The 144179-nt window shown below is 39.6% G+C and overlaps 2 protein-coding genes across 6 annotated transcripts; both read right to left on the bottom strand.

Annotated features, from left to right (window-relative positions):
• Positions 1-23076: 23076 nt before the first annotated feature.
• LOC141499827 (uncharacterized) lies at positions 23077-124087 on the bottom strand. Of its 2 annotated transcripts, XM_074202583.1 has the most exons (6): positions 69598-85183; positions 65080-65149; positions 63736-63862; positions 58108-58209; positions 55407-56706; positions 23077-26359 (listed from the first exon to the last, which is right to left on the bottom strand). In XM_074202583.1, exons 1-6 carry the CDS (start codon positions 69732-69734, stop codon positions 25594-25596), a joined length of 2502 nt encoding a protein of 833 aa, XP_074058684.1. In that variant the 5' UTR covers positions 69735-85183; the 3' UTR covers positions 23077-25593. The 2 variants fall into 2 exon arrangements, with proteins under 2 accessions (XP_074058684.1, XP_074058683.1); XM_074202582.1 differs by lacking the exons at positions 23077-26359; positions 69598-85183 and adding an exon at positions 124001-124087 and having other exon boundaries at positions 52553-56706.
• Positions 106164-137740, bottom strand: LOC141499828 (uncharacterized). 4 transcript variants are annotated; one of them, XM_074202584.1, is made up of 5 exons: positions 137657-137734; positions 127576-127667; positions 126993-127119; positions 125311-125412; positions 106164-124132 (listed from the first exon to the last, which is right to left on the bottom strand). In XM_074202584.1, the coding sequence occupies exons 2-5, from the start codon at positions 127606-127608 to the stop codon at positions 122871-122873; spliced, it is 1524 nt and encodes a 507-aa protein (XP_074058685.1). In that variant the 5' UTR covers positions 127609-127667; positions 137657-137734; the 3' UTR covers positions 106164-122870. The 4 variants fall into 4 exon arrangements, with proteins under 4 accessions (XP_074058685.1, XP_074058687.1, XP_074058689.1 ...); XM_074202586.1 differs by having other exon boundaries at positions 127576-127650; positions 137657-137733; XM_074202588.1 differs by lacking the exon at positions 127576-127667 and having other exon boundaries at positions 137657-137740.
• Between the last annotated feature and the right edge of the window lie 6439 nt (positions 137741-144179).

Below are 144179 nucleotides of genomic sequence, written 5' to 3'. Positions count from 1 at the left end.
ATAGTATTGTTTTTTATGTCTAAATCCTGTATCCGTTTGGATCTTATCTTGGGATGGGGTGTGAGGTGTTGGTGCAGTCTAAGTTTCTTCCATACTAACTTCCAATTTTCCCAGCAGGTTTTTATCAAAGAGAGAGTTTTTATCCCAATAATTGGACTCTGGGTTTATCAAACAGCAGGTTACTGTAATCGTTTCCTGCTATTGCCCCTAGTCTATTCCACTGGTCCACCACTCTATTTCTTAGCCAATACCAGACAGTTTTGATGACTAATACTTTACAATATAATTAGGCCTAAGTCACCTTCTTTTGCACTTTTTTTCATTGAATCCCTGGAAATTCTTGACTTTTTATTTCTCCATATGAATTTACTACCAAACTTTTTTTTTTTTAGGTTTTTGCAAGGCAAATGGGGTGAAGTGGCTTGCCCAAGGCCACACAGCTAGGTAATTAAGTGTCTGAGTCTGGATTTGAACTCAGGTCCTCCTGACTCCAGGGCCGGTGCTCTTTCCACTACACCACCTAGCCGCCCCACTGCGCCACCTAGTTGCCCCACTACCAAACTTTTAAAGAACAATTAGTACCCATACTTAACAAACTATTCTTAAAAACCGTGGAAGAAATCACCCTATCAGAATTCTTTTATGAGACATAAATAGTCCTAATGCCTAAACCATGGAAGGACAAAACATGTAAGAAAAACTATAGGCCAATATAATTAATGAATAAGGACTGAATATTGTCTCAAAAATTTTAAACAAAATTTTGTCAGACTACAGGAATTTATCTAAGACTGAGATGGATTTGTACAGACATATTAAGAAAATTCAACAAGATTATATTAGCAACCAAAACATCTAAAACCACATGTTTATCCCAAATAGATGCAAGAAAATCCTTTAGCAAAATACAATATTATTTCTGTTAAAAAGACTAAAAAATATATTCAGAGGGACCTTTTTAAAAATCAAAAGTCATCTATCTATTTCAAAATTAAACATCACATACAATGGAGATTCACTAGAACTTTTCCAGTAGATACAGAGGTCAAGGATACCCATTCTCTCCATGATTGTTATACTTCTAGAAATTCTAGCAACATCAATTAAGACAATGGTAAGAAAGTAAAAACATAAAGATACCTAAAAGGAGACAAAACTATCTGTATTTGCTAATGATATGATGGTTTACTTAGAAAATCTTAGGAAATTAGCATAGATACCAATCAAGGCAATAACATTAACAGAGTTGCAGGCTACAAAATAAACCCTTAAAAATAATCTTCATTGGGGGCGACTAGGTGGCACAGTGGATAGAGCACCAGCCTTGGAATCAGGAGGACCTGAGTCCCAATCCAGCCTCAGGCACTTAATAATTACTAGCTGTGTGGCCTTGGGCAAGCCACTTAACCCCATTGCCTTGCAAAAACTAAAAAACTAAAACTAAAAAATAAAAATAAACTTCATGTGTAATGATAAAACTCAGAAAACAATTAATAGAAAGGAAAATTCCAGTCCAAATAACTAGAAAATGCATAAAGTATCCCTGAGTGGAGCCAAATCAGAATAAAATATAATTGGGAAATGTTTAACAAAACAAAGAAAAATACAACATAGATGATATTAATTTATTGTTTTCTAGGTCAATATGCAGTCCACAGGAATCTGATTCTATTTGGGTTTGATATCATTGTGCCAAAGCACACAAAGGATTTGTATAGATTTAATTACAAAGTGCTCCTTAATGAATAAAAAAATATAAATAGCTGGACAACTATTTAGTGTTCGTGGCTTGGCCAGGGGAATAGAATTAAACTGTAAATTCTACCAAAGTTAATTTACATTTTTTAATGCTATACCAATTAAATTGCCAAGGGGATACTATATCAAGCTTCATAAATATTAAAATTAATTTAAAAAAATATCTGGAACTTATAGAGAAATTATAAAAAGAGCTAATAGAAAATGATGAAGGGGGTATAGCATTTCCAAAACTCAAACTATAATATAATGCAGAAAAGTCATCAAAACTACCCAATACTGGGTTAGAGAGAAATGGAACAGACTAGAAAAGGGAAAATCAGAAGCTGTGGAACTCAACAATCCAATGTTTCATAAAGTGGAAAATATAAATTACTTAAGGAGAGGAAAAAGAAACTCCTTATTTAATAAAAACTGCTGGGAAAACTGGAAAGCAGTCTGGCAGAAATTAGGCTTAGACAACCTCCTTATACTATGTTCCACAATAAATTCTTAAATAGATATGGTACTTTAATATTAAAGATCCTATCATTTTAAAAAGCAGATCATCTGCCTCTCATGGCCAAGGATAAGAGATGTATTCTTAAGCATACAGAAGTTAGAGGCAATTACCACAGATAAAATAGAGAACATTACAGGAAACTGAAAAGTTTCTACGCACATTGCATATATGTTCTATGCACATTGCATATATTTTCAAACTTAGAAAATTTATTAATTAATCACGCTCATTTTTCCCTCTCCTCTTCCTTAGCTTTTAAAAAAATACTATTTGTTTTATAGGATCATATTTGTTATATGGGATGGCCCTGGGAAGATTAGGGGAAGGAATACTGAGGAAATCTATTGAGATATAAAAAACCAAAATACATCACTTATTTGAGTGATCCAATAAGGGAAAACCAACAACACCTTTGTATCAACTCTCTCTGAGAGCTTGGTGTCCACATAGGTGTATATATTGATATATGTATGTATCCTGTGTCCATACCAATAGATAAGTGATCTTGAGTTAAACAACTGATTCTCAAAAAACTACAAACTATTAGCAACCATATTAAAGAATATTTCGGGGCGGCTAGGTGGCACAGTGGATAGATCACCGGCTCTGGAGTCAGGAGGACCTGAGTTCAAATGCGACCTCAGACACTTAATAATTACCTAGCTGTGTGGCCTTGGGCAAGCCACTTAACCCCATTGCCTTGCAAAAACCTAAAAGGAAAATATTTCACATCACTAATAGAAATGAAAATCAAAGAAGCCCTGAGATTTTACTTCACACCTTGAAAATTGGCAATGATGACAAAAAATGGCAGTAGTTAATTTTGGAAGAGTTGTAGAATGGTAGGCACACTAGTGCATTTGTGCTACAGTTGTGTATCAGTGTAAGTATTTTAGAAAAGAATTTGGAATTATGCAAATAAAGTGACAAAAATATCCATACCCTCTGACCCAGAAATTATTGCAAGGTTGTTACTGAGAAATTATTACTCCAAAGAAGTAATTGATATGAATAAAGTTCTCAAATGCACCAAAATCTTTATAGCAGAACTTTGGGGACTGATTAGAGGATGATTAAACAAAACATAGGATAGGAATGTAATGTGCTTTAAGATATGATGTATGTGATGAATACAGAGAAGTAGGGAAAGATATAGATATATAGATATAAGAACTGATGCAGAGTAGAAGTAAGCAGAGCCAAGAAAACAATATGCACAGTAACAATGTAAATGGATATACTAATTTACTAAAAAATCAAGTGTGAATACTACAAAATTATAAAGAAACATGTCTTGAAAGAAGAGATAAAAGCCACCCCCTTTGCAGATATGAAAGGCCCACAAGTGTTGCACATCAATTTGATAAGTCCAAAAATATATGCAATCAACTATGCCAATTTAAAAAAAAATACTATTTGGGGGAAGCTAGGTGGTACAGTAGATAGAACACCAGCCCTGGAGGACATGAGTTGAAATCCTGCCTCAAACACTTCATAATTACCTAGCAGTGTGACCTTGGGCAAGTCACTTCACCCCATTACCTTACAAAAACTAAAAAAAAATACTATTTGATGACTGATCTGTAAACAAATGTATATGTACAATGTTCACCAGACTGTTTGCCATTGAGGGGAGGTGGGGTGGGAAGTGAGGAAGGAAGGAAATTATGTAACTTATATATCTTATATAACTTATATGTAACATATATATATGTATATATATATATATCCACTGCATGTGGATGAATGTTGAAAAACTTTCATAACACATAATTGGAAAAATAAAATATCAATCATGAATAAAATACTACTTGTTATATGGGATGGCTCTGGGAGCAGTAGGGGAAGGAATACTGAAGAAAAGCTGTAATGATGTAAAAAGTCAGAATATACTACTAAAAATTTATTTGAAATTAAAAAATGTGAATATTGTAAAACTGCAAAGAATAAACATGACTCCAAAAATGAGATTTGCTAAGACATCCCCACCTCATTCCTTTGCAGAAATGAGAGGTCCACGGGTGTCTAAACATATCACCCCATATTCATTAAATGATTTACTCTCATTTCTGAGATCAAACATAAAATCCTTTTCTTAGTATTCATAACCTGGCTCCTTCCTACCTATCTAGGTTTCTTACTTATCCCTTTACTCCTCTACTTTCCCTCTGTATGTACTTTTCAAGGCACTGACCTGTTTGCTGTTCCTTGGATCTCTCTAAGCATTTTCACTGAGTGTCCCCCCAGGGATTCTCTTTCTCCCCATCTCCATCAAACCCCCCCTAAAAACCTCACCTTGACAGAAGTCTTTACAACTCCTCTGATGAATCTCTGCAATTTATCCTGTCGAGATCTTGCTTGTAAATAGTAGTTTGCAGGTTGTTCCCTATTAGATTGTGGGTTCCTTAAGTGCACATAGACTTGTTGGCCTTTCTCTGGATCCCCAGAGCTTAGAGCACTGTATTTACAGTACCTGTCACGGGCTTAAGAAATGTCTGAAGATTGAGAGGTATATTGCTCACATTTTCACATTATTTTCTGTGTATTTATGAGTTATTATGCTGGGAATTTCCTCTTTTCCAATTTTGATATAAAAAATATTATTTCTTTTTCACACAAGATAGCTATTTGGAAAAGGGGAAGAGGATATTGTTGAATGTTTTGATGATATAAAGAAGATATGAATACAAATATACTGAAAAAAGAAAATGAATGTTGCAAAATTACAAATAGCAAGCTTGGCTCCAAAGAAGAGATATGAGAAGAAATCAAAGAGGGGAGGAGGGCAACGGAATATTGTCAGATTTTTTTCCCCGATATATTGATTGGCTTTGCTGATCTTTTTCTTCTTCTCTTTGTTATGAGGGATGACACTCTGGGAGGGGGGAGTTTTAGGTGATGTGAAAACAAAAGATAATTGATTTTAAATTCTGAAATTTCTTTCTGTAACCATAATCTATCTGTCTCTGTACCTCATTTATCCTAAACCTACTCATCACGATGATTTACTTCAATTATCTCCCTTCCTCAGACTTCACTTTTCCAATCTTGACATAGCAGGTCAGCATGACATTGTTCTCTATTTTTAAGTTTTGTCATCTTGACTGAGCTCTTACCCTGAATTATTTGTACCATCATTTTCCTCCACTTCTCTTCGAGTGCTGTTGATTGGAGGTAGAGAAAGCCATTCAACAGTGCTGATTAGATTGACAGTACATGTATGTGATCTATGCTCATCTGGCCTTGACTGTAGAAGGGCAGCCCCTTATTCTGGTATCACTTCCTCCTCTCTCTTCAACATCTTCAAACCCTTTGTCGTCCAGCCCAGTCTCTCCCGCATTATGCCAGTGTCTGATGAAAAGGTGGCCTTTCTTCCCAAAGTCAGCCCCCCTACATGGAGCTCTGGCAAATAGCTCCCAGGATTTCAACATCTCTGTCTCTCTAATCTCAATCTTTCCCTATCTACAGGCTCTTTTCTTACTGACTACCCATATTCCAAGTCTTTTTTTTTTAGGGGTTTTTTTTAGGGTTTAAGTGACTTGCCCAAGGCCACACAGCTAGGTAATTATTAAGTGTCCGAGGCCAAATTTGAACTCAGGTCCTCCTGATTCCAGGGCCAATGCTCTATCCACTGCACCACCCGGCCACCCCCCCAAGTCTTTTTTATGCTTAAAAAAATCCTCAGTGCCCCACTTTTCCTTCAAAATGCCAACCTGTGCTCTCTCAATCAGATTCTTAGGAACAGCCAAGAGAGGTGAAGGGCTAATATACAGAATAAGATCACGGACAATGTAAAAATATGTTTGCTTATGCATATTTGTTACAATGCTTTTCTTTTTTTCACTGGAGAAGCAAATGGGAAGACTAAGAACCAAATGCTGATAATTGAAACATTTTTATAAAAATGCAGTCTAGAAAGCCATGAACCAATTTCCCTAATGAATATTGATGCAAACATTTTTAATAAAATACTATCAAGAAGATTACAGCAATATATCACAAAAATCATACACCATGACCAGGTAGGACTTATACCAGGAATGCAAGCTGATTCAATGTTAGGAAAACTATAAGCATAATTGATCACATCAATAAGAAAAGCAACAAAAAATCTTGTGATTATCTCGATAGATGCAGAAAAAGTCTATGACCCGTTCCTATTAAAAGCACTAGAAAGAGAGGAATAAGTGAAGCTGTTCTTAAAATGATAATATCTATGTAAAACCAAGACCAAGAATTATCTATAATAGGGTCAGACTAGAAATCTCCTAACAATCAATCAATAAATAGTCATGAAGCACCTACAAATATGACCAGGCATTGTACTAAGCCCTGAGGATACAAAAAGAAGCAAAGAAAATCACAATTACAAAGGAAAGTTTTTCTTTAGAAAGTCTGAGAATGGAAGATTCCTGAAATTGAACTGTCATATATCTATATTAGGCTTCCAGAGCAACAAATCACTATTAGAGAAACTTTGTTCCTTTGCTCCTTTGGCATGGGGAATGAGTGCTGAATGGTAGATAGCCTATTCACAGCCATAATCATGTCACCCCACTTTAATCTTCCATCATGGGAAACTGGAGTTCCAAGGACAATTAATTTAATGAAAAGGGTTAATTTATGTGATTTTCTTCATATCTGTAAACTAAAGCCCCAATGTCCCAAGTTGCTTCTCCATAGAACAACATCTTGGCCATGAACAACACGTGAAGTCCAAGTCACATGGTCCATGTAGGCGACCAACTAATATTCTCATTTTCACTAATTGTACTTGGCCGCTCTTCATTAGCCTGGATCTGTACTTCAACCATCTGGACTTCAAGTGCTTTGAGAGTGACAGCTGGTAAAGGAGCTCTGGCTTTCAACATAGCAACTGTCTCACCATGACTTAAATCAATCAAGTCAATGCCATTGATGTTCAACAACACCTCACTCCGTACAATTCTGCCAACTCTTGCAAGGCAGCTATAGATGTGCAACAGTTCTATTTCAGAAATGTTCCATTCTCAGACTTTCTAAAGAAAAACTTTCCTAAGCAGTGGACAGAGCACTGATCGTGGAGTCAAGGGGACCTAAGTTCAAAGCCAGCCTCAGACACTTCATAATTGTCTAGTTGTGTGACCTTGGGCAAGTCACTTAACCCCAGCGCCTTAAATTAAAATTAAAATTAAAAAAAAAACTTTAAAGAAAAACTTTCCTCAGTGTTTGTGATTTTTTTGCCCCTTTTTGTATCCTCAGTGCTTTAGTACAATGCCTGGCCATATCTGTAGGCCATCAATGTTTATCAATTGATTATTATTAAGATTTCTAACTTAACCCTCTTACAATACAAGGTGCTGCATTAGTCACACTCTTCTTTGTTATAAGACACATTCAAATTCTTAAAGAATTTTTAAAAATCTAAGAGTCAGTTATGTGGTAGCTCCTTTTTCACTTGCTATGCTCCCTCATAAGAACACTTAGTTACAAAGAGAAGTTGACAATCTTAGACCACAGTCCTGCAGCAGAATGTGGTAGCACAAAAATGTATTAAATGGGCCTTTCGTGGTCCTGCCTTCAAGGAGCTTCTGATCTAATAGATAAGGGTAAATAATCTCAGGGATGAAGTGAGGATGCCCATAATCACCTTTATTATTCAATATTGCATTAGGAATGCTAACTGTTGCAAGAAGACAAAGAGAAGAAACTGAAGGAATAAGGATAGGGAACAAGGAAATAAAACTTATTCTTTGCAGATGATGTGAAAATCAACTTAGAACTAGTCAAAACAATTAACAACATCAGCAAAGTAATGGGATGTAAAATAAATCAATATGAATCATCTGCATTCATATGTATTATCAACAAAATCCAACAGCAAGAAAAAGAAAGAGAAATTCCATTTAAAAAAATTTCAACAGGGCAGCTAGGTGGCACAATGGATAGAGCACTGGCCTTGGAGTCAGGAGGACCTGATTTCAAATTTGACCTCAGACACTTCATGACTTGCTTAGCTGTGTGACCTTGGGCAAGTCACTTAAGCCCATTGCCTTGCAAGAATAAAAAAAAAATAAAATAATTACAAACAGTAGAAAATATTTCAGAGGCTACCTGCCAAAACAAACCCAGGAACTATATGAACGCAATTACAAAATAGTTTTCACACAAATAAAGACTGATCTAAAGAAAGATTAATTGCTTGAGGGTAGGCTGAGTCGATATAATAAAAATGATAATAGTACCTAAATTAGTTTATTTATTCAGTGCCATACCAGAATACCAAAGAATTATTTCATAGAACTAAAAAAAATCATCTAGAGGAACAAAATGTCAAAAATATCAAGGGAATCAATGAAAAAAAAGTGAAGGAAGGAAGCCTAACAATATCAGATCTCAAACTATACTACAAAGTAGGAATCATCAAAACAATCTAGTCCTGGCTAAGAAACAGTGGAGCTCAATGAAATACTTAGGTACACAGACACAGTAGTAAATGACCATAATAAATCCAGTGTTTGATAAACCCAAAGACCTAAGTTTTAGAGGTCAGAACTCACTATTCAACAAAAATTGCTAGAAAACTGGAGAAAAAAGTTTGACAGAACCAGCAGAAACTAATATCTCACATCATATGCCAAGACAACCTCAAAATGGGGACATGAGTTAAATATAAAGGGCAATAGAAGCAAATTAGGGAACATGGAAAAAATTACCTGTCAAATGTAAGGATAAGGAAAGAGTTTGTGACCAAAGGAGTGAAGGAGGGGATCACAAGAGACAGACAATATGGATAATTTTCATTACAATAAATTACATTTGCACAAACAAAAACAAAGCAAGTTTTTTTTGTTAGATATCTCTTTCTCAAATTTATAGGAAACTAAGTCAAATTCATAAAAATAAGAACCATTCTCTGTTTGATAAATGGTCACAGACATAAACAGGAAGTTTTCAGAGAAAAATCAAAGTTATCTATAGTTAAATTTTAAAAATGATCTAAAAGACTTAGAAAAATAAAAAAGGTAGGGAATAGAGAAATTAAAATAACTCTAAAAATAACTTTAAAATTAAAATATAAACCAAAGTAAACTCATAGTCATTATATTGGTTAGCATGACAGAAAGGAAAACCAACTAATGCTGGAGAAGATATGGAAAAATAGGCATACGAATGCATTGTTGGTGGAGTTATGAACTGATCCAACCATTCTGGAGAGCAAATGGGAACTATGCCCAGTATCTCAGAGATCTTGTTCAAAGAAAAAGGAAAAGGATATATATGTACAAACATATTTACAACAGCTCTTTCTGTGGTGACAAAGAACTGGAAATTGAGAGGATGCCATCAGTTGGGGAAAGGCTGAACAAGTTGTGGTATATGATTGTGATGGAATACTGTTGTGATATAAGAAATGGCCAAAAAATTAAGAAATGACAAAAGGGATAGTTTCGGAAAGATCTGGGAGGACTTGTATGAACTGATGCTGAGTGAAGTGAGCGGAAACAGCAGAACAATTTACACAGTAACAGCAGTATTATAATGATAAGACATAGCGAAAAACTTAGCTACTCTGACCACTACAACAAGATTCATGAGGAAAAGTGCTATCCACCTCCAGCGAGAGAACTGATAAACTCGGAGGGCAGACTGAAGCATATTTTTTTCATTTTTTTCTTGTTTGTTTCCTTAACATGATTAATATGAAAATAAGTTTCACATGTTTCATATGCATAGTGGATAATATTTTTCTTACCTTCTTATGAGTTGGAAAGAGGCCAAAGAGAGGGAGAGAGAATTGAAAACTGAAAATTTTTTAAAGGTGAATAAAAATTTTAAATCTAAAATTTCAATTTCAAAAAAGTAAAGCTAAAAAAGTAAAATTACTTGTAATAAGGGAAATCTGGATGATGTAAGAGCAAACTATATCATTAAAATTTAAAAACAAAAAGCAAAAAACTGCTGTCTACACTTATTGCTTCCACTTATTTTTCTGTCACTCACTATTTAATTCCTATACAGTGCTGAAGATGGAATGAGATGTTATTGCTCAGTTGTTTTCAGTCACATCCAACTCTTCATTACTGCATTCGGGATTTTCCTGGCATAAATACTGCATTAGTTTACTATTTCCTTCTCCAGCTCATTTTAGAGTTGAGGAAACTGAGGCAAACAGTGACATTTCCAGGGTCACATGACTACTAAGTATCTAAGGTCAGATTTTGACTCTGACTCCAGACCTGGCACTGCAGCATCACCTAGCAGCCCAGAGTGAGAGGACTTGAATTCAAATCCTGATGCTTCATTCTTAGAAAAATTATTTAACTCTTTGTGCCTCACCTTACTTCTCTTTAAAGATCATCTGGTCTAATTCCTTCATTTAGACCAGATGATCTTTAAATATCTTCATCAAGTCAATTCACTAAGTATTCACATTTACTATGCACCAGATACTGTGTTAGATCCTTGGGATACAAAGAAAAGCAAAAACCACAGGTTCTTACCCTAAGTTGCTAATAATGAGGGAAATAACAAGCAAACCACTATATATGCAAGATATATTCAGTGAGAACAATTTAAAGGGACCATCTGACCCTACAGTACCACTCCTAGATCTGTATCCCAAAGGAATCACAGAAAAAGGGAGCAAAAGTACAAACATATTTCTAGCAGCTCTTTTTATGGTGGAAAGAATTGGAAACTTAGGGTATGTTCATCAATTTCAAAATGACTGATCAAGTTATGGTATGAAATCATGATGGAATACTATTGGAGTAGAAGAAATGAGGAAGTGATGGTTTCAGAAAAACCTGGGAAGACTTAAAAGGAATAGATACAAGGTGAAATGAGCAAAAACAGTATTCACACAGTAATAGTAATATTGTCACACTAATCAACTTTAAAGACTTATCTACCCTAATTAATACAATGATCCACAATAGTTCCAAAGGACTCATAATGGAAAGTGCTATCTATCCACTTTCAGGGAGAGAATTGATGAACTCTGAGTGCAGGTTGAAGTGAATTTTTCACTTATTCTTACTATTTTTTTTTACAATATGGCTAACAGCAATACATTTTACACAATTTCATGTGTATCATGGATATCTTTTTTCTTGTCTTCTCAAGATAGGGGAAAGAGTGAAGGGAAGGAAAGAATTCAGAACTGAAAAGAATTTTTAAAAAATTTAAAAGGAAAGGGTTTGGGAGATGTTAAAATGATAAAAATGATAAAAATTGACATTCCCTCAGAAGAGGGAAAGGTTTAGGGGTCAAGATAATGAATTCCCTTTTGGACATGTTGAATTTGAAATGTCTGTGAGACATCCAGTTTGAGATTTTTCTCTCCCCTCCCAATTCCTGCCCTCATAGTAGGGGGCTTCAACATATATATTCTCCCTTACATACCCTCAATCTACCCATCTCCCATGAGCTACTCCTCCACTCTCCCTTAGTCACACACAAAGGTGGTATACTCTATTTTTTTTAGGTTTTTGCAAGGCAAAAGTGACTTGCCCAAGGCCACACAGCTAGGTAATTATGAAGTGTCTGAGGCCAGATTTGAGCTCAGGTCCTCCTGACTCCAGGGCCTGTGCTCTATCCACTGTGCAACCTAGCCACCCCAAAGGTGGTATACTCTTGATCTTGCCATCATTCATAAATGTACCATCTCCGTGCTGAAAAATTCTGCAATCCCCTTATCTGACCATATCTGTTGCCTTTTCATCTCTCCTTCCCTTCCCTTCCATAACCATACTGGTCATTCTCACCATGACCTCCAATCCCTTGACTCTCAGGATACCTGCCCCTTGTACTAGCCACTTTCTCCTCTTCTCTCTATCTTGATCCCTGGGTGAACCAATTGAAATCTACAGTTTTCCTCTCTTGAAGCCCTAGCCCCCCTTTCATAATACTGATTGCACCCAGCTAATCGTCAGCCTTGGATCTCTCCAACCATCCATCACCTTTGTGCCTATGCATATCCTGCTGAATGAAAGTGGGGGAAAAAGCAGTCTACTACAAATTTATATTATATGATCTTAACTGGGCCCTCCCGGCTCCTAGGCGGCCAATGCTCCTATAGCTTTATCAACTCGCTATCCCATTCTCTGCAGCAAGTCTTCTAGATCTAGCCAGACCTCCTCAAACTGCCCATAGCACCCCTTCCCCCTACTCTCAGCTGAGAACCTTGCTTCATATTTTACTGGAAACAATTGAGACCATTCAGAATGACTTATTCACTATTCATCCCCACTCTTTCACTTATTTCAATATCTTCCTCTCAACTGGCTCCTTCCCCACAGCCTAGAAATATACCCATATGCCTCCATCCTGGGGGAAAAAAACAACTCACTTCAGCCTTCCATCCCTGCTAACTTTGGTCTTCTCTTTGTAGCTAAATTCCTTGAAAAGACCAAACACAACAGTGGTGCCTCTATTTTCTCTCCTCTTTCTTCTTAATCTCTCATAATCTGACTTCGGACCTTATCATTCCACAAAAACTACTTTCCCTAAAGTTGCTACTTAACTTCTTAGTCAACAAATTGATTGGCTTTATATCAATCCTCACGCCCCCTGACCTCTCCGCAGCCTCTGACACTGTTGATCACTCTTCTCCCTCGTACTCTCTTCTCTCCCGGTTGTCCTCCTACCTGAGCATTCCCTCTCTTTGTCCTTTGCTGGGTCCTCTCCCAGATCATGCCTTCTAACTATGGGAGAAGCTCCAGATTCTATCCCAGGCCTTCCTCATTTCTCCCTCTCCACCACTTCGGCGGGTGATCTCAACTTCCACGGCTTTCATTACCATCTAGATGCTCTATGCTCCTCTCCCAATCTCTCTGCTGACTTCCAATCTCCGACTGTCTTTCAGACATCTTGTATGAGATGCCCCATAACATCTTAAACTCAATGTCCAAAACAAAACTCAGTATCTTTTCCCCAAAACCTACCTTTCCTATTACTGTAGAGGGCAACAATGACATTGTTCAGAGGAAAGTCCCCTCAAAGCAGAAGCATCCCCAATGTGGAATGCCAGCCACGGAAAGGCAGCCACACTGCCCTGGAGGGAGAAGGAAGGCCATAGAGACAAAACCCAAAGGGGCAGCATGGAGGCCTACCGAGGATCAGGGAATTCACACAGGCCAAAGCTCCAGGCAAAGACTGGGAAAGATACCTGCCAGTGCCAACAACATCAGGGGCCCCCAGGTGCAGGGGGTAGAGCACTGACTTTGGAGTCAGGAGGATGAGAGTTTGAATCTGGCCTCAGACACTTGCCACTTGTGACCTTGGGCAAGTCACTTCACCCTGATTGCCTCACATCCAAGACCATCTCCAGCTGACCTGATCCATATCTGGACCCTAGACCCAGATGACTCTGGAGGAGAAAGTGAGGCTGGTGACTAAACACAGCCTCCGCTCACTCATTCAACTCACATGCTTGTCATGGCTTCACCTCCCTGATGTCAGTCTTCTTTGAGAATGAAGGACAAACATCATACCATATGTTCTCAGTCCCTCAGTCTTGTAATCTAACAGTCATCCTAGATTCCTCATTTTCACTCTCCTCTCCCTCTCCAGTCTTATGGATTTAATCTCTGCAACATCTCTTGAATATGCCCCCTCTCTCCTCTGATACTGCCCCAATCTGGTGCAGGCCCTCATCACCTCACACACTGGATTATTAGAATAACTACTGGTGGGTCTGCTGCCTCAAGTCTCCCCATTCCAATCCTTCCTCCATTCAGCCACTAAAGATCAAGTCTGATTATGTCACTGTCACCCACTCAACAAACTCCAGAGTCTTCCTATTGCCTTTGGAGCAAATACAAAATGCTCTATTTGGCATTCAAAGTCCTTTATAAGCTAGGTCCCTCCTACCTTTCCCGTCTTGTTGCGCCTTATTCCCCTACATGTACACTTCAATCCAGTGACACTGGTCTTGTTTCATGAACAAGACACCTCACCTCTTGGCCCTAGGCATTCTCTCTAGCTGCCCCCCCCCATTCCCAAAGCACTTTCTCTCCTCCATTCTAACTACTGACCTCCCTGGCTTTGAGTTCCAACTTAGGGAAGCCTTCCTTAACCAGTAATAATTGTAGTGCTGTCCCTCTTCATTATTTCCTATTTATCCTGTACATATAGCTTGCTTTGTATATATTTATTGGCATGTTGTCTCTCCCATTAGCTTGGAAGTTCCTTAAGATTAGGGACTGTCCTTTACCTCTTTTTATATCCCACCCGCCCCCTGCACTTGGCACAGTCCCTAGCACACCATAGGGGCTTAATAAATGATTATTGATTGACTGTTTTCCAATAACTATTTTAAGATTCAAGTCTGGAGGGGCAGCCAGGTGGCGTAGTGGATAAAGCACCGGACCTGGAGTCAGGAGTACCTGGGTTCAAATCCTGTCTCAGACACTTAATAATGACCTAGCTGTGTGGCCTTGGGCAAGCCACTTAACCCCACTGCCTTGCAAAAACCTAAAAAAAAAAAAGATTCAAGTCTGGAGGTCAGGAGAGAAGTTAGGGCTTAAAAAGTAGATCTGAGGGGTGGCTAGGTGGAGCAGTGAATAGAGCACCGGCCTTGGAGTCAGGAGTACCTGAGTTCAAATCCGGCCTCTGACACTTCCTAATTACCTAGCCATGTGGCCTTGGGCAAGCCACTTAACCCCATTGCCTTGAAAAATCTAAAAAAAAAAAAGACTATAAACAAAAAGTAGATCTGAGGGGCAGCTAGGTGACACAGTGGATAGAGCCCAGGAGTCAGGAGGACCTGAGTTCAAATCCAGCCTCAGATAATTAATAATTAGCTAGCTGTGTGACCTTGGGCAAGTCACTTAACCCCATTGCCTTGCAAAAGAAAAGTAGGTCTGAGAATTATCTGCAGAGAGATGATAATTAAACCCATGTTGTTGTTTGTCCTTCATTCTCAAAGAATGAATTGAACCCATAGGAGCTTGTGAACACACCAAGAGAAATGTTACAAAGGAAAAGGGAGGAGAGTAAGAACAGATCCTTGTAACAGCCACTAATCCATAGTTCGTGGACAGGACCTGGATGAAAATCCAGCAAAGGAGACTGAAGAGCGATCCAACAGGTCAGAACAAAGAAAAAGGGCGATGTGGCAAAAACCCAAAGAGGTAACATTATTTGGAAGATATCAAAAATTACAGAAAATGAAGACTGCCTCAGAAAGGATTAGGATTAAGAAAAGGCCATGAAAGTTGCCCGTTAAGAGGTCATTAACAACTCTGGAGAGGGAAGTTTCAGCTGAATGAAGTCAGAAGCCAGACTGCAGAGGGAAGAAGAGTTTGAGAGGAAAGACGTGGAAATACCAATCATAGATGATCTTGTCGAGGCTTGTGAAAGTCACGTATGGGGGTGATCAGTAAGGTAAAGCTTCACACATGCACTGATAGACATTCTCATGTTTTCTATCAAGCTACCTTATAGTTGTTAGGAAGAAAGCTCATTCTTGCAAGCAGTTCTAATAAATGTCTGTAACCCAAAAAGGTCATAAAAAAGGGGTAAAGACCCACATGTACAAAAATATTCATAGCAGCTCTCTCTGTAGTGGCAAAGAATGAGAAATTGAGGCAAAACCTATCACTTGGGGAATGGCTGAATAAATTGTGGTATATGAATGTGATGGAGTACAATTGTTCTGTAAGAAATGATGAGCAGGTGGATTTCAGAAAAACCTAATGCTGAGTGAAGGGAGTAGAACCAGGAGGATATTGTACACATGCACACTGTCAATGAACATTTAGTAAAGTACTTTGACCCTCCCTGGCAGGAATAAGCCCTTATTGACAAAACAATGGATATCTATGTGATGATCAACTATGATGTTCTTAAATGTTCTCAGCAGTTTGAGCAAAGACACCTCTAAAAGACTTGTGATGGAAAATACCATCCACATCAGAGAAAAAACAAGAGTCTGAATGCAGACCGAAGCATACCATCTTCTCTTTTTTTTAAATTTTCTTTACATTTTTTCCTTTCTTATGGTTTTTCCCATTTTGTCCTGATTCTTCTTTCACAGCATGACTACTATGAAAATATGTTAAACATGATTATAGTCACCTATATCAGATTCTTTACTGTCATGGAGAAGGGGCAGGGAAGGAAGGGAGGCAGAAAAATGTGGAACTCAAAATCTTATAAAAAAAAATCAATGTTAGGGGCAGCTAGGTGGCATACTGGATAAAGCACCGGCCCTGGAGTCAGGAGTACCTGGGATCAAATCCGGTCTCAGACACTTAATTACCTAGCTGTATGGCCTTGGGCGAACCACTTAACCCCTTTTGCCTTGCAAAAACCTAAAAAAAAAAATCAACGTTGAAAACTATCTACATATAATTGGAAAAAATGAACTAAAATAAAATAATAAAATATAAAAATAAATTTTAAAATGGTGTTAAGATGTCTTTTCCCAGAAGTCAATATCTCTTCAACTAGCCTGAGGTGGAGGAAACCTCTCTGAGATCAAACCTGGATTGTACATGTTAGGTTCACCAATTCAATTACCAAATGGATTGATTTTACTGGGATCATGAAGTATAATTTTTATTCTGTCTCCCTGTGTTGCTATTTTTACCCAGATCCCTCTCCCTGTGACTCCTGACTTTTCTCCTTACAAGCCCCTATCCAAATCTGTAAATCAGCACTTAATCTTTATTGTGAGATTTGTTTCCTCTAGAATACGAGTGGATTCATCTCAATCTAATGGTCCAAGCTGAATATCATCCTGTATCCAAACCTGGGAGCCAGCGCCCCTTGAATCAGCCAATTCTTTTTTTTTTTTAGGTTTTTGCAAGGCAAATGGGGTTAAGTGGCTTGCCCAAGGCCACACAGCTAGGTAATTATTAAGTGTCTGAGGCCGGATTTGAACCCAGGTACTCCTGACTCCAGGGCTGGTGCTTTATTCACTACCTAGCTTTATCCACCACCTAGCCGCCCCCTGGATCAGCCAATTCTTACATGCACCCTGACTCCCCCTCAAATGAGAAGTGCTAGGCAAGACAGCTCTGTGTCACCTTTTCAGCTGGAAGTAGCTTTAGAAAAAAAGACCTCCTAGGGGCAGCTAGGTGGCGTAGTAGATAAAGCACCGGCCCTGGAGTCAGGAGTACCTGGGTTCAAATCCAGTCTCAGACACTTAATAATTACCTAGCTGTGTGGCCTTGGGCAAGCCACTTAACCCCATTTGCCTTGCAAAAAATTAAAAAAAAAAAAGAAAGAAAAAAGACCTCCACCCTAACTCCCGAATGAATTTGATCCTAAATTGAGTGGAGAACGACATAGAGGAAATTTTGGACAGAAAAATGTTTTTTAATAAATCTGTTCCATCTGCACTGATCATGTATCTTACATGTAACATTGCTGAAGGTATTCGCCCCGTTCCAATCTCATTGTTCAAGTTATTGAGATCAGGTCAGTGAACATCTAATAAAGTACTTTGACCTTCCCTGGCAAGAAAAGCCCCAACTGACAAAACAATGGATCTCTGACCAAACCTGAAAAGATTAAGTCTTTGAGCTACTGCCCTTCATCAACATGTCCCTCATTACCTCATCTCTGACCTAGCCCTACCACCTATGTTTCCCTAGTACCCCTTTAAAAGCTCACCCTTGGGGCAGCTAGGTGGTACACTGGATAGAACGCCAGCCCTGGAGTCAGGGGCCTATCAAGCTACCTTATAATTATTAGGAAGAAAGCTCATAAGCTGGGTTCAAATCCAACCTCAGACACCTAGTTTTTGTGACTCTGGGCAAGTTAATCAACCCCATTGTCTTGCAAACCGCCCCCCCAACAAAAGCTCACCCTCTACTCAGTTGAGTTGTTGGTCTTCCAGCAAAGCTAGGTCACATTTGGGGACCATGATCCCCCAGGTAATTTCTTATGCTCCTATTCTTTACCTTACTTCTCATCCTTTCATAGTGGCTTATGTCATTGATGTTATTGATGAGGCTGCTGCTCCTGCTAAGCCCTCTTAGGGGATCAGTGACTTTCAACTATCTTTGCTCTTTCTTTCCCTTAGTTTCTGCTAACCACAGCAATACTTAAATAAATCTTTTTGTTTCTTACCCCCCAAAAAAATCAATGTTGAAAACTCCCTTTACATACAATTTGAAAAAAAATAAAGTATCTTTTAAAAGAAGTTATAGTAGAGACAAGCTAGGTGACACAATGAATTCAGCACCAGCCCTGGAGTCAGGGGGACCTGAGTTCAAATCCAGCCTCAGACACATGATACTTACTAGCTGTATGACCTTGGGTGAGTCACCTAACCCCATTGTCCTACAAAAACAAAACAAAAAAAATTGTGTGGTTCAGCTGTAAACATATGATTCTAGGTGTGTCTAAGACTATCACCTCTTTATTCTTAGAAGCTATATAGTTCTTGTGGTACTGCTTTCTTGGTTAACATATATTGTTCACTTATATTGAACTCGAAATCCACTAAACTTCCTAATCTTTTTCAAAGTAATCTAACAATGTTCTCCCCAGCTTGTATTTTATGAAGCCAATTTTTTAAATTTACTTAAGGAAATGGGCTTAAGTGACTTGCCCAAGATCACACAGATAGGTAATTATTAAGTATCTGAGACTGGATTTGAACTCAGGCCCTCCTGACTCCAGGGCTGGCACTCTATCCACTATGCCACCTAGCTGCCTCCTAAAGCCAATTTTTAAACCCAAGTATAAGACATTTACATTTATCTCTGATTGAATTTCATCTTATGAGATTCATCCCAAAGTTTCAGCCTATCAGGACCTTTAGAGAGCTTGACTGTCACCCACTGTTAGCTAACCCTCCTGGTTTTGGCCCCTTTGCAAGTATGACAAGCATCTCATCTGTGCCTTTATCCATGTCACAGATAAAACTGTCAAATAATAGTACAGGGCGTTAAAGGTGGAGACAAGATGGTAGAGCGGTAAGAAGTGGTCCAGCAGAGATACCCTATACAAACCTCCTCCAAACAGATCTAGACAATGGACTAAACTGAATTCAGATGGGAAATGCAGAACAAGCCGTAGTGGGCCATTTGTCATCTCAATGTGAAAGCTTTGGGAGAGAAGGCCTACTGAGAAATGAAGAAGTTCAGAAGCAAGGAGTAGTTGCATGACGCAGAGCCCAGGATGAAAGAAGCGTCTCCGTTCCAGAAAAATAAGCAGAGCAGGAATTCCAAAGCATAAGGGAGCCCACAATACTGCCAGTGAACCGATAACGCTTTCCAGCTGGCTGAGAAGCGAGTGTGGTAGCAATCTACTCAGACCCAAACTCGGAACAAGAACTCGCAGAGCTCAGCGCAGGGCTTAGTTAGTTGTCAGACTTTATCCTGGTTGACCATTTCAGGACTGGACGTTGGTAGCTTCCCTAGCCTATAACCTAGATCTTGAAATAAGACAACACTCAGTACCCCAAGAAAGCTACAGTAGGACCAGCCTAGAACTTACCTCCCAAAGTATTGCAAAGCCTAACCCTAACATCAAGTCCAAAAGAAAGAGAAAGACATAGAGAGACAGAGAGAGTGAATGACTACAAAACATCTACAAGTAAAGCCTAAAGAAGAAACACAATTTCGTTAAAAAAAAAATTCAACTAGAATTCCTGGAATAGGTAAAACAAAATTTAAAGAAAGATTTTTTAATTTTTCATAAACTAAATGAGGGTTCTTTTTTTTAGGTTTTTTTTCAAGGCAAATGGGGTTAAGTGGCTTGCCCAAGGCCACACAGCTAGGTAATTATTAAGTGTTTGAGACCGGATTTGAACCCAGGTACTCCTGACTCCAGGGCTGGTGCTTTATCCACTGCGCCACCTAGCCACCCCTAAATGAGGGTTCTTAAAGAAAAAAAATTAGAAAAGAAATGAAAGCTATAAAGGAAAGGATTAGAAAGGGAATAAATTTGGCACTAGAGGTACAAAGCCTTGCCCAAGGAACAAACTCTCTGAAAAATTAGAATGAACCAGATAGATGTCAATGTTTCCAAGAGACAATGAGAAATATTCAAAGTCAAAGGATTGAAAAGATAGGGAAAAAATGTAAGTTATCTCATAACATAAACAACTGAACTGGAAAACAGATCAAGGAGAAAAAATTGAAGAATCACTGAACTATCTGAATATCGTGACAAAAAAAATGGAGCCCAAATATCCTATTTCAGAAAATCTTAAAAGAAAACTTCTCATCACTCGGAGAACAAAGTAGAAACAAATGATTCACCAGTTACTTCCTGAAAGAAGCCCTAGAATGAAAATTTCCAGGAACAACCAGAATCTAAAGCTTCTAGGTCAAAGAAGCAACCAGAGGAAAGAATTCAAGCACCTAGGAGCCACAGTCAGGATCACACACAGTACTTAGCAGGTTTCACTATAAAGAAGCAGAACTTCAAACATGTTCTACCAGAACATAAAGGCTGTACCTTTCGCCCCGCCAAAAAATAAGTAAAATGCTCCAGTGGCTCACCTCCATGTTGACTGAAGTATTAAATGCATTATCCCACACCAACTTTCATGATGGAAGACGATTTAAACTTCTTGTGAGGAAGATAGATTTTCTCCTTTGTTTTCAGTTGAATTTGGACGGACTTTGAGAGATAGTCGAGGACAGAAGGGCCTGCTATGGTCCGTGGGGTCACAGAGTTGAACATAACTAGATAATGATTGCCCTATGGCACCTAGTATTTTACTAGATGCTTAGGTAAATTAATGACAGATCAGTGTTTTAATGTGTCTGCCAATACCACTGGATGGCGAAGGAACAATAAAGGACTGGTCAACGTGACAACATGAGGAGGGTGTTTGCCAGGGAAGACGCCTTAATCAAGGTGAATAAAATAGGAACACAAATTTTCACCTGAAAGACGGATCAAGCTTAGAGGTCACCTAGTCCAACCCTCTCACCTATCAGATGAGGAAACTGAGATCCAGAAAGCTTAAATGAGTTGCCCAAGGTTAGCTGCACAAAGTTGCAGGAGGTGAAAAAGGCTGGGAGAGGGGTAGATAACTACAGTTCTTTGGGAAGGTTACCCTCACTGAAGCTTGTAGTTCCTGCTGCTCATGCTCAGAACTCACTGTGGTTCTGAGTGTTAAGGCAATCTGATGACCACACTGCAGCTGTGGCAATCCCAGACATCAGCAAGGCACCTATGTAGTAACCTACAGTGGTCGTACATTCAACAAATTAGGTCTACTCTCACAAAGCATAATGCTAAACCAATTGAGATTACACTTGATTTAAAGGAAAAGAACTCAAAAGTGAAGGGGGCTTGTGTGCATGGCCACAAAGATTAAGACTTTGGGTCAGAATTGGTGAAGGTTCAAGACTGGGGATCTGTTGCTCAAATGTCCCAATAACAGTGCAGGGGAAAGCCAAGTTCTCTGAGGCCAATGAGGGAAAAGACTCAATGACACTTCAGTTGGTCTTCCAGAATCTGCAAGAGTGGATATAGCGCCAGCCCTGGAATCAGGAGGACCTGAGTTCATATCCAAACTCAGACACTTAATACTTAACTAAATGACCTTGGTCAAGTCACTTAACCCCATTGCCTTGCAAAAATAAAAAGTCTGCAGGTCAAGATAAATAGGGTTTCACGTTGGGACCCAGGTTACTCACCCCACAATCCTGAATGTGATGTGTTCACTTCACCATACATCAACTACACCCCTGGGAGAAAAGGTTAACTAGATGGAGAATCACAGGCAATGCGAGTGTATTGGGGAATTGGCCACCCTGAAGGAGGGAAGGTGAGTCATTGACAAGAGGGTGTGAGAATGATGTTGCAATTTCTGATAGCCACTGAATCTGCTGACCACTGAATCCAGGGCAAAGAGAAGGGGTCCGAGGTTGGGAACTGCCTTTTGGTGGCTCCTCCTACAGGGGTAGTGCCTGCCTGCATGGAAGGACCAATCCAGATTTTCATCTGAATTTGCTGTTTGCTAAAGGCAACTTCTGCCCATTGCAAGGAGGGAGCTACTGGAAGGGGCGAGTGGAAAATAAAACTTGGACATTGTTCTCCTCCTAACCATTCTTTACCACAGAATCCTTGAAACAGAGTTAAGCTCATGAAGTCCAGTCATTACTGCATTGAGGAGGTGGGGGTCTGTTTAAGCCTCTCCTCAACTGTATAAAGCAATAAAGAAAATAACCACTGAACAGACATACAGAGCTGGAGGAGATCTGGGTTCATCTGGTCCAATCCCCTCATTTTACAGAGAATGAAACCGAGGGCCAGAGAGATTAAATGATTTCCCCAAAGACACAGAGTAGTAAGTAGTTGTTCAGAGGGTCTCTGACTCCATTCTTTTCATTACATTACACATTTAAAAAAAACAGGAAGAAGGCAGCTAGGTGGCACAGTAGATAGAGCATCAACCCTGAGTCAGGACGACCTGAGTTCAAATCCATCCTCAGATACTAATAATTACCTAGCTATGTGGCCTTGGGCAAGTCACTTCACCCCCCCCCATGCCTTGCAAAAATAAACAAAAAACAAAAAACAAAAGATAGTAAGAACTGGCAACAGCAACCGAAAGAATCATAATGCCAATTGCAGAAGTTTGACAGTCACTTCAATAGGGAGATCACTACTTTTGCTTCAGGTCACATTTATCACACCTACAGCAGGTAAACCATCAGTAAGCCTGCTGCACAGTCCTGCTTTGTCCAGATGCCTGGGAAATTGCTGACTGGCTATCTATGTTCTCCCTGGCCCCGGTAGAGCCACTCCCCACCCCCCACCCCCCCCCACACACACACTCCCCAAGCTAGTTATAGACGGAAGAAATATTTCTGTTTGGTTTGTTTTAAAGGATTTGTAGCTCTTACCTTTGAAGTTGGCTGTAACTACAATCCAGTTCCCATATTCTCAGCTACACCAAGACTTGCCTGGAATTGGTTCTCCTTGCATTTCTTTACTTGACTTCCTCATCATCTCCCCTCCCTATTGCCTTACCTGAGTTGGTTTTTCTTCCCAATTCACTATATATTGTGTTAGTTCTCCTCTTGCTCTGTTTCCAATATGTTTTGCATTTTATCTGAAACTATAATTCTTCCCAAAAGAACATTTTTTTCTAAATGAACATTTTTAACTGTACACATTTACACCAAATATACATAAGATGGCTCCTGTCTTTAGTCAAAACTGATCCACCCAATCCATAAGCAATTGGAAATTCTAAATAATTAAAACCAAAAGGATCAGTGAAGTCCTTCTCCTCCCCCCAAACCATCCCCTAAAGAATGAAAAGAAGTTGGTCCCTTTAAACCAGGCCCTTGGAATCATTTGGGCCAAGTGTTTGTGAGCAGCTTGTGTTTATGGACTCCACCCAAAAACAGGGAGAAGCAAAATTGAATCTTTGAAGTTTCTTTTCTTCTTATTCTTCCCCTCAAATGAAAAGCTAGTATGATAACCTGGAGAGATGGCTGGGATTTATAGTTGTGGATCTTGGTATCCTAAATGTAAAGCTGGAAGAGACCTTATATTATCATTTTAAAGATGTGGAAACTGAGGTCAAGGAAAGTAGTGACAGAACCAAAGTCAGGATTTGAATACCAGTCTCAAAAACCAAGGGTGGTGCTCCTTCCTCTTATCACAAAAAAGGACCTCTTAACCAGGAGACATCCTAGGGAGAAGATGAGGCTAGAATGGGTGAAACCCCAGGGCTGAAGTAGTTGGTAGCCAATAGATGTATCTGTACAGTGACAGCTGAGCTTCATTTAAGGAAACTGGGGAAGGGGCTGTCGTTAACAGGTATAGCTTGGCATGCCAGGGTGCTATGTGCTCTGGATTTTGCCAGGTCCAGATGGTTTCCCAGAAATGGCTGAAGAAGCTACGTTGTTTGGCTGCCATCCCCTCCTCCACCCTCAGCTTAGCATGCTCATCTGTGTTCAGATGTTTAGCTTCTAATCTCCTGTCTGATTGCTATCTCCTTATGTTCTGGTTTCCTTATTCTGAGGCGGCCTGGGAGGAAAATACTTTTTGTAATTTCTCTTTCCTCCTTAAGGCAGACAAAAGGAACCACCTCTCCTATGACGAGTGAGCCCAGGGCTATCCCAGACTTCTGGTCCATGGATGTTTACCTGGTTCTGGCTCAGTAATGGCTACAATGGGACAATGGGGCATTCATTCCTAGAATCCATGGTCTATGTAGAGCAAACCTGTAGAAACATGACTGAAACTGGTCTATTCAACGAATACTATTCTGTACCTCACCCAGGAGCTTACAGTCAGTCTCCTTGCTTCCCCTTTGACCCCTGCATGCTCCTGTGATGTGACTTTCAAAAGGGAGATATGACTGAATGCCCATTTGCTAGGACATAAAATAACAGATGACTAAATTAATCTCAGAGATTTAAGTAGCAGTGAAAACATATCTGAAATGGTACAGACAAGTGATCCAAGACTTCAGAAAAAGATGTGCTTTAATAGTTGAAAATATCTTAGGAGGTAGTAGAACTTTGGCAAACATTCAAGAAACATACAAGGGCATTTCAGGCCCTCTACACAGATTTCCACTGACTTTTCCAACTTTGTTTCCCATTCATGAACTCCACATTAAGGTCAGACTGACCAACTAGCCACCCCTCAACTCAATACTCCATTTCCTTCTTCCATGCATTTTCCACTCTGCCTCTCAGCCGAGAAGCTTCCTCTCTCCAACCTCCGTCTCCTTGTATTTTGCCTATTTGTGTACCTGCTGTTTCTAGTAGAACACGTGGGCTGTCACTATTTGGAGTTTCCATCTTTATACTCCCAGTGACTGACACAAGAGTAGGTGCTTAATAAGTGTTTAGGGATCTTGAATAGGGACAGAAATCAGAACAGGAAGCCAGACGAGACATACCAGACAACAAAGTCAAAATGTTCCCGTGTCTGCCCTATGAAGCTTATATGTTACATAGAGAAGTTAACTTGCAGCCTCATACATAGATACAAGCAGCAAAACTTGTTTGAAATGGAGATGACTTTGTGCTACCATGGAAAGAGATGAGGACATGGGGATGGAAGCCTGTGACCATAAGACTGCTGTCTAGTTTGGAATATGTGGGGTTAGAGGTAGATAGAAAATAAGCAATTAGCAACAGGCATTTAATGACAAGCAAAGACCATGCCAAAGTGGATCAAAAGAGGGGAAAAAAATTCTTTCAACTATCCTCTCATTACCATTTTCATGTAACAATGACAAAACATATTTACTCATCTGTAATTGTGTTTGCATGTTGTACAGAACAAATCAGAAACATGAGCTCCGCCTTTCAAAACATTTAAATATTTTATGGAACCTGCCCGTTGTTTATTCTCTGGGACCCAACAAAATAACTTGAACGGAAGCTTCTGTGATATTTACTCTACTGAGTTATGTTGTGAATGCTTTTGTGCTTAAGGAGACTTGCTTTCTGAATGAAGGCTTTCCCACAATCCCTACATTCAAAGGGTTTCTCATTACTATGAATTCTCCAGTGTCTTAACAAATCAGAGCGCCCCCTGAAGGCTTTTCCACACCTCTTACAGGCAAAAGACTTCACTCCAGTGTGAATACTCCGATGGCTAGTGAGGCACGAATACCATCTGAAGGTTTTCCCACAACTGTCACAAACATATGGTCTTAGTCCACTATGGATTCTCTTATGTCTAATAAGATCTGAGTTCACCCGGAAAGCTTTCCCACATTCATTACATTCAAAGGGTTTCTCTCCACTGTGAATTCTCTGATGCTGACTTAGGCCTGATTTTCCTGTGAAGCCTCTCCCACATTCATTACAAACATAGGGCTTCTCTCCACTATGAATCCTCTTGTGCTGATTCAGACCTGACCTCCCTATGAAGCCTTTTCCACATTCCTCGCAAACAAAGGGTTTTATTCCACTATGAATCTTCTTATGCTGAATCAAATCAGACTGCCCTTTGAACTTTTTTCCACATTCAGTACACTGAAAGGGTTTCTCTCCTGTGTGAATTCTCTGATGCACTGTAAGAGCTGCCTTCCGTTTGAAGGCCTTCCCACATACCTTACATGCAAAGGGCTTTTCCCCAGTGTGAATTCTCTCATGTTTAGTTAGCTTTGAAATCTGACCAAAAGCTATTCCACATACATTGCATTTAAAAGATTCCTCTCTATTATGAACTTTTTGATGTCTAATAAGGTGTGCATTCCCTCCAAAGAATTTCCCACACTCATTACATTCAAGCATCTTCTTACTACTTTGTTTGGGTTTAATGCCTGATGGTCCTCCTGTCTGGGCTGCCTCTTCATGACTGAGAAACACTGCATTTCGTTTCAGATTCTGACTAAGAGAATCCCATTTCTGAGCTCCTTTTCTTGTATGATTTTCATGGTGCATGGTATTGCAATCCTGGTACCCTTCCCTCTCCTTGCACTCATGGCTTCTCTCCTCTGGAGAGCCATTCCTGCGTAGGTCTGCTGATCCTCCCTGCTGCAGCTCTAACCTGCCTCCACAGTCAGAACCTTCTGGAAACCTTGGGCCCTGGACATTAGCCCTCCAGTTTCCTGCTGGAAACATCCTCTGTGATCCTATATCTTCATTAATGTCCTGCTTTTGGTTACTGGTCTTATTTTTAGCCACTGTGCCATCACCTGAAATGACAAAGAAAAAAAAATAACCCGTTCCCTATGTTTTATCAGTTCTTGTCATATGGACTCTTTGGGCCCAACTTATAGTAGAACAGCTTCCAAGTTCATCGTGGTCTGATCAGCCACAGTTCAACACACTGTACCTTAACCCTGTCATCATGTTGGTCCTTTTCAAGAACAAAGGATAACAACCAAACAACCAGTTCTTGTTACGACAACATTGTCTAGGTTCTGAGAGTTTGGCCAAGGAGATCTGTTTTTAGAGGAGGGTGAGTGAACATGACTATTTTGGAAAGATTTTGCATGACTACACATGTATAACTTGAATTGCTTTCTTTCTCAATGGGGGGGGAGTAAGGATGGGGAGGGGGGAAGGGCGAGAATTTGGAACTCAAAGTTTCAAAAATGAATTTCAAAAATTTTTTTTTACATGTAACTGGGGAAAAATAAAATACTATTTAAAAATAGAGGGGAACAAGTGACTCAGAGAACGGTTGGCAGTGAGGTCACTCTGACCCTCAGGCAGCACATCTGAGGGGAAGGATTTCTCTTTGATGAGAAGGGGGAGGTTAATTTAGTTTCATTTCTATTTATTAATATTTTCCTTTACTTATTGGTCCAGACCTGTAACATCACTGGCATGGAAACTCCCTCCAACAATGCAGATCACCAATTCCTGTAACTTACACAGTTGCCATGGATACTGAGACATTATGATTGCAAGGCTGGCATGACGAGTAGTAGAGGCACACCTTGATCCCAGATCTCCTCAACTCTCTATCCAGGAAGCTATCCTACCCCTGTAATGTTTTTTGCAAATGTTGAAATGTAGGCACTATCACAAAAATGAAAGAATAACTATCACTCGCAGTAGGAAAACACTTAATGTGACTGACTGTAACACCAGACAAGTCACTTCATTCTGTTTGCCTCAGTTTCCCTCATCGGTCAAATGACCTGGAGAAGGAAATGGCAAACCACTCTAGTACCTTTACCAAGAAAACCCCAAATGAGGTCACCAAGAGTCAAATATGGCTGAAATGACTGAAGGATATCAAGGTGAAGGCTTGTGGTTCAGGAGCCCCAGGGGCAAATTCTGTTCCAAAGCTCAAATACTGCATTACCACAAACTGGTCATTTGCTTGACATTACTCAACTAGAAAATGGAGACAATAATATTTGCATCCATCTCCCCTGTGGCAAAACTTTTTCTGTAAACATTAAGGTGCTATGTAATTGTGAATCTTTTTTGTCTCTCTCTATTTATTGGGTGCTTTGGAACAAAGGATCTTTTTTTTTTTTTAGGTTTTGCAAGGCTGATAGGGTCAAGTGACTTGCCCAAGGCCACACAGCTAGGTAATTATTAAGTGTCTGAGACCGAATTTGAACCCAGGTCCTCCTGACTCCAGGGCCAGTGCTCTATCCACTGTGTCACCTAGCCACCCCTAGAAAGGATCTTTTTGAAGGAAAAAAAGAAGAAATTGCTTTTCCCTGAAGATAGTTTCTTGCATCTTTGCCCTTTTCTCCACTCATGTAGTTTAAACCCAAATCACATCTCCCTTTGACTGTTGTACTAGGACCCTAACGCCAAATCTTCCCCCTCTAACACTTAACTGTTCTCCCTGCCTCCAGTATCTGTCCTCCAATCTAGCCTCCACAAAACTGCCTAATCCAGAAACGCCATTCTGACCATGTCAGTCCACAGTTCAAGAAATTTAAGGAACTCCCTATTGCCTGGAGGATAAAATGCAAATTCCCCTATTTAGCATTTCAAACCCCTCCCTAACTAGCTCCTACCTCTCCTGTCCACTTCGGTGGCCCATTACTCCCTATTCACATACCTGAGAATAATCAAACAGTAATCATTTAGTAAGGTTCTACTACGTATGCAAGCATGCAACCGGAAAGACAAACAATCCCAACTCTCTAAGCCAAGTTGGCCTACATCTTGGAGAATCTCCTCTGGATAGCACTCACAGACTGGACCTCATTGCCGTTGCACGCACAATCTCTGGCTTCCTTCAAATCATGGCTAAGGTGCCATCTTCTCCTACTGACAGGAGACCCTTCCCAATCCTTCCTGGGCCTAGGCGCTCTCTCTGCCACCCCACCCCACCCCCAGCCCTAAGCACTGAAATGACTTTGGATTTAGGCAACAGACTCTGCCTCTTCTTTCTGTGTGTGTTATTTCCTTCAATAGAGTCTAAGTTCTTTGAGGGCAGGACTGTTCATTTTTGATTCTGTCTCCTCGGTTCTTATCTACCCCTTTCAGAAACCTTTCACAACTTGGCCCCAAGCTCTCTATCCCGCCTCCCCCTGCCAACCTGATTTCCACTGCACAGAGTCCAAGCAGCATCTTCTCTCTGAAGCCTCTCCCCATTCTCCCCCTGCCTCCCACCACTTGTGATGGCCCTCCCTCCTGACTTTGCATGGATCCAACTACTTTATGTTGGAATAAGAGATGAAGAGCAGGCCTCTGAGTCTGGAAGACCTTTGCTCGTCACCTTGGACAGATAGAGCCATGCTTCTGTGGCTCTGGGCAAGTCATTTAATCCCTCAGGACCTGGGCAACCTGCTAAGACCCTATAAATTGCAGAGGGCTTCCTCATTGTGGGCATTGCACTCATTCATGAAGTCACGGGTCTAATTATATACATGCTTGTCTTCCCCCTTCAAATGGAGGCTTCTACTTTTGGTTGGAAGGAAAGGCCCCCCAAAAGGAAATGAATACCTCTTGGCTAACCCTAACCCAAAGCAAAAAGAGTAAGAGAATTCCTTAAGGTGAGATTATCAGGGAAGGTGAGTCAGGAGACAGATCAAAGCAAAGGTTAAAGTGGACACAGATCGGAAAGAGAGCCAGGCCAGTGGGGGGAGGGGGAGGGGCAGGGCTCCCAGTCAGCTCCCCCTCTCCCCAGATGCCACCTCTTTCCCAAATCTCTCCTCTCCTTCATTGTTCCATTTGGGTAAAGGGCTCAGGACTGCAGGAAGGTTGTTGAGAGTCAGAACAGTCCTGGCCCCCTGGGGTCAGACCAATGGCCCAGCTCACCAGGCTTCAGGGTTAAGGTCACCCTCCATCCAGATCCCACCCCTTAGAAACCAAGTGCTTAAGAGAGGAGGGGGGGAGCTGCAGGCCTGGAATGAGGGGAGGGGGCAGCAGCTTGTAACTTTTGATTGTACAAAAAAAATAATTAAAGATTATTTTCCATTTGAAAAAAAAACTGAGAAGAGGAGGAGCGAAGAGAAAGAAGAGTAATAGAGAAAGTGGAGTGGCGGCACTGCCAGGGGAGCAAGGATGAAGCCTGACAGAAAAATCTGCGAAGACATGGTTAGAAAGATGGAGAGAAAAGGGAAGAGACATCAGCACTAGGAAAAGGGGAAAGTAGCCGTCTGCACATTCCTTTCAGAGTCTAAATCAGTGAGAGCCACAGAAGTATAGACTAGGGTGGGACTTGACTAGGGATGGGGGGTCAAGGGGCTTCAGGGGATTATTTCCGACCATTTGATGGACAAGAGGGGAGGCTAGCATCCTTGTGTCTCTTGCATCTAGCACCTCTGCTCAGGAGTGAGGAATCAGGAGTATCCTGGCCAGACCAAGTATTTAATGATGAAATTTATTGGACTAGAAGCTGGGGAGGGGGGGTGGGGAAGGGCAGACCCTCAGGGATAAAACCGGAGGCCGAGCCAGTCTCAGGGATGCCACAGGCACAATGTCACCTGTCCCAGGACACATGTCCCTTGGGGAACTGGGACAGGATTGGGGCACCAGAGACACTTAGGCCTCATTAGCAAAGCAGTCCAGCTGACTGTGGCCATGGATCCTTGTGTCACTGAATAAACGTGAAATCAAAGGCACATGGGGAGGTGGGGTGCTCTTCTTTGCTGAGGGTGCCACAGAACACCTCTATAAATTTCCCACTCACCTTTGTAATAAAAGGCCCGCTTCTCCTAGGGCAGTGCCTGAGCTAGCCCCAAACCCTGGGTTTACTCCCATGTTCCAATACTGCTGCTTCTCTTCCCTTTCCCTTGTTTCTGATAATTCTTCCCCCTCCCCCCAGATCCCCTCCCCTCTCTCCTCACCCACCCCCCAAGAGCTGTGTCCACCTACCTTTCTGTCCATTGGGCCCCTAGTTCAACATTTACAAATCCCCCTTCACCAGTATCTTCACTTCCACAAGCCCCACAGAAATCAGCCTCCTGTTCACAAAAGGGATCCACCCCAAGTCTCCAGAGCTAGCCTGGGCAAGAGGCCTGCTTCTCTCTCTCCCCAGAGCTCCCAGGCTGGCTGGCCCCTTCCCTTCCACCCAAAGGCTGCGATCTGCACGAGCCCCTGCCTAGTCCTCACTCACCCCGGAGGGAACAGCAGCAGCAACAACAGCAACAAAATTTGGTAGGTTTCCCGTTCCTTTTCCTCCTAGGTCTCTGCAGAGCTGAGCTCCATGTCATCTCCTGGTGTTCCATCTGTACAATCATTGCTGGCTTTTTAAGAAAGCTTCCTATTCATGGGGAAGTCAAGAGAACAGTCTAGATTAGGGGAGGGCTACAGAGCCATCCCAGAGCTCAGCGCCTGGTCAGGATGCTCAGGGGGTAAGGGGGATGGGGGGCGGGGAAGACCATCCAGAATGGTTTTTACAGAAAAGCCCAGGTGGGGGAGCTGAGGGAAGAGAGGCAGTATTTCTCTCTTCTAGAACTGAAGCTAGCATTCCAATGGAGAAATCCCATAGCAAAGATGTTTAACTCTTTAAAGGCAAGGTTCTACTGGCCCTTCATCGAAGAACAAGCCTCCGGGGTCATTTCTCTTGGCTTTGGTCAAGCTGCAGGGAAAACACAAAGGAGCCGAAGGACTTCAAAGAGCACAGATACAGAGCTGGAAGGAATTCTTCATTTTACAGTGGAAGAAACTGAGGCACAGAGGTGAAGTCACTCTGCTGAAGGTCAAACAGGTCTAAGTGGCAGGATATGACCCCAATCCTTTGATTCCAAAGCCTGGGCTCATTCTGCTGTTCTCTGTTACTACCTCTCTCGCAGAATTTCATGCTAATGACTTGTTCTCCTAAACAGGTAACTATGACACTGCATGCAGTTTTAAATTACGGAGAAGTCTCCCTGTTTCCAAGAATTATGATAATAGTCATTTCAGGAGTGGGGAAAGTTCCTGAGAATGTCCTGATCCTGTGTCTGCCCTGGAATCCGTGGAAACTGGAAAACGACACCATCTATGAGATGGATGAGAGGTAAGAGGAGACCTAGTTTTGCTACTGCAGTCCCCATGAGCTTTCTGCGATGTCACCCCTACATGCTGCCCTGGGACCAAGACCTCTCTATGGCCCAGATAGCTGGTGGAGGCCCAACTCAAGGCCCAAGCTGGATGTGCAGCAGCCACCCACTGCGCTGGGTGCCCAAGCATGGTAAACAGTGGTCAGCTACTGAACTGGATGCACAGCTGCTATCTGCTGAGCTGGGTGTCCAAGTTTGGTAAAAATGACTACTCACTGAGCAGAAGCAGCCACCCACTGAGCTGGATGCTCAGCTACCACTCACTGAAATGGGTGTCCAAGCTTAGAAAACAGCAGTCACCCACCGAACTGGATGCGCAGCAGCCACCCATTGAAATGGGTGTCCAAGCTGGAAGTGCAGCAGCCACCCACTGAGATGGATGCCCAAGCTTAGTAAACAGTGGTCACCCACTGAGTTGGATGCTCAGCTGCCACCTGCTGAAACGGGTGCCCAAACTGGATGCACAGCGGCCACCCACTGAAATGGGTGTCCAAGTTTGGCAAAAATGACCACCCACTGAGCTAGATGTGCAGCAGTCGCCCGCTGAAATGGGTGCCCAAACTAGATGTGCAGCGGCCACCCACTGAAATGGGTGCCTAAACTGGATGCACAGCGGCCACCTGCTGAAATGGGTGCCCAAACTGGATGCGCAGCAGCCACCCGCTGAAATGGGTGCCCAAGCTTGGCAAACAACAGTCACCCACTAAGCTGGATGCTCAGCTGCCACCCGCTGAAATGGGTGTCCAAGTTTGGCAAAAATGACCACCCACTGAGCTAGATGTGCAGCAGTCGCCCGCTGAAATGGGTGCCCAAACTAGATGTGCAGCGGCCACCCACTGAAATGGGTGCCTAAACTGGATGCACAGCGGCCACCTGCTGAAATGGGTGCCCAAACTGGATGCGCAGCAGCCACCCACTGAAATGGGTGTCCAAGCTTGGCAAACAACAGTCACCCACTAAGCTGGATGCTCAGCTGCCACCCGCTGAAATGGGTGTCCAAGTTTGGCAAAAATGACCACCCGCTGAGCTAGATGTGTAGCAGTCGCCCTCTGAAATGGGTGCCCAAACTGGATGCGCAGCAGCCACCCACTGAAATGGGTGTCCAAAGCTTGCAATGGTCACCCACTGAGCTGGATGTGTAGCTGCCACCCACTGAAATGGGTGTCCAAGCTTGGTAAACAACAATCACTCACTGAGTTAGATGTGTAGCAGTCACCCGCTGAAATGGGTGCCCAAACTGGATGTACAGCAGCCACCCGCTGAAATGAGTGTCCAAGCTTGGCAAACAACAGTCACTCACTGAGCTGAATGCGCAGCAGCCACCCGCTGAAATGGGTGCCTAAGTTTGGTAAACAGTGGTCACCCACTGAACTGGATGCGCAGCGCCACCAGCTGCTGAACTGGGTGTCCAAGTTTGGTAAAAATGACCACCCACTGAGCTGGATGCGTAACTGCCACCCACTGAAATGGGTGTCCAAGCTTGGCAAACAACAGTCACCCACTGAGCTAGGTGTACAGCAGTCACCCACTGAAATGGGTGCCCAAACTGGATGCACAGCAGCCACCCACTGAAATGGGTGTCCAAGCTGAATGTGCAGCAGCCACCCACTGAAATGGGTGCCTAAGTTTGGTAAACAGTAGTCACCCACTGAGCTGATGCGCAGCAGCCACCCATTGGAGATAGATGCCCAAGCCTGGAAAACAGTGGTCATCCACTGAGCAGGATGCGCAGCTGCCACCCACTGAAATGGGTATCCAAGATGAATGCACAGTAGCTACCCACTGAAATGGGTGCCTAAGTTTGGTAAACAGTGGTCACCCACTGAGCTGGATGCACAGCAGCCACCCCATGGGTGTCCAAGCTTGGTAAACAATGGTCACCCACTGAGCTGATGCACAGCAGCCACCCACAGAGATGGATGCCCAAGCTTGGAAAACAGAAGTCACCACTGAGCTGGATGATCAGCTGCCACCTGTTGAAATGGGTGTCCAAGCTGAATGCACATCAGCTACCCACTGAAATGGGTGCCTAAGTTTGGTAAAACAGTGGTCACCCACTGAGCTGGATGCATGGCAGCCACCCTATGGGTGCACTGAGCTGATGCGCAGCAGCCACCCACGGAGATGGATGCCCAAGCTTGGAAAACAGTGGTCACCACTGAGCTGGATGCACAGCTGCCGCCCACTGAAATGGGTGTCCAAGCTGAGTGCTCAGCAGCCACCCACTGAAATGGGTGCCTAACTAAATTTGGTAAACGGTGGCCACCCACAAGATTAGTCACTACATCAATCAGATCTATCAAAATTCTAAGTTTTTCCAATATTGCCATTAGCATGTAAAGTATTCTCCTGGTTCACCTCACTTCTGAAGCAGTTCATATGAATTTTTTCATGTTTCCTTGAAAATTATCATCCATCATTTCTTACAATACAACATTATCTCATTACATTCATATGCCATAACTTATTCAGTCTTTCTCCAGTTGATGGCTACCTCCTTAGCTTTCAGATCTTCACAATACCAGAAGAAAGAACTATTTCTAATATTGTTTTATATCTAGGATCTACCTTTTTCCCCTTTCTTTGATGTCCTTCCAATATTTGTCATTTTCTTTTTTATCAACTTTGTCATGCTGACAAATGTGACCTGGAGTCTTAGAATTGCTTTAAAATGTGCATTTCCTTATTAGTGAGTTAGAACAATTTTTGATATGGCTAAAGATAATTCAAACTTCCTCCCTTAGGAACTACCTCATTGCTAAGGTCATTGGTTTTCAAACTCTATGTGACAATGCCCCACCCCTTCTAATAAAATAATAATTTATATAACAAAACTTATATATTCTGACCTTGTGTTAGCTGAGGAATGGTTTGGTGAAATTATTTAAATAATTTTAAAGAGATTAGTCTTAATATTATCTTTGTAACCAAATATGGTATGTCTAAACCTAGAATACTGTTTTAAGTGCTAATCACCAAACCTAAAGACAGAAATAAAAAAACGTGAAAATGTCCAGAGAAGAGCAATGAAAAAGACAGGGGCCAAATTCAGATGAATTGCGGTGATTAATCTTGGTTTTAGGGGGCAGAGAGTGAAAACACATTTTCTACTTCTGAATAAAGAATGGGGAGCTGAGGACCCTCTCACACAATCTGGGGTGATTTTGCTTAACTTTTTTTTTTAATATGTTACAGTGGAAGGTTGAATTGGCTGTGAGGGTGAATTGGATCAGTTGCTTCTGATCAGGGTTCCATAGTTCCCATATCGGAAATGTAGAGGTGAGAGGAGGAAAGAGGTGGAGGGGGAAAGTAACTTGTATGAAAAGCAGAAGCTATCAATCATTTTTTAATCAGGGATAAAGGTCCCATTTTTAAGATACATAAGAAATTAATTCACATTTATAAGCAGCTTAATAATAGTTTTCCAGTCAATATGGAAAACAGTTTGGAACTCTATCCAAAAAGTCACATAACCATGCATACCCTTTGGGCCCGTGTCTATACCCTAAAAAGAAGGAGGAAAAGAGAGGTCCTACATATACGAAAGTATTTTTTATGGTAAAGACCTGGACACTAGATAGGTGTCCATCATTTAGGGAATGGCTGAAAAAATCATGCTCTATAAATGTAACAGGATACTATTGCTTAACACATAGTAGGTCCTTAATAAATGCTTATTGGAGGCGGATATGTGGCAAAGTAACCCCATTGCCTCGCAAAAACCTAAATAAATAAATAAATAAATAAATAAAGACTTACAGATCCACCATTGTGCTTTTTTGTCTGTCTTTACATAGCAATGGGGTTAAGTGACTTGCCCAAGGTCACACAGCTAGGTAATTATATTAAGTGTCCAAGGTCAAATTTGAACTCAGGTCTTCCTGACTCGAGGACCAGTGCTCTATCCACTGCACCACCTAGCTTAAAGCCCCATTGTACTTTAAGAAATGATGGAAGACATGGTTTTAGAGAAACGAGGGAAGACTGATGCATAATGAAGTGAGGAGAACAATAAGAATTTATATAATAATAACACTGTAAAAACATACAATTTTGAAGACTTAAGAACTCTGATCAATACTATAGTCAATCATAATTTCAGAGTACTTATAATGAAGTCTTCTGTCTACCTCCCAAAAGAGAAATCATGGAAAAAATAGGTAGAATGACACACTCATTTTGGGGTATGACCAACATGGGAATTTATTTCGTTCGTGTATATTTGTTAGAAAAGGTTCGTTGGGGCGGCTAGGTGGCGCAGTGGATAGACCACCGGCCCTGGGGTCAGGAGTGCCTGAGTTCAAATCCAGCCTCAGACACTTAATATAATTACCTAGCTGTGTGACCTTGGAAAAGCCACTTAACCCCATTGCTTTGCAAAAAACCCAAAAGATTCGTCATTCTTTTCTTTTTTTTCTAATAAATGTGGGTGAGAAGGTGTGAGAGAGGGGAAATGTCTATGCTTATTCATTGAAAAAAATTTAAATAACATGAAATTATAATTATTTGTAATTCTATAACAAATGCATTTAATTTTTGTGATTTTTTTTTTACTGGAAAAAAAAATTCCCACAGAAATTTTTCAGTTAGCAAGGAGGGATTGTAAGGTACATCCCTAAGTTTCTGAAACACATATAAGTTAGGGCAACTGCCACTCTCACTCCAGCAGTCCTGAGGAGCTACTAAAAGAGCTAGACCAGGGAGATTTTTCTTTTTGGTCATCTTCATCCAGTAAGTAAGTAGCCCCTTATCTACCTAATATACCGACACAGTTGTGCAGAGAATCCCAAATTTACAGAGGAGTTCGTTTGAATACTGGGGATTTATCCAAAAGGCAAAAGGATGATTTTTTAAGGTACATTATTTATAAATTGTTTCCATTATTAAATTCAGTTGTTATTATTACAAAGTGAGGTAACACCTATTCTTTAAAGATATAAATCTTTTAAAATACAATTGAGAGATTTAATAAAAAAAAAACTAATTTGTCTAGTCCAGTGTCAAACATGATGGATAGAAACACTAGCTTGGAGTGAGAAAGACTTGAGTTCAAATCCAAGCTCAGAAACTCACTAGTTATGTGCCTCTGAGCCAGTGATTTAACCTCTGTCTGCCTCAGTTTCCCAATGTGTCAAATGAGCATATTGTTCTCATTTGCCCCTACCTCCCACACTTGGTGTGAGGATTAAATGAGATCATAATTGTCAAATGCTTTACAAATTTTAAAACACCATCTAAATGTTGCTATCATTATTAGTTATCCATTCTTAACAAATGAAACCAAGGACAGATTTAAGTCCTAGGGTAAGAGGTAGAAAAAGGAGCAAAGTGGTCTTCTTACCTACTGTCACCACATTCTGGTAATTCTCCAGCATCACTTCCCTGTACATTTGCTTCTGATCAGGGGTCAGTAGTTCCCATTCGTCCTTTAAGAAATACAGTGCCACATCCTCAAAGGTCACACAATCCTAAAACAATAAAGGTTTTTTAAATTGGTTTTTTATTGTTCCAGGGAGAGTCGATTTACCATAAAGTCTGGAGAATTGCTTTTGATTCAGTACAGTAGTAACTATGAGAACTAAGAAGACAATGGACCCACCACCACAGCAAGTAGCAAGAATTCTGAGTGCTGGTCCTGCCCATCACATATTCAGTATCTAATCTTAGGCAAATCATTACCTCTTGAGATCCACCTCCCTAAAGCAAAAATGGGAAAAGGATCACCTGAAATAATAGCTGTGAAAAATCTGAAAAGTCAATATTTTAAAAGCAGAGTATTTTTTATATTTAGATAAATGCTTGAGAGAAAGGGAAAAGACTGAAGAAAGAAGCTCAGGATAATGAGAGTGGAAGAGAAGGAACAGTAATTCTTAGGAAAAGAGATACCCCATTGCATTCAATCATCAGAGATGAAGATCTCATTCAGTAAGGATAAAGTCAACTATAGCTCACCTGAGACCAGACTGTCAGATGAGTAGCTGCTATCCTTTCTTCTCCCATGATTCCTCTGGAAGTGACAAGAAAAGCAACCTAATGAATAAGTGGGAAGGGCAGAAACAGCCATGAGTTGAATTCAAGCAAATAAATCCTCTGGCTGCATCACTAGGATCATCCTTGGCCAGCCACAGATGACTCAAGAAGAACCTGAGAACAGCTTCTCTCTGTCTTTCGTATCTCATCAATTATCATTTACTAAACATATATATATATATATATATATATATACACACACACACACACACACACACACACACACACACATATGTGTGTATTTTATGGAACCTAAAAGTATATTATCTCTTATACTTCTCTATGTCATTCATTTTGGCAAGTACAACTTTAAAAATGGAAATAATCCAAGAATGGTTATAGATCATTATTTGAAATTTTTAACAATTAAATCTCACATTTTCTTATTATCATGATAAATTAAAACATATTGAAAATCCTCATTTAGAATATGTTGCCAAGACAATCTTTTTCAGAGAAAATAAGGTACTTTTAAAATATATATTTTTTAAAGTTGGTATTCTCCCCACATGATGTGGGGAGAACTAGTCCACAGGTACAAATAGAGGGAAGAAAGGTGGAGATAGAAGAATTTTAGAATTCATCCAATTCAAATGAGCCATTCCTTCCCTTGTGTTTAGAATTTGGAGTATCCCCTTCTGCCCCATCAACCACCTGGTTTTATTTAGGGAATTCTTAGCTTAGTGTTGCCAGGAACATCTTTCCAATTTTCCTCAACAATAATGGACATCCTAGGTCACCCCTGGGCCCCATCACTCACTAAAACCTGCAAGATCAGGATCGAAAGGCTAACGTTTAAGAAAGTTCTGTATTAGACCCCTGGGATGGACTACTCCAGTAATCATATTGACATTTGGTTGTCCTGGGGAGGGGAGGGGTCTAATGAGACATGAAACATGGTACATTGGGGCTATTTAGCAATGGATGTCCCACAACACTGCTAAAGTTCCACCAAAAGCAGAAGAAAATGTCATTGGGAAAGATTTAACCAAATAAATGAAAATGCAATAAAACATGCATAATATTACAATCTTAAACCAAATTCAGTTTGCCCTTCACTAAGGTTTAGCAACCCCTTTTCTGTATCTTTTTAAAAGGGGAGCGAGGAGAAGCGCTCCTCAAAATGGCTTCTTCCACCCGGTTAGAAACCAAAATGAAAGATAACTGGGAAATATTAAACAAAATAAATGAAAATGCAATGAAACATGCATAATATAACAATCTTAACCTGAAATCAGTTTGCCCTTCCCTAAGGTTTAAGCAACCCCTTCTCTACTTTTTTTTTTAAAGGGGAGCGCGGAGAAGCGCTCGTCAAAATGGCTTCTTCCCCCGGCTGGAAACCAGAATGAAATATAAGTGGGAAAGATTTAACCAAATAAATGAAAATGCAATAAAACGTGCATAATATTACAATCTTAAACCAAATTCGGTTTGCCCTTCACTAAAGTTTAGCAACCCCTTTTCTGTATCTTTTTAAAAGGGGAACAAGGAGAAGCGCTCCTCAAAATGGCTTCTTCCACCCGGTTAGAAACCAGAATGAAAGATAACTGGGAAATATTAAACAAAATATAGGGAAATGCAATGAAACATGCATAATATAACAATCTTAACCCTGAAATCAGCTTGCCCTTCTCTAAGGTTTAGCAACCCCTTCTCTACTTTTTTTTTAAAAGGGGAGCGCGGAGAAGCGCTCGTCAAAATGGCTTCTTCCCCCGGCTGGAAACCAGAATGAAATATAAGTGGGAAAGATTTAACCAAATAAATGAAAATGCAATAAAACATGCATAATGTTACAATCTTAAAGCAAAATCAGTTTACCCTTCACTAAGGTTTAGCAACCCCTTCTCTACTTTTTTTTAAAGGGGAGCGCCAAGAAGCGCTCGTCAAAATGGCTTCTCCCCCCCCCTCCCGCTGGAAACCAGAATGAAAGATAACTGGGAAATATTAAACAAAATATAGGGAAATGCAATGAAGCATGCATAATATAACAATCTTAAGCCCGAAATCAGCTTGCCCTTCTCTAAGGTTTAGCAACCCCTTCTCTACTTTTTTTTAAAGGGGAGCGCCAAGAAGCGCTCGTCAAAATGGCTTCTTCCCCCCCCCCCCCCGCTGGAAACCAAAATGAAAGATAAGTGGGAAAGATTTAACAAAATAAATGAAAATGCAATAAAACATGCATAATATTACAATCTTACAATCTAAGTCAATATATTTTTCTTTTCTTAGGGTTAGTGGCCCTTTCTTTACTTTTTACTGACCAAGATGGCGGTTTTCCTTCCCGCTTGAAACCCGGAATAAAATGTAATGGGGAATATTAATAAAATAAATGGAAATACAATAAAGCCTACATAATATTACCTTAAAACTAAACCAATATGTCTTCATCAAAGGATTAAAAGTCCCTTCTTTACTACTTTATTAAAAAGGGGAGGCAGGGGAAGAGAAGATGCACTAGCCAAGATGGCGTCTATCATGCTTCTGACTATAAACCGCAGGTTCTACTCTAGAAAATCGATTGGTATAAATCCAAGTAATTAGGCTCCCATTTTACAGAAGAGGAAACTGAGGTTAGACAGGGGATGAGTTTCTATTTTATGAGAAAATTAGAACTCAGGTTCCTGACTCAGAGGTGAAAGGGGGAAATAGAAGCAGGAGGGAAAGCAGCAAACATAAAAGGGAAAAAGCAGAAATAGCGGCTGAAGCGGCAGATGTCCATCCCAAGGACCACTGACGAATCTCACCTCTGAATCCCTTGGTCACAGTATTCGACTGACCGGTCCCATCTCCTGAGTGACCGATCCGCCCTCCCACTGAGAAATAGTGCTCCCGAATGCAGAGGGGGGCACTGCTATATGGCATTGGGGCGGGATTTCCCATGGGCAGAAAGCGTGGGATTTCCCAGAGTGTAGAGGAAGGGTGGGACTGCCTCTTTTAGTGCAGAGTGTGATGCCGCACGTGGACACAGAGGGTCTCTCGTGGCCCAGGGGCTCCTCGTGTGGCATAGAGGGTGGGGCCTCTTGCAGTGGGGGGGGGGGGGGGTTGTGTGGCGCAAAGGCAGGGTTTTCAGACTTCAGAGGAAGGGAGGTACTCTTCAGTTAGTGCAGAAGGAAGGGTCTCAAGTGGCATGGAGGGCTTTTCGTAGCTCAGTGAGGTGGGACCTCATGGCACAAAGGCGAGGCTTCCCAGAGTGCAGAGGAAGCCATGAAAAGCCTCTTTTAGTGCGGTGGGTGCAGCCAAAGCTTCCCAGAGTGCAGAGGAAGCCATGAAAAGCCTCTTTTAGTGCATTGGGCAGAGCTTCACATGGTGCAGAGGAAGGGATGGAAAGCCTCTTTTAGTGCAGGGGGCAGAATTTTACAGAGTACAGAGGAAGCAAGGGAGAGCCTCTTTTAGTGCAGATGGAGGGGCCTCAAGTGACACAGAGCGTCTCTGGCGACCTAAGCGAGGTGGGACCTCGTGGCACAAAGGCGAGGCTCCCACAGTGCAAAGGGAGCCATGAAAAGCCTCTTTTAGTGCGGTGGGCGGGGCCACACGTGGAACCAGTCGAAGCTTCCCAGAGCGCAGAAGAAGCCATGAAAAGCTTCTTTTAGCGCGGTGGGTGGGGCTTCACATGGTGCAGAGGAAGGGATGGAAAGCCTCTTTTAGCGCGGTGGGCGGGGCCTCGCGTGGCGCAGAGGCGGGGCTTCCCAGAGCGCAGTGGAAGCCATGAAAAGTCTCTTTTAGCGCGGTGGGCGGGGCCTCGCGTGGCGCAGAGGCGGGGCTTCCCAGAGGGCCGAGGATGGGAGGGCGCAGCGCTTTGACTGCAGAGGGCGGGGCCTCTGGCGGCCCAGGGAGGGCGGGGGCCTGGCTGGGGCCGGGGGCTGGGTGCCGAGGGGGCTCCTTGCTGGCAGGCCTCTTCTGAGCACTCCATCCCGTGCCTCCCTCCCGCCAGACTCCTCCCTCCCAGGGCCAAAGCTCGGCATGGAGCTGTCACCCCCTCTCCCCCCCCCCCAGGCGGGAAGACCTGAATGCATGACCCATGTGACCCTGGACAAGTCACTGAACCTGCACCTTCATTCCCCTGCCAAGACCGTATTTTTGCCCCTGGGTTCCAAAGTCCTAGCTCTGGCGAGCCCCCGGGTGGGGGGGAGGGGCCCTTGTCAACCCTCCAGCCCCGGTTTGGCTGACGTCCTTTCACCGCCAGCCCCTTGGGCGCCTGGACCTGAACCCACTTCCCCAGCACTCCACGTCACCCCTGGGTCCGTGACCGTCCTGCCTGGAGGAGATGTGCTGACGGGGGAGCAGACGTGCAAAATCCGGGGGCCTTTGGGTTGGGATCAGATCTTGCCTTGCAGGGGAGGGGGATTCCCAGCACTACTGAGCCCCCAGGTTTCTTTTGTGCTCTCTGCTCTTCCCGCCCTTGTCTCCATCCTCCTTGGGCTCCTCTCCCTTCCCTACCTATTTCTGCCATGGGCCACTCCTGCAACCCCAGACAGACCCACAAAACCGGCCTGTAAAAGTTGTGCAGCATCTAACAGGGAGGTGGCCTTGCCACCTAAGCAATTAGACCTGTGACCATCCTGTCCCATCACCCTCCATTCTGATTTTGTTCTTTGGAGGGTTTTTTTTGCAAGGCAAACGGGGTTAAGTGACTTGCCCAAGGCCACACAGCTAGGTAATTAGTAAGTGTCTCAGACCGGATTTGAACCCAGGTCCTCCTGACTCCAGGGCTGTACTCTATCCACTGCACCACCTACCCGCCCCTACCCTCTACTTCATCACAGCCTTAACGACTATGGTTCTTAACTGGAAAGCACATAGAAAAAACAATGCCTTTTTAAAAATTGTCACTATTCATCCAGAAAAGCTGCATCAAGTTGGGTTTTTTTTTTTCTCTTTAGGAACTATGTACCTAAGCCCAACTCTGAGATTTAGGATGCCCTGACATCCCACACCCCTCTTCCTCTCCAAACAGCATCATTTGACAGTATTCAGTTTGGACAACCAAAACATTTTATGCTGCTAATATGTGACCTTGAGACATATAACAGTTGAATGGGCCGCCCTACCTCCACCATTCTGAACAATGATGCAGACCACAATTTTTCTAAATCCATTTGAAATCATACCCTTTCTTTAGATCACCCATCATGAGGCCTAATTTGATAAACTTTTCAAAATACAACTTGCTGCAAGATTCCCCTCTTTTTTTATTTGTTTTTGCAACTACAGGTAATGATACTTTTTACCAATTTCTTTTGGCAAGGTTATGAGTTTTACAGTTTTTCTCTCTCCCTCCCTTCCCTCCCCCTAACAGAAAGCAATCTGATATAAGTTTTATATTTATATCCAAGCTACACATATAGATTGATATGGAACATGTGAGACAAGAATCAGATCCAAAAGGAAGAAACAAAACATTAGAGGAAAAAATGGCATAATACATGACAACTTTTAAAAAATGGAGGACAATGAGTTTTGGTCTTCATTTCAATTACACAGTTCTCTCTGGATGTGGAGGGTATTTTCCATCACAACTCTTTTAAAGTTGTCATTGAGGGGCAGCTAGTTGGCATGCCAGCCCTGGAATCAGGAGCACCTTCAGACATTTAATAATTACCTAGCTGTGTGACCTTGGGCAATAATAAATAAAATTATCTTTCATTATTGTGGTGCTGCTGAAATGAACAAGTCCACCATGATTGATCATGATCCCATGTTGACAGTAATGTGTATAACATTCTGATTCTGCTCAGTTCACTCAACATCAATTCATGCACGTCTTTCCAGGCTTTTTTGATATCCTGTCCCTCATTATTTCTAATAAAACAATAGTGTTCCATCACACTCATATACCACAGTTTGTTCAGCCATTCCCCAAAGGATGGGCATCCCCTCAATTTTGAGTTCTATCACCACTACAAAAAGAGTTGCTATAAATATTTTTGTTCATGTGCATTTCTTTACCCTTTTTTCATGATCTCTTCAGAAAGATTCCTCTTTTGAAAATCCTGAGCAACTTGCTATGAACAATGCCATCCACATTCATGGAGTCTGAATGCAGAGCAAAGCATCTTATGTTCACTTTTTCAAACTTCTTTTATGTTTTTTCTTTCTTTCTCATACTTGCTTCCTTCCTTTCAATTCTTCTTTCACAACAGGATTAATATGGAAATATATTAAACACAATTGTATATGTACAACTTTTACCAGATTGTTTCTGCCACGCGGAGGGGAGAGGGAAGAAAGGGGAGGAGAAAAATGTGGAACTCAAAAGTTTGCAAATGAATGAATGTTGAAAACTATTTTTGCATATAATAGGAAAAATAAAGTAAAAGAAAATAAAGAAAAAAAGATTCCCCTTTTTTCTAATCTTCACAGTATGTGTCAGGAAATATTCAGAATCCCATGTCAGTGCTAAAGGACAAGAAAACTTCTTTGGATTCACAATGTGTTGCCCATGACAGATGCTCAAAAAATATTTGTTAAATTAGTGGAGATTGGAAAACTCATATAGCTATATTTTTTAAAAGACTAACTCAACAAATCAAGACAATCTTGAATTCTGAATATTGATCAAGGAAAAAGAAGCACCAAGTATGATATGCAATAAATATATTTTCAAAATGTATATACTGAGGCAGCTAGGTGGTGCAAGGATAGAGCACCGGCCCTGGAGTCAGGAAGACCTGAGTTCAAATCCAGCCTCAGACACTTAATAATTATCTAATTGTGTGACATTGGCCAAGTCACTTTTCCCCACTACTTTGCAAAAACCATTTTAAAAAAACCATCAAAATAGACCTCATCTACCCCGACTCATCCTAACTCCACCCCCCAATTTTGCTTAACTCCTTTTAAGTCATTAAAGTTCTGAAGAGACACTTGTTTCTCCTCTTCCTACTAGAATGTTAGTACTACATCATCTTTTTTTTCTTTTTTTGGTAAGGCAATGGAGTTAAGTGGCTTGCCAAAGGCCACACAGCTAGGTAATTATTAAGTGTCTGAGGGTGGATTTGAACTCAGGTACTCCTGACTCCAGGGCCAATGCTCTATCCACTGCATCACCTAGCTGCCCCTGTATCATCTTTCAGTTGCTCCAATGAATAAACCTGTCTATGTTTCTCTGGACTTCTGTATTTGTATTTTATAGTTCCTACTTAGTCCTGGTCTTTTCATCAGAAATACTCAAAAGTTTTTTATTCTATTTATCCATGTTTTCATGTAGAATTATATTATCTTTTGCTTTTAAAAATATTACATTTCTACTTCTCTTCTGATTTCTAGTATATAGATTCCCAGGTCTTATGTGATTTTGACCTTACTTCCTCAATTTTTGGAGTATGTTTTCTTTGATATGAGAGCTTTGGATCTTGTCTGACATTCCTGAAACTTATCCTTTTGGGGTTCCTTCAATGGGGTTCCTTCATTTCCCTTCTGTCTTCATTTTGTCCCGTGGTTATATTAGATCTGGGAAGTCTTCATTTATGATTTCCTGAAATGCATATACATATATGTATGTATGTGTGTATGTCTGCATGTATATTCACATATAAATATATATGTAAATGTAAATACATTTCTAGGTATTTTAAAAATTATAGTTTTCCTGGAGTTCAATAATTATTAAATGATCTCTCTATTTTACCTGTTTACAAGGTTATTTGTTTTTTTTTAAATATCTTAACATGTTTTTTTCATTTATTAATTTGGTTCTTTACCTTCTTGCTGTCTCATGAAGTCATTGATTTCTCTTTGATATTTTCCTGTTTTCTGGGAGACCAGTCCTTAGATAAGGTTTATCACTTTCTCTTCTAAAAATGTATTCTTCCAATTTCCCACACGGCTTTTATTTCACGTTTTATCCTTTGCTTCATTTTTTCATATCCTGTTTTGTCCCTTGCTTCAGTACATTTTTTTCCCTTTGAGTCTCGGCCTGCAGTTGTTTTGGATATAGATTTGAAATAATTATGGTTACTGATCAGTTATTAACAGCAACCTTGTGTAATGATCAGCTATGATGGACTTTGCATGTTTCAGCAGTTCAGTAATCAAGGACAATTCTAAAAGACTTGTGATGGAAAATGCCATCTACATCCAGAAAAAAAAACAACTGTGCAGTCTGAATGCAGATCAGAGCAGACTGTTTTCAGTCATTTTAAACCTATTTTTGTTATTTTACAAAATTAAAAAAAAAAGGCATGTGCGTAGCAAGACAAAAGAGGATTCATGATATAAAACAGTAAATTTCAATTTCAAGAAAGCCTAGATAATAAATGTTATATATTGTGTTCAAAATGATTCATCTTTTTTGTTCTTCCTTGTAGGTTTTCTTTCAGTCTCTGTTGTATACTGTTTACTCCATTTTTTCCCTTCCCACTTTCCCCCAAGACAGTTATAATAACCATGGATAGTTATAGATAAGATAATAGATAGATAGATGGAGAGAGAGAGAGAGAGAGAGAGAGAGAGAGAGACAGAGAGATTCATGTGTGGATGTGGATGCTTATGTATATTCCTATATATGCACACAAATACAGTTATATACATATCTACCCATATGCATGTAGACATTTTTATATACATATACACACATATATGTGTACCTATATAGATACATATACACATGCATAATAATAGTTATATATTTAGTTTGTATTTTTCCTTTTTATGACATTTTCTGAAAGCAATAATCCTTGCTCATTTCTCTTCTCTACCTTGCCCTCCTGTTCCTTAACATACTGCTTTTAATCCCTCCTTATACATCTTTCTATACCCCCTTCCCCACTGATCTACACACCCTTCTAAGAACTCTCTTATCTTATGCCCTTATCCTTTATCTCATCACCCTCCCTATCCCTTTATGTCTTTTGTGATTGAGAGGCTTTTTTGGCTAGACATATATAGACATGTATGTATATGTATTGTTCAGTCTTTAACCCATTTCCACTGAGAGGTTTCCAGAACTACCAGCTCTTCTTATGCATGTAATTTCTCTTTATCAATTCTCACATCTCATTTCTGTAAGGTGGTAACTTTTTTTTAATCTTTTCCTAGACCATTTTACTTTTCAGAGTTCCGTCCTACTCAGCTCTGGAGGCGAAACCTGATGATTGCACCCAAATCCTGGACACCTCTGTGCCCCTCAGCAGAAGTGGTAGGGGGGTTCCTGGGGTCTGAGAAAGGACATCGAACTCTATCTTTGTATATACCTCGTTTGTCCTCTTAACTATCCTCCCTCTAACCATCTAAGTTCCTTCGGTTTCCCTCTTGATATTATTAATAGGGACTTTGGAGAGATTCCTGGAGGAAACATAACCGTAAAGAAGGTAGCCAATTGAGTATGTGGTTGTTGGGGTTGGTTGGTTGGTTGGTTGGTTGGTTTGCTTGCTTTCCCTCCTGCTATCTCCTCCAGAAAGGAAGACTTTTCTAGGTAGTATGATTCATGGATCTAGTCTTCTAGGCAGGGGAAGAAACAGTTGGAGATGCAGATCTGGCCTCCTGTCTAAGGAAGAATTTTTCCACTGGTGGTGTTCCTTGTTGTTGGGGTTCTGAAGAGGAAAGGGTTATTACAGGCTTCTTTCCCTTTGCCCCCACACTGTATGGTTGGAGGAGGGAAAGCAAGGAACAAAAGCCCCAACATGAAGATTTTGTGTGCCCCTGTTGTTGTGTTTCTCAGATAGTGCTAGTCCAAGGGGAAGTGGCTGCCTACCTAGTAATCCCAAAGTGTGTTTCCTTTCTAGAGGAGTCCAGATCCATAGATGATCTCTGTGGGAGAGGTCAGTGTGTTTTCTGTCTCGTAGCCCCCCACATATGTCTCCTTTCTGGAGAGGTGTGCAGAGTCACAGGGGGATGACACAAGGAGACTGGGGCACTGTATAGAACTCTGGGGAAATGGGGAGGAGGGAGGGAAATTGTATAAATTGCTTCTGGGTTGTAAGGTGCTTTCTGTACTCAAAGGTTTGGTGAGACCTTTGTGCTTTATTAACTTCGCTTGCAGTGAGCAAAGGCAGCAACATGGGGTAGAGTGCTGGTTCTGGGTGTTTCTTAGCTCAAGGGCTCCCATGGGAACTGGGGTCCTCTGTTATTTCTGTCTTCGGAAAACTGGGTGGGGGCGAACAATGGGCTGCAGGGGAAGGAGAAGGGGAGCAAATGAGCCTGTGTGCAGGCCGGGAGGGCGGCGCTCTCCTTGCTTGGGGTGCTCTCCCAGCCCCCCCCCCCCCCCGCCCCCGGGCAGCAGCCGGCCCCGGGCCTTGGAGCCCTAGGCGCCCCGGTTAGCTAAGCCTGCGAGCCCCTCCCTCTGCCCGGGCCGGGCACAGGAGGCACTTAACAAATAGCTTCTAGTTGATTAAGTGGATTACAAGGATCAACTGAGCCCTGCTCCGCAAAGACCCGGGCCTTAGGAGCTCCAGGTGTCCCACTGCGGCCCGGGCCATCTGCACTCCTGATCCCTATCTGCGGCCCGGCCCCAGATGGCGCTGGAGGGGAAAGTGAGGCTGGGGTCTTCGCCAGCCCCCCCCCCCCCCCCCCCCGCAGCTCAGGGGCTTGGCATGACATCACCCCCCTGTGCGGCCCCCGCCTACAAAGAAGGCTCCAGAACAATAGCAAAGGCGCTGCCCCCACTCCGCCGCTCGGGGAAGTGCAGGGCCCCGGCTCACGTGGGCCCGGGGCCTCCCAGCCTGGAAGCGACCCAAGTGCCGCAGGGGCCCAGGGCGCAGCCGCCAGGCACGGACATGCGCCCTGCCTCTCTAGGGTGCGGTGGAGGTCCGGACGTCTCTGTGGTGGACAGGAAGTCCGGACCACCCACAAAAGGGACCCCGGGTGCAGAGGCCGAGCTAGGGCGTGGGAAGGTTCCGTCTCTTGAAGCTTCTCTGGGATTTAAAAACTGCTTTCTCAGTAAGGTTTATGAGTCTGAATGTCAGCCCCGGCCCTTCTCGACGTCTGGGTCTCCCAGCTCACACCTGAAGGCCACCCCTGCCTGTGAGCTAGCCTGCCCCCCCATGGCATCCACAAGTCTGGCTTTCCCTGTAGTGCCAACAATTTCGATAAAGACCCCCCGAGAAGGCAGGAAAGGCATCTGCTTATCTCTCCAAACTCTGATGCTGATGGGATTCTGGAGAGGAAGCCATTCCAATGTTTGATCTCACGTCTGATAACAACAGAAAACACCAAGTCAGAAAAGCAGACAGTAGCCCTGTTGTTCATTGCGACCTCATCGGTTCTGACACAGGACAGACCTTAGGGATGCGTTAAAAGAATCGCAAAGAAATCGTGCACACCTTTATGTACTAATGAGTAACCTGATTGCTTGACACCAACATTTTAGGACTATGATTTCTCTAAATACTTTCCCCTCATTTAGCTCTGGGTTGAAATCTTTAACAATGTCTTCCAACCTGGAAGTTTTTTGCTAAGATCCTAGAAAATGAAACATCATGTATAAATTAACTGGTTCCTATTTCATTTTTAGCCTACGAAAATAAAGGTTAACAATTTAGAGAGTTGAGCATGAGAGGAGAAAGCAAGGAGTCGAGAGGGTGAAGCTTGAAGAGATGAATGAGGAAAAGATGAAAAAGATCTCCAATGTATGATAGTCAGGAAGCTAAAAGAATAACACATTAAAGCGCTTTAAAGTTTGCAAAACACTTGCACACGGTGTCTCATTGGGTGAACAAAGAGGGATTATGGGAGAGTTGAACAAGTAGGAAAAGATGAAACTGGTAGAATGGCAGAAAAGGACATATTAAGCAAACTCATAAAGGTCTGTGTCAATGTTAGGAAGGGGAGACAGCGGGCATCCACAGCCTTAGTTTATTAGGAAGCCCTGCCTCCTTTCCTGGGAACTGCTACACTCTAAAAGACGTGGTTCTTTCCTACATGTGATCTACAAGGCAATACAATGTAAATAGAATGGGAAAAGAATTCTATTTTACCTAGACTTGAAGTCACCAGTGAATGGGTAAAACTGATTGGCTAGCTGCAATTTAGAACTATGCTAAGAAAGTGATTAAATTGTCCCTTGGACCCAAAGATCCCATTACTAGGCTTATATCTCAAGAAGATCAATGATAAAAAGAAAAGTCCTATACACACCGAAATAAGCAGAATTTGATGCATTAACAATTAGAAACAAAATAGTCATCCATCCACAGGGGAATGGCTAACCAATATGGGGTTAATGAATTTGACATAGAATATAGGAAGACACATGAGCTGATGCAAAGTGAAATAAGTAAGAACAGAAAAACAATAGAGACAAAAATGTATGTGGAAACAAAAAAAATGATATAAAGAATACCCCCCCCCCCAAGGAAACTATGTATGCTAGTGGAGAACCATGGATTCAGGGTACTATCTTTAAGGTTGGACAATAAGTCCAACCATTGAATAACAATGTATTGATTACTTTTGCCAAACTGTTTTTTTCCTCTTTTAAAAAATTATTTGCAATAAGGGATGGGACTGGAGAAGGGGAATGGAAAAGGAACATTTTGGGAAATAAAGTAAGATTTAAAAAATTGTAATACAACTTTAAAAAAATTGTCTGGATGACTCAGTTCAGGCCTCCTGGGGTTCTATACCTTGGCAGAAGCACCACCATTTAACTTCCCATTCTCTCTGAGCTTCACAGATTCAGACACTAGATTTTACTATTTTTCTCACAAATAAACAGGGCCCTAGTAAATTGCCTCTCATTAACCAAACACAAGAAGCTGATTAAACTAGGATGCCCATTTAGTAGCTTATAGTAATAAGCATATAAGACAGCATTGCAAAAACAACATTTTTGAAAGATTTAACTGATCAATGTAAGGAGCAACCACAAATCCCGAGAATCATGATATACTCCTTGCCTAACAAAGTGGTGGTACATTTAAGGTACAGAATGAGATATATTTTTTGGACATGGTCACTGTAGGAATTTGTTTTGCTTAATTATGCATAAGGGTCTTATTTTTCCTCCTTTTTTGATGAGGACAGATGAGAAAATACTTTTAATTTTAAAATATTTGAAATGGGGGGGGGCAGAGCCAAGATGGTGACAAGAAGGAATCTAGTCTTAGGCACTCTCTGATAAAACTTGAAACTCTTGAAACTAAGGACTCTAACTAAACTTTAGAGAGACAGAAGCCATAAAGGGACCCAGTGAGGCAGTTCTCCTACTCTCCTTTCACTCTGACTCTGCTGTAGGGTAGATGACTGGTGCAGCAGACAGATCCCTGGCCCTGGGGCCAAGAGGTCCCGAGTCCCCATACCAACCTTTAGGCCCAGAATCCACCTGGCCCTCTGGTCCAGGACCAGAAAATATAGTACATGGTAGTGGAGAAATAAGAAAGGAGAGAGTTGCGTTCAGCAATGGCAATGCTGGAAAAATATGGAAGTAACTTTTGCCATGGACTTATCATAAAGAATGTGATCCACCCATGACAGAGTCGTTGGTGTTGGGACAAAGACTGAAGCACATTTTTTATTATTATTATTATTATTTGGGGGCGGGTGCAGGGCAAGTGGGGCTGGGTGGCCTGCCTGGGGCCACATAGCCGGGTGATCTTTGGGTGTCTGAGGCCGGATTTGGACCCGGGTGCTCCTGGCTCAAGGGCCAATGCTCTGTCTGCCACCCAGCCACCCCTACTATTATTACTATTTTATTTTGGGTCTTTTTTTTTTCTTGTTTTAGGTTTTTGCAGGGCAGTAGGGATCGGGTGGCTTGCATGTCACACGGCTGGGTGATTGTTGAGTCTATGGGGCTGGATGTGGGCTCAGATGCTGGTGATTCCAGGGCTGGTGCTTCATCCATTGCACCACCTGGCCATACCTACAATTATTACTATTATTTTTTTTATTTTAATTTTTTTCTCTCCCCTTTATCACCCAAGCAAGTCTATATTCATGGGGGGGAGGAGTATTTTGTTTACTCTTAAACAAGAATATTTTATTAATGTAAAAAAAAAAAAACATTTGTACAAAATGAGAATTAAAAAAATTAAATTAAATTAAACTAAAAAGAAAAAGGAAACTTTAAGCCCAGGAATGTTATTAAGTGACTTTTCCATTGTCATCAAAGGACATTCAGAAAAAATGGCAGCAGAAGAAACTTGTAATTAAGGATGAGTAAAAAGGCAGTCTGATAATAACTGACATTTATATAATAGGTATTTCAAGGATGCAGAGAGTCTTATAGATGTTACCAGACTTATAAGTGTCAAATCAGGCTGTAAGTTAGGTTGATATTTGTAAGAAAGACTAAAAGGATTTTTCTAGATCTCTCTAGGGGCAGGAAAAAAAAAGGATAGAGATCCATGATCTAGTTATAGGCCAGAGCCTATCCTTATCTAGCACTCTTGCCTTTCCCATGGGACTAAGTATACTCCAACTAAACCACTCCATTCAGCATCCTCCACGTGTCCCATATTTCTTCTCCTGTGTGCTGCCATTTCATGCTATCCCCAGCCCCCCCCATCTAGAATGCCTTTCTCCTACATCTCTATTAGCTGAAATCCTACTCATTCTTCAAGACCTGTACAAAAGCTACCTTTTTCCTAATCTCTAAAAGTGATTCTTCTTTTCTTTTAACACTTTGGGGTTTTTTTTTTAATTCTTCCCGTGTTTTCATTCTCTATTCTGTGTTAAATTTATTTGTGAATGTACTTTATTTTTCCACACTTGACTTTAGTAAACTCTTCAAGGTCAGGTCATAGTACAATAGAGAGAACACTGAATTATGCTCCTGGCAGTTCATAGTCTCGGAAGTTTAATAAAGGCTAAACTGTCACAAAGAATTCCCATATTAAATTCATTTCCTACCAGCAAAAAAAAAAAATATTTGAAATTGAAAAAACAAGTAAAGATGTGAGGGTCCCATGCACATGGGTTCTGTAATGTGGATGAGGGGCAGGCATGGAGAGTTACCTGACCCATCCCTCATCTGTCTCTAACAAAGATTTTGATATCTGCTTGGACACGAGCAGAAATGGCTATGTGGCATCCTTGTGTTCATTTTCTGTTTTCCACTGACAGGTGATACTGGATTAGAATTCTATCTGTCCCCTCCAAAATTTCTGGTCTAGGGAAACAAGTTTGTTGTTACTGTTGTCGAAAAGTACCAAAGCCATTAGCTGCCCTGATCACCATCCCTTAAAGGAAGATCACCCAAGAGTACTTTTTTTCAGGCTTGACTCCTCCCCATCAAATGCTAGTTACACAAGTGTCCATCACAAATAATGGTTAGAGTAAATTAATTTATCCAGAGAACAAACAGAAATCAGAAATATACAGAGCAGAATATATCAAAAAATACATGAGTGAATGAGCTCTTTACCTGACAACCACTTGAGACCTTGATCAACCAAGAAAGCAATCTATCTCACTCAAGGAGAAGTACACTGAAGTCTCTAAGGAGGCAACCTGAAAATTAGCTATGTTGAGCCTTACATATGTACAAGAGTCTCTGACTTTCCTCCCCCCCTGGAGTTGATCTTAAAGACCCCTAGATTCCTATCTCTCAAAGCAAGAATAAACTATCTCTTCTCTCTAAAACTATTGAGCCAACTCTTGAGTGTGAAACTCAAGTTAAATGTACAACTGACAGAAGAAAGTCTATTTAGGAAGTCAAAATGTTTGCTTGCTGAATCATGGCAAAGGAAACTAGATGATTTGAGGGACCACTATCTTTAGGTTGACAGTCTGATACACCATTACCCACTGCTAAGACTATTCATAGCAGATTATTCATTCCCAACGCAAGCGATAGATAAATCAAACTTTAAATTTGCTGCTTACTAATGATGCATGTGGAAGCATCTTGATTTCAGCAGCAAATCTTCTACAAATTATACTATAGGATGGGTTGTTCTAGGCAAATTTTCCTATAGTGTTACCCACTTTCTAGTAGCTTCTTTAGAGGGATATTATAATGGTCCCTGAGGTTTTCTCCTTTTTGGCTTCAGGGAGTTTATTTTAGATATAAAGTTTTGAGTTCAATCACAATCCCTCAATTAGGAAAACTCCTAACATTTAGACACAAGTTGGCTCTTTACATTCACATCTATCTCAAGTTAACCCCTGGTCTATTGGTAATTGAAGCAAAATTCAATTTACTGGAAATATATGATGATCAAAAAAGTAGACTACATCACAGTGACTACAGGCAGGCACTAGGAGGGGAATTTGGGGGAAGATACAACCCTATCCCCATCTACACTGTGTACATCCTTGCTCATGTAGGGTTTTCTACATTGATTGCATCTAATTCCATCATATCTAGTCTTAAGCAGCCTCAGGTGTTCAGGGCTCTTCCTGACTGCAACATTTTTAAAAATATATTTTTTTAAACCTATTGATCTCTGCCTACCAACCGATACTGCACAAAGTGAAAATCTCTTCTCACTTCATTCCCTCATTCATAAGGTTTTGTTCTTTTTTGAAACTTGCTGGTTAGTAAAATAAAATAATCACTTAAAGATTTCTTATATTGATCACTTTTAGAGGCTTCTTTCCTCTATGAATACTGTTTAATAAAGTTTTTATGGAAGGCTTTACTGCAACTATTACATTCAGAGTAGTTTTCTTTTGCTGCTACATTTAAATTCTTCTTGTTTACTAAGATCTAAGGAACTCCTGAAAGTTTTTCTCATTAATTATATACACACATACATACAGTATTTTTGTCTGTATTGTCTGGTGACTTAATTATTTTTTTGTAGATTTCTAATTCATTACCCTGCAATTTCTCTCTGACAAAAATTCTTTGATAGCTTAGAAAGTGATGTTAACATGGTTAGTCTAAGGCTTTGCTCACATGAAAAGGGTTTCACTCAACTATGAATTTTCCAGTGCTTAAGAAATTCTGACCATTTAAGGCTTTCACAGTCATAGCATTTTTCTCCACTATGAACTTTCTAGGCTATTTGCTCTTTGATAAGTTGTGAACTCTGGTCTCTTCAAATTTAATTAATTTTTTACAATATATAATAAGACCTGATTGCTCCCTTAGAATCTTTAGCATTTCTTTATGGGGCTTTTCTGTATGTAGAATTGTTTGGCAAATAATAAGGCTTGAGCTCATTCTCATGACTTTCCCACCAAAAGTATTCTTTAATGTTTCATAGTTCTCAAGGTCCCTTGAAGCTTTTTGCATGTCAGTTACTATTTACTTATCAGCAACATGAATATTGTTATTTTTAATAAGGTCTGAATATCCCCTGGAGTCTTGTCAATGTTTGTTACAATTATAGGCTTTTTTTCCCATGAGATCGAAAAGCTTTCCCACATTTCTTATACCCACAGGACTTTGCTCCTGTATGAATTCTCTGATGTTTGCTAAGGTCTGAGTTCCCCCTAAAGGTTTTCCCACATCTATTACAGGCATAGGGTTTCTCTCCAGTGTGAATTCTCTGATGTTCAATAAGGTCTGAGTGCCCCCTAAAACTTTTACCACATTCATTACAATGATAGGGTTTTTCTCCTGTATGAATTCTCTGGTGGCTAATAAGGCCTGAACTGACCCGAAAGGCTTTCCCACATTCAGTACATTCATATGGCTTCTCTCCTGTGTGAATTCTCAGGTGTTTAACAAAGTCTGAGTTTGCCCTGAAGGCTTTTCCACATTGCCCACATTCATAGGGTTTAGCTCCTGTATGAATGCTCTGATGCTTAATAAGGTCTGACTGTGCCCTGAAGCCTTTGCCACAGATGTTACATGTGTAGGGTTTTTCTCCTGTATGAATCCGATGGTGGCTAATAAGGCCTGATCTAATCCTGAAAGCTTTACCACATTCTTTACACTGATAGGGTTTTTCTCCTGTATGAATTCTTTTATGTTTAGAAAGGTCTGAGTGTCCCCGGAAGGCTTTCCCACACTTGTTGCATCTATAGGGCTTCTCTCCACTATGAATTCTCTGGTGTTCAATAAGGCTTGATTTTCTACTGATGGTTTTGCCACATTCATTACATTCAAAAGGCTTCTCACCACTATGAATCCTCTGATGCTCACTAAGGCTTGAGTTCCTATTAAAGGCTTTCCCACATTCACTACATTTATAGGGCTTCTCTCCACTGTGAATTCTCTGATGCTCAAGAAGACTTGAGCTCCTACTAAAAGCTCTCCCACATTCATGACATTCATGGGGTTTCTCTCCACTATGAGTTTTCTGATGCTCAAGAAGACTTGAGTTCCTGCTGAAAGATTTCCCACATGTATCACATGCATGATTTGGTTCTCCCTTGGCCTTACTCTGATGTCTTCTCATTTTTGAACCCTGCCTGAAGCAGTGCTGAAATGAGTCACAGAACTTAGATTGCTTTCGGACAGGATATCTCCGTTGTGGAACAGAGTTCGAACCAATGTCACTCTTAATGTAGTCGTGCCCACCAGTCACCTGCTTGAAATCTGTCTCCTGGAAAAGAGGGGGCCTCAGTTCCTCTTTCAGCGGGTTTACAGAATGTTGGTCTAATTGATCCTCGTTGTCAGAATTTTCTTCAATGTTATGGCACATGGCCCTTGGAAGTTTCGCTAATAAAATTCTCTGTGCTTTGCCTTCTTCAGCGATATCTGGCTTTGGAATAGACATTTTATTCTCAGACCCATAATCTGAAATGACATAAAGAAGACAGCTATTTCACTTTGATGAAATTTAGTTGGGATGAAGGAACAAGGTCATCTGAAATAAGAGACAAGATCATTAAATGAAATAATAGTTAATGGGCCTTTAAAGTTTTGACTGTATTCCATAGGAAGAAGATGGTAGTGTCAAGAATAGAGAGGGATTGGGGCCTGGGCTTTCATTGGAATAGGGAATTCCCAATGAGGAAGTTTATAACAAATGCAAATCAGTTAAAGTGACTCACCTAGATCCACATAGCCAAAATGTTAAAGGGAGGATTTGAACTCAGGGCTTCATTAATCTGAGAACAGATCTCTATCCACTATACAATGCTGCATTCCATATAATCACCCACACCAAATAAATATGAACAAGTTCATAGTTAACTAAGGAGTGAGACTAAAGCAAGCCACAAAATAAAATTATTCAGGAATGAATGACAAAGGACAAAATAAACCCAAAGGGGGCAGCTGGATGGCACAGTGGATAAAGCACCCGCCCTGGAGTCAAGAGGACCTGAGTTCAAATCCAGCCTCAGACACTTAATAATTACCTAGCTGTGTGACCTTGGGCAAGTCATTTAACCCTACTACCTTGCAAAATAAAAATAAAAACTAAAACCAAAGGGTGATGCCTGGTAATTGACAGGGGAGCTACAGATTAAATGGATGAAAGAAGTAAAAAAGCAAGAACGGGAAAAGAGAAGGTGATCTGGTAGAAGATGAGATTTAAAAGTGTGTGGCTCAATTTGGATCAATGTACAACATGAAAACAAAAGTAAAGACAGACAAATTGCTTTCTGTGGGGGGGTGGGGGAAGGGAAGTAACGGGGGGGGGGGAATTGTAAAACTCAAATAAAATCTTTAATAAATGAAAAAAAAAGAAAGTGTGTGGGAGTGAGGCCCAATAGAAGTAAGAAGACATAAGCCTGAGCATGAATGAAGGACAATTACAGGAATAACTATTTTCTTACATGAGAAACTGCTGGTGTAACTGAAAGAACACTGAATTTAGAGTCCATAGCCCTGGTTTCAAATCCTGACACTGCCATTTATCAGCTAAGTGACCTCGGGCCAGTCACTTTATGATCCAAATAAGTGAACGGAACTAACTGTTGAACTATCTAAGTTTTGGTTTAGAAAGAGAATAAGCAGCCCCTTTTGGACATCTGGATAATGATGGCAAAAAAAAAAAAAAGTAATCCTGGAATCCAAGACTGAAAAAGGAAGTCTTAGGACCATAGAATTTATGGTATGCAAATGTGTGAGAAGGCTGGAATGATACTGGGGATTCTTCTCCATCCAATAACTTACTACTGTGCCTGCCTTAATTCATGCTTTCTTATTCCTCTTTACTCCCATAGATGTTTATATCGTTACCTCACTCACCAAAATGAATCACTCGAATCTTCCTTCTGGGTCGAAATGATCCATGTGGTATTTCCCCTTGCTCCAACTGGGAAATTAGGTCCGGTTTGGAAAATGGAACTCCTAATCATGAGAAAGTTCGCTGTTAGAACAGAAAGCCATGGCAGCACTCAAGCCCAGACGCTTTCCCTCCAAAATTTCCTCCAACTTAGCCTATCGACACAGTTGTTTTCATTACAGCTCTAGGAGCACAGACAGGTTTTTCCCTTTCTTTCTATCCCCAGGGTTTCACAAGAAATTATTGTGACTTGTTGACAGACACTGCGTATTCAGGGATTGGGTGAAAGGAATATTCATAGGAGTAGCATTATAAAAACTTTAAAGAAAAGCTAGGCCTCTCTACAGGGACTTCCAGAATGTTCTACCAAGCAGGGGCAGTAGTAGATATGGAGCAATCTCAAGGTGTAGGTGATCTGGACAGAGAAGAACAAGAGATATGGACACTGAGACTCACACAGCAAAAAGAAAGCTTTCCTATAGGGACTTCTTGGGGAATGGGAAGAGGTCAACCCAGGGATAGTGGCAGAAGTCATCTATCTCTATCACTATATAAAACAAAATAATAATTATAAAGCACTTACCTAGTGCCTAGCAAATAGCAGACATTCCATAGATATTTATTCCTTCCTCCACTCCACCCTCATCCCTAGTTTTTAGTTTTATTTGGCAAGGGAGTGGGGTTAAATGACTTGCCCAAGGTCACACAGCTGGGTAATTAAAGACTAGACCAGTGACCTGAGACTAAGGAACAGAAAGATGCCCAGCTTAAGGATGCAACAAGAACTGGGGATTTTCCTTCCTGAAGTTCAAACTCTTGGAGTGTTTAACAAATTCCAGAACTAAGGTAGAAACTGCAAAGGGTTTGTCAAAGGCTCAGAGAGCTTCGAGTCCAACCTCCTCATTCCACGGACAAAGACAATGAACCTGGAGGAGATCCAGTGACTTAGCAGTTTCTCTGCCCTCATCTGTCAAATAAGGAAGTCCTGTGACTCCAAATCACTTTGCTTACAAAAGGGGAGGTGTGACTAGAGAGCAGTTTGTCTCAAAAAACTGGAGGCTTGGCTCAATATCAATGAACAGCAAGGGGCTAATGCAATTGGAGGTCAACTTCGGAGAGGCAAAACATCCAAAATAAGGGAGCTGACAATGAAGTTGTATGTGACTGGCCTCAGTAGACACATCTGAAGTATCAGCTCAGTACTAGGTGCCTTTCTTTGGGAAGAACAAAGATAAACTGGGGAGAATCCAGAGAAGACATTATAGGATCCAACTTAAGAGTGGGAAGGAGACTTTCAGGCTTCCAAACCATTCATCTTGCAGATGAGCAAAACCTTGAGGCACAGAGACATCAAGTATCTAATCAGCTAATAAGTCACACAGCTATTAAGTGTCTAAGGCAAGCATGCAGATCTGCCTCACCATAAGTCCAACACTATCAGCATGAAAGCTGTGTTGTCGCCTCCAAGGCAAGGAACCTCTGAAATCATGCCATAGCAGGATGGATGGACAGAACCAGGGAACTTATGAAGTAATTATTTCAGGAGGACAAGTTAGCTACCTTCAGGTACCCAAAGGGCTGGCACAAGGAATAGGGCTCTTCTTAGCCCCAAAGGACAGAACTAGGTAGAAGTTGATAGGACACAAAAGCTCAATGTCAAGGAAAATATCCTAGCAATTATAATTACCTAGGATTGAAATGGGCTACCTTATCTCAGGAGTCAGTTGGTTCCTTCTCAATAGGATTCTTCTAACAAATCTGGGTGACCATACCCTAGTTGTTCTGTATAAGGAATTCTAGGTGAACTAAGGGCCTCAGAAAGCCTTTCCAATGCTGAAAGTCTGTGATTTTGGAGAATGGTCAGAGATAGAAGAACCAGGATTATTGCAATGCAATAGAGAAGCAAAGAAGAGACAGCTTCAAGAAAGGGGTGGACAGAAACATTGGATTAAGAATCATACACACATAGAGGTACTGGATTGACTGATGAAGTCATAAACGACATTGGAAAGAACAAGCAAAACATAGGTTTAACCATGTTTCCCTTCCATTAAATACATTACAGTGACTCCCTATTACCTCTATGACAGGAGTAGGGAACCTTTTTTCAGCCAAGGGCCATTTGGATATTTATAACATCATTCACAGGCTAGATTTAGTCAAACATTTAATTAATTCATTCCTGAAAAGCTCCTGGACTTATTGAATTTCAAGTCTTGCCTGCGATTGCCTTGGCAGTGCCAGACTAATACAGCCCATGAGCCAGAGGTTTCCCACCCTTACTCTAGCATAAGATATAAATTTCTCCATTTAGCATTCAAAGTTATTTATACCTGGTCTCTTCTTACTTTCCTCATCTTCTTATACTTTCCTCCCCTCCACAGAGTCTATAACACCGCTACACTGACCTCCTTCTTGCTCCTTGCACAGTGTGATTCCATCTCTTGACTTCATTGGCCATGCACTGGGGGTCATCACTTGTGCCCCAAATTCTCTGCTCCCTCCCCCATACTGCCTCTTGGCTTCCTTCCAGACTCAGCTAAATCTCACTTTCTACAGGAGGTCTTTCCTAGTCCCACACTCTTTCTCATTCACACTAGTGCTTTGTTCCCATATTGCATTCTATCCTGTTCATTTCTTGTCTATACATATTGTCTTTCCCATTAGAGTATAAGCTCCTTGAGGAAAGAGACTTTGTTTGGCTTTCTTTATATCTCTAGCACTTGGTGTGATATCTAGAATATAATAAATGATTCATAAATGCTTGCTGACTGACAGTTTCAGTGGAAAAGGGTCATGGAAGCCAGATTGCAAAGAATGACTGTTAAGTGAAGAGGGTGGTAATGGAACCCAGTGAGTGAAAAGACCACTAGTTTAGGGATTAGAAGTCTCCCATAGGGGGCAGCTAGGTGGTGCAGTGGATAGAGCACTGGTCTTGGAGTCAGGAGGACATGAGTTCAAATCTTAACTCAGACACTTAATAATGACCTAGCCACATGACCTTGGGCAAGTCACTTAACCCCATTGCCTTAACTTAAAAAAAAAAGCACAGTTCGAAGAGCAATAAAACTATTCATATCTTAATTAAAAAAAAAAAGTCTCCGGTTCTAATTCCAGCTCTACCACTAGCCAACTTTATGTTATTTAACTGCTACCACTGCCATATGTAAAGTGAACACATCATTACAGAATTCATCAATACAGAGCTAATTTCTTTCTTTATTTTAAAGGAGTTCTCAAACATCCTGAAATTTATTTTATGGGTTCCAGATAGTAGTATAGCAATAATTTTAAGACAGCATTGCCTTTGTTAACAAGATATTTGTCTGCATAATGCTTAATAGTCTAGGTGCTTGGAAACATGTTTTTTACCATGATGCTTTTGCACAATTTGGTACCAGGTACTGACAGCCATTTTTTGTGATTGTTCAACTAATTATTCCCAGAGTTTTCAGAATGAATTTCTTTACAAGAAATATCATCCATCTCCATCTCAATCCAAGCAATCTGGCATATCACAAGCAAGAGAAGATCCTAATTTACCTGTCAAGGAAGCAGCTTCTGAATGAAGCAAATCAAGTACAATTTAGGAAAGCTTCAGGTCAAAACCTCCCATTCAAACTTGTCATGAATTCCACAGAAATAGTCTTTATAATTCAGTTGAATTTCTTACTTTGCTGCCATGTGTAGTCCTATTTACTCATTTCATTTGCCTCAAAATTACGTTTCAGGAACATACGGATTGCACCTTGCTCCACAAGGCAGGTGAACCTTGGATCATGGCTAACGTTTTGGCCTTTGTCTCTCTAATAGAGGGGGTTACAAAAGTCTTAGTGCAGCTTTAAGTTAGTAAAGATATTAAAGCTTAAAAGTTCACTAAGACTTTGGGGACAGCTTGGACTTAAAAAAGTTCTCAGTTTAATGTTCTGTCCCTGTATGAAATCTCTCCCTAAGCCTCATCCCTTTGATCATTCCAGGAATTCCTTCCTAGACATTCTTCCCAGATCATTAATGTCTTTCTTTAGGTGTGGGGACCTAGCAGTACATAGGAAGTAGTTCATGTATAAGGACAGAGTAGGATTAGAAATCTTTCTAAAATAAAAATTCTAAAATGTATTTAATTTAAATTTCTCCCTGTAATTACTTATGAAATATTTTCAGTGAAATATGAACCAGAATCACAAAGGTTAAGATGGTATGACATATGGACCATTATTTCAGAGAGTTGGGAGTCATTGATAGGATTTCATCATTTCCCAAAGAATTTCCCTGTTCTCTATCTTTTGTTTAATTCTGAGTCCAACTCACCTTACATTTGCAGTATCTGTTCAATGTAATATGTGTGTGTGTGCGCACGCGCATCTATATGTTTATCTATATCTATCTAGACATATATATATATATATATATATATATATATATATATATATATATTATAAGGCAGCTGGTGGCCCAGTGGATAAAGAGTTGGGCCTCAAGTTAGGAAAGCTTGACTTTAAACATGCATGCACTCACATGCAGTATGTATGTTGTATACATGTGTATGTTTAGATGAACAAGTCCAATAAATTAGCCATCTAACATCATGTTATTCTTCATTCACTTGGTTTTTCCAGTGTAGATGGTTAGGTCAAACCCTTTGTGTGCTTATGAATCTTATCTGGGAGACTGTAATATTCTAGGACCTAATGTGAGGAAAAGTTACAGTCTGTGGAGGGAAATCTTTACAAATAAAATCAGAGATTTGCCAAAGAACCACATTATTTATTAACCTTTTTATTTTAGGTTTTAAGAAGGCAGTGTGGTTAAGTGGCTTGCGCAAGGCCACACAGCTAGATAATTATTAAGTGTCTGAGGCCGGATTTGAACTCAGCTGGTGCTCTATCCACTGCACCACCAAGCCATCCCTATTTATTAAGTTTTTAAAATGCTTCTGATTTTTATGACATTCTTAAGTCTACCTCAGACAGGACAATTTTCACATTCTTTTAAACACTTTCTTTTATTAAAGATTTTATTTATTTTGAGTTTTACAATTTTTCCCCCTAATCTTACTTCCCTCCCCCCACCCCCCCCCACAGAAGGCAGTCTGTTAGTCTTTACTAGTTTCTTAAAACACTCTCTTGATGTTTCTGTCCAAACACAACACTTTCTTTGTATCCCTAGTACTTAGCACAGTGGGGGGGGGCATATGGTTGCTAATTGCTGTTGAGTTTTTTCATTCCTGTCTGACTCTTGTTATCTGATCTATCTGGGCTTTTCTTGGCAGAGAAAGAGGTCTGCCATTTCCTTCTCCAGTTCAATTTACAGACGAGGAAACTGAGGCAAACAAGCTGAAGTGACTTGCCCTGGGGTCACACAACTAAAAAAAAAGTCTGAGGCCAAATTAGAACTCACTAGGATGGAGTCTTCCTACCTCCAGGTCTGGAATTTTTTTTTTGCTGTAGCACCACCTAGGGGCCCTAGGGCACATAATAAGAACTTAAATGCTTGTTGATTGATTATGGAATTTTTCACATTATGTTATTAACAAATGAGGAAACCAGAAATTAGAGCCTTATTTCTTGAGTGGAACTAGATAAAACACTTACCTAGGTAAAGCAAATTCTCATAATTCTCCAGCATCACATCCCTGTAGAGTCTCTTCTGTGCAGGGTCCAATAGTGCCCATTCCTCTTCTGTGAGATATATGGCCACATCCTCAAATGTTACCAGGTCCTAAAACACCAGAACACAGGTGAGCTTTCTAAACTTTACATGGCTAACTGGGGTTAGGAGGTAGGGGAATGTATTAAAGAAAAGATGAATACGAGGTAGAGTGGTAAGCCAACCTAATTAGCTATCAGGGAACCAATGCCCAGCTCAAACTAGAAACAAGCAAATTCTATAGATTGCCCATTTAACTCCATGTTACCTCATCACTACCAGCAACAACTAATACCTAGATGTCATTGACAGGCATATAATCAGAAGAGCCCTGGGAGTGGTGGTCCTGCTTTTAGCCCAACCTTCATATCTATCATCTTAGGAGACAATTCCTATGAAGAAAGGTTCAGCCATCCCCACTAAGTGCCAACCAAATGATACTCATAAGGCAAGCAGGTAGGTCAGAGGGTACCCTGAAAGACAGGAGGCAATATGTGCCAGACAGACTAAACCACCAGCACCTTGACCACCAGTTCCCTTCAGATCCTGATGGAGACACTCCAAAACCCTATACCCAAGAGCCCCAAGAATAGCAATGCTTACAGTCCAGTATCCACAGCTATCATCTCAGGTAGCAACCCTTTATGAAGATGTAGCCTGGCCACTCTTCCAGTGGGTGCTATGAACACAATTAATTAACAAACACCCAGCAAGGAAAGTTCTTGTTGCCAGAATCCTTAGCACTGTCAAATGGTTTCACATCAGAAACTGATGATTTCTTCAAGGTAAATAACATTGGAAGAAGTACTGCCATCTACTTTGCCATTATACTCAAAAGACCATGGCACCTCTGCATCTGATTTGCAGCTAAAATTGCACAAATGTGTTGTCCCCATTAGAATCCAAGTTCTTTGAGAGTAGGGATAGTTCTATTTTTCATGTGCTCAGGTGTATTTGATTTTGCACTACTTGAAGTTAATAATTATGTAAAATATGGTAATTAGTTCCAGGTCAATGGAAACATGCAATGGAAATAAGGTAATCACTTCTGTGGATTCATTACTTCACATTAATCAGGACCTGGTTGTAGTAAGTGCTTAATAAATTCTTTTTCCATACATTAATTTTCTCTACTCATAAAAATGGAGATAATAATAATAATAGAACCCCCATCACCTATCATCTCCTAATGGTTAGAAGTGGGGTTCTAGTTCTTGGAGGGTACATCTCTGGGAGAGGGTGTTGGTAGTGATTCCAATTCGGGAACAGTAGGGGGAGCCACAGCTCACCTGGGATCTGGCTGAAGGTAGAGCACCTGTCATCAGCTCGGCTCCTTTGCTTCTGCACAGGTAAGTGGAGCTAGGGAAAGTGCAGAGGGATGAGTAAAATCAACCTTGCCTTACAGCCTTGTGTTCCCCCCCACCCCCCCATTAGTAAAACCTCTTTAAACTGAGCTGATTCTATGGCCCATTAAATGGTACATAATTATGTCCCTCATTATTGCTTGACATTCCCTTTCCTCTCCCTTATGAATTCTCTCATCCCCAAAGCAATTATTCCAATCCTTTTTCTCTCCCCTCTCATACTTAAGTATGCCCCAACTTACTATAGTTACACCCTCCTGATTCATTCAGAAGACTAAGACCATCCAACAAGGTCCCTTAATTCTCCTCCTCTATCTTTAATTAACTTCATAGCCCAATCTCTCCTTCGACAGGCATATTCATCAATCTCTTATTATAAATGCTCGATCCCTCTTACTCTTGCCTCATCTGGGATCTTGCAATCATCTCCTCTCTCCTCTTCTTTCCTTTCCCGTCTTTCCCATCTTAGTAAGACACATCCATATCTACCTCATCCAAAAAGCCTTCTCTTGACCCTGCTACCCCATTAAACTACTATTTTATTTGGCCATTTCCTTTCCTTCAAATTGTTAACACCCAATGCATCAACTTCTTCACTACCCATTCTCAATTCAAGTTATTGTGATTAGACTTCAACACCTACCACTGTAATGAAATTGTTCTGAGCTACACAAATCCAAAGATTTGTTTTCCAGTTCTCATTCTACCTGACTTCTCTGTAGCCTGGCTATTTTGATGACCTCCCTACTATTCTATCCTCCTTGGAATCAAACATGCCTATTTGGAGTGCCTTCCTAGCTCTCTAACCACTACTTCTCAGTCTTTTTCACTGGGTCCTGTCATCTTAACCCCTAAATGTGGTTATTTCCCGTGTTTCTGTCTCTGAACTCTAAACATACCCTCCATTCTCTATATATAATCTTTCCTTGGACAAGCTAGCTTATTCCCAGACCTCCCTTTTGAGCTGCAGCCTTCTATCTACAACTGTCTAGTGTGTCCTACAGGTGCTCCCAAATCAACATATCTAAAACTGGGTTTATTTCCTCCATTTAAACCACTTCATCCTTCTGACTCTACCACCTTGGTAGCACCACAATTTACTCAAATGCCCATTTAAAATTGTGGAGTTCTCTTTAGCTCTCTCACAGCCTATATTAGCAAACTTGACTATCTTCAATGTCTCCAAGATTTATCTTGGCCTTTCTATCCCCATATCCTGGGTACAGATTTTGATTATCACCAACAAAGACCACTGAAATGACTGCCTTACACATTTTTCTACCACATTTACCTCCTTCAATTTATCTAAGTCTAAAGTTGATTTGCCCCCATAACCACATTGAAATGTCAGCGTAAGACAGAGAATAGGTAGTCACCATAGGTTAAAACTTTACAGTAAATTAAATCATGTAAGCATCTAGTTCCTCAGCACACTCCCACTATCTCACCTCTTGACCCAGTACTGACTACCCTTCCCTCGCAAATCTCTGCTCTCAGTTGGTTTTCATCTCAGTCTCTTGTATTTTAGTGCTTTGAATAAACTCTGATTTAAGATTCATTGGATATAGATTCCATTCCCATCCTTCTTCAGAAAGGACTGCCTATCCTTGGACTCAATGCTTTTCTACTCACTGGCAAAATGGAAGTCAGTTGATAATGGTTTACCATCCTTGTTCCACCCATGTTGCTGCACTGACAGTTGGAAAGAGGCTGCATCAAGAGATCTATTACACTTGAAGGAAATAATGTCCTTCATGTTGCAGTCAGTTATTCTGCACTCTGATAGCAGAGTTCTAGAATCATTTGGGTTGCTTTGATAACTGACAGGAATCTTTAGGGTTCCTGGTCCAGTGAAAATCATTTATAGACCTCATCTATTTAGGATTCTGATAGGCCAATCCCTATTCTATTACACAGAAAAAAATTCCTCTATTAGACACTTTGGAAAACTCAAAGAGACTTCCGAGTTCAATTCTACACCACACTCATCACCCTAAACCTCTTCTTAAAGCAATTACTAAGAGATTCACCAGCAGGGGTATTTCAGTTTGAGATAAAAAAAAAAAAACCTCTGCTGTCTCTTCCATACAAAACGCTATTCAGACCCTAAATGTCTAGCCTGACTGCTACCACCTACCTGCCTGCACTCCTACCCTGCTACCCAATTTATCTAGACATTCTATATCTGGAAGGTCTGTTTACCAGCGAACACATTATTTTCTTGGACCTGGGAATCCAACCAGTCCTGATACATCCAGATCCCTTCCTTCACTACAAACTCCAAGAATGTTCTTACTCAAGCTTCCTTGATTTATGAAGATAGAAACAGGAGTGCTAGTTAGAGCTTGGCACTACAAGATGCCAGTTCTGTTATCGACTTCCTATTCCTGCCACAGTCTGAAAAGTACTCTTTCCAGGCTAGCTGAAGAGAGAGAGTGGGGGGGGGGGGAGAAGAGGAAGGAGAGAAGGGAGAGAGGAGAGGGGAACAGAGGGAGAGAAAAGGGAGAGGAGAGAGGGAAAAGAGAAAGGGGAGGCTAGGTGGCACAGTGGATAAAGCACCAGCCCTGGAACCAGGAAGACCTGAGTTCAAATGTGATCTCAGACACTTAAGTGATTGCCTAGCTGTGTGGCCTTGGGCAAGTCACTCAACCTCATAGCCTTAAATAAAATTTTGAAAAGAGAGAAATATAAAGAGGGACTAGGTGAAAGGAGGGGAGGAATGGAGGGGAGAGAGAGAGAAGAGAGGAAAGGGACAGAGGATGGGGCGGGAGAGGGAGACAGAACAGAAATGACATTTTTGAAGAGGGACTAGGGGAAAGGAGGGAGGAAGGAGGAGTGAGAGCAATAGAGAGAACAGAAATAACACTTGATGAGGGATTGGGTAGAGAGGGACAGAGGGAATAAGAGACAGAGAGCAGAAAGGTGAGAGGGTCAGGGGGAGAGAGAAGAAAGAAAAAGGAAGTGAGAGACAGAAACAACAGGTCAAAGAGGGACAAGAAGAGAGGAAAGGCCAGAGAAGGAAAGAGAAGTGAGAGGAGGTAAGTGAGATTGGAAGAGAAATAGACTGGGAGAAAGGGGTGTGGTAGGGAGAGCCAGGGCTGTGGAGGGGAGGGGGTAGGAAGAAGGGGAGAGAAAGGAAAGGTGTGAGGACTCAACTGGGTATCTTAGCACCACTATCTTGTTAACCCTGACTACCCCTCCAAGTTTCCTTGGAGTCCCAGGTTCTTCCCTTAAATGTATCACTTGCCTGTATTCATTATCTCATCCACTATTTCCACAACGCCCTTTTAGTCTGAGAAGGAATAGTGGAAGATGTCACCTCCTTCTGAATGCTGGTGCAGGATTTCCATTGGTTTTCTGAGCCCCAGGTGCATGCCTCTTTGTGAAAGTTCAGACAACTGTGGCTTCCCTGGGTTTATTCACCAATCCAAGAGTGCTGAATCATGCCCTTGATTGCAGCCCAGGTTTTAACAAACCCTCCTTTTACGCCACTCCCAGGAATCAACTGCATGTACACAAAGCAGGCAATGTATTGTGCTGGACAGGGGGTATGGGGCAGCTTTGAGGGAATGCCATATTCACCCCCAGCTGCCAGCTGGACTAGAATAAGCCAGGATATCTCAAAGATATCTGCTTCCCAGATAGTTTTCACGCTGGATTGGCCTGTATTGTCCTTCAGCACCAAGGCTAGCACCAGCTCCTGCTAGTTGCAGATAATGCAATCTGAGGAGGGAATGATAGCAGTGATAGCACTAGTTCCTACTCCATGTGTCTCAGATAAGATGTATTTATTAAAGTTGTTTCCCCCATTAGAATACAAACTCCTTGAGGGCAGAGGGTGTTTTTGTCTGTTTTTCTGGCTTTATTTGCAGTGTGTGCTTGGCACAGTGCTTACACCTAATGCTTAATGATTGATTGCTTTCCAGTTTTCCAAGTACTTTATACACATGATCTCATTTGGACTTCAGCGAATAGGACACAACCCTGCAGTACTGGGAGGTCCTCTGGGTATTGTTATGGTCACCTGTGAGATAAGCAAGTTGAGATCTGGAGGAGTGACTTTACCCAGGGGTCTTATAGCTCATTTCAAAGGTAGGATTTGAACCCAAGCCTTCCTAATTCTGTGGCATAAGGATGATGGGGAATTCATATAAATTCACACAAATTGGAGATTATTCATTATTAGGGCGGTTTGCAGCATAATCTTCATGCAAAGTGGTGAACATTATATTGCTAAGGAGCACACTGTTCAGGAGAACCAGTTCTGGTTTTTCTCCTATAAAATCCATACCAGTTCAGTGCCTAAAAATCTGCAAAATCACCTATGTAGTAAGGCTTATGACCTTCTTGCTAGGATTATTCTCCTCATGCCTCAACCACATTCATATTCCACAAGTCTTGTATGTCATTCACATATGTGAAGGTGGGTTTCAGCTTCCTTACCTGAAAAAATGGGGAGGATTGAGGTGATGTCCAAGACTCTCTCCAGCTCTAGGTCCTAGGATACACCCTACACATAGCAGCCAGTGGATGAGCAGGAAAAATATATTTTTCAATACAATTACAACTAACTGAGGCATTGAGGGTCTTATCCAGTAGCTGGCAGACAAGGAGGGCCTTATATTGAAGAGAACATAGAAGCTCTAAAGAGTACACCTGGAATTAGTAGGAATCTTCCTCCAATCTACATTTTCAAAATCTTAGATGTTTGGGGGAAGAAAGAGATCGATTCTATGGCGGGGTAGAGTAGGGACTGCACAAACCCATCAAAAAAGGCCAAACTTAGGGGAGGCTAGGTGGTGTAATGGATAAAGCACTGGCCCTGGAGTCAGGAGTACCTGAGTTCAAATCCGGTCTCAGACACTTAATAATTACCTAGCTGTGTGGCCTTGGGCAAGCCACTTAACCCCATTTGCCTTGCAAAAACCTTAAAAAAAAAAAGGCCAAAATTGGAGAGGACAGAATGAGCAAGGAAAAGTCAGCTTTCTGACATGCACTTGCTTTTCTAATCTGATAGTGACCCTCCCGATCTGCAGATCTACTCTTGCAATCTAAAAGTTTTCAGAACTCATGTCTTGTTGCACTTCCCTTCCAGAAGGAACATTATGAACTGTTACAATGCAGTGCTCTGAAGAAGTTGCTGCCACCAAACCAGCTGAGAGGCAGGTGATAATCAGCATTCATCCCAGAATAAAAAGGCATTGAAGTGCTAGTGTGTACAAATTGTTAGCATAAGGTAAAGAGTAAAGAAAGAGAGTTTTCTCCCATGAAGGAGAACTTGAGGGTTCAAGAAAACAGGCATTCACACAAATACCTTAAACATAACATAGGCATTACAGATTTCATTACAGATTTTTAAAATAGTCCTTGTATGGTCTGTGTGAGAAAATCAAAACCAACAAGGGAGGTTCAGGAGTTATTTGGGTTGGAAAAGAAATAAAGGTGCAAATAGTAGAGATGAACAGGCCAGATATAGGGAAATGAGCAAAAGCATGGCAATCTGCAAAAGGTAGACATTTAGGTGGCTTCTTCATATATACATATATTATATATATACACACACACACATATAAGCAGGAGATAAAGCTATACCAGATCATGGAGAGCCTTAAGTTATAGTAAGTTTGAACTTGCATTAGGATACAACTTGAGGTTTTCAAGCAGTTTTATGACCAGATCTGGAATTATTTTGGCAGCACAAAGGAAAGACTGCAGAGTAGAGGAAGCTATGGCAATGGACTTGACCTGCACTAGGTCAACAGTCATAAAAAGGGACCATCCCTCAAGAGCTCCCTTTTCTCATATATTATACAAATTGCTTTAGTGATTTTCTCCTCCTACATCTGTCTCACATAAGGTGGTCCTTGTCCTTGGCAACACAAACCCTTTCACGTGATGATTCCAATCTATCCCGTGTTCTCTGGAGGACTTGGCCCGTCTTCCCACTCTAAATTCATTTTGTCTACTGGCTAATTCTTCATTACCTACATTTTCATTTCTTTCATCCTCAAAAAATCCTCACAATGCATTAATCTCCACTATCATTCCATATCACCTTCCTTTTATTCAGGGGCAGGGAAGATCTAAGGCCCACAAAATCATTTGATCTGGCACTATTAAGGCAACTACATGTGGAACTCAAAAGTCAATAAATCTAGCTTTTAAGGGGTGAATTAATTAAATGTTTGACCAAATATAGTAGACTAATTTTCATGTTGATAATTTTGTATGGCTCATAAAAAATGCCAAAAAAAAATCCAAATGGTTCTTGGAAGGAAAAAAGGATCCCCACCCCTACTTTTATGGTTAAATGAGATATCATAATCTTAAGATTTTATTGAGGTGTCTTGAATTCCTTTCAACTTTCCTTTTCTACAATTGGCTTCTGACTTCATCCTTCTACCAAATGTACTCTCCAAAGTTACTAACAATCTCTTAAGTGTCAAATTTAATGATCTTTTCTCAATCCTCATCCTTCATCTCTCTGCAGCCTTTGAGACTGTCCACTAACCTTTTCTTAATTATCTCTTCTCCCTAGGATCCACTAGGTGGCATAGTAGATAAGAGTGCCTGACCTGGAGCAAGAGGATTCAACTTCCTGGACTGACAGTTATTGTCTGACCCTGGGACATCACTGTTTGCCTCAGTTTCCTCACCTGTAAAACAATCTGGAGAAGGAAATGGCAAATTGCTCCAGCACTTTTGTCAAGAAAAACCCAAATACAGGCATGGAGATTCAGACAAGACTCAACAACAAATTGCTCCTTTTTGAGGATGCAGTTCAGTGGATAGAATAAGGAAAACCAAAGTTCAAATATGGTCTCAGAAACTCACTAGGTGACCCTGGGCAAGTCACTTGACCTCTTCATTTAACCTCTGCTTAATCCACTAGAGAAGGAAATGGAAAACCACTCCAGTATGTTTTCACAGAAAATTGCAAATAGGGTCACAAAGAGTCAGATACAACTGAAAGGACTCAACAACAGATCTTTCTAGGTTTTCCTGACACTACTTTATCCTAGTTCTCTTCCTGTGAGATCCATTTCTCAGGCTCCCTTGCTAGATATCCCTGTGAAGGTCTTGAAGATCTCACATTTATCTTGTATGGTTTGTTATGTCATTTCCCTCATTAGACTGTTAGCTTCTTCTACCTTTCTTTGTACCCCACAGTACTTGATTGAGACAGTGTCTGTTAATATTCAATCACCACAGAGCTTCCCTATTGAGTGATAGAAGTCAGAACCAAACTACAGAGGTTTGAGGAGAGAATATGTAGAGACAGACTCTAACTGTAGTTAACATTCACAAGGATTTAACCACTAAGGGAGGAGATAGGACACTTGCAAACGGGAGTCATGGTCATACTCCTTTGTTCTCACACTTAAGCTTCCATTCCTCTGATCCCTCTTTCCAGTCTTATACAATATGACCTTGTAATTATAGTTCACTCAAACTAGATTGTTCTTACTAGGAGGGATGGGAATTCAGGGAAGCCTGGAGGGACTTGCATGAAGTGATGCTGAGTGAGATGAGCAGAACCAGAAAAACACTGTACACCCCAACAGCAACATGTGGGTGATGATCAACCTTGATGGACTTGCTTGTTCCATCAGTGCAACAACCAAGGACAATTTTGGGCTGTCTACAATGGAGAATATCATCTGTATCCAGATAAAGAGCCATGGAGTTTGAACAAAATTCAAGGACTAATCCCTTTAATAAAAAAAAAAGATATCTTATTGTCTGATCTTGTTATCTCTTATACTGTTTGTTTCTTCATTAAGGATATGATTTCTCTCATCACACTCAATTTGGATCAATGTACAACATGGAAACAAAGTAAAGACTGACAGATTGCTTTCTGTAGGGGGGAGGGAAGTAAGATTGGAGGAAAAATTGTAAAACTCAAATAAAATCTTTAATAAAAGGGAAAAAATGGACTGTTCTTGAAAGGTGTCTGCTGTTTTTCTCCTCCCATGGAAAATTTGTTGATGCTATTTGCATAAAGGGGAATAATGAGTAATAAGTCTAGAAAGTTAAGATTACAAGTAACTTGAAATTCCAGGATTTTGCATATATTAAAAAGACCATCACTTGAGCCTCAAAATGTGTTCCAGGAATCCCTTGGGGGGATCTATAAGATCAAAACTACTTTCATAATATCAAGACATTTTAATGTCTACCATCAGTAAATATTGATAGAGATAACCAATGTAGACAAAAGCTATTTGAGGAATCCTTGACAACTTTTAAGAGTACAAAGTAGATGATGAGAAAGGGTAAAAAACATCACTTGTACAAAAATATTTATAGCAGCCCTGATTGTGGTGGCAAAGACTGGGAAATGAAGTAAATGCCCTTCAACTGGGGAATGGCTTAGCAAACTGTGGTATATGTATGTCATGGAATACTATTGTTCTATTAGAAACTGGGGAAGCCTGAAGGGATTTGCATGAACTGATGCTGAGTGAGATGAACAGAACCAGAAAAACACTGTACACCCTAACAGCAACATGGGGGCAATGATCAACTTGGATGGACTTGCTCATTCCATCAATGCAACAATCAGGGACAATTTGGGGCTGTCTGCATATGAGAAGAGCATCTGTATACAGAGAAATAACTGTGGAGTTTGAACAAAGACCAAGGACAATTTCCTTTAATTTAGAAAAACTGATCTTATTGTCTGATCTTGCTATTTCTTATATTTTATGTTTCTTCCTTAAGGACATGATTTCTCTCTCATCATAATCAATTTGGATCAATGTATACCATGGAAACAATGTAAAGACTGGCACATTGCTTTCTGGGGGGGGGGGGGGGGGAGTAAGATTGGGCAAAAAATTGTAAAACTCAAAATAAATAAAATCTTTAGTAAGAGTACAATGGAGTCCTGAACCCCGATGTTACAACAGCCTCCTAATTAGTCTCCCTGTCTTAGGTTTCTCAACACTTGGACTACTTATCTAAGCCACTCTAAACACTGCTGCCAAATTCCAGTGGCTTCCTATTATCTCTGGAATAACATAAAAACTCAGCTAGGTGGTTTTTAAAGCCCTATATAAGATGGCTCACACTCTTCCGATTTCTTTGACTATTAGTGAGCACTGTTGATGTTCTGTTTCCCCTTTCTGCACCTTCCCACGGTCAATCCCCAAGCCCAGGATATGCCTCTGCCTAACATCCTTTCTTCATTGAAGACAAGGCTGAGGCATCACATTGGTCTTTCCTGATCCCATCTTTTCCTCAACTACTAATGCCTTTATTCCCAAACCACCATGAATTAACTTCTTGGTGGTCAGATATATTTATCAACTTTAAATTGATGAATTTATGCAGATAACTGATAAACTTGTCTTGGGGGGGGGCAGTCTCTCTGGGAAAATAAGCTCATTTAAAGAAGTAACCACACCATTGTTTGCCCTTGTACCCCCAGTACTAGACATATAGTAGGCACTTAAAATTTCTCAGTTGATCAACTTGAGGAAGGTAACAAATCATCCTACTATCCATAATATTAAATGGATATTACTGGAAAATTATCCAAATATACAACTGAGAGGCAATAGATCTAATGTTAAAAAAAGGGTCAGATGTAAACAATACAATGCAACCTCAATCCAGCTCCATCTCACCATCCCCAGGAAACCAGCCACTTTATCTGCCTTCTTGCTACCTAGAAAACAAGCCCTTCTCTTCCCCATCCTGATCCTACCATCTCCATTTGCAAGTGGTCCTGCATCTCTGATCCCTTGGTGGTTAAATCCCTTGAGAATGCTACCTACAATTAGGGTCTCTACATACTCTCCTCAAACCTCTGTCGCCTGGTTCTGACTCAATTCTCACTCAATAGAAGGTGCTTGCTCCAAAGTTACCTATGATCTCTGAACTACCAGATCCAAATGGGTCATTTCACAATCCTCATCCTTCTTAATATTTCTGTGCCTCTGACACTACAAATAAGCCTTTTGCTCACCAGGTTTTTCACCCACATTGTTTTCTTATGGCTGCTCTCTTACCTAAGCTTTCTTTGCTGGATCTTCATCCAAGTCAAGCATACTAACTATGGGTATCCTCAAAGCCCTGTCCTTGTTATCTCCTCTTTGCCAACACTATTGCACTTAGCAATCTCTATACTCCAATGGATCTAGTTATCTCTATACTAATAATTCTCAAATCTATTTTTTCTAACATGAACCATTTGCCTGATCTCATCAAACTGTATCTTCCAATGCCTCTTGAGCATCCAGATCTCTCTAATTTGTTCAATACACAACTCATCTTTTCACCAAATCCTTCCCCCCTATTGAACTTCCCTATTATTGTTGAAGGCAGCATCGTTTCAACCTCAGTGTCATACTCAAAATCTGTAGAAATCAAGCTTTAGAGCAGTAGTACCAAAGTGGAAACATGGGCCACCAATATTGACATAAAAATCCCTGCAGTCCACAGTGACTTGTTTTAAAATGTAACATCTAAATCTAAAACTCAGGAATAGCGAGTCACATCTCACATTTGAGGTTTCTGATTGTCTGAAAAGTAGCTAGTTGAGAAAAATCTGGAAAACAATGAATTGAAGATCTTTAATTAGCCATAGCCCCATTTTGGTTAATCATACTTTTGTTGATCTGAGGCATATCTAAATAGATCTCTTAAGAGGTAGCCACTCTTTGTCAAGTATAACTCTTAAGGATACCCTTGATATATTCTTCCTATTAACTTGCCTCTACATCTTAATTACTCCCCAATCTACTAATTCCTTTCCATTCTTTAAGACTCCCTTAAAACGTCATTAGACCCTTTCACCCCAAATATGTATCGCACTTCACCTATCCCTTTCTCAAAGTCCTTTAAAAAACCAAAAACTATTTAAAACTTGCCTCCACCTCATTTTTGAACCTCATAAAATGGCTTTTCTTGTATCCTCTCATATACTTTCCTCTTTGCATTTTAAGTTGTTAGTTTTCTATTTGATTTTTCCTTCAGTCTCCTTTGCTGCATTATCCATGTTGTAGCCTCCAAACTGTAGGCTGACCTCACAGCTTTGCTCCTGACCTTTTCTTCACTCACTTGACCTCTGAAGCTCCCAAGTTCCCGAATTCCCATATGTCTCTTTAAAGTTATTAATGATTTAGTTATAAAACAGAGTAGTACCTGTGCTCATCCTTGTCTTTCCGATCTTTGCCACTGTCACTCTTCTCCCTAGATTTAGGTGACTTCTTTTAGTTAACCTCTAGCCTGTTTGCCCATGCAGATTCCTCTGGTGGCTCTTCAGATAGGTCACAACTAATAACCATGGGTATCCTTCAAAGTTCTTTCATCAGCCCTCTTCTATACTAATAACCAAATAGTATAGTATTCTCAACAGCTTCCATGGATTCAATTATATCTATGCAAATATTTATTCAGTCCTAATCTCACCTGGCCTCAACTCTCCTATCTCCAACTGTTTACTAGACAACTTGCAGCAATTATCCTCTAGAATCTAACTGAACATATTCAAAACTGAACCCATTAACTTTTCCCCAAAACCCTGCCCTCCTCCTAACTTTCTTATTGAAGGAACTATCCTATTACTCACCCAGGCTCACAATGGAGGTGCAGTCCTGAAATTCTTCCTCACTCCCCATTGTCAACATCTGCCAAATCCTGTCAATTTCCCCTGCCTACATTTCTCACATAAAGGGGCAGATAGATGGTAATATGGTAGAGCTTCAGACCTGAAGTCATAAGGACTGGAGTTCAAATTCAGCCTCAGACACTTCTAGCTGAGACCATGTATTTAACTCAGTCATCTCCAGTCACCCTGTGTCGAATCTGGCCATTGGACGCAGATGACTCCAGAGGAATTAAGTAAGGCTGGTGACTTTACACGCCCCCCCCCCCAAGCCCAAATCCAATTCATGTGTTTGTCATGGCATCACCTCGTAGATGTCAAGGTCTTCTTTGATAACAAAGGACAAACATCATGATTCCTCTCCTTTGACACTGTCATTTGCCTGGTGCAAGTCCTCTAGCCTGCTGACTGATCTGGCAGCTTCATGTTTCCCCTCATTTCAGTTCTCCATTCACCTTGTCAAAACTGACCTCCCTAAAAAGCAGATCTGACCCTTTTCTTCCATTCTCTCAGCTCCAACAGCTCCACCATTACTTCCTGAATGCTCAGAATGTGCTTCCACAACCTTTTCAAGAATCCCTCATTTCCTTAGATACTAGTCAAATCTCATCTTTCCATTTCCAACCCCTTCATTTTTTTACTTTATATTTTCCATTTACCTACAATAGTGTTATATTTCCTTAGAATGTAAGCTCCCCAACTCAGGGGACTCACTTAGAACACTGGCTGGTATAGTAGGCAATCTAAAAATTTCCCTTCAATTTTATTCTTGTACCCCAGCATAAAGTAGATGGTTAATGAATGTTAAATGAGTTAAGTCCAGCAGAGTCAAGAGATCTTCATTTCTATTCAGTGAGCACATTGGTGTTTTCTAATTTGTCTCCTGATACACCACATAAATCACAAGTTCACACCAAAGGACAGTGAGATGACATTACTTGGCCAAGATCCAAGGGCCTTAGAGAACAAGAGTTGGACCCTTTCATTTTCCATATGATAGACCTAGAGATAAGGTGACATGTAGTCACAACAGTAGTGAAGGTCCTCTGAGTTCATATCCAGTACTCTTTCCACTGCTCCAGTCTCCTGAATGCAGAAACCCCAACATGGAGCATTCAAAAGAGACATAGTGCAGTTCTAACCCTGGAGAGTGAAGTTTACCTGCAAAAGCACAAATGCTGCTGCCGTTTCAAATTGAAGCCCTTCCCTCCCATTTTTGATCCAAACTTTCTTATAAATAGCCATGTAAAAAGTATATGGGGTGGATGTATTTCAGTTGAAAATTGAGGTGGTGACTGACAATAATTTTTCTGCCTAGGGCAATCAGCTAGCTAAGTGGTTATGAATGATCCTTCCCCCTCTAAGAAAATCCCTTAGAGGAAGCAAGTGCTCCTTTCTGGAATAAAATACATTCCCTCATCAAGAACAAAGGATATTTGTTAAATGGGAGACATGTTAAATGGTGTATACAGTTTATATTTCAATAGTGATGATGCATAGATCTAAATTTTATACACACACCCAAATATATTCAAATGTATATAACAAAATAGAGGTTTGGTGGCTTTTTTTTTTTAATGAGCAGCAAAGGAGGGAGTCATGTCCTTTCTCCTCCCACCCAAGAAAGAAAAATATCAAATAACTGTTTTTACCCTTATCTTCCTAGAGGAAGTGATATCCTTTCAAAAAATGCCATATTTAGTCTTAGACCTTGTGTACCTGAGGTGCTCTAGGTCCCTGAAGCAGGAAAAGTGAAAGGAGCCCACAGGAAGAACCAAAATCTTTTCTTGCTTATAAAGAACTCACCTCATCCCCTCGCCCCCAATCCAGGCTCCAGGCAACTTCGAGGATCTGCATCCCAACTATCAGCAATTACACACACCACCCTCCCTGAACCCCAGCACCAGGGACACATTTGGAAAGGCTCTAGGGTCTATTTTTCAGTAGCCATACTTTTCCTGCTTTGAAAAATAACATCAGCTCACTGCACCCCAAATTCCTAAAATTTCCCAAAGCAGATATCTGGAAGCAGAAGCAACAGATAAATCTCGCCTCCCCATCAATCACTGGCTTAGAATTCCCGGGAAGTGAGGGAAACTGGTGAAACATCACTGACACGTGTCAGATGGGGCTTTCCCTATTGGGAAGTCATCTTTAGATGTTACACACACCACCCTCCCTGAACCCCAGCACTAGGGGCACAGCTGGAAAGGCGCTAGGGTCTATTTTTCAGTAGCCATACTTTTCCTGCTTTGAAAAAAAAAATCAGCTCACTGCACCCCATAATTTCATATCAATAAATAGGGCTTGAATACATGAGCTCTGTGTGGGGGTTTCTTTTCAATTTGTTAATGTGGTTGCTAAACTTACCAAAACTGAGGAATGGGCAAACTTGTTAAAAAAAATCAGTCAGGGAATTAGCTAGACTCCACTCCCACCCCTTTCTATCCCTCCTTCACCCTCTCAAACAAATTCCTAAAATTTCCCAAAGCAGATATCTGGAAGCAAAAGCAACAGATAATCTTGCCTCCCCATCAATCACTGGCTTAGAATTCCTGGGAAGTGAGGGGAACTGGTGAAACATCACTGACATGTGTCAGATGGGACTTTCCCTGTTGGGAAGTCATCTTTAGATGTTGCTGTATCTCACGAACTGATCTGAGGACGTTGGAGCTTACGTGGCACAGATGGATGTCGTGAGACTCGTTCTACAGACCTGGAGCAGGACACAGTCTTCCTTCTAGAAGCGCCTGGAAGAAAAACTCTCAGTACCTGTGACTTTGACCATTGATTTTTCAACAGAGGCCCCAGCTGATGGAAAAAAATATCTTCTAATTAGTCTCATTAGGTTGAGGGAGGGAGGGGAGCACTTTTTTTGGTGATAGAAAACTTACCACATAGCCCATTCATTAAAAGGGCACTTGAAAGAGAGTGATCAACCCTTTCCAATGTCCAAAAATTATCTTCTAAGCCCTAAACCACCTAGCATTGGGAGCAAGGTGTTTTTTGGCAACCACAGGAATAACAACTCCAGATTCAGTTATGGAAAACCTTTCTCATCTCTGAGTTGGCAATTCTAATTCTCATCCATAAAAATACTGTTATCTGCTATAACCTTCACTAAGATAAATTCATAAACTTTATAATCATTTCAAATGAGACCTAACCCTCTTTACTAGCACACATGACCCCCGGGGAGTTGAAAGAAACCAAAGATATCCAAGAGGGAAGGCTTTCAAATGTTCTTATACATAACAGATATTTAGGGAAATACTAAAAATGCTTATTTATTTGATGCCAGAACCCTCCCCACTCCCAATAACAATGTACAGGAAGGAAAAAAGGAAAATTTGAGCATGGTATATTTCAAATCCCTATAAGGAGCTCACTGCTTGTCCTCCTCTCCTGAGTAGTCTTGTTTTTTGCAAGGCAGTGGGGTTAAGTGGCTTGCCCAAGGCCACACAGCTAGGTAATTATTAAGTGTCTGAGACCAAATTTCAACTCAGGTCCTCCTGACTCCAGGGCCGGTGCTCTATCCACTGTGCCACCTAGCCGCCCCCCTGAATAATCTTAAATTCATTTAGAGGCTTGAAGAAAATGTTCCCATTTGATAGAGGACTTCAGCAACATCTCTCTTGTCTTAATGAAGCTTAGAAGAGCTTACAGAGAAAAAAAAATTCCTCAATCTAAAGATGAGTTTAATCATTTCAATGACAATAGCCAAACCACTCTGAAGTGATTGCTGAGAAAAAGGTAATTAGATACACAAAAGAAAACTTGGAGATTAGGGAGGTCCCTTCTCATTTTCCCTACCTCCAAAAGGGCAGGGAAGACATGGCATGCTATCTAACTAGTTCTAATTTTTTTGACTACATGTATGGGTGAGGACCAACAAATTTTTATTGTCTGTTCATGCAAGTCTATTTAAATATGATGATTCGGGGTGGCTAGGTGGCGCAGTGGATAGAGCACCGGCCTTGGAGTCAGGAGGACCTGGGTTCAAATCCGCTCTCAGACACTTAATAATTACCTAGCTGTGTGGCCTTGGGCAAGCCACTCAACCTCATTTGCCTTACAAAAAAAAAAAACCTAAAAAAATAATAAAAAAATAAATACGATGATTCCCTCCCCCTTTCAGTGCTAATAGGAAGTAACCTCTAATTGGAAAACGAAATAGAAGTTTTCAGTAAGTAGTTCTAAGCTGACTAGAATTAGGATCTGATCCCAAGCAGTTATTTTGTTTCATCTATTTTTTTCCCCTCTTGATCTGGCAAATCAGTAAAGGAAAAAGGATGAGATGAAGCAAAATGTGGAAAGAGATGGCTAATCCAAGATCTGTGACACTAAAATCCCAAGCTTCCATGAGCCATCAGGGATGGCATACATAATTATTAAAAATATATATTATATAATTATTGATAGTATAATTTCTATACTAAATTCCATGAAGCCTCTCAGGATATACTTAACTTCATTATGACTAGATATTTTCAAGTTGTCCATTTGTAGCCCAAACTACTCTCTTGACAGCACTCTCTCACCCTCTCCAGTCGATTAGTACTTGTTATGGAGATCATCAGGAATAGAAATTCTCTCAAACTATATATTTACTCTGCTTATAACCTAGTTAATTGAAACACACTGGCACATACCTTAACTATGCTTCCCTTTATTAGGCTTCTCATAGAATCACAGGTCAAGGGCTAGAAAAGAACTTTGAGATCAAGGAGTCTAACTACCTCTATTTAACAAATAGGAAAACAAGAGACCCAAGGAGACTGAGTAGAATTTCCCAAGGTCACATTACTAAGTAATGTCAGAGGGGAAAATCTGAACCCAGGTCTTCAGACTCCAAAGCTAGTGTTTTTGCCTGTGGCTCCAAAGACCAAACTACTAGAATGGCAAAGGCTTTTTTGTTGTTCTTCAATAATCAGAAGCTGAGCAGGTTAAGTAGGAATTCAAATGAGCAATTCTCATTTCGATGAACAATGATTTGAATGCACCATTCCCTGGTAGGCAGTTTCCCTGAAGGACAACCCTACGATTGTGTACATATAGGAAGACTTCAGAGAGCACATATTCCATCCAGTAGTAAAGATAGAAGAAAAAGGAGATCTTATAAGAAATAGCTACATCATATCCCAGATCTAACATCACAGGAATTGAATGAGTACCAGGAAGTGACCTTCACAGTAGGGACAAATGGAAAACTAAACCTATTACCCATCAGTAGCTTATTCCTATAGATCTTAAAATGGAAATTTTATTTCTTTGTTGGCAATAAAGCCACTGCACATTTAAATCTTGTAAATATTGAACACCAAACGACCATCCAAAGTCCTGGATGCAGATGTACCTCCCAGTTCTGAATTGTAAGAACCCCATCCCAAAACCTGACATGAGAATGCCCTAGGGAGGGATGGCAATACTGGACTTGATTTCCAAAATATTATAGTAGTTTTACTAGGGTTGTACAGGAATCATTTTCTCTTATGTTTAAAGAACATAAAGAAGATGGTTTCTGAGTCTATATAGTGTACCTGAAAGGATTAGCCATTGAGCAGAGCTATGAACAGAAGGCAAATAGAAATTAGCTAGTCAACTTGACTTCATCTTTTCATATTTTCAATATGGTTTCTTATCTTTAAGAAACAAAGCCCCTCTATTCACAATGTCCTCCAAAAGACATTGTATCTCTCCTAGCCAGATCTAGAAATAAGCCTTGCTAGAAAATGACTGCCACAAGGGGTGAAATATCATTTATCCTGAAATTTGTGATTTGTTTCTTAGAACTTGAGTTTAAGTTGAATAACATCCAAATTCCAATGGAAATTGTGAAAACATGAGCTCATAGAACAGAAATCATATTTTTTAAGTCTGTCTAATCTGTATTAGTCCAATTACATACATCCATACATACACATACACACACACACACAGCCTTTGCTATTGTTTTACTTTTGAATTTGCAATGCTACCATGGAAATAAATAGCTACTTGATGTTTACATATGTGATCTGAGAAGCTTCATCTTGAATTGCTAACAAAGGTACTTATTATGTAATAGAGAACCTATTACCATAGGTGCTTTTAAAAACTATATGTGATCTTTTTTGATATTGCTGTTGTAAAGGTGACTATTATGAACCAACTCATCATGCAAAGACAATGTCAAGCTGTTTACCGTAATGCTCTGAGGGGACATGTGAACATTATTATCAGCTGCCTGTAGATACATACGATCAGCAGGGAAGGTAGAGGCAGAACCTTTCTAACTTATTCCAACACTGTTAACCCCCACCTCAAAAGAGGGAGATTCATTTGTCTGAACATAGGTGTGCCTACTACACTCTATATCTTGGGATAAAGTGACACTGGAGTGCAGAAAAAGGATATTTTAAACTCAAACAAATAAATTTGGCTTGGCATACCATAATCCTCATATTCAGACAAGGTAGGAGAACAATTGACACTACAAGCAGTTTTCTCCTCATAGTAACATCCTTTGGTCTTAAAGGACATACCCACAGCTGTCCTATGATAAACCCCAGGGTAACTGCATATATACACCAGAATCCAGTGATGGAACAAGGATGGAATATGAAAGATTTCCTGTAAAAATCAGAGCACACTTCTATAATACTGTATGTATAAATATCAATGTACCATCCAACTCAAGGATACTGATGTAGAATATAAAATTCATTAAAGAAAAATCACAGGTGGACATTAATTCATGAAATACCAGATGATAGCATATAGTCCTGCCTGACTCCTGCCTGACTCCAGAAGTCCCTTCTTCACACCCTGTAAGAGCTCTGATAGCCCAATGATAGCATAATGAGAGAGACCAATAGAATGTAGTGGAAGGACTGATAAATAGCCTTCTTTCCTGATAATCCACTTCACAAATAGAAGATTATCTGATTATATAGTATTGAACATTGAACATTAGCATGGCTTGCTACAGAGTCTGGAAACTAGCTAAAGACTTATGGTCAGATTAGAAAATCAGGCCATGAACAATTTTAATGAAATCATGGATTGGGGGGTTGTTTTGCTTTTTGTTAACTTTGTTTCCTTGAGCCATAAGACTTCTAGTCTTACCTCCCAATGAATGAAAACTTTATAGTTGAATGTCATCTGCTTAGAGCAGTGAGCAGTTGTACTTTGGGAAATTTAACAGACCAAAGGGCAAAGCTATGAGAACACATACTCCCTCTCTCGATATCCCTCAACTACAAATTTAGAAAGCCAGCTACAGAATCAGCCAGACTCCACTTCCATCTCCTTCTATCCCTCCTTCACCCTTCTCAACCAAGTTACTAAAACAAGTTACTAAAATTCCCGGAAGCTGATATCTGGAAACAAAAATAACAGATAAAATCTTGTCCCCCCATCAATCACTGGCCCAGAATTACTGGGAAGTGAGGGAAACTGGTGAAACATCACTGACATGTGTCAGATGGGACCTTCCCTGTTGGGAAGCCATCTTTAGATGCTGCTGTATCTCACGAACTGATCTGAGGACGTTGGAGCTTACGTGGCACAGATGGATGTCGTGAGACTCGTTCTACAGACCTGGAGCAGGACACAGTCTTCCTTCTAGAAGCACCTGGAAGAAAAATCCTCAGTACCTGTGACTTTGACCTTTGACCTCTCAACAGAGGCCCCAGCTGATGGAAAAAAAATCTTCCAATTAGTCTCATTAAGTTATATGAATTTGAGGGGGGAGGGGGTCTTGTCATTCATATTTCTGCCATACTGGCAAACTTACCACATAAACCATCCATTCAGAAGTCATTTTTTGATAGTTGGTGAATAGGAAGATGAATCATTTCTTCAACACCCAAAAAAGCCCCAGGACCAAAAATACTAGAATATCCTAGGACTCCTCTCCTAACCTCAGTACAAGAATTCACACTTAGTAAACCGGTAGAAAGAGTAAGCTATTAAATTAACTACTAAAAAAGATAAATTTTAAGAAGAAGCCTTCAATGGGCATTGTAACTATTAATATAAATGTTCATTGACGTGATTTACTATGAGAAGAAAATAATCAGAAAAGGAAAAATTAGGTGGCATAGCTATTATAAATGTTACAAAAAGCATTCAAAGACAGACTGTTGGCTCACAAGGAGCTTCAGAAATCTTAATGCTCCAACTTTCCCAGAAGGAAATAATATGAACATTAAAAGAGAGCAAGCTAGAAATTATGGTAGCCAAATCAAGAAAACAGTAAGTATATTCACATAATTGAATTACATATAATTGGGGTGAGAAATCAAAATTAAAATTACTTCTGTACCTTTTCTAATAATGAAATGTAAGAATATAAAAAAATGTTCCCTTAGAAATAACCTCTACTTTATAGGAATACAAGACAGGGAAAAATAATATAGAAGCTAAAGACAAAAAAAAATTGGAAAATTCTATGAAGTGAACAGATGATTGAAAATTATTAACAGAAGAATTCAAAGAAAAATGAGAACAAAAACCCAAATAGAATAATATCCATACAAGGGCAAAATTCTTGATTTTCAAATTTAAAGAAAATATTTAAATAGAAAAAATTATCATATGAAAATATCCACAAATTTTGCAAAAGCCATGCTGTTTTAAAAAAATGGATTTCAAAGCTTCAACAAAGTCAAAAAGAGAACTACAAGAAGCCTCAAGTTTTATTTTAAGATAAAACGATCTCATGATAAAAAAAGGAAAGTATTTTTTTAAAATACCAATTTAAGATCCACAAAAGTTCACTGAGTATTCAGAAGCCCTTGGATCAGAATAAAGATGAATCCCAAAAGAGAATAGTACTGTCATAACATGTTCACAAAAGGGAGAAATACTGCAAATTATACTAGGAGAAAAGGAAAGTGATCTCTCTACTTTTCTCACTCTGGGTATATAGTACTGGAATAACTCAAAGTTGAAGAGTTAAATCTCTATCAAGAATTGAGAAGAATAGACTCACTGTCTAATGCAAGTGAGGTAATATTAAAAATGGACAGAAAGAGCAATTCTTCTTTCACTGCCTTCTGGACTTTGGACAAGGGTCTATAGACAAGAATGGGTAGGAAAAAAATTAGTAAAAAGGGATCTAAGCCTGAGATAATTAAGGAAACAATGCACTAATCATCTAACTACTTTAAATAATTTTAAGTCTCTAGGTCCAGATGGACAACATCTTAAAGATATTGAAAGAACTTTTAGAGAAAATTGTAGAACTGCTCTTGGCAATCATGTGAATAGGAGGTGATACCAAAGAGATGAGCAATATTCCACTTTGAAAAATGGTGATTGTGTCAAGTATGAATTGGTAAGCTTAATACCAGGTTCTAGCAAAATTCTAGAGTGGGTTTTTAAATATGATTTGTAAGTAGTAAGAAAGGAAAGCAATGATCATTAGAAAATACAGAGATTCAACAAGAATCTATGCTAACCACCCTTAAGTAAAGAATAGTTGAAGGAGCAATGGTTATTTAGGCTGGAAAAGAAAAGATATAGGGTAGGCATGATCAGTCTTCAAATACCCCAAGGGCTATCATATGGAAGAAAGAAAACTTTTTCTGTAAGGTTCCACAGGGCAGAACTGTGATCCAATGCAATCTGCAGGAACACCAATTTTAACTCAATAAAGAACTTAATAATGACTATAGTTATCTAAAATTATAACAAGATGAGGTTGCTGTCACCCAAAACATTCAAAATGGGATTGTTTAACAATCTGCCCAGGGAAGTGGGAGACTGGATTTCTTTTCAACAGATGGTGAGAAGTTGGACTAACATGGCCTCTGAAGTCTCTCAAAACTCTATAATTTTATAGAGGAGTTTAGTTCTTAAAAATTTCAACTCAAAAAGCAATGTAAGATACAAGAAGAAAAAACACCTGAAAGAACTAAATCATTATTTAAAAAAAAAATCACCTGGATAACATTTTAAAAACACAACACTAACATATAAGTAAACTAAATTGTCCTAAATGCTAAACAGGCATACTAAAAATATTATTAATGTATAGATAACATAATCAATATTCCTAGAACCAAGGTGAATATAAAATTATCATATCATGAGAATAGAAACTTTAAAGCTAAGAAAACTCTGACCCAGCTATTAAGAAAATAAATGCACATGACATTATGACATATAAAAGAAATCATACAGGACAATTTTAATTTCATAGAAAAATGCAAAGTTAAAGTCTACTTAAAAAGTAATTAATATAAAATATAGATGAATGGTACAACAAATAAAAACAGATAAAAACACAGCAAAAATGAATTAAATGTAAATTCTCTCATCTGCAGAAGAAAGTAAGTTACTAAAAGAGAATATACTATAGTTAGAAATAAGTCGTAACAACAATGACTAGAACCAATTTGACCAAATCCAGCTAAAAAGCAGAGGGCACTAAGTGGGGAAACTGTAACTGAGGTGTTCTATCTGCAGCCCCACCTCCACTGGCACTGACCACTTAATCCTACCCTCTGCAACTAAGCCTGCTCAATGATAGGAATTGGTTTAGACTACAATTCTTTGAAGCCTTTTAAATCTCAGATCCTGAATTCCATTTTCTATTTTCTAATTCTCCATTTATGATCTAAGTATCAGTTATAAGCTAATCTGATTATACACCCTATTCTATAGTTTGCAGATTTTAACCTCCTGTTCCCTTAGATGGTCATTCAGAATGACACCTGTTACAAAATCCCTTTCAATACTTAGCAAGCTCATCTTCATCCACATCACCTTTGGCCTCTGGACTTCATTCAGCATTGTTTTGCACTGCTCAGGTAACAAGGCTTTTTAAAAATTATTTATATATTAGCTAGACTGGTACAAGTACTGTATCATCTAAAACTTGATTCTCTCTCCCCTGTGATCTCTGGAAAATCCTTTATTAACAAATGTGCTCAACCTCCTCCATTTCTCCCCCTCTATTTGCACTAACTGAAACCTAGCTTCATCCTCTTTTGATGGTGAACCGAGTTACAGCCCCATCTTATCTATCAATCAGCATGTCACTGTGGGCATAATCTTTACTGAGCTGCATTTTAAAAATGTGCCACCTTTACTCTTCACCCACCACTTAACATCCTTTCTACCACGGGAGACCAAGGCATCTAATTTTATTAACCTCTCCTAAGTCTTGGAACTGCCACCTTCAGATCTTAGATACTCTCTCTCACCTTCTGGAAAAATTTCAGTACCTGGTTTCTTTCCATCCTGACTTCTGATACTATCCTAGTGACTTCATTATTTTGCTGTCTACAACCACTTGTCTTCTTAGTTCATCAAAATCAATTTAATTCAATTCCCTAACACTCTTCTCCATTCTTCAAAGTGGTCATAGTTGAAAGCTTACCATTACCTGAAAATGCTTCATGTGAACTCCATGAGGCTGGACTCTGAAATTTTCAAGACCATCATCTCCCTATTCCTCAAGATACTCTCCATTCTCATGACCTCTACTTTCTTGCTCTTATCTCTGTTGTGGATTCAATTTGCTCCCTTCAGTCTTGATCCTAGAATTAGTCATTTCAAAAGTGCATTCTCACAATGATAATGCTTACTTCCACTTCATCACCTTACTGTTTCTCTTTTTCAACTTTATTTTTCAATGATAACTCTCAGAGGAAGTCACAAAACCAAGCAAACTCCCCTAGAAATTCTGGCTACTTTATTTGAGCACATGCCAATTCTTTTATTCATGACTGTCTCCCTATCACATGGAGACCAAATTTGTCTTGTGGAGCACCTATTATACCTAATCCTAAAAAGAGGTCACTAACTTCTATTTTACTAAGACCGAATTCACCAGTCAAGAGCTCATCTTTCTCCAAACCTCTTTACCTTCATTCTTTCTACATTCCCAGGATTAGGTGGCCCTCGAGTCCAAGCCATCCTATTCAGCATTTTTCAGGACTTTGCTCTAGCAATAATTTTTTTCTTCTCTTATTTAATCTCTCCCTTTATGACTCCTGGCGTTCTGCCTACAAACTTTCACCTCTTCTATTCTACAACAAAACAAACAAGTTTCTTGACTCTACTAATCTCCCCAAGCCATTCTCTATCTCTCCTCCCCTAAACTGCTAAACTTATAGAAAAAGCAGCTCTCTCATCATCTATTCCTGAACTGGTTCCTTATGACCTAAATTCTATTCACAATACTCTAAAGAAATTCCTGAGGTCACCAAACCACCAAAATCTAACAATGTCAGCAATCCCCCCCCTTAAACCTTTATACAACTATTGTCAATTATCTCCTTCCTTGCAATTTTTCTCCTCTTCTAGTTAACTGCTCTTTCTGGCTTCTTTTTCCAAATGACCATTAGTTCTTACTCTTTTGTTGGTTCTTCTTTCTTTTCCCTTTGCTAATCTCACCCACTCCTACAACTTCAATTATCAATACGGGTAAGTCTTAAATCTACATAACAAGTTGGTCTGTAGCAACTGCAACCAACACACCAGATATCACCACATGGATGTCCTACTAGAAACTCAAATCCAAGAAACTGAAAACTGAATTCATCTCACTTAAACCTGCCCCTTGCTTCCAACTTGCTGATTTTTATAAATGTACTACCATGCTTTGAAGTCAAGACTCAAAGTATTGAGTTTCTCTTCTCTCTGTATAGCTAATCAGTTGCTTAGATTCAACACCCATAAATCTTTTCAGTTTATCCTTCTATCTATGAAATTACTGCCTTAGTTCAGACCTTATCTCCTACCACCTGAATTATTGTACTCATTTTTTTTCCCTGTACTTAGTCTCTCCTCTTCGATTTATCCTTTATATAGCTGACAAAAATCTTCCTAAGGCACAGAGGTTTGATGTCACTCCCCTACCATAAACACCTTTAGTGATTCCATATCACCCTACTGGACAAAATACTTCTCAGTCTAGTATTTAAGGCTCTCTACAATCTGGCACCAATTTTTCTTTCTAGTCAAACTAAACTACAAAATATTTGTCAGTCTCTTCTTGCTTATTCCTGTCTCTGTGCCTTCTCAAAGGCTACCCACCATGCTTAGAGGCTACTTTCATTATATTTCTCCCTTCTGAAGTGCTTCTCTTCCTTCAAGACCTAGCTTAGCTACCATCTCATACAGTAGTCTTCCCTGATTCCTCACCAGAGAAGGGGAGGGGATCCAAATAAAAAGATCTTACCTGAGGTCCCAACCCATTTCCTATAAACTCTCTCAATGTAGAGTTCTCCCCTTTCTATTTCAGAGTGATTCATCTTAACTTCATTCTTTTGCTTTTATTACATTGTACCATATATTACACTTTTTAGTGTACATACAGACTGCATGCTCCTTGACAGCGACATCATTTTCTCATCCCTGTATCTTCACCACCTACCTAGCAGGTTGTCTTAGCAAATACATTTTGTGGTATCAAATGGTAAACAGTTTTACAACTGGTAGACACGTAAAACTAGCAATTTTCTTGGGGGGAAAAGGACCTAAATAATAAAAGTGATAAAAAAAAAAAAAAAAAACATATCCCCTGCTGGGCACAAGTTGTTCCATAGGACAGGACCTAAAGAAATTCAAGACAGAAAATTGAAACAAATTACATTAAGAATGACATTGGCAGCAAATTTGTTTTTGCAGCACAATGAAGGAAAGAGTTGTACCATCTTTAAATGCACGTTTAATAAACTATGTATTTTTTGTAATATTATGAAAGTAAATCACAATAAACAAGACATGTGACAAATTTGAGATGGCAAAGCCTACATTTATATAATGAAAAAAAATCTAAGTTCAGAGAAATGTTCAGAAACATTTTGAATCCTCCTAAAATAAAATTTCAAATATACCAAAGGGCAACAATTAAAAAGCAAACACAAATACTTTCATTAGACAAAGGAAACTATACTCAGAAATTTCAAGTTCACACTATGAAAATATGATCTATTGATTTCCAGGATATTTGCCAATCCTGCTCAATATCAACAAATGGCTGTCTTCCTCTTCATCCTCAGTGACTGCTGAATCCACAGTGATGGCTCTCTAATATTCTGACCTAATACTCTGAACTCTAATATCTATCTCCATTTCATTTCCTGGCATCCTGTTATTTCTCTGAAAAATTCCCATTTACAATTTCCTACCTTCTAACATTCCCATTTCCTGACTCTAAATCTGATTTTCACCTTCACCCTGACTTCCAATTCACTCAACCCTCCTTAGTCACTTACCTCCCTACCTAAGCCTGGACCCCATGGTCAGAGATAGATTTTTTCCTTTATTCAACCTTACAATTTCTTGCCCCAGTCTGAAGTCAAGGGGCATGTAATGCCAAATCCCAACCTTGAGTAACACAAGGCTCCCAGGACTCAAAGCCATCCAGACTGTGAATCTTACTAACAGTTGCAAGTGATATAGGGGAGTTTTACTTACAGAGGATTTAGCTAGCTTAGACTGTCATGATAGGGGTTTCCTCTGCTTATGAAATAGGGTATTTTTACAGAAAGGTTGAAATATAATGGCAGATGCTGTTACAATACAGACACAAATTGACCAGCCACAGGTTTCTTCTCTGCTTAAGTTAAGGTGGGAGTTGTAAAAAGCCCAGATAAAGTAGTCTGGTCGGTCCTGTCTATATGCAACACTAAGCTAAAAGCAGTGGGCCAATACAATCTAAGAAGAAAATTCCACCAAAGAGTACTCATTCATTAGTCTCTGAAACCTGAACCAGATTATTTCCATTTGATTCTTTGGAGACCCCTATTTGGTGGACTACCATAACTTGTTACAACTGAGATCTTATCTTGGGCCCATAACTTGAAGAAGCTTGAAGATCTAAAAATGGTTTCAGGGCTTTAGCATGGGTGCTAGACTCAATAGCTAGTAGTATCCTACTGTAGCTCTCTGCAAGTTTATCTGACTACTACTTTCCTAACTGCATAGGAGTCCAAACACTGGGCTATGGCCCATAAGTAAGAATTAGAAAACCCTACATCATGGTAATGATAGCACACCCAGAGAGGATCTATTAAAAAAAAAAACACTGGATAAGTACAACCAGGTAACAATTTTAAGAGTCAAATTTAGAGAGAATGGTGATTCAGCATTCAATCCTCATGAGTAGGGTCCATGCATCCTGGAGTTGTGCTTTCAAGGTGGTACAGTGCCAGTTAGCATACTTGGTCCTGCAGAGGCGCATTTTCCACCAACCAACAGGGTTGAGTCTGCAGGGTCCTTATATATATATGACTTGATAAAGACAGGTATTTCTAGGCTCTGTAAAATTTATCTGGTCCCACAGGTCAAAAATGAAAAGTTCAGAGATTGAGGATAAATATATACACATATACAGAAATATCTATCTATATATATCCATATACACATGGATATATGGATATATATCTCTCATATAGCCACTAACTCAATCTAGGGTTCTCAAATTAGGGTACGCCCCACCTGTACAGGGCACAAGGGTTCAGATCTGATTGTCCTGAACTTCCAGTATTAAATACATCCACATTGTCATTCCAGTACCAATAAACTTTCCAAAACCAAAGCTCCCCTCCCTTCCATGATCCCTGCCCTCTAGTTTCTGATGATTAAGAAACCATTCCAAGAAAATAAACTATCTTTTCATAGTAAAAGGTGAGGGCTTAGTTCTACTTTAAGGAAGGTCTGCACAAACCTTTGCCAAAACACAGGATGGAACATAAAACTGTGGTGACAGGTTTCTAAACAATCTTCTAAAACTTGCCCATTTCCCAAACATCCCAGAAGGCACGCACAGATAGGCACTACCCCAAACCCAAGACAGCAATAGCACAAAGTAGATAATCAAAGATAGTGAATCAAAAGTTTTCCCAACAATCTGATACCCTCCCCATCCTGTCAAATAGTTGAGGCAAAATTCCTTGGCTTGAGCTAGGAGCCGCCTCTGTGGATGTGGGTAGAGCACAGGTCCAGACCTGGCGCTTTGTTTTTGTTGTTGGGAAAAAGAACAACGCAGGTCAGACTAAAAAGAGAGGTGGTCGACAGGTAAAAGCTAAGCTGACGGGGGTATGACTTCTTCAAGAGGCTTGAAAGGGTTGTTTCATACGTTCGAGGTCATCAACTTGATAATATGCAGGGAAGGCAGCTTCTACAGGGCTCACTGTAGTAAAGAGTGCTTAGGGAGAGCAGTTGATTCAAGAAAGAAACTTGCAGGTTCTAGTCTTTTACCCTGGAACTATCAGGGTCTTAATTTCAAAGTTTTACAAAAATCTACCACTAGTCTGGATACTTTGAGATGCAACAAATCTGTAGGTCTCATATTAATTGCATTCAAAGGTTCAAATATCAGGTTTGAATTTTCTGATGCTGAATGAGGTCCAAGCTCTAGTTGAGGCCTTAAACACACTGTTTACATTCATAGGGGTTTCTTTCCACTCTGACATTTATTAGCATCAAAGAGCTACCTGAAGATTTTCCAACATTCTTTCCATTCATAGGTATTTCTCAAATATGACTGAACTTAAGTGCAATCAGGACGTCCTCCATGAAGGCTTCCCCATATTCATTACATAGAAAGTCAATCTAGCTTGAATTTTCTGATCAAGGCATGCTGAACTCTACTTGAAGAGCTTCCCACATGAATTACATTCACAGGGCTCCACTGTAAATTCTGATATCTAATGAGGTTTGAATTGATAGAAGGCTTTCCCACATCCATCATCTTCACAGTTCCTCTCCACTGTCAATTCTCTGGCATTCAAAGAGCTACCTGCTAAAAGTTTCTCCACACTCATTACATTTCTAGGATTTAATTTCATTGCAGATTCTCTGATGTTTAATGTCAGATGAGCTCCAGCTGGAGACTATTCTATGGTCTTTAGAGTCATAAGGTCTCTTTTTAGTTTAAGAATTTTCTGGGGTTCAGATATGGTTTGAGTTGGTCCTGAAGCCTTTCTCACATTCATTACACTCAAAAGTTTCACTTTCCTATGTATTTTCTGATGATGAATAAGTTCTGATTTAACTTTGTAGGAGGTTGTTGGGCTTTTTTTCTCCCCAGATTCATTTCATAGAGTTTCTCTCTGTCATCTTAAAACTCTGCATTCTGCTTGAAGCTGTGGTCATATAAACCATATTCCTGGGCTCTCCCTCCTATGGGATCTCTCATATAAAAGGATTTTAAATTGTCTCACATTCAATAACATACACAGCCTCTCTCCCCAGTGACGACACTCTTCTGCTAAATGTTACATGCCTGAAACCTTTTTCCTGAGAAAGATAACGAGAGACTGTCGCAGAGGCGTTTTAGGTTGAGTCTCTAACCTATAATCACTGCCACAGGCTTGTCCACAGTTGGGACCCATGAGAATGTTCCTTGGGAATCCTGATGATAATATGCCCTGTGATTGGACTTCTTCAGAAATTTCCCACTTCGGAACAGACTCCATGCTCTCAGTTTCAGTCCTGTCATCTGAAATGATAAATAGAAAACACCAATGGGGGGACTTCTGAGAAGATGGCGCAGTGAGAGTGCAAGGGAGCCAGGCTCCTTATGATTCCCTTGAAAAACTCATAGACACATCCCAAAGAAACCATACCACTAAAAATTCAAATAAAATTAAAGCATACCAAAAAGACAATGGGCAAACCAAAGAGCTCTGATATAATACAAAAATATAAGAGAATAAGGGAAGCAAGCACAAATGTACCAAGATATGTATATAGAAAGAAAAACAGCAAAAAGAATTTTAAGAGATCTCAAAATGAATGCATTCAAAGAATTTAGGGAAGAATTGGCAAGAAAATCAGAGGAATCAAAAGATGCCAACAAAATTAAAAGTACTTAGAAAAACTGAAAAAAATGAGAGAAAGAACTCAAATTCCACCCATAAAGACTGATAAGGGTCTGAAAACATTCATTTTTAAAATTAAAAGTAAAATGAATGCAGTTGACCAAAAATGGGAGACATTGATCAGTGAAAGGAAAAACAAGCCTAGAAAATAATTGAACCAGAAGATATTAGGAAGATAATTCAAGAATGAGTAACCTCAAAATCACATTAAAAGAGTTTTATCCATATTTTTATAAGTAACTGTTCTGCTCAAGAAATACAATACTGGAAAAAGGAAGAAACTACATAATGAAGGATAAGTAGAAAATTCAACTGTGCTAAGCATATTAATCTCCAAACTTCACTTCAAGTCACCAGAAGGAAGACACACACCAGCTATCAAAACTAAGAAGTAAGCACTCACTAGTTATTTTTCTAAAAGAACCAGGAATAAACAGAAAAGTATACAACATGGATAAAATTGAAGACCAAAGGTTACATTCCAGAATAAATTTCCCAGAAATTCTAAGTCTAAAGGTAAGAGATGAACATTCAAGAAGGAAAGCAATTCTAAAGAATGCTGGATATATATTTATTTCAATAGCGCCTTCATGAAAGCAGAAGCCTTCAAAGTCTTAAGTACTTAGAATACTTACTTCAAAATTAAGATTAATTACTCAATCATAAAACTAGTGTTTCCTAAAATACTACAAGTTCCAAAAGGGAGCCTTATGGCCCAGATAAAAAAGAATGGGAGGGAAAATGGAGCAAGGGGAAGAACAGCCCAAACAAAGTAAAGCTAAAATCTTTGAGAGGGAATAATAATAATAATAATAATAATAATAATAATAATAATAATAATAATAATAGAGGAATCTTGCTAGGTATTGTTTCAATGTTTGCTTTAATAACAGAAATAAGAGAAATCAATATTCCTTTCAGATGATTAAATAACATAACTATCAAAGAATGAATAGAACTCAAATTTAACTGCCATAGTTAATATAAATATACAGAATTCTCTGCTAAAAAAGAAAATGGGCTACAGAATTGATCAAAATGGAGAATTCAACAAAGACTGATCTATAAAAAGCACATTTAATATAGATTTGAAACACTTCAGAAGCTAGACCAAATTTTGTCATGCTGTATCTAAATCAAGAAAAATAAGATTGATAACTCTCAAAAAAGTTGAACTCAAACCAGAAAGCATTAAAAGAGACAAATAAGGAAATTATATTATACTTGAAGTTATTATTCAAAATCAGAGCATATCAATTTTAAATAAGTGTTCACTAAATATAACAAGACTTTGAGAAAGAAAAACTTGTGATAAATAGTAAGATATAAAGAGCATTAGGAGATTTCAGTACCTTAATTTCAGAATTTGATAAACCAGAAGATAAATAAGATGATAGAATTGAACAACGGAATTAATAGTTTTACAAAGAAAATTTCATGGGAAAAGTTAAGAATTACTAGAAAGAAGAATCATAAAAATAAATTTTGGAAGACAAAATTATATATATTACATTTACTGCCAATAATGCATTGAATCAATCTCTTTATCAAATAAATGCAGGGTGAAAGAGGAAGTTATAAAACAGATACCTTAAAGCTATGGACAACATTCCACAATCTATGGGATATTGTCAAGTCAATGCTCAGATGCGAATTTATAATATATATATATATATATATATATATATATATATATATGGAGAATGAAAGTATTTAGAAAAGGAACAAAGCAACATATCAAAGGAAAAAAGAATTCAAAATCAGGGTAGAGATTAATAAAATGGAAAATGATAAAATGATAAAATCAAGACCTGTTTTTTCTTTAAAAATCATAAAAACTGATAAATAAGATTTTTTTAAAAGAAACAAGAACTTCAAATTATCAGAATTAGATATGGGAAAGGCAAGAAGATCACAATAAATGTAAAAGAAATTAAGAAAGTTATTGGAGACTATCATGTATAGCTTTATACTAATAAATCTTTTCACGAGCCATGAAGAAATTAATGAGTATCTAAAAAGTATAAAATGTCCAAACTGACAAAAAAGAAAAAAAATCTAAATAAATTGATTATGGAAAGAGAAATTAGGCAGACCATTAATGAGCTATATTTCTCCCTCCCCCCCAAAAAGATAACAGTCCCAAACCAAGTCATAGTGAATGCTCCCACTTTCAAAACCCAAAACCATCCCCATTTTACAAAGACTATTTCTAAATAAAAAGACTGTATGCAACCTAATTCTTTTTATGAAGCATATCTGATTTTGATCCGCAAATCTGGTAAATAAGGCTGAAAAAGAAAATTAATGCTCAACATCCATATATTTCTCCCCCACCCAGCTAAAAATATTTATTATGACCAAGTAGGATGCCTGGAATACAAGGTTGGTTTAATGTAAGAAAAACAACCAAAAGAGTAAGTCATAACCAAAATTTTTTTTTTAAAAATAATAACAAATGCAGAAAAGCTTTGATAAAATGTAGCAATGATTTGAAATATTTAAAAATATAGTAATCAAAGGAACAATATGAAAAAATAAAAGGGATAGTAAGTGGCAAAAAAGAGGTTAAAATATCACTATATTTGCTAGTGACATGAGTATATATCTAAAAAATAGTGTAGACCAAAAAAAACCTGGGATAATAAATAACTAGCAAATTAGCAGGATAAACATATAAAAACAATCTGCATTTTTACATCATCAATAAAAATGAGGAAAACAGCAAAACAAATATTTATAATGAAAAAACATGTCAAATATTTGGACCCAGACTTACCAAGACACAAAAGATCTTTACAGAGACAGACCTGAAACTATTTTAACTTAAATCAATTATTACCTGCAAATAGTTAGAGGTAAAGCTAATATATAAACATTTCCCAAACTAAATCACAGATTTAAGACCAATCAAAATACTAATGAGCTACTTTATAAAATTAGGTAGACCCATTAAAAATCCATTATAGAAACTCAAGCAAGAATATCATGAGAAAGTTCAGGGGCTGAAATCAGACTTGCCTTATCAGATTTCAAATAAGCAAGTGATTAAAAAAATAGAGTGACAGGAAAAAAAATAGAAAATTCAAAAAGAGAATCTAGTATACTGGAGATAAGTGCTTAAGAAACCCAAAAGGAGAAAAAAAAATCATTCAATGGAAAAGTTTTTAGAAATCTGGAAAGCCAAATAGAAAAAAATTTATTTTGAAAATATCTCACACCATATACTAAAATAAATTTCATCTGGATCAATGATCTAATGATTTTTAAGTCATAATAGATATAGATACAAAAGAGTAACAAATTTACCTCAATTGTGGAAAAGCAAAAAATTTATCTTCTATCAAATGGTGAAAAGTTAAGACATATCTAATCATACAAAAATAAAAAAGAACTACTATCCAAATGGAGATGTGGTCAAAGGAGATGAAATACAATTCTCAAAGGGGGAAACAATTTCTTCATTTATAACCCCCCTGAAAAGTTGTTCATATTCTCCAAAAGTCACAGAAATGACAAATGAAAGAACTTAGCATATTCTCTTATAACCACCAAAGTAAGTGACAAAAAAATGGCCCCAAACCATCAAAATTCATGCTGGTGAGATAATGGGGGAAATGGCACTCTATTTCAATTAGTGAAATTATAGTAAGCTTTATTTGAGGTGACTAATCTGACAATACAGAATTATTATAAAATCGATCATCCCCTCAATAAAGTGATCCCAATGCTGGGAATATATTCAAAAGATACTATTTAAAGGAAAAATACATTACTCATACAAATATATTCAAAATTCTCATTTTTAATAGTGGAAAAACTGGAAACTACTTACACGTCCAAGGACCAGGAAATGGATGAATAAACTGTGGTATAGCAATGGAATGGTCTATGACTGCACTGTAAAAAATAACAGTTATGAAGAATACAAACAAATATGAGCAGACTCCTACAACTGAATAAAAAGGATAGCAGAATTAAGAGCCTGACAATGACTACTGCTAATAAAAAAAAAAAAATGACAATGTAACTAAACACAGAAAATAAACTGGAAGGGAATAAAGAAAATAAATTACTATTAACAGTAAAAATGTAGTTTCTATTTTATGGATTTATCAAGGGATATAACTGCCTATTATTTTTGTTGAGAATGCTTGGCTTTAAAATTTTTTTTTTAATAAATAAAAAGGGGGGCAGCTAGGTGGTGCAGTGGATAGAGCATCAGTCCTGGAGTCAGGAGTACCTGAGTTCAAATGTGGCCTCAGACACTTAATAGTTACCTACCTGTGTGGCCCTGGGTAAGCTACTTAACCCCATTGCCTTGCAAAAAAAACCCAAACAAACCACACACCTAAGAAATAAATAAATAAATGGATGGATGGATAAATAAATAAATAACTGAAAAGGAAAGCCCCAATGCTATCTGTCCCAACATAGAAAGAAATCAACTCATCTGAAACTAAGGGACAGGAAACTGAACAATGTTTTTTCAGACAATTCAATGAATATTTATTGAATACTTACAAGGGGAAGGAACAAGCCTACCCAAATTGTAGGGGATATAAAAACAAAACTGTCCCTAGCATTGAAAGAAGTTCAGGAGGGTAATGATGAGGAAGGAACATGGAAGTGAAACAGACTCATGTGCAGGGAAAGGCAAGCTAACCAGTTTAATTGGCACATAGTTTATAAAGGGGAGTAATGGGTAACAAGCCTGGAAAAGTAGGCTAGATCCAGACTATGACATGATCAGTCCTCTGCTTTCAAAAGATTATTTTGGCAAGTAACTGGAAGGTTGACTATAACAGAGAGAGAGACCTGAGACAGACAGATCCATGAACAGGCTATTACAAGAGTGTGGGTGTAAGGTGATAACTCAAGGCAGCTAGGAGCACTGGAGTCAGAAAGATTCATCTTTGTGAATTCAAATCTGGCCTCAGACTCTTACTAGATGTGTGACCCTGGGCAAGTCATTTCACCCTGTTTGCCTCAGTTTCCACATATGTAAAATGACCTGGAGAAGGAAATGGCAAACCAATCCATTATCTCTGCCAAGAAAACCCCAAATGGAATCAGCCAGATACTACTGAAATGACTAAACACTCCTGAAATTGTTCTACTCAGTTACCAATTAATTTTTTGCCCCATCTTTAAGTGACAAATTTAAAGCCTAGTTCTCAGACCTTATCATTCTTGAAACGTGTAGACTTAAACTCCTCTTCTTGTTTAGTACTCTCTAGGTTTTCATGTTAACTGTTCTCACCTAGTTTTCCTCTTACCTGATTAGACATTCTTATCAGTCCTTGCTAGATTTAATATCTCCCTCAACTATTTTGCTTAGTAGTTTCAGCTCCCACAGATTCAACTATGATTTCTAAAAAGATAATTTTCACTGCTTCTGATTTGTTTTTGTGGACAACAAGATTAAGTACGTTGCCCAAGGTCACACAGCTAAGTATGAAGTGTCTGAGGTTACATATGAACTCACATCCTCCTGACTGTAGGGCCAGTCCTCTATCCACAATGCTATCTAGCTGTCCCTAGAAAGATAAATCTGCAATATGTTGATCTCTCCTTACCTCCCAACTTGCATTTCAAACAGCGTTCTGAACATCTCACACTGGATGATCTGCAGACATCTTAAACTCAATATGTCCAAAACTGAACTCATCATTGTATCCCGTAACCTTTCCTTCTTAACTTCTCTATGACTATTGAGAGTACTACCATCCTCCAGGGGTCACAAGCTTTCAAAACGATTTTTCAAGTTTTTCACTGATCTTTCAAACTGCAAGGACTACAATGGACCTGTGTATTTCATCTTAGGTCACTTCCTGTCCCAACACAGGAATAATGGATTAGTTAAGAGGGGGAGAACATAATTTGAGACCATAAAAAGTAAGTAAACTCTGGGAGGGTGGGGACCAACTGACTTTTGTATTTATATTGTTCCTATGCACAGCACCTGGTAGAATCTCAATAAATGCTGATTGATACTTCAGGACCATAAAATTTACCTTTGACATATGCAATAAGCTCTCAGTAACTATATCAGGTAGCTTTATAGAAGGTCACAAATTCACTAAGCAAAATATGTACAAGTAAGTCAATTGTGGTTATGCATTGTAATTATAGAGTTCAGCTTTGTCCTACATAAGAAACTGGTTAATTTAAACAATTCAGTCCCTGGAACTGAGTCGTTTATAGCACAAGAGGCAGAGTTAAGATCTTAAAAGGGTCTTTTGTGTAATTATTCAATCTCTTTGGGTTTTACAATGTGGGGACCAAGGCTAATCTTTTCACAAAGAAGCTTTGTTCAACTATTTCAGGCAAATGTTTTTTAGGAGCATTACCTCCTCCAAGATATCTGGCAACTCATTTTGTTTAGAGATCTTATGGTTATTATGTACAGGTACCTTCTCCCCAGCTTACAGGAAACATTTGCTGGGTGGTCTTGTCTCTGAATACTGAAAAAGACAAGGGGTTTGGTCCAGATGAGCCTCAGGCTCCCTTCCAGCTCTCAAGGTTTTTGAGTACATGATCTAAAGAGATGCAATGACTACTGTGTGAAACTGGATCATACGTGTTGGCCGCTATCATAGTATTTGGGAAAACCACATTTGCTCATCGTTTTTTAACTCACATTTCTATGGCACTTTACTATTCATAGACATACCAGAAATGAACTTACCCAGGAGATATACTGGACGAATCTCTGCGTGGACCCAGAGGACCAACCAAATGAATGGGACCCCAAGTTCCCCTAAATAGTGGAAATATAAAGGCTGCAGTTTATGCTTCAAAACGTATTTGTTGAGAGAAGGCCAACTTAAAGTAGACTTTGGGCAAGGCGCCCCCACGTAGGCCGCGGACGCGATGCTGGGCATCTAAGCCGTCTGCAACGGACCCCCCAGTTTTGCCAAACTTTGCCGAGTGTTCTCCCCCAACAGGTGGCCAAAGGAGGCAAAGCCATAGTAAGTGACTCAGCCCAAGCACGCGGCGGGGACGCGCAACATGGCTAAAGTCTAAAGCCCCTAATCCTCATCCGGGCCCTCCCCCGCTCAGGCCTCGACCTAGTTTTGCGGCCTTAGTGCCAGGCCGGGCAGCGCGGCTCCCGCCAAACTGCAGCCCTCATGGTGGTAAGGGCGGGATCTGCAAGGGGAGTGCGGAGGGGGGGGGGCAGGGGCCGGAGCAGAGCGCGCCGAGGTGGGGGTTGGGGGAGGGGCGCCGCATGGCAGGGCGCCTAGCGGGGGGGGGGTCCCAGAAGGGGCCCCAGGGGCCCTGGACGTCCTCGGGGGAGTGGGGGCCAAGCCCGGGGAGAAAGGGGGCCGTGCTCGAGAAGCGGGGGAGAAGGCGCTCTTGCAGCCCGAAAGCCACTCACCTGAGGCGGGAAAGGACAATGGCACCTGGGCTGAGGCTGGGCGAGGCGCGGACCACTGAGTCCGCCGTGGCGCCCCTCTCTCTCTCCGAGGCCACTTCCGGCTCCGCTCTAGGACGCTCCGGAGGACTCCCCCTCTCGTTGGTCGAGCCCACCAGCTGCAGGCCAGGGGGAGGGGCCCTGGGAGAGGAAGGCAGGAGCTTGTAGGGAGGCGGAAGCCAAAACCGCGCTCCCCCCAGGGGGGGAGGGAGGAAGAAGAGGGCTGGACCCTCGTTTTACAGGTGGGGAAACTGAGGCCCTGCAAGTTTGCGGCACTCACCTTAGCTCCTACCCTTTAGTGGGGAGCAGGGCCGGGGTTCCAACCCAAACTTCGAGATGCCCCATCCAAAGCCCTTTCCGTTGTACCCCTCGATAGTTCACAATCCCCACATCTCCAGTTTCCAGGGAACTGTAACCAAGGATACCAGATGGGTAGACTGCTTTGAGAGGGAGGGGGAACCAGGATCAGAGGATCATACATGTAGCCTTGGAAGAGACCTCATTAGGTCAAAGTCTTATAGAGGAGGAAACTGAGGCTTAAGAAGACGAAGGACTCACCCAAGGTCACTTAGAGAAGTGAAGGCCCTCCCCCTTCTCTACAAAGGAAGACATCTCTCCTCTTCGGCTACCTCTCTTCACCACCTAGCCCCTTTCCTAATAAACAGACCTGAGGAAGCCTTTTCAGTCAAACCTGCCCGAATTAACCCTCAAAACTTCAAAGAAAAGGCAGAGGGTCATAAAGTCCTAGAACATTAAAAGGGGATCCTGGAGATCTCATCCCACGCTTCTCTTAAATGCAGGAATCCCACCTGTGGCATTCCCACAGCCCAGCTGCTCCAAATCTCACCACAGCTTTAAGAAACAATTGCCCTGGGGCGGCTAGGTGGCACAGAGGATAGAGCACGGGCCTTGGAGAGTCAGGAATACCTGAGTTCAAATCCAGCCTCAGACACTTAATAATTCCCTAGCCCTGTCGCCTTAGGCAAGCCACTTAACCCCACTGCCTTGAAAAATCTAAAAAACAAACAAACAAAAAAGAAACAATTGCCCTGCTCTGGTGGTGCTGGGGCCAGAAAAGATTTGGCTACTGAACCAGGGCCCAACAAACTCTAGCAGCTCCCTCCCAACAATGCTACAGGAACAGAGAAGTGAAATTAGAGGTGAGAGGGGGAGAAAGGAAGAAAGCAGTTGGGAACTGGAATCCTTTTATGGAAAAAAGTTGCCAAGGCCCCTAGGAAGATACTGTAATTCCCATGACTCTCAAATAATAGACCTTCCCAGAAAACCACAAGGACATCAACAACCAACAACTCCTAACTGCTTGAAATTTTCCATTTGGTCACTGTGCTTGTAATTCCACAAAGCTAAAAATTCCCTAAAGAAGATTAAGGGATTAAGGGGCTTTCTCTCACTCCCAAATTACTTTCAATACCTTTAGTCAGATTATAGCATGTTTCCATGCCACAATGAGAGAAGGAGGAGACAGTCAGAAGGAGAGGTATTTTGGGAGAAAACTTGGAGATGAGGCTATGGCAGTCTTAGTGGGGGCCTTTGGCCACAAAACACCTAGGAAGGAGAGAAAAGAAGACATCCTGACAGGGGGAGGGGGGAAAAGGAAGGATGTGGTGCTAATATTTACAAACACCAACCTATTGCATTCTCTTCAGACCACTTAAACATTTATTAAGCATCTACTTTTTATGAGCACTGTACTAACTCTGGGGACACAAAGAAAGGAAAAGACGGTCCCTGCTCTCAAGGGGCTCATAGTCTAATGGGGGAAACAACCTGCTAACAACAAGAGACAGCATACATTGGGGGGGGGGGGGATGTGTGAGAGGAAAGGCACTAAGGTAAAGATTTGGGACTTTAGCTGACATTTGAACAAAGCCAGAGAAATCAGGAATTGGAGATAAAGAGGAAGAGAATTCTCCACTTAGGGTAGAGCCAGTGAAAATGCTCAGACTCAGAAAATGAATATCCAGTGAGAGAAACAGATTGGAAGCAACTTCTGTCACTGTGGAAAACATGATCCCAAAGAGATAGAAGTCCCTTGGACCCTTTATTCCCATCAGACTCAAGGTTATCTGTTGCCAGGATTAATTAAAGTCCTATTCAGGCACACAAGTGCAAAGCTTAGGGATTTTAATTTAGAGGGGGAAAGGGCATATCTCTCTCTCTCTCTCTCTTCCATCTCTCTGTATATGTGTGTGTCTCTCTTTTCATCTGTCTCTCCTCTCTCATCCATTTCTGTCTCTGTATCTGTCCCTGTCTCTCATCTGTCTCTCTTCTATCTCATCCATGTCTGTCTCTGTCTCTCTGTCTCTCTCTGCTTCCCTCCCTCCCTCTCCCTGTCCCCCTCTATGCCTCTCTCTGTCTCTATATGTGTGTATCTCTCTATTTCATCTGTCTCCTCTCTCATCCATTTGTGTCTCTGTCTGTCATCTCTCTTCTCTCTCATCCATGTCTGTCTGTCTGTTTCTCTCCCCCCCCCCCCCATAGAAAGTCAGTTTGTGGTTGACCAAAGGAAATCACTAGCTAGTCATAAAGGTCTGGATTTTGGCAGCATGGGACAGAAAAATACAGGCTAAAGTCAAAATAGGTACAGCTGCCCAGAAGTCCCCTTTCTCTATCACTGGCTCTATCTCCCAATGCAAATTACACATATTTGTAAATTCTCTATGGACTCAGAGGTGAAGGTCAGGGAGCACATTCCAAGCTATGGGTACAACCAGGAAAGAACATTGACATTGAGTTGGGAAAAGACCCACATAGAGCTGGTCCTGGCTCTGTCAAGCTCAAGCAGCTTCCCTTTCCAGTGAAAACCATTTTTTTTTTTCAATTGAGATAAAGCCGCCATAGAATGATCTGGACTGCAAACATTTATGAACAGCTACAAACTTTCTTTGATCAATCAGCTACTGACTTCCTGTGGTCTTATGGTCCAAACTTCAATATATCCATATACCTAAGTCATGGGTGATACAGATCTCTCATACACTATTGTTTCCTCCATTCCAAGCTGAACTCCTTTTACCCTGAACATGGGATTTTGCACATAGTAGGTAATTAATAAATGCATTTTCACTTGATTTGACTGCAGGGAGAATCATGCAACTCCTGTCATAGCCACAATTTCTCCTTGTTTTTTCCTTCCTCTCCTTTTTTTACATTTTCTTTTTAAATTTCAGGTATCATGGTGTTTTTTAAATAAAAAACATTTTATTGATATTCATTGTCCTTATAACACAATCATAGCACCACAGATTTGGAAATGGAAGAGACTAGAAGTCATCTACTCCAAATCTCTCATTTGACAGTTGAGGAAACCGAGGCCAGACTTGAAAGGTATACAATAACCTGTGCATGGTCATCCAGGTGGTGAGAAACAGAGCCTCCTCTACCCTGCAGATTGATTCCTCCCTTGTGATGAAGAAAATTAAGGTTCAAGTATCAGATAGGAGAACATCTACCAAAGGTTCATACTGCATCCCTAACTTGAGGAAGTTAATATATTTCAGTATCTGTTCTTCGGGATCATCTTTGGTTATTTAGTATTCAGAATTCAATTTCCTTTATAATTTTTTTGCATGTGCATCATAGTAGTCCTGTGTATGCTGTTCCCTTGGTTCTGCTTCTTTCACAGTTTCATCTCAAACAAATCTCTCACATTTTGCTGATTTTCTCATATACATAATGTCTTACTATAGAATATTTTTTATTTTATTTTTAGGTTTTTGTAAGGCAGTGGGGTAAAGTGACTTCTCCAAGACCACACAGCTAGGTAATTATTAAGTATCTGAGGCCAGATCTGAATTCAGTTTCTCCTGACTCCAGGGCTGGTGCTCTATCCACTGCACCACCTAGATGCCCCCTATAGAATATTTTTTATTTATATACCCTAGTTTTTTTTCATTAATTCCTTATTAAATTGCTACCCACTTTGCATCCAGTCTCTACTCGCCTCTTCACCTTCAAACACCAGCAACTGTTCTGAATCTGAGCTCCCCACACTTCCCTTCCACGGCACTCTCAATCTCAGGAGGAAAATGAGAAAGGCAAAGCAGCGTCAGGACCTCAGATTTCTTCTAGTCTCTTCTCATTTTGATTCTTTTCAGGCAAAGGAGTATCAGACCTGGAATCAGGAAATTAGACTTAGAATCCTACCTCAGCTAGTTACTAGCTTTGTGACCCTGGGCAAGTTACTTAATATCTCTCAACCAAGATTTATTCTTCTCTAAAATGGGACTAATAAAACCTATTTTGGAGGGTTTTGTAAGGATCAAATAAGGCAACTTTGCAAACCTTAAAGAGTTATCTAAATACTATCTATTATTATTTTTTCTAGTTTCATGATGAGTATAATCTTTCCTCTAACAATCTGTGGCATATGGCTAAATGGTTGGAAATGACTCCCACATTGGTAACTAGTCATTTCCTATCAAAATATAATAATTTATATTTTATGACTTAGTTGGTACTTAACATAGGCACTTCCTCTTAACTCTCTCAAAGAAAGTACTCATGATTTATAAGATTATCAATATCTTCCCTTATGTTTGATGATGATGATGATGTTTGTTCTCAAAGAAGACCATGACATCAGGGGGGTGATGCCATGACAAGCACATGAATTGGATTGGAAGGGGTGCTGTGCTAAGTCACCAGCCTCACTTTTTCCTCCAGAGTCATCTGAGTCCAGTGGCCAGATAGGAATCAGGTCAACTGAAGATGGTCCTGGATGTGAAGCAATCAAGGTGAAGTGACTTGCCCAAGGTCAGACAGCTAGTAAGTATCTGAGGCTGAATTTGAACACAGGTCCTCCTGACTCCAAGGCCAGTGCTCTATCCATTGTACCACCTAGCTGCCCTTATACCTACTTTGCACTGAATTCACCAACTATTAAAGTTTATGTCAATTTAATTCAGAAAGTCTGATAGAGGCTTCATAGGATTTCTCTACCTCCTCATCCTCTACCAAAAGTAAAAGGTTGATGTATAAGTTGCAATTACAACCATTATGATCTTGCAAAACTTTTAGCCAGAAGGGCAGCTAGGTGGCGCAGGGAATAGAGCACCAGCCCTGGAGTCAGGAGGACCTGAGTTCAGATCCACCCTCAGACACTTAATAATTACCTAGCTGTGTGACCTTGGGCAAGTCATTTGACCCCATTGTCTTGCAAAAAAAATTTTAGCCAGAGCACTGTAATATGAGATGGCCAAAAAACCCATAAATCATGTTTCTTTCTGCCTTTCAACATAGAATAAAAATAACTCCACCAACTCCTTTATTTACCTCTCTCCAAGGAGAACCTGGAAACCATCCTTCTCTTTATGTTTGACCTTCTCTCTTCTGCTTTCATTTACAAGGGGAATGTGAAGATTACTATGATTGGTTTCCTCTAGAATAGCCATTAGTTAGTCACTTTAGGGTATCACATATAAAATACCAATAGCTATATTAATAATTTTGGATGATCTAAAGACTATATGCTCCTGAGTATCCTCTGCCCACTGTTCTGCCATCCTCACTGCAGTATCAGAAAATAGCTGCACAGGTTGAAGGATCTTTTTGCATCTTAATTTGTTTTGTGGTCCATGTAGTGAAATTTAGGGGGTTTAAGAGTGTTAGAATTCACTAATCTGGATTATTGAGGTTGAAGTCGGATAATAGCAATAAGGACTCAATTAAGAAAGAAGAAAGGAAAAAGAAGTCTTCTATTTCCTGCCAACCAGGATAGATCCCAAGCCAAGGTAAAAGTATCTACAATGAGTCTGGTGTAAGAGGTTCCTTATATACAAATTTTTAGGGCAACATTTATAAACAAAATATTATTCAATATGTCCTTGTATGAAACAAAGAAAAGAAAGCAGGCTATTCATAAAATATAGGTGGTTATACCAAAAAAAAGAATAGAATATTCATGCTGAAAAATGAAGATTATAAATTGCAGGAAACCAATAAGGGAGTTATTGTTGTAATATGGCTATTTTTACAAAATCAAAGAAAACTATTTGTCAGGTCAGATAGAAAGGAGAACTTTCCCAGGACTCTGGAATCCTCCACCCTCAGCAGAGAAGACTTCTTGTACCAATAAAAAGTGAAAAATGGTGAATGTCAATTTAATTCAGAATGTCTGATAGGGACTTCATAGGATTTCTTTGCCTCTTCATCCTATACAAATAATGCTGGTGAAGGACACTAGCTGCTACAGTTGGATGTGTAGTTCACTAGGAGTCAGTTACAGCAAAATGGGTGATGTAGACCAAGATAGAGGCTGCTTCTTAGAAGTAGAGGATCTATGTGTATCAAATATGTCTGGGAAGCTGGTAGTGCTTTGGGGAAGGAGGGGAGGTATTTAGGAAGAGATAAAATGATAATGGCACTAAGGTCACTGGCAACTAGCAACTGAAATCAGTCTCTAGGGATATGTGGGGAGGATAATTTTGTACACTTCTCTTACAGCTGCCATGATCAGAGCTTCTCCATGCTTGGCTAATCCGGTCTTCAAGGAAGCAGATGTAGTCTGATGCTGGAATCATACTTTCCAATCCCTTATCATTATTATTATTATTATTACTTTGGTTTTTTTCAAGACAATGGGGTTAAGTGACTTGCCCAAAGTCACACAGTTAAGTATGTATTAAGTGACTGTGATCAAATTTGAACTCAGGTCCTCCTGACTCCAGGGCTAGTAGTCTATCCAATGCACCATCTAGCTGCCCCCTATTCCCTATTATTATTAATAAACTAAAAACCAAAATGAATTTTAAGGGAAAATATACTATATGCTCATTTTATAGGCTTCTCTAATGAGAAAATAAAAACTGGCAAGAAACAGATTAATTGTAATTAGAGATCTTAAAACTCTACTAAGCAGAATAATGTCCTTAGAGCCTGCACGCCTGGGTGCAAGTCACTTAAACTCTCAGGGGTCCAGACAATTCTCTTAAGACAATAAAAGTTTTAAACCAGTTGAATATCTGCATTGGTAGAACTTTCCTTACTGGGAGCTGCCTATATCAATAAAATTAAAGATCTGAACAAAACAAACAGAAAAAAAAACATACTAAGTGCCATCAAAATGACAATTCAAGTAGACATGAAGAAAATAAAGCAGAGATTTGGGGATAAATAAATAAATGAAGTAGAAATCATTCAATTTAATTTAAAACTATTTGATGATATTTGTCCTTCATTTTCAAAGAAGTCCATATCATCAGGAAAGTGATGCCATAACATGCATGTGAACTGGATTTGAGTGAAGCGGGTGCTATGCTAAGTCACCAGCCTCACTTTCTTTCCAGAGCCATCTGAGTCCAGTGGCCAGATAGGAATCAGGACAACTAGAGATGGCCTTGGATATGAGGCAATCAATATGAAGTGACTTGCCTAAGGTCACACAGCTAGTAAATGTCTAAGGCTGGATTTGAATTCAGGTCCTCCTGATTTCAGGGCCAGCACACTAACCACTGCACCATCTAGTTGCCAATTAACTATTTATCAAGGAGACTGAGTCAAGATGTCAGAGAAAAGCCAGGAAATTGTCTGAGCTCTCATGGTTCCCTCTGAAAAAATGTTAAATGAAGCCTCTAAGTGTATTCTGGAGTAACAGGACCTATAAAAAGATGGAGTTAAATAATTTTCTAGCTTAACATATACTCAGAAGGGCTTCAGGACAGGTCTGTCTCACTTGGTTAAAAGGGGAGCATAATCTTTCAGGGGAAAAGATGGGCAATCAGTGACATAGGGGACTATAAAATTTTCCTGATGAAAAGACCAGATGTGAACAGAAAATCTGATCTTCAAATAAAAGACTCAAGAAAAGCATTAAAAAAGTCAACAGGGAAAAAAAACATGTTATTCAATAAGGTGAAACTGTTTACCTTCCTACATGAGAAGATGATACTTATAACTTGAGAATTGTATCTCTAACAGGACAGTTTAGAAGTAGTATATAGAGAGTGTAGGCATACATTGATGCTGATGTGAGGACATAAAAAAATTAAGGGGTGAAAAAAAAGATTACACTGGAAGAAAAGGAAAGGAAGAGGCAGAATAGGGTTAAATTATATCACATTATGAGGTGCAAGAGAACTAGTACAATAGAGGGAATGAGGGAAGGGGTAAGCATTGTTTGTCCCTTACTCTCATCAGATTTGGCTCAAAGAGGGAATAACATACATATTTAGTTGGGTATAGAAATTTCTCTTACCCCATAGGGAAGTAGGAGGGGAAAGGAGAAAGAAAAGTGCTGGGGGATGGGAAAAAAACCTGTTAGAAGGGAGGGCAGATGTTCAGAAGCAAAACACTGGTGAAAGGAGAGGAAAAAGAATAAATGGGAAAAATAGGATGAAAGAAAATACATAGTAATCATAACTATGAATGTGAGTGGGATGGAAGCACATAGCAGAATGGATTAAAAAACCAATATCCTACAATATGCTGTTTACAAGAAACACATCTGAAGCAAAGAGATACACAAAGTAAAATAAAAAAGGCTGGGACAAAATATATTATGCTTCAGCTGAAGGAAAAAAAAGCAAGAGTACCAATCCTGATCTCAGACAAAGCAAAAGCAAAAATGGATCTAATTAGAAGAGATAAGGAGGGAAACAATATCATACTAAAAGGTACCTTTAACAATCAAGTAATCTCGATTCTAAACATATATGTACCAAGTGGTATAGCATCCAAATTCTTAGAGAAGTTAAATGAGTTATAGGAAGAAATAGCAAAACTATACTGGCAGGAGACCTCAACCTCTCATCCTCCAAACTAGATAAATCTAACCACAAAATAAGCAAGAAAGAAGTTAAGGAGGTAAACAGAATCTTAGAAAAGTTAGATATGATAGACCTCTAGAGAAAACTGAATAGGGACAGAAAGGAATAGATAGACCTTGTACTCAGAAAATTGACCATGTATTGGGGCATAAAAACCTCACAATCAAATGCAGAAAGGCAGAAATATTAAATGCATCTTTCTCAGATCATAATGCAATAAAAATTCATGTAATAAAGGGGCACTCAATGATAGATTAAAAATTAATTGAAAACTAAATAACCTAATCCTAAAGAATGAGTGGGTCAAATAATAAATCATAGAAACAATCAATAATTCATCCAAAAGAATGACAATAATGAGACAACATACTGAAACTCATGAGATGCAGCCAAAGCAGTTCTTAGGGGAAATTTTATATCTCTAAATGCCTACTTGAATAAACAGAGAAAGAAGAGATTGATGACCTGGGCATAAAACTTAAAGAGCTTAAAAAAAAAAGAACAAATTAAAAATCCCAAATTAGTAGTTCTGAAAATCAAAAGAGAGATTAATAAAAATGAAAATAAGAAAACTATTAAACTAACAAATACAACTAATAACTGGTTATATTAAAAAAAACTAATATAGATAAACCTTTGATTAACTTGTTTAAAATGAGAAGAAAAACCAAATTAACAGGATCAAAATGAAAAGGATGAATTCACCACCAATGAAGAAGACATTAAAGTAATAATTAGGAGCAATTTTTCCCAACTCTATGCCAATAAATCTGACAATTTAAGTGAAATAGACGAATATTTACAAAAAATACAAATTGCCCAGATTAATACAAGAGAAAATGAAACACTTAAATAATCCCATTTTAGAAAAAAAAATTGAACAAACCATCAATGAATTCCAAGAAAAAAAATCTCCAGGGTTAAATGGATTTACAAGTGAATTCTACCAAACATTTATTTTTTTTGTTCAGTATTTTATTTTTCCCCAATTACATGCAAAAAACAATTAACATTCATTTTTAAAACTTTGAGTTCCAAATTCTCTCCCTTCTTCCCTCCACCCACCCCCCAATGAGAAGATAAGCAATTCAATATAGGTTATACAAGTATAGTCATGCAAAACATATTTTCATATTAGTCATATTGTGAAAGAAAACACAGACAAAAAACTCAAGAAAAATAAAGTTTTGAAAAAAGTATACTTCAATCTGTATTCAGACACCATCAGTTCTTTGTCTGGGGATGGATAGCATTTTTCATCATAAGTCCTTCAGAGGTATCATTGTATTATTGAGAATAGCTAAGTAATTCACATCTAATCATCTTACAATATTGCTGTTACTTTATACACAGTACATTTCACTTTTTATTAGTTCATATAAATCTTTCCTAGCTTTTCTGAAAGCATTCCACTCATCTGTTCTTATAGAACAATAGTATTCCATCACAATCATATACCACAATTTGTTTAGTCATTTCCAAATGCATTCCTTCAATTTCTAAGTACATATAGATTCTTTCCTTATTGATTTTTATCTCTTTTTGGATACAAAACTAGTAGTTCTAACAAAAACTGAAATAACAATTTAAATTCTAATACTATATTTGCCATTTAGAAAAATATGTGAAGTCCTACCAAATTCCTTTTTTGACCCAAATATGGTACTGATACCTAAATCAGGATGAGTTAAAACAGAGAAAGAAAATTATAGGCCAATTTCCCTAATGAATATTGATATAAAAATTTTTAATAAAACATTATCAAAGAGATTACAGCAATTTATTATCATAATAATACACTATGATCAGGTGGAATTTATAAGAGGAATGCAGAGTTGGTTTGATATATTGAAAACTATCAGTATAATTGACCATATCAATTACAAAACCAACAGAAATCATGTAACTATCTCAATCGATGCAGAAAAAACTTTTCACAAAATATAGCACCCATTCCTATTAAAAAACACTAGAGAACATAAGAATAAAAGGAGTTTTCCTTAAAATGATAAACAACATCAATCTGAAACCATCCATAAGCATTATGTGTAATGAAGATAAGCTAGGAGCTTCTCAAGAAGATTGGAGGTGAAACAATGATGCCCATTATCATTACCATTATTTAATATTGTACTAAAAAGATTAGCTATAAAAATAAAAGAAGAAAAGGAAATTGAAGGAATTAGACAATGAGGAAATAAAATTATCACTCTGTGTAGATGATATGATGGTATACTTAGAGAATCTTAGAGAATAACCCAAAAAACTACTTGAAATAATTGACAACTTTAGCAAAATTGCAGGACATAAAATAAACCCACCACACACAGCTAGGTAATTATTAAGTGTCTGAGGCCGGATTTGAACTCAGGTACTCCTGACTCTAGGGCCGGTGCTCTATCCACTGCGCCACCTAGCCGCCCCGAGAAATTTCATTTAAAATAACTAGACAATATATAATAATTGAGAATCTACCTGCCAAGACAAATCCAAGAACTCTATGGAATACTTTTAACACAAATAAAGTCTAATCTAAACAATTAGAAAAATACCAATTGCTCCTGGGTAGGTCAAGGTTAATATAATAACAATGGCAATTCTAGCTAAATTAATTTACTTATTCAGTGCCAAACCAAACTATCAAAAAATGCTTTACAGAGCTAGAAAAGTAATAACAAAATTCATCTGAAAGAACAAAAATTCAAGAATAACAGGGGTATTTAAAGAAAAAAAATGCAAAGGAAGGGAGCCTAGCTGTACCAGTTCTAAAATTATATTATAAAGCAGCACTCATCAAAACTCTTTGGTACTGGCTAAGAAATAGATAAATGGATCAGTGGAATGTATTAGGTACACAAGACAGCAATAAATGACTATAATAATCTACTGTTCTATAAACTCAAAGAGTCCAATTTCTATTTGACAAAAACTGTTGTGAAAACTAGAAAACAGTATGGCAAAAACTAGGCATAGATCAACATCTCACACCCTATGACAAGATAAGGTACAGAATTGAGACATAAAGGGGGATACTATAAGCAAATTAAAAGAGCAAGGAATAGTTTACCTTCTCTATGGAGAAGGGAAGACTTTATGACCAAATAAGAAATAGAGAATATTATGAAATGCAAAAATGGATAATTTTGGTTACATTAAATTAAAAGGTTTTGTGAAACAATAACAATGCAACCAAGATTAGAAGGAAAGCAGAAAACTAGGAAACAATTTTTACAGACAGTATTTCTGATAAAGGCTTCATTTCTCAATTACAGAGAGACTTGAGTCAAATTTATAAGGATACAAGCCATTCCCCAATTGATAAATGGTAAAAGTATATGAACAAGCAGTTTTCAGATGTCATATGAAAAAATGCTCTAAATCATTATTGATTTTGCCAATCAAAACCATTCTGAGGTATACCTTACACTATCAGATTGGTTAATATGACAGAAAAGGAAAACAATAAATGTTGGAAATGTGGGAAAATTGGAACATTAATGCCTTGTTAGTGGAGTTATGAACTGATCCAACCATTCTGGAGGGCAATTTGGAAAAAAAGAGCTGAATCACACTATGTTTACATTTGATCCAGCAATACCACTTCTAGGTCTGTATCCCAAAGAGAGTATATTAAAAAAGGGAAAAGGACCCACATGTACAAGAATATTCATAGCAGCTCTTTCTGTGGTGGTAAAGAACTGAAAAATAGGGGGATGTCCATCAACTGGGGAATGGTTGAACAACTTGTGGTATATGAATGTAATGGAATACTATTTTTCTGTAAGTTATGATGAACCAGGCAGATTTCAGAAAAACCTAGACTTACATGAATGGATGGTGAGTGAAGTGAGCAGAACCAGGAGAATATTGTTCAAAGTAATGCCAATATTGTATAATGATCAATTATTAATGTCTTAGCTCTTCTCATCAATACAATCATCCAAGACAATTCCACATCCAGAGAAAGAACGATAAGGTCTGAATGCAGATCAAAGCAGACTATTTTCATTTTTTTGTTGCTTTTTTCTTTCAAATTGTTTGTCCCTTTTGTTCTAATTCTTCTTTCATAACATGACTAATGTGGAAATATGTTTAACATGACTGTAAATATATAACCTTTATCAGAATGCTTGCTGTCTTAGGAAAGGGAGGGATGGGAAAAAAATTGGAAATCGAAATCTTATAAAAATGAATGTTGAAAACTATGTAATTGGAAAATTACTATTAAGTTGGGGAAAAAGACAACTATTTAATGAACACTTTCTAGACACAAGGCACTGTGCTAGTCCCAGGAGGGAGAAATACAAAGATTAAGAGGAGACCTGCTCCTAGACCTCCAGGAGTAAACACTTTAGTGTAGGGGAAAATGAAACCAATAAACAATTAGCATTCAAGGCAAACTGTGCCATAAAAGCGGAGTCTGAGGAGGAAGATAACCCATTTCCTTTGGGAACTAAGGGAAACCTTAATAGGGGAAATCAATTTGATCAGGGTTTTAAAGAATGGGAGGAACCTGGAAAAGGCATCAGAAGGTGCAAATGAGTTCGATTTGATGTTAGAATATTTCAGTGCACCCATGCTTCAAATACTGATTCTCTGTGTGACTCTGGACGAGTCAGAATCTGAGACCATTTGCACTCTTCTTCCCTCTTCCACCCACATCTACCAGATAATTTTTGCAACTATCTCTGCTATCACACATGTTTCACTTGAAGAGTTGGGCCTTTTCCTAGTCACAGCAAATCATCCAACATGTACACATGATCCCATTCCTTCCCATCTTGTCTGGTAGGTTGTCCCATCATTCCTTGTTTTCAGTCTCATCTGACTTTATTTTTTAGGTTTTTGCAAGGCAATGGGGTAAGCGGCTTGCCCAAGGCCACACAGCTAGGTAACTACTAAATGTCTGAGGCCAGATTTGAACTCAGGTCCTCCTGACTCCAGGGCTGGTGCTCTATCATCTGACTCTTTTTGACCCCCATTTGGGGTTCTCTTGGCAGAAAAACTGGAATGGTTTGCCATTTCCTTCTCAAGTTCATAGATGATGAAACTGAGGCAAATTAAGCAATCTTGCTCAGGATCAAACTGCTAATAACTGTCTAAGGCAGAATTTGAACTCATGAAGATGAGTCTACTTGACTCCAGGCCCAACACTCTATCCACTGGGTCACCCAGCTGCCCCCTATCATTCCTACTCTCTTTAATCTGTTCCTGTCTATGGGTTGTTTACTGTCTACAAACATGTATTTCCCCATCCTCAAAAATCCTTCATTTGATTTGACAATTCCTGGAATTGTCTTCTTCATTTTCTGGCTAAACTCTGTCAGAAGGCCAACTATAACTTATGCTTTCACTTCCTTTCCTCTCACTTGCTTGCCAGCCTCATTATTCAACCAAAACTTCTCTCAAAAGTTACCAATGATATTTTTTTACTATATAAATATTTTATTTGTTTTCCAATTACATACAATGGCAGTTTCAACCAATCATTTTTTTTGCAAAGTTTTGAGTTTTGCAATTTTCTCCCTTCCCCCTTCTCCCAACAGAAGGCTTTACATTTGCATCCATGATGAACATCAGTCAAAACTGAACTTGTTGTGAGAGAAGAATCAGATCCAAAAGGAAGAAAGAAAACTACCAACGATCTATTAATGACCCAATCTAATAGCCTTTTTTCAGTTTTCATCCAATTATTACATCTTGTGTCCTATTGCTATCAAGGACGCCATCGCCCTCTCAGTCACGCAGGTTCACGACCTTGTTGTCGCCCTTAACTCCTCATTTTCACCCCATCACGACTAAACTCTTTACAAGGTCTGTGCACCCTACTATTGCAACATCCTTGCATACACCCCTTTTCTCCTCTGATGCTGTCATCATTCTGGCACAGGCCCTCATCACTTTACACCTGGGCTATTGCAATAGTTTTTGGGGGTCTGCCTGCTACAAATTTCTCCTCACTTTGGTCCAATATCCTCTATTCAGCCGTCAAATGGATCTTTCTAAAGCACAAGTCTGACCATGTCCTCTTTCCCTCTTCCCCCTACCCTCATTCACCAAGCTCCAATGGACCTCTACTATCTCCAGGATTAAATATAAATCCTCTATTTGGCATTCAAAGACCTTCATAATCTGACTTCTTCCTACCTTTCTAATCTTCTTGAACTTTACACACACCTCACTCCTACCCCTCTACACATACATACTGGAAAATCCAGTGACAATGGCCTCCTTTCTAACAAGGACTCTGGGAATTTTTACTGGTTGTTTCTCACACTTAGAATGCTCTTCATCCTCCTCTCTACCTCTTGGCTTTCTTCAATTTCCAACTAAAATCTCACTGACTACAGAAGGTCTTTCCTGATTTCTCCCTCCCACCTCCCACTCTAGTGTCTATGTTGATTATTTCCTATGTATCCTATACGTAGTTTGTACATATTGGTTTACTTATTGTCTCCCCAATGAAGATTGTAAGCTCCTTGAGGGCAGGGACTGTCTTGTGCCTCTTTTTATCACAGTACCAGAATATATCTTATTGACTGATTGACTTTAGAGGTCCCCTCATGCAATGCTCTCATTTTCTGGATGAGCAGCAGAGGCCAAGAGAAATTAAATGGATTGACCAGGTTCATATGAGTAAAAGGAAGAAGCAGAATTCAAACCTTGGGCAGGTCCTCCAACTCTTGACCTATCTCTCTACCTACCAGGTTGTCCTGTCATCCATATCTGCGATTTTGGTCACCTCTCAGAGCCTGAAATTCCTTGTCTATAAAATGGGGAAAGTGAGATTTGCCCTGCTTGGTTCAAAATGCTCTTTGCAAGAAAACAGAATATTCCAAAAAAAATCTTAGTTCAGCAATAAGACTTTTGGGATACCCTATATACTTGTGAACCAATTATTATCATTATTATCATCATTATTATTATCATTATTCCAAAAGGCCCTGATGGAAGGGAAAGGAATAACATAAGCCAAAAGTATATTGAAGAAAAAGTGAGAAGGGAAATTGGGCTGTAGCACTGCATATGCATAAAAAAGTCGAAGATAAATTTGGAAAAATATTAATAGATTCAGAATTGGAGGGAACATTCATATCACATAGGATCCCAAACTGTGAACTAGAAATGCCTTTAGAAGTCATATAGTTCAACCTACTCACTTTGCAGATGAGGAAATTAAAGCCAAGAGATGTAAAATAACTTGCCCAAGTCACACAGAACCAGGATTTGGATCCAGATCCTTGGCCTCAAAATCTTCCCTCCAAATTACATTGCCTCCCAAAGTCCCCTTTGGAAAGGCCCAACTCTTTGATTCACTTCTGAGGAAACTAAGACTCAAAGAGACTTTCCCAAAGTCCCATTCCTAGCAAGTCCCCAGCTTACAAATCCAGTACCATTCCAATTATAACCTAATGTCTCTAAGTTAGGATCAAAAGTGTGGAGGACCTCCAGTAGAAGCATGACAAATTATTGAAGATTTGTTTGCAGTGGGGTAATAGGATAAGAACTAATACAGGGAAAGAAACAAATAGCAATAGAGTAGACGATAAGACTTTCCCCCCCAAAATATACAAACATCATTCCCTAAAATCACTCTGACAGGAGGCCAAAAAGGTACTCCTAGCAAATACAAAAAAGGCACAGATATTACACATTCTCAGATTATGACCCAGTACAATGAAAAATAAAAACCAGACAGAATTCAAAGGCATCAAACCAGACAGCCACTGCAAAATACTTAAACAACTGCCAGGGTCAAAAAGGAAGCCTGGCCGGGGAAAAGCAAACAGGCATATCAGATGGAAGTATGAGGGAGGGGTTTCTCATGCAGCCCTCTAAAAGGACTAGGAATTGCTCCAACTGCTTCTATTAGTAAGAAATAAAAAAAGAAAGTCAAGCTAGACTCTACCCACAGAACTTCAAAAGAGAAACAAAGGAACAAACAAAAAATAAATAACAGAAATAAATGGAAAAAAGGAGTAGTAAACAAAGTCAACCATTGGTCCTTTGAAAAAACTTTATAAAAAATTGGCAATATGTTAACAGAATTACTAGAGAGGAGGAAGAAAAAAAACCAGATTAATGAAATCATGAACAATAAGGGAAATATCACAATATAAGAAAAAAAGTGATTAACAAATATAAAGGGTATTTCAGGGGTCAGACTAAAAACTAAAATTTTGCGAATCAAGGACAAAATAATATTTATCAATTGTCGAGATACTAAAGAAACAGAGAAAAGGAATCAATGAAGGACATTAGAAAAAATGGAATTTCTGGAAAATTTTTCTGAACTTTTCAAAGACAAAATGTTTTTAAATGATCTGAAGGTTTTTTTCCCCTTTACTTACTAAAGAGTAATATAGTTAAAGTAGGTGCTAACATACCTGACAGCATACTGAAGTCATTCTTAGAAATAGAAAGAAGACAAGGTTGTATACTATCATCTTTCATCTCATTGCTAGTTAAAGCAATTAACTAATAGGAGATCCTTAAAAACACTCATTGTTTGGAAAGAATATAGAAATGAGTATATGAATTTGAAGAAATCAACCTGCAATTTGCTATTGATCTCAAATATACTCAACAACATTGTAAGCTATATAGCTATACAAAAACATCTACCCTCATAAAAAGTGACTGCATGCAGAATATCAACATTAAACAAATCATTTGGGTATTAGCTTAACTTGGAACGGGAGACTGTTCTCCTAAAAAAGGAAATAAAGGACATGAATAAATGAAAAGAATGTCCTTTGCTCCCACTAAAGTTTAAACTATTACTAACATTAATATATAAATTTAATAGAACACTGATTAATGGTTCCCAGGAGATGTTTTATGGAAATTGAAAAATTGATGGTAACATGTAACTGGAAGAATGAGCAAAGAAAAACAATAAAAAAAAATTAACAAAGGTACTCATCCTACCAGATTTTTAAAACAACATATTACCAATGGACAATTAGCAAAACCACATAATTACTGTTTTTTGAAATGGAAAAAATTATTAATTCCATCAAAAAGATTCCAGAAAAAGAATTCAACTATTATTCTAGGATTTGATGGATTGATCAGAAATGGAAATTAACTCACATCCATAACCCACATTACAAAAAAATTCAGATGGTTCAGTGTTTACATTTTTACATCTATTAAAGCAGAAGCATAACATTTCTTCCAACTAGAGAGGGAAGATTTACTTCTGAATATTAAATATTTAGAGACTATCAGAAACAAGAAAGATGTCCACATATATAAAATTAAAAGCCTGAATAACCTAATTCACTAAAATAGATATCAAAAGAAAAATCAATAGAATAGGGAAAATATTTAAAAAACAAGTGATAAAATTTTATCAAATAAGATAATGTATGAGAAAATGCTTTGTAAAACACAAATCGCCATATACATGTAAACTATTATGAGAAAAGATTTTATATACAAAACACCTCAAAAATTTACACAAATATATATATATATATACATAGCACCAAGATTTCTTTCAATTCATGATATAAATAAAAAGTTTACATCAGAGGAAACAGACAAAATAAATCATTGAATTAAAGCACTTCTGAAATGAAAAGGTCCTTAGACAATAGTGGTCTGGCCTACTCATTTTCTAGATAAGGGCGCTGAGGCCCAAAGAGGGAAAGGGATTTGGCCAGGTTGTATAACTAAGTTAGTGGCAGAGGTAGCTGTAGAATCTACCTCTCCTGGCCCCTAATCCATCAAGACAACAATTTCACAATCAAACACAGAAACGCACATCAAAACAACTCATAAACTTCTATAACTAGCCAATGAATGAATAAAATAGTGAAAACCAGTGATGCGAAGATTGGGGTGCTCTTGTGATTTTGTGGAGAAAAGCACACAGAAACAAAAGGAATTGGCACCCCAATTTGCAAAGTCCTACTATAGCAGAGAAACTGACAGCAAGATAATTAGCCAACAGCACAGCATATTCAAGAAAATCATAGCATATTAAGGCAACTATTCTTTTAAATAACACATATAAGGATCATATTAATACATACAAGTATACATACAAAAAACCATTAAGTGAAAAAATCTCATAAAACAGTACTTACAAAGTGATCATATGATCTAAATGTGTAGCAGAAAAAATAAGCCCAGGAGATTAGGAAGGACCTTCAAGGTCATCTAGTCCAACCTCTTTAGGAGGAATCTTATGCCTCCAAAGAATAAATGACTTGCCCAAGATGACATAAGTAGTAAGTGGCAGAGTCATTATTCAAACCTAAATCCTCTACTCTACAAGGCAATCTAGATGGATCCAAACAGGGCTTAAGGTTCATTAGGTTATTTTTTGTTTTTCAAGGATACTTAGGTTCATAATATGTTTAAATGAAACAAAACATCTTTAGTTTCTTGAGGGTCCACTGCCTTGCAAGTTATATTTATGATGCAAGTAGAATAGAAAGCAAAGATAATCTACCATTTCTAGGCAATAACATTGTTATTAGTACACCTCTCCATAAACCATCACATTAGAAGCCACCACCCTGATGAAAAGGGCATTTGAATGATTCTCTAACTTCCAAAATCTAGGTCGCCAATCTAGTGAATGAATAACTAAGGCCAGAAGGTTGCTCCCCTTGGGTTAGGCCATAGGATCAGATATTTAAAACTAAAAGAGACCTTAGAGGTCAGAATCCAATTCTTCACCTCTCCCCACTCCATCATTTTTCTGATGAGAAAACTGAGGCTCAGAGAGGCTAAGTGATTTGTCTACAGTCACGAAACTAATAAATGTCTGAGCTGGGATCTGAACCCAGGTCCCGTTGACTCTTGATATACTTCCCCATCTGTTAGCAGAGGGATCTAATTCATGGCCCTCAAAACCAAATTGAAATGGGCCTGGAAATGTTTAAAGAAATAAATAAAAATATAATACAATATAATGTTAATTTGAGGGTTTTTTTAAGTCAGTACATAGACTGCAGGGATCTGTTTCTATTTAAGGTTGACACCACTACTGTACTACAGCATGCAGATTAGAAATATATTGATTCATTCAGAAGTGACTGGATTTAGTTAATTTAGTTAACTGTCTTGAAAGTTAACTAATTTAGTTAACTAAATTGATAAGGGTAAACTTTATAATCCAGTACACATTTATTAAATTACAAACATAGGTAAAATTGCCAAATTGACAAGAGGAACAATTTTTTTGATCTCTAAGAGGAAAATCTACATAGCGAAACTGATTTTATTTTTATTTTTTATTTTTTAGGCTTTTTGCAAGGCAAATGGGGTTAAGTGACTTGCCCAAGGCCACACAGCTAGGTAATCATTAAGTGTCTGAGGCGGGATCTGAACTCAGGTACTCCTGACTCCAGGGCCTGACTCTATCCACTGTGTCACCTAGCCTCCCGAGAAACTGATTTAAGATCACTGATTACTTGGACCATCATCCTTCTATTTGCACCTGTAGCTACTCTCCTTCATGGAAGAGATCAACTGAACAAACACTGAAGAATATTTACCATTACATTGTCACTGGGGTGTTTTTCTCTGTACACTAGGTAACAGAAAATGGGGCATGTGCTTTCTCAAAAGCTTAAAAATGTTTAATGGAAATTGGCTCAATCATAGTTGCAATGAACAAAGTGCACTGTAAACTGTAAAGTGCTATGTAAATTATTGTCATTATACTTGTGGGGATGTAGACCATGGCAATGCTACAAAGATTTACTGCAGTTTTTCATGTATTTATCCAAAGCTTCTGCTTTGCACTTTCTAATTTGAATGATGCCCACATTCTGACTGGAGGGTTTTTCACATTCATTTCATTGACAAAATCTCTCTTCCCTGTGAATTTTCTGATGATATATATATATATACATCAATACATATATGTATATGTGTATCAGTATGTACACTGATATATACACTGATAGCTGTAGTAAGAAGTTAACCAAAACTCACTGAGTTTTTCTCCCACATGAATTCTTCAATATTGACTAAGCCCTGATCTTTTCCAAAAGCTTCCCATATTCATTCCATCAATATTAACTGTCTAATGTTTAACAAAATCTCTAACTACTATGAGTTTTTTGATGTCTGCAAAGGGCTGCACTCTTCTTAAAGGTTTTCCCACACTCATCACATCCATGGAGAGATGCTCCACTATGAATTCTCCGATGTCGATTAAGACCTGAACTCCTTCTGAAAGTTTTCCCACATTCATGACATTCATAAGGTTTTGCTCCACTATGAATTCTCCTGTGTTTAATAAGGTCTGATGGTCCCCTGAAGGTTTTCCCACATTCAATACATTCATAAGGTTTCTCTCCGGTGTGAATTCTCTGATGCTCCAGAAGGCTTGAGCTCTGCCTGAAAGGCTTCCCACAATCCTTACATTCATAGGGTTTTTCTCCTGTATGAATTCGCCGATGTTTGGTAAGCTCTGAACTCCTTCTGAATGCCTTCCCACACTGAATACATTCAAATGGTTTTGCTCCACTATGAATTCTCTGATGTTCAAGAAGACCAGATTGCCCCCGAAAGGCTTTACCACATTCAGCACATTTATAGGGCTTCTCTCCAGTATGAATTCTCTGATGCTTAATAAGATCTGAATGTTCCCTGAAACCTTTTCTACAGTCATTACATTCAAAGGGCTTCTCACCACTGTGAATTCTCTGATGCCGAATTAGGTGTGTGCTAACCTTGAAGGCTCTTCCACATTCAGTACATTCATAGGGTTTCTCTCCACTGTGAACTTTCTGATGTTGACTAAGGCCTGTACTCCTTTTAAAGGACTTTCCACATTCATTACATTGATAGGGCTTTACTATGCTATGAATTCGCCTATGTCTACTAAGGCCTGAACTCCTCCTGAAGGCTTTCTCACATTCCTTACATTTATAGGGTTTGGCTCCACTGTGAATTCTCTGATGTTCATTAAGTTCTGAGTGTCCCTTGAAGGCTTTCCCACATTCCACGCATTCATGGGGTTTCTCTCCACTATGGATTCGCTCATGCTGAATAAGTGCTATATTAAGTCTGAAGGCTTTCCTACAGTCTTTACATTCATAGGGATTCTCTATTCCTTGATCCTGATTCTGGTGTTGTTTCAGAAAGTCTGAATTATCTGTGAGGCTGCCATATGAATCAGATGGCTGGGCCCTAGCTCCTATAGAGCCCTGCTGCCACTCTAACCTACCTTCAACATCACAGTGTCCTCCAACTAGAAAGTCCTGGCGAAACCCCTTTGGGCACTCTTCTGATAATATTCCCTGGATTTTCACTTCTTCACCAACTTCTTGCTGTAGAATAGATGCCTCTTTCTCAGTCGCTGAAATGATAAATAGAAAATACCCAGATCAATAGAGTGAGAGAATCATTATATAAATGAGTGCCTACTGGAGGCAGCTATCTTTAAAAGGACTTCAATATAACCCTTAAGGTAGTAGATGAGAATTGGGTGAGGACAGAAAGGAAATGAAGACATAAGAGGAAAAAATGGCAAAGTAAGCAGAGAAAAAGGTGGGTCTACCAAAAGTGGGCATCATAATGATAGCAGAAGATGGAAGAATGAGAAGTAGCAGAAGAAGCAGTGAAAGAGAACAGACAGGCCAAGAGCTGTGGTCAAGAAAAGAGTAGCCATGAAAGGTGAGAATGATTGTTAGTAGAGGTACAAAGAAGTGGAGCATTTGGGATGAAATGGGCTCCAAGAGTACCAGCACTGCTCCTTTCCCCAGGACTATTGGATCTCCTTTATAGGATGCCAAAAAGCAGAGGTGGACAAAGCAATTTCTCTGCCCTTCTGGATGCCACACCCTGGTATTTCAATATCTGTTTATCTCTTCCATAACCCCTCTTCCACTTTAATAAAACAAATCTAACATTAGCAAGACCATCAGCCAGAGAAAAACAAATCAGCTTCATTATCATGAGATGACTTCAAGGATGCTTGTTACAACTAATATGAGCTTCCATCCAATATAATTTAGTACTTGACTGTTCTGCTTGCTTCTACTTCCATCCCCAGACCTTAGCACAGAACTCTTCTGATCCATCTATTTATCCAGTTACTGTAGGAGGAACAGACTTAGGCTTTTTCCTAATGCATAAAAAGCTTTTTCCTAATGCATAAATGACTTTTACAAAAAAAAAATGTCTTTCCTAATGAGACAATATTTAACCCAAGTTTCTCTTCTACAAGATCAGTCTGTAAGCTCAGACATTTACATTTGAGCTCAGACAAGTTCCATCTATCCTAACATCAATGGTATATTCCTCAAACACTCCAAAATTGGGGGAAAGAGGTAGTCCTTTTTGTGATGGCATGTAAGGTATGGGATAGCAACCACTGAGGTCTGAGGAAGAGATGACCAGAAGAGGAAATGGAAAGGAAGGCACCATGAAACATAATGATACCTTTTATTTGGATAGACCAAAGTAACAAAAGGAGACTAATCAAACAACTATCCACACCTCACTGAACAACTAGGCTGCTGTATATTCACTTACCACCATGGATCTCTGGAGCCTCAGTTCTGGGCAGATCTGGCAAGCATGGCACTTCCCCTCGCTCCAACTGGGAGATCAGGTCAGGTTTGGAAACAGGAAATCCTGCTCATGGGAAAGGAAGCCACATATGGCCATTTGGTCTTGGGACCAACCTAGAGCTGCCCCAGAGCTCAATCCCAGCCAGATGGTGTTCAGTGATTTTACAGAGAGAAGACTAGGAAGGTCCAGATGAAGATACCTACCCAGGGCAGGGTGGACCATAAGAATTATCTCTGCTACTAGAACCTAAAGTTAATTGGGCCAGGGATAACCATCACACCTGAGATTTCATGGGTTTAGGAAATCTGGGGTTCTACCAACACATACCAGTCCTTGATCTATAACAAGAGACATACTTGGGCCACTGAAAAGTTAAGTAACTTGTCCAACATCACAGAGCTCCCAGTAGGTATCAGAGAAAGAACTTGAACCCAGTGCTTCCTAATTCTAAGACTCTACCTCGTCACTACCACACTACCTCTTCACAATCCCACAAAATTAATGGAATTTTAAAACGTTATCAAAGTGTTTCAGACTCTACAGTAGGAAAAGCAGAGTACTTTAAATCAAGAGATTCAGTTTCCAGTGAGTTAAGGGAGCTCAGGCAAAGAACTTATCCTCTGGAGTCCCCATGTTCTCTGTGAAATGAGAGCTTCAATGAGATAACCTCTCTAGGCCCTTCCAACACAATGATTCAAAATTCCCCTCTGTTCTCTGAGTCTAAATGTGAGCAATTTAGAGACACCTGGACCAATACCACCCACACCAGCAAACAAGACCAAAGGGTATTGAGGAGGAAGTCAGTAATAATGATGATTAAAAAGGAATAGTCTGTCCTTCATGCAAAGGACACTAACAAGATAATTTTTCTTTGATCTGAAAAAAGCAAACCTGATAGGGGATGTTATCAAAGAGGAATTAGGAGGATCCTCCCACCTCAAACTGGAAAGAGAGGAACAAGTTTTAAGACAAAAGGAAGTCCTACTTTACACACAGAAGAATATAGGAAAAATTCAATTCAAATTTGAGGCCTTTCAAAAAGCATTCACAGTATACTAGTGTTAGATGTAAAGCATATTCCTTTACTTTTTCCCCCAAATGACCTTGCCCTTTGACCACTCAAGGAACAGACATAATTCAAGAAACATGATAATGACGAGTGCTTCCCACCTCTCAAGAGGCAGTGGACTCTGGGTAGAGAATGAGACCTATGGTTTTGGACAATGCCAATTAGAAAATTTGTTTCATTAGATGCTACTTATTTGTACAAGAGCTTCATTTTTCTTTTTCTTTTTTCAAGTGGGAAAGCATGTAGGAAAGAAAAAAAGCTCAATAAGTGAAAAAGAATTAAAAATAACTAGCAAGAAAGGAGTAGACCTTCACTCTAGCATTATGGAAACTAGAGAATGAAGCCATGCATTTCCATTCATATGTCTCATTAATATATAATATATAATCTTCAGTCGCATCCAATCTCCCAAAAATTCATCAAGTCACTTCTCATGTAGAAACTGCCACATTCTTTCATTGCCAATGGCAACAAGGGTTATTAGTATGATTCTTTCCAGATATTTATGCATAACAAAAAAGGAAACCAAAGAAGATACTGTGCCTCCAATAGTGAGGCTGGAAGGGGTCCTTACCCAGTGAAACGACATTCCCATAATTCTCCAGCATCACGTCCCTGTAGAGCCTCCTCTGAGCAGGGCTCAGTTGTCCCCATTCCTCTTTTGTGAGATACACAGCCACATCCTCAAATGTCACCAACTCCTAAAAGAAAAGGTTCCTGCTGCCTGACCCCAGGACTAGGGGCAAAGTGAGCAGCCCCAGAAGGGTTATGGCGAGGCGGCTAAGGGTTTGGAGTGAGCATGTGTATGCACAACTGGGGAGAGTGAGTTGGGGGCAGAGGGAAAAGATGAGGGACAAGTAAACCTAAATTACATGATACAGTCCAAAGAACATGAGACTAGAAGTCATGAAGCCTGACTTCCAGTTTGGGTTCTCTTACAAATTTGCCAAATTCTCAAAGACTGTGAAAGACAGTTTTCCAGTTCACAAAGTGATAGTAACAATAGATCTGTTCTCTAGTCAGAGAGAGGGAACCAGGGCTCAGGTCACTGGATTCAACACCACAGGAAGAGATGGTGAGTGAAGGATTGATAAGCGAGCCTCAGGCCACAACAATATTCTCACATCTGGAGAAAGGAAGAGAGAAGCACAGCTCACCTGGGGCCTGGCTGTCAGAAGAAGAGCTGCCATCAGTTCCGCTCCTCTGCTCCCCTTTCGGGAAAGTGTTAGACTCTGGGGAATAGGCAAAGCTAAGAAAAGTGAATAAAGCCATGAGTGAGACCCAACCCTGCCCCACGGGTCTCCCACCAATGAGATAGAGAATCCTTTGGGACTCTTTGATGAAAATACTTTAAACCATTGTTCAAAAGCCTTGCTGAATTTTAGCTTTAAATTTAGTTGTTTATGGGTGGAGCCAAGACATAGGAGGCATGGGTTGACCCAATGAAACAACTGAAGAAGTGGACCAGAAAACAAAAGAGAGACCAGAGAGATGGAGAGAAAGAAAGGAAGGGAAGAGAAGAGAAGGAAAGGGGAGGGGAAGGTGAAAAAGGAGGAGAGGGAGAAGAGAGAAGAAGAGAGGGAGAAGAGAGGAGAAGAAAAAAGAAAGATTCCCTCAAAGACTGTATTATTAGTAATTATTCTAAGAAAGAAATCAGAAACAAATGAGGAAAGAAAAAATAGCTGAAACAAAAACTTCTGAAAGGCCCAAAGTATGGCGAGGAAGGATTTAAAAGAATCAAATGTTCAAATTACACAGTTGAGAAATCAAACAAGAAAGATCTTAAAAGCAACAATGACTAAAACTGAAAATGTATCCATCAAATCAATCAATCAATAAGAACTGATTTAAGTGCCTATTCTGTGCCAGAAGCTGTGTAAGGCACCAGGATTCAAAGAAAAAAGTGAAATACTCCCTGTCCTCAGGGAGTTTACATTCTCTGGAGGGAAACAATATGAATTTCTATAAGTAGATACAAAATAGAGACAAGGCTCTGGGGCAGGGGGAGCAGGAATGATTTAGTGGAGGAGGTGGTCTCAAAGGGAGGTAGAAACTCTGAGGCAGAGGGAAAGAGAGTGTGACACAAATATGAAGAAAAGAGATGGAACATCCCAAATGGGATACAGCAAACAGGCCAGTTTGGCTAGAAAGTAGACTACATGAAGGGACATAATATGTAATGAGTCTGGAGTGAAATTGTGAAGAGCTTTAAATGTCAAATGGAGGAGGTCATATTTGATCCTAAAGATAATAGGGAACTACTGGAGATTCTTGAGTAAGAAAGCAACATGGTCAGATGTGTGCTTTTAAGCATTATCATTCTGGCACATCTGGGAAGGATGGACTAGAGAGGCAAGAGTCAGGCACAGGGAGATCAATTCAGAGGCCACTGCAGTAATCCAGGTGAGAGGTGATAAGAGGTGATGAGAGTCCCGAACTACAGTGGTAGCTGTAAAAGTGCAGAGAAAGGGATAGATGGAAGAGATATTATAAAGGTAGAATCCACAAGAAGAGACAACTGATCAGAAATGGAGTTGAAGGAGAGTGAGATCTATAATGAGCCCCAGGTTATAAGGTTGGATGACTGGAAGAATGGTGATGCACTCAGCAAAAATAGAAAAGTTCTGTAGAGAGGTAGATTTTGGGGAAAAGATAATGAGTTCTCCCAAAAGAATAAATTATAGAATAACAACATTACAAAGAAAAATAATTTTGAAAGATTTGAGGATTCTGATTAATGCAATGACAAACCAGGATTACAAAGGATTGATGAAGCATGTTACTCCACTTCTAACAGAGAAGTGAGGGCCTCAAGTGCAGAATAGAACATACATTTCCCGAACATAGCTAGTATGGGAATTTGTTCTGTTTGATAAGACTTTTGTATTTCCTTTCTTTTTCTAATGGGAGGATAAAGATGGGAGAGCAAAATAAAGAAAAAGAAAAGAGGACTCAGGTATAATGTACAGAAGAAAAGGGAAGCCAGAAAGAAGTAGAAATATGCAGCATAGCTTAAAGGCTACACTTACACACTTCAAAAGAAAAGTAGTCTCTTTGTACTTTCATGTAAGCCTTTTCTTCTTCTATTATGCCCATTTTATTTAGTGTTTTTGAAGTTCAAAATGAAAATACTCTTTACAAGATTTAGCTAAAATCCTAACTTCTGCAGAAGGTCTTGTCCAGTACTCTAGGTGCTACCACCTCCTCTAAGATTACCTTCTTTCTTGCAGGTACCCATTTACCCATTTACATGTTTGTCTCCCTTATTAGTCAGTCAACAAAGATTTACTAAGAGCCTACAAGCTGCCAGGCACTGGTGAGACGAAGCAAAAGACAGTCCCTGACCTCTAGGAGTTCACAGTCTAAGAAGCACAAACAAGCTACAGCAGGAACAGGGAAGACAATGTTTGCCTTTATATTTCCATTGCTTTTATCAGCAAAGAGCCTTCCAGAGAAGCATAGAAACTTGTCATGATGAAAGTGGTTGGGGGATGGAGGGTGGGAAGGGGAGAGGGGAAAGAAGAGGAAAAGGAAGGAAAGAAGGAAAAAAAGGAGGAAAAAGAAGAAAAAGAAACAAAGAAAAGAAAGAAAGGAAGGAAGAAAAGAGGAAAAGAAGGAAGAAAAGGAGGAAGAAAAGGAAGGAAGGAAGGAAAGAAAGAAGTAATAAAGAAAAGGGGAGAAAGAAAGAACAAATGAACGGAAGGAAGGAAGGAAGGAAGGAAGGAAGGAAGGAAGGAAGGAAGGAAGGAAGGAAGGAAGGAAGGAGAGGGAGGAAGGAAGGAAGGGAAGAAATCAAAGGAAAAGGAGGAGGAAAAAGAAGGAAGGATGGGAGAGAGTTGTGTTTTAGGCCTGACTTTGAGATGTTGATAGGACATCCAACATTGGAGATCCAAACAAACTCAAGAGTTCAGAAGGGAATAGATGGAGATAAGTGCAAAGAAGCTTATCAAAGTAGAAGACAAGAAGAAAAAAGCAGAAAACAATATCTTTAAGCTAGGCAATTAGCAACTGAAAAGCCCTAAAACCCAGAAAGGGAGGCAAGGAGAAGTTTCCTTCAATTCACAGAAACACCAGACCTGCAAGAAATCCCTGAAAGTCCCAAAAGCCCCAATCATCACAAATATTCTGTAAAATAAGCAGGGGAGTGAAGAAATGATGATCAGAACCAAAGGTCAATTGAAGCACTATCCAAAGAAAATAGAGCAAAAACCTTTAAGGAAAGAAAAAAATCTTTAAAAACACACATCTTGTGATAGTCCCAGACCTCCCAACAACCACACTGACAAATTGGTCATAATCCCTATAGCTCAATTAAATTATAAAAACAGGTTCAATTAATGGTGAAAAAGATTGATTTTATAACTTACAATCTATCCTGTCAGGTTTCAGTTTCCTAAATGTGGAAAAGCTTTCCACCACCCACACATGCCTAGCCACCAATCTGTAATTTCGTCAATTAAAAATAAAACATCAAGGTTAACAAATAGGACTAGGTCCCCAAAAGTTCTTCATTCTGAAGCCTGCTCTCCATCCAACAACACAACAACAAAAGATTTTAGATTCATAGTAGCATTTGTGATTGGACATAGCAAAAAGGAAAATGGAATCTATGAGTAAACTAAATACTATAACAACTGTTTGCATATTCTGTTAATAGGAAGAAGAAAATCAAATTTTAAGACATAATGCAAATTGGCCCCCTCCTAAAGTCCTGCTCTGATATTGCATTATGGCTTAGAGGTGATCCTGGGGTCTTAGACGCAGAGATCAAGGTCTAACCAATTTGGAAAAGCTCTAGTAAAGTGCCCACTCCTCGAAACCAACAAATATGTCTGTCATATCCTCAATGACCAAGCAGCCTAGTTAAATGCAGACAGGCTCACCTTCAGAAGACTGGTTAGGAAGTATGAGAAGGCAAGATCTGTGGAGCAAGCTTCCATACCCAAATTATTATGTTACAGTTTATTTACAAATGGAATGTGTTTTGGTGACAATATGTAGAAATAGGCTTGAGAACAATAAAATATTATATAGATTATATAATAAAAGCATTGGTGATCATTCAATTCAATAAAAATGTATTGGGGACTACTATGTGCAAGGCTAGAGGCAGCCTGGTTTAAGTTGAGAAAGTCAACCTAAATCAGGAAGATCTGGGTGAAGCCATCCTCTGACACTAGCACTGTGACTTTAGATGATCACTTGACCTCTTAGGATCCTGAAGTAACTCTCTTCAACTTGAAGTTATAAATGAGTTCATGATTTCTGTAATGGAGGAATTTTTCACAGTGGGAGCTCACACACACACACACACACACACACACAAGTAAAATCACAGATCTTGACCCCAAAACAATATAAGTTGCTTTAGGTACAACCAAGATATAAAACAAAAGTCTCTGCCCTTAAAGAATAAACATTATAGTGGGGAGATATAATATTGACAAAGATAAGTCAATTTAAAGTAATTTTAGGAAAGAGTGTTCTAATAACTGAGAGGTTCAGGAAAGACCCAGAACACAGAAATTGAGATTTGCAGGAAGCTGTGGTTTCCAAAAAACTGAGGCAAGAAGGGTACATTCTATGTGGGGGAGACAACTTTGGTGAGGTCACAGAGAAAAGCTAGGATCTTCCCAGTAAGACAGGAAAGAACATAGGCCACTTAGAGTTTATGAAGTGGAGCAATGGGTACTGTCTGGGAAGGCAGGTAGGAAGCAAGTGTTCCAATTTATCCTAGAGCTAACAGAGAACTTTGACAGGAGGATGGAGGGGAGGCCTATTATCCACCAGAGGTCCCCTCTCTTATATATACTGATGGTGTATGTGACCCTGAACCACTCACAATTCCTAGGGACCCTAAGCAGCAATCTAAGACTCCAGTGCAGAGCAGGTACACTTAAGAGTTTCCTATACCAATGAGATCATGGGGGAAAATCTATACGTGTATACACACACACACATACACACACACACACACAAACACACACAGAGAGGCACTGAAGATTCTTAAGTAGAGGAGAGACATGGTCAGAGCTATGGATTAACTGCAAATAGCCATTGAGACAAGAGACTAAAGTATGAAGACCAATTAGGAAGCTACTGAAATAATCCAGGCAAGAGGTCATGAAGGCCTAAACTAGAAGAAGGAAGTAAGAGATGTTGACGAGGTAGACTCAAAGACAACCACTTGGCAAATAATTAAATGAAGATGGAAAATGAGGGGGGAAAGAGTAAAAAATGATTCTGAGCTTGTCCACCTGGGTAACTAGGACAATGCTGGTATCCACAACAGAAATTGGTAAAAAAAAAAAAAAAAAAAGATTTGGTATGGAAAGGCTGAAAGTATGGGTGGCAGTTAGTTAGGCATGCCAAGGGCAAAGACCTGAGATCAAAGGCATGAAAGAAGGAGCAACATTCCAGGAGGGAATTTTTCAATTCTAAAAAAATAAATCAGGGAAACAGGCAACTAATTTCACATATCAAATAGCAAATCCTATGAAATTATTTTAATTTGCATGATTAAACCACTGAAATAGGCTGGGGTCATATGCAAGGATACAAAATCTTTCTGAATGGCAAAAATCCCTTCCATAGAAACAAGAGAGTCTGACCCATCTGCCTGGGGAAAGGCAGTCTCAGAACATTTTAGATCTTCCTGGCACCCACCGGACATACCAGTTCTCTGCCAGCTCCATGAGGAGCTTTCCATTTCACAAGGCAGGCCATCCTCCTTTGAGTCTCTTACTTTTCAAGTCCAACAAAGACAAAAAGCAGGTATACATACTTCACATCAGAATTATTTTTTTTATTGTATAAGGACATGCTACTTAATAAAAATGGAATCATTTGAATAGTCTGCTTCCGATGAAAAGTTCTCCAAATTCTGGAAAGTATATTAAAACTGATCATAAAAACTAATGGCTAATAATAAATAACACTAGTATATATGGATACCTTGCTATTGGACAAGTTTAGCAAATTGCCTAGTATAGTGGATCATGCTAGACTTGGAGTCAGGAAGTTGTTGTTGAGTCATTTCAGTCATGTCTAACTCGGCGTCCTGACCCTATTTGGTATTTTCTTGGCATTGGATACTGGAGTGATTTGCCATTTCTTTCTCCAGTTTATTTTACAGATGCAGAAACTGAAGCAAACAGAGTGAAGTGATTTGCCCAGGGTCACATAGTGAATAGTATCTGAGGCCAAATCTGGGCACACCTGGCCACTGATTTGGGTTCAAAACACACCTCCAACATTTTCTAGCTGTATGATACCTCTCTGAGCTTCAGTTCTTCATCTGTAAAGGGGAATAATAATAGCACCCATTTTCCAGAGTTGTTTATAGACTAAAAAGATTATCTATAGTACTTTGCTGACTTGAAAATTCTATACAGATCTGAACTATTATTTTTTCCTGAATGGAAACCAAGTACTAGTCACGCTATCTAGATAAACTTTGCCTAAAACAGATCAAGGAACAGGGGACAATAAATAGGTGTATAAGAACAAGAAACTTATAAACTAGCATTTTTGCTGAATCATAGTACAATATCATCAACTATGAAAAAATGGAGAAGCCCAGCATAGCTAACAAACAAAAATTGAGAAAATCACCCCTGGAGTAAATATTTATATTGAAAGGAAACACAGGAGACAGCAAAAGCAATGAATGACATATCAGAGGGGAAGCTACCAATTAAGAGCAGCAGCTAAAGAGGAACTAAAGGAAGAAGTAATTGGTATTTAAATTTGTATTTAAAAATCCAAAAAAAGGAAAAAAAAGAATATAACTATCTAATCCAATAAATGGTAGCTAGAAAATGAATAACTTACTTTAACATCCCATCCTGCTCCCAACCCTCACCACCCCAACCGGACCCAACAGAATATTCTAAGGATTAGTGCAGAAATCAATCAATTTAAACCAAGAAAAAAGCAGTAACCAAAAGAATGAAATCCACACAATGGTCACTTGAGAGAGAAAAATGAAACACGTAGATGGGCCTTGGGTTAGACTAGAAAAAAAATGAGAAGAAAAAGGGAAAAGCAATATTAGCTAAAATGACAAAATCATATTAGGAAGCAAAGTAATGATGTTTCAACAGCTATTATATTAGGGTTTAAAATTCACTAAGACTTTTGTGACACACCCACAGACTGTGTATGAAGAGTCTCTTTCCTGCATCACTATGTTTATAGATGTATGTGAATGTGTAATAATGTTTGTCCTTTGCTTTTTTTTTTTTTTTTCAGTTTTTGCAGGGCAATGGGGGTTAAATGGCTTACCCAAGGCCACACAGCTAGGTCATTATTAAGTGTCTGAGACCGGATTTGAACTCAGGTACTCCTGACTCCAGGGCCAGTGCTCTATCCACTGTGCCACCTAGGCACCCCTGTCCTTCACTCTTGAAGAAGACCACAATATTGGGGAGGTGATGCCATGACAAGGCCATGAATTGGATTCACGTGAGGGGGAGTTGTGCTAAGTCACCAGTTTCACTTTCTCCTCCCGAGCCATCCAGGTCCAGTGGCCAGATATAAATCAGGACGACTGGAGATGGCCCTAGATTCAAGGCAATCAGGGTGAAGTGACTTGTCCAAGGTCACACAGCTAAGTAAACTAGTTACGTCAACTAGTTGCCTACGTGTGTGTTTGTGCATGCATATATGTGTATGCAGAAAGAGGGAAAGGGAAAGAAAGTAAGAGACAAAGAGATAGAGACTGGCTTTGTGTGTGTATGTATCCCTCAAAGCAGAATATAAGAAAATTTTACAATTCCCAGATGCCTGGACTAGCAAACTTTAACAGGTAGGGAGAGCATTTAAGAATTCAATGTCAGGGGTAGCTAGGTGGTGCAGTGGATACAGCACAAGCCCTGTAGTCAGGAGGACCTGAGTTCAAATTCTGTCTCAGACACTTAATTATTGCCTAGCTGTGCGACCTTGGGTAAGTCACTTAACCCCACTGCCTTAAATAAAAATTTTTTTAAAAGATACTTATTTTAAAAAATAAATAATAAAAAAGAATTCAATATCCGTATAACAGAAACTGACGCAATCATGACAGAAAAAGCCTCTTCTCCCACAAATGCTGTCAAAATCATGTCAATATTATGTAGCTTTTATAATATACTATTCCAAGGGCACCAAAAGCCAATACTACTTCTGAAATGAGGGCAATACAAATGCTAAAGTCAAGTCTTAAACATAAAGAAAATGACTTTCTATTTAGAGTAAAAGGGACTTTGGTGATAATTTAGCCCACTCCCTCATTTTGAAGATGAGGAAGCAGAAATTAAATGACTCCCAATGACACACAGATTCTTTGATTATAGCTTTTTTACTGTCCATATAACCCAGGAAGAAATATGGGAGCTAAAAATATTTTTACAAGAAAAAGAATAACCATTAACTATATAAAGGTAATTATTTAATACTAGCAATTTGATATAGATTACAGCACAAAGTTTCCTTTAAAATGTTAGAAATGTAGAGCATTTAACATACAGGGTAACTCTTTGTGTTTCACTAAAATAATTATGGAAAAATCAGAGGTTCTATCATTCCCCCAAAGAAATAGCATAGTTAAGAGGGAAGCTAGCCCATTGAAGGCAAGTCTTAAAAACACTAACGTTTCTGGCCTTATACACACCACACAGTATGAATGAATGAATAAATATACTGAATGATGTCTATCCTGATTTAAATGAATGTAACTCAATAAATAAATTTCAAAAGATCAAAATAAATGATTTGTGATAGAATTGTCTTTTGGCACTTCTAATAAAAAATTTCATCAGATTTCTTTATGAAATTGAACAAATGTATAAAAGATTTTATTAGGCAAACAAAAGGAACAAAATGAATAGAAAATCATTCATGAAAACAAAAGAAAATGATGAATCAGTTCCCATATTTTAAGTCTCATATGAAATCATCATTCTAGAGACCAATGGATACACGAAAATGGAAAAATCTTCAATAAGCCAGTGGCCGGTGTTGATCATTCATAAAAATCATCTTAGCAAACTGGCTTGACAAAGCTGAACAGGTATTCCAAGAATACAAAGAAGTTTCAGTTTTCCATGTGGGCCAAATCATTTGATTTAAATGTTTCAGGTACCTGAGGGTCAAGTCATATTGGACATCAACCTTTAAAAAATTCATCATTCTGAATGGCAATCTTTGTAAAATGAAGACACTCATGTCTACTTTCTTAAATGGAGCACATTCAATATTACTTTTCTAGAAGGCCCTGTTTCTATACTGGTTGTAGTACAGTGATGCCACTAGGCCTCCTAAACTCTACTAAGTGTGTGACTGATTACCACTACATTTAATGGCTCCACAGGACATTTCTGAGTATTTTTCGGTTTCATCCCGCACTGGCATTGGCACTTTTACTCAATGTGGCTGCCTCTAACAGTCCCTACCTCCGATGTAATTTCTCAGAGGGCTGGAAAATTAGCTAATCAAGCTTATCTGAATGAAGTATGTGTAAATCAATGACTAAACAGATTCTCAGCTAGAGGGTCATCCTCTGAGAAGAGAACAAAATGCAGGGATTTTGTGACAACTGACTGAGTTTTAAGGAAGTAAGATGTTACTGTAACATTATCGTGCATATGGGACAATCAATAGTCACATTTGTCAAAATGAATATGAGCTCTCCAGAGAATCAAGACAACAGAAGTGCAAAACAAAACAGGAGTAAGGGCAAGGATGACAACTTCACTTTCATTATTTAAAAATCACAAGTGGATGAAAATATTGCAACATGCAACAAATCACAGAAAGTAATAAATAGCAACTTTTTAGAATATGCAAAGTTATACAATCTTGCTAGAAAGTAAAAAAAGTGTACACTGACTAACATAAAACAGAAAGGATAATGCAGAATGAATTAACACTGATTGCAATTGGGAATATTTTTATTCAGTCACCTTAATCTCAAAAGTGATTGTAAATTCAGTGTTGGTTTTGGTTGTCAAACTGATGGAATGAACATATAAAAAGTCTCTACCGAAAGAGGGAAAATGATGAGGCATCACAAGGAACAACCAACAAGCAAGATGACATGATTACAAATTAAGAATGGACAGGGGTGGGGGGTGGGGATTAACAACAAAACAGATGTAAATAAAAAAATTCAGAAGAGGTTCACATCCAAAAGCTGGGCAAGAAATGAACAGTACTTTCACAACCAAAGACAGGGACACAGTCTTACTTTCCACTAACCTGCTGTGCAGCTATAAGTAAAAGGAAAAATAGTAATTGCAGGAGACAATCAGGTCAAATTCTCAACTAGTGAAGAGCCTGTAAAGGAATAGAGATACATAAGAAATGAGTGACAGGTACACATAACCCTAAATAAGGTCCAAGTCAATGGGAAAAACAAATATAAGAATAAGGACCACTGGCAGAAAATGTATTGTTGGGGCACAATGGAGAAGCAATCAAATAAGGATTTTAGTGGAGCCCCCAACAAAGCTGTTGAAAGCAGGACCTTATACAGAAAAACATGAAAAGTGACAATTTAGAGAAACGGTATGAAATAGAGTCAAGTTTCCCAAATAGATGAAAACAAATCTCTGTCTGAAAAAAAGTCCCAGAAGCTGTTTAGGAGAAATGACATTTTTGTAAGCTTAAGGTGGAGATGATTTACTATTGCCTGGAAAAAATATTGTCTGTGTAGTTGTGGGCTTCCAGATTCTCAACAGTGGTCCTCAAAATATGTTTCAGACTGGAAGGTGGCTCATCTCCTTGCATGGACAACTACCTACAAAGCTCAGTGGGCCATTTCCCATAACAAAGAATGAATGATTCTGTGCTTGCTGGGGGCAAAAAGGGGGCTGAAAATCACTGCTAGTTTAAGATTAGAGTGAGTCTCTCTCTCTCTCTCTCTCTCTCTGAAAAAGAAACACTACTGCAGGGAATGCCTCTTCTCAGAGATGCTAGGGGTGGTCAGAAAATGAGGAGAAATAGACTTCAAATATCACCTTAATGTCAGAACACTAGTTCTATGTATATATTCCAAAAATATGCTTTGCTCTCAGATAAAAGCATCATAATTATTTTGTTTTCCCAGACCTGTGTTCGAGCCCAGGAAAACATTGTCCTCACTGATTCTGATCAGCAACTACTCTACAATTTTAAATTTTAGAGACTTGCCTGGGGGGCAGAAATGGGTTCAGTCCATGGTTACAGAGTTAGGTGTTACAGACAGGACTTGAACCCAGGTCTTCCTGACTTTAAGAATAGTTCTCATCTTCTATGGCAAAGGCTGCTTCCCCTGAAATTGACCATACCCCAGTGAAATCTAGTTTCTAGCCCCAGCACACCTTCTATCCCTTATCCCGTAAAACACTCCCAACAGCCTAGAAGGCAGCTATCCTAAGCATCACTGTCATCATCCCATATATAAACAAAGTCAGATTCCAAGAGTCCCTCGTCCTGAGCAAATCTGGTGCCCAGAACATGAAAGCTTCAGGCTTTAACTCCATGTTTCCTATCAGCCAAATGTTGTTTAAAAAGAACATATACAGTTTACATTCTGTGCACCAAGACTACAGGGTGATCTCTGGAGACTAGCGAGAAAGGAATTCAATTCTACTTGAGTAGGTTCTGTCAATGAGTTGCTCAGTTAGCAGATGTGTCTGACACTGAGCTAAGCTTTTGTAAGAGAAAATAAAAATTGAGAAAAAATTCTAACCTTCCTCTGGTTTTACCAAGACTTAGCAACCATAGGGAAGTCATTTAACTTTTCTGGGCCTCAGTTTCCTCACCTGTAAAATGAAGGGGCTAGACTAGATAGCCCTTAAGATCCATTCCAGCTCCAAATCTACAATTCTACGATCCCGACTGATGTACAAGTCACCAGGAAGCAACAGGCAGATCATCTAAGAGAAAATAGATTGATTCTTGAAGGTAACCCAACTATAAAATGACAAGAAAACATCATAAACCCGCTCAGCCCTTCCCTTCACACCGTTTCATGTTATCTAGGGTCTACCATGGACATGAGATCTGAGAGAAGAAGACAAACAGATATGGGTCCAAGAGACTTCAAAATACTAACATGGAGAGCAAGTGTTCTCACCCCTGGACTGCTCAGATTCAGAGGAAAAGAGTCAAAAGAGATTAGGAAGGAAGAAAAGGAGGCTGAAGTTTGAGAGTGGAGGCCCAGGCCTTCAGCAGAGCACTGGGTTCTGATCCTGGAGCTGCCAAAGCTTTGCTTGTCTTTGATGAGGAGTTGAGAAGCAGTCAGAGGATGAGAAAGGGGGGGACGCCTTTGGTTTTGCTCCCATGGACTCAGCTTGATATGACCTATAGAGCAATCAAAGCATAGAATAAATAAAGGTTTTCAAAGAAACACAACCCAAAGTTTTGAGTTTGGGGGGGGGGTGAGAATTATTAACAAATTAGTCTAAATATATTTCATCTTGGGAAATATCAGAAATACAGTGGTCCCTAACCTTTTCAATTTTAAGGACCCCATTTATAAAGTTCTCCATTTGACAGTTGTGCTATCAGGAAACCAGTGTGTGATCCAAGACAGTATCATTGAAAAGTGCTTCAAATACTGAGGGGATACTACTAATAATAAAGCAGCATTATTTAGGTCATCTAGAAAATGACAATACTCTGGTAACCACAGCATTTAATGACTGATCCCCACTTCCACCCTCACACTATATCCCCAAAGTTGGGAAGCATGGTTTTAGAAGACATTATCAAGGAAATGGGAAACAGAATTTCAGATTATATAGGAACTGAAACATAACACTCATGTTTATCTTAATAGAAAAGTCTTGCCACCAGAACGTGCCTGGCCCTGTTTCTAGAGCATTTCCTCCACAATAGTCTCAATAATTGATAATAAGGGGTGGCTAGGTGGTGGTGCAGTAGATGGAACACTGGCCCTGGAGTCAGGAGGACCTGAGTTCAAATCCAGCCTCAGATACTTAATAGTTACCTAGCTGTGTGGCCTTGGACAAGCCCCTTAACTCCATTTGCCTTGCAAAAACCTAAAAATAAAAATAATTGATAATAAGATCAATATTTAACTTTTAGGGAAAAGTCAACAATGGAACTCTTATTTTGCCTAGGAAGAAAAATTCAAGAATAATTTAGTTGAATATCATAAAATTCCAATTCCCTATATTGATTTAACTGAAAGCCTCCATTTAATGTTGGTTTACTATCTGATTAAAAAAGAAAATGAAAAATTGTGAAGTGATCTTGCTTATTTTTAAAAGGTGCATTTTCATTATTGAAGAAAAAGAACTGTGTACAGGTCTTGCCACTAACTAGCTTCTAACTAGCTGGATAATGCACTGGGTACTGATAGCACAACTGTCATGAGGACAATGATAATCACCCTAGTGATCTCACAAGGTTTCTTTGAGAAAATACTAAATTTGGATGCAGAGCATGTTACAAATATGCTACTGTTCTGAAGGAATCAGTTAAATAAGTTATTTTAATCAATATTGCCTGGGTAGTTGGCTGGTGGGGGGATTGTCACCTTAATTTAAGATGGTAAAACAAAACAAATCTTTCCTAATTATCCAGGCTGAATTAGAGATGGTTTCTCTCCTAATAATTTCATAAGGACATGTTCAAATGCCTTCACTTAATGAAGTAGTTGTATCATTTTTCATTTTCTTTGCTATAGAATAAGTGATGTGAAATATTAAAACTGTTGACACATGCCTCCTATAAATGAACAGCAGCATGCATATGGAAGGAGAAGTCACAGTATAGTATCTTTCTAATTTTTGAAAACTGGTTTTTTACAAGAATTCTTTTAGTCTTTTTGTTTCCATATTATTCATTTACTGCCAGGCTCCCCTGTAAGAAATGAAATAAAACCAGTTCAGGGGCTTCCATGTTAACTTAAAGTGATTTGATAGAAGTGAAAGCCATTCTGCCATCCCACCATTATATGGGAGACATCACAAAGATTTGTTGGACCAGGCCTCATGAAAAGAACCTGGGATGTCTTGGGAGTACAACTTGAGAGATCCCAAGGCTGTGCACTAACCTAAGAGACTCATCCCTGTCCTATAAAGTGTCAAGAGTAAACAGAAGTAGATACAGAAGCTCAGAATCTAGCATCATGTGTATCAGGCACAGGGATCCATTGCCATTCATTAAAATAACTTCTAACCCTAAAATGAGAGAGAGTAGTCATTAATGATCAGGATTTATAGCAAGCACAAGAAGACAGACAGGAAGAGAAGGAAGACCTGCTCTGCTTCCTCAGGGTTCTGACAACTCTTACATAATACATAGATAAAATTATTAGACAGTTTAGAGGGGCAGTTATGTGGCATAGTAGAGCATCAGCTCTAGAGTCAGGAGGACCTGAGTTCAAATCCAGCCTCAGACACTTGATATTTACTAGCTGTGTGACCTTAGGTAAGCCACTTGATTCCATTGCTCCACTACACCCCCCCCCCACAAAAAACAAGGTAATGACAATTACAAAGTAACACAAGCCAGTGAGACCTAGAAATTTATGGCCTTGATTCTCAAACAGTGGAACAGAAGAAAAATATAAATTTAATTTCAGGTATGGAAGTTGAAGTACTGCCAGGGATGTGCTGGTAAATGTTTAACAACAGGGCTATCCAAAGGAGGATGTATACACAACACAGTTTTAATTTAATCATTATTGTCAAGTTCTTATCACTTCCTTGAGCCCAAACAACAGAACAATATATTAAATCCTGATTTGTAGCATTTATGGTTTCTGAGACAAACATGCTGACACAGAAATTTAACAATCAACTCCTAGTCTGAGCTGACTGTAGCATATCCCTGAGCATAAAATGTTGGTCTTTTTTGATGGAAGAAAATCAGCATGGCCTACAAGAAAGGGCTCCCGACCAGGAACCAAGAAGGACCTAGGTTCAATGGACATCTCAGACTTTTATTAGTGATATGACTATCCTTGACTTGCTGGAGATAATACTACTGGTGTAATAAATTTGTTCCTAACAGTGTTGGAAGAAGAGTGTTTTGTAAATGTTAACATGTGGGTTAACATTTCAGAGGTTAGTAAACAAGTATTAAGTTTTTAATGACTTATTGTGGGCTAGGTCCTGGGGTTATAGGGGCCAGGTATTGTTGGTTTGATTCTGCTGGGAGAGGCAAGTACCTGGATAAGAACATCTGAAACACATACAAGGGAAAGTGAGGGGGTGGAGTGTGGTGAGCCAGCCTTCCTAAAGGAGGTGTTCCTTGGGCTGAGGGTTGAAGGAAGCTGGAGATCCTAACAAGTGGTTCAAGGTGATCTGCCAGCATGCTCATTTCCTTGAGGGGTACTGCACCATGGGGGTAGAGGGGAGGGCATCATGACTAAGGCAGCCTGATTTTCTCTCAGGAGTGCTTGGACACAGATTTTCCCCCATCTTCTTTTTCTTGATCACCTGTTCATCGTCACCCAGTTAGTAACAGCAGGATAGACAAGAGCCTCTCCCCTTAGGGTACCAAGAGGCGAGCCTGTATCTTCAACATGGAGGGTCAAGAGACTGCTCCTTCTTTGTGGTGATCTGATTAGATCACAAATCTGTAAGTGTAAAAGGCCTCTCCTTTGGGAGATGAGAACCCCAAGAAAGTCCAAGCTTGCCCCAGGTGACAAGGGTAGCAATTGGTGACCAAGTCAGAATGTTCTTCATTGCCACTCACTGGCATCCTGATTCTGCCCCCCCCCCCATGGCCCCAGCCTCCAGAAGGTTTGGATCCAGGATTGGGGAGAGAGGCATGGGGCTCATGCAGGCATGGGTAGTGTGGGAAATAAGAGCTCATGTTTCCATGAGGTCTAACCATTCCTCAATGACATTCACCTTCATGGGATCAGAGATCTGGAACTCAGAGGTCAATCCTCTCAGTTTTTCAGAAAAGGAAATGGAGGCACAAAGAGGGAGGTTAGGTGCTTTGCCCAAGGTCACATGGGTAGTCACTGTCAGAAGTGGAATGGGAAATCAAGTCCCAAGACTCCCAAATTGGGAGCAGTTCCACCTCACACGTATACACAAACATACAGACACACACATAGACAGAGCCAGACACACACATAGACAGAGCCAGACACGCACATAGACAGAGCCAGACACACACAAACACATAAAAACACAGACAGACATACAGACATAAAAACAGACACAGACACACATATACAGAGACAAACACACAAACACATAAAAAGAGAGACACACAAAGGCAGACAGAGACACACACACACAGATACAAATACAAACATAAAAACAGACACACAAACACACACAGACGCACATGCAAACATAAAAACTGACACACACAGACACACGTAGACCCAGCAGACCTAAAAACACAGATGAAGACGGCCACAGGCGCGCACATACACAGCCAGACACACATCAGACGTGGCCACATCAGCGGGGCGGGGGAGGGGCCGAGGCAGGTTCGTCCCGTTTCACAGGTGTGGAAACTGAGGCCCCGGACACAGCCCCCCTCCCCCATCGGGGCCTGGCCGCCCCGCCCCCGCAGCCCAGCGGAGCGCCCAGCCCGATTCCCCCCGGCCCGCCCCTCCCCCTCCCCGCACTCACCGAGCCCCGCGCTGGCGCCGGCCCGGCGGGCCCGGGGGGCCGAGGCGGCCCCGCAGCCCCTAGCCCGGGGCCTCGGGGAGCCCCGCGGCACGGCCCGGAGGGCGGCACATCTCGGCCGCGGCCGCCGCCGCTGCTCCCCACCCGAGCGGGGGAGCGGGGAGGGAAGG

The sequence above is a fragment of the Macrotis lagotis genome, chromosome X (genome assembly GCF_037893015.1).
Source record: "Macrotis lagotis isolate mMagLag1 chromosome X, bilby.v1.9.chrom.fasta, whole genome shotgun sequence".
NCBI classification, from domain to species: Eukaryota; Metazoa; Chordata; class Mammalia; order Peramelemorphia; family Peramelidae; genus Macrotis; species Macrotis lagotis.
This window is presented reverse-complemented; position numbering and strand designations above follow the sequence as displayed.

Coding starts and splice junctions, on each gene's coding strand:
- LOC141499827 (XM_074202583.1), bottom strand. CDS start 69,734: ATGCCTCAGTTAGTTGTAATTGTATTGAAAAATATATTTTTCCTGCTC. Junction 58,210..63,735: donor TGAGAATTTGCTTTACCTAG/GTAAGTGTTTTA, acceptor TCTCATGATTAG/GAGTTCCATTTTCCAAACCG. Junction 26,360..55,406: donor AGAATTCATACAGGAGCAAA/GTCCTGTGGGTA, acceptor AGTTCATAATAG/AGAGGAATCTTTTAAATGCA.
- LOC141499828 (XM_074202584.1), bottom strand. CDS start 127,608: ATGGCAGCTCTTCTTCTGACAGCCAGGCCCCAG. Junction 127,120..127,575: donor TTCTGACAGCCAGGCCCCAG/GTGAGCTGTGCT, acceptor CTTTTCTTTTAG/GAGTTGGTGACATTTGAGGA. Junction 125,413..126,992: donor TGGGAATGTCGTTTCACTGG/GTAAGGACCCCT, acceptor TCCCATGAGCAG/GATTTCCTGTTTCCAAACCT.